This window comes from Cervus canadensis, chromosome 15, assembly GCF_019320065.1.
Source record: "Cervus canadensis isolate Bull #8, Minnesota chromosome 15, ASM1932006v1, whole genome shotgun sequence".
Classification (NCBI taxonomy): Eukaryota; Metazoa; Chordata; class Mammalia; order Artiodactyla; family Cervidae; genus Cervus; species Cervus canadensis.
In genome coordinates this window covers 47,193,995-47,338,173 of record NC_057400.1, presented here as the reverse complement: position 1 = coordinate 47,338,173, position 144,179 = coordinate 47,193,995, and the positions used below count along the sequence as shown (strand labels likewise).

At 37.7% G+C, this 144,179-nt stretch overlaps 2 protein-coding genes across 7 annotated transcripts in view; both read right to left on the bottom strand.

Annotated features, from left to right (window-relative positions):
- Positions 1–20,385, bottom strand: part of B3GALT1 (beta-1,3-galactosyltransferase 1) — a 606,250-nt gene extending 585,865 nt beyond the window's left edge. For all 4 annotated transcript variants that reach the window (XM_043488138.1, XM_043488137.1, XM_043488136.1 and 1 more), the window contains exon 1: positions 20,052–20,385. The gene's annotated coding sequence lies outside the window, so the exon portion shown is untranslated. The remainder of the gene's footprint in view (positions 1–20,051) is intronic.
- A 48,599-nt stretch (positions 20,386–68,984) lies between these two features.
- XIRP2 (xin actin binding repeat containing 2) lies at positions 68,985–143,073 on the bottom strand. 3 transcript variants are annotated; one of them, XM_043487970.1, is made up of 10 exons: positions 142,900–143,073; positions 116,717–116,877; positions 111,095–111,232; positions 89,400–89,510; positions 88,947–89,019; positions 87,882–88,012; positions 78,773–87,220; positions 77,794–78,661; positions 75,526–75,659; positions 70,825–70,892 (listed from the first exon to the last, which is right to left on the bottom strand). In XM_043487970.1, exons 2-9 carry the CDS (start codon positions 116,771–116,773, stop codon positions 75,565–75,567), a joined length of 9,921 nt encoding a protein of 3,306 aa, XP_043343905.1. In that variant the 5' UTR covers positions 116,774–116,877; positions 142,900–143,073; the 3' UTR covers positions 70,825–70,892; positions 75,526–75,564. The 3 variants fall into 3 exon arrangements, with proteins under 3 accessions (XP_043343906.1, XP_043343905.1, XP_043343904.1); XM_043487969.1 differs by having other exon boundaries at positions 77,794–87,220; XM_043487971.1 differs by lacking the exons at positions 77,794–78,661; positions 78,773–87,220; positions 142,900–143,073 and having other exon boundaries at positions 68,985–70,892; positions 116,717–116,873.
- Between the last annotated feature and the right edge of the window lie 1,106 nt (positions 143,074–144,179).

The following is a 144,179-nucleotide window of genomic DNA, read 5'->3' as shown; positions in this document are numbered from 1 at the left end:
CCCAAAAAACGTAGATTCTGGATTTCTTGGAAGCCGTTAAAGCCTGAAATAGATTTGAAGTCAGTCAACCGAAGTCAACATAATTACTTTTTGTCTCCCCATTAACTCTCCTTAGGGTCATGATTAGCCCTTATAAGAAGTTTCAGAAAAGCAAGGTGTAGACAAGTGCCAGCACTCACCTCTCCTGGTCACATGTGACTATCCTCAGAAAAGAAAATCAGTTCTTCCTTTCTGTCATCTTTCATTCAGAGATAACTAGTTATCATTCAGAGATAACTAGGTGGGACAGAAGGGAGGGTGATGTTGGAGAAAGAGAAAAAAAGACGGAAATCACTTGAGAATGAAGCCAAGCAGAAGTTAGCAGAACCCAATGATGCTGAGTTAGACAATGTCCCATATCATTGGCTGAAATCTTTGGTTCTGATGTACCTGAATTTTCCCCTTGGATTGTTCAGTTATGGAAGCCAATAAATTATCCTGAGCTATTTTGAATTGGGTTTCTGTCTTGCAACTCAAGAGTCCAGGTAAGTTAAAAAGTTTTAGAAGCTATGCACACAATAAAATGATGTATGTAACTATAGAATATCTTTCCTCTCATCCAGGTCAGTGAGCAATAATCAATCAAGAAGGTGTGTTAAATGATAAATAGTGTAGTAGGAATTAAATCTAAAGAAGAGAGAAGATGGAAATACTAATTAGCACATTTAATTTATAAATCTTTTAGGGTTTTTATTATTGATAAGTTGCCTTAGGAAAAATAAGAGGCACAAATGTGGTAAGGGTAGAATACAGCTCCCAAATGAGTCTGCAGCACCTTGGTTTCTGCCATTATCCTTATATAATGTGTAGAATCCTAAGTGAGACATTAGCAAGCAAAGATAAATCATTTTCAGAGGTTGGTGAATGCAGCTGGGGTGTTTCGATTCCATGCCTCCCAGGCCACCATCATTTCTCAACTACTTCTCTAACATAGCCTCTAACTCATTTCCTAGCAGGCTCTTTTTCTCCTGTTGGCATCTACACATGAGCAGCCAGAAAAGACATCACCCTACCTTTCCAGTCGAAACCCTGCAATCACTGATATTTCAACCCTATTCTATGATCTTTTGTTCAAGCCTCCAGGGGGCTCATTGGCAGGCTCTGGAATCTCTCCATCTTCACCTCCTGGCCTACCCCTCACTCACTTTTTTGCAGTGGCACTGGGTTGTGTGAGGTGTCTCAACACACCTGGTTGGTTCCTCCTGCAACATCTCTGCCTGGAGAATTCTTCCCCAGAGAGTGTCAAATGGCATGGTCCTTCTTTTAACTCAGGTCTTTACTCATATATCAAATATTGCAAAAGATCCTGACGCTGGCAAAAACTGAAAGCAGGAGGAGAAGGGGACGACAGAAGATGAGATGGTTGGATGGCATCACCGACTCGAACATGAGTTTGAGCAAACCCAGGGAGCTCGTGATGGACAGGGAAGCCTGGTGGGCTGCAGTCGTTGAGGTCACAAAGAGTCACATGACTGAGCCACTGAACTGAACTGAACTCAAACATCACAAGTTGTGAGAAACTGTTCTTAACAACCCAACCTAAAGTGTGCTGGCCACTCTCCTATCTGGCTTGATGCCCTCCTCTGCCTCGTTCTTATTCATAGCACTCACACTACCTTGCATGTTACCTTCCATTATCTGGTTTTTTGCTGCTCTTCCTATCTACTCTCATCCCTCTTCCTTTCCTACTGCCTATTAACTCTCTCTTTTACAAGTTTTTTTTTGTTATTTCACCCTTCAGTATCAATAAATACTACTGCACTCTTGGAATCACAATGTGATTTGACAGGCATAAGACATCTGGACGCTAAGTATTTTTTACATCACCAGATGACAGATTAGAAAACAGCCAAAAACTTTTATGAGGTAGGGCAACACAGCAATGGAGTTCTACTACTAGAACAAGTAATCATGTGTACCACATACATTAATTCTGCCACACAAAAATAGTGGTTCACAAATATGAAGCAACAGCCAAAAAGTGGATATTCCTAATGGCCCAGCAGATAAAGAATCTGCCTGCAATGCAGGAGACATAGGAGATGCAGATTGGATCCCTGGGTCGGGAAGATCCCTGGAGAAGGAAATGGCAACCCACTCCAATATTCTTGCCTGGGAAATCCCATGGACAGAGGAGCCTTGCGGGTACAGTCCCAATGGTCACATAGAGTAGGACACCACTGAGTGACTAAGCACAGCATACATACAATTTTAAATTATATAAATTCTAAGTTTCCATCTTTCCAACATTCATGTATTATCTATTTCTTCCTTCTCAGAAATTTTGAAATTTTGCTATTTATTTGGGATTTTACAGTAAATTGGTTTTGAGATAGCATGAAATGTATAAAAAGTAACTGAAAAGAAAGCAAAGTGAAAGTGAGAAAAAGAAAGGCTGAATAATGGGGATTAATGCCAGATCTAATCCTGCTCTGGAGCATCTAGCATCAGTACAGACCAAGCTACATCTATGAGTCTTCTTCAATCATAATCTATGAGAATTCAGTTTCTTGAAATATAATATATTTAATGAAAAAATTTCATGAGTGTGATTCATGGCCTCTTGGCTATTAAGCCAAGTCCTGCTGGGAAAATTACTTTTGCAACTGGTAAGTAGATATAAATATGATAATGAATATGACTTTAAAATAGCTAGGAAACAAGGCTTCAGGTGTAAGTCCCCAGTTCAAACAGGAGTTAATGATCAAGTTGCTGTGAATTGAAATCACTGCTTTAGCTACTTTTGGCTATTTTTCAGGACTTAACATAGATGGAAAAGATCATCGATCGTTAAGTATCTGTCAAGCCTCTGATGGCATAAAATAGTTCTCACATCCTAACTGAGTTATAAGGGAAAATTAAGTATAGGATGCTGTTTTCCCATCACTGACTAAGAAAGAGAAATAAACTATCAACTTAAAATAAGCCGTTAAAAAATGTGATAGAAATGTATTCAACTCTGAGCTCCCATCCCCATCTCACAAAAAAGCTTTGGTGAGAAGCCAAAATATCTTGATTTCATTTTTAAAACTGACTACACAAAGGGAATCTTATTAGAGAGTTTTTCAAATTTGATTTCAAAATATCACTTACTGCATTTCCCAACTTTAAATTGAGATGTTAAGTAATAAAACAGCATGGTAAATATATGAGAGGACATAAATAATATAGACAGAAATTATAGTCAATGTCTGAGGAAGATGGGATCGTTTTTTCAGTTGTTAGGCTACCCTGGGCCTGTTCCTTTTTAGTAATAAACAAAGATATAAACATGCATATGTATAAATGTATGTGTGCACATCTATGCATGAGAGTTGCATGCTCAGTCATGTCTCTTTGTGACCCCACGCACTATAGCCCACCAGACTCCTCTGTCCATGGGATTCTCCAGGCAAGAACACTGGAGTGGGTTGCCATTTCCTTCTCAAGGGATTTTCCTGACCCAGGGACTGAACCTGCATCTCCTGCATTGGTAGGCAAACTTTTTACGACTGAGCCACCTGGGAAGCCCATGTACATGTATAGATATATGTATATTTGAAATTTCACTTCCTTTATTGACTTTCTTCAGGAAGGAAAAGTTGAAAATTCACTCTACAATAAAAGTCAGTAAAAAAAAAAAAAAAGTTCACTTTTTGTTTGATGTTTCGGAGTTAGATTCTTGACTCCATCAGAAAAATCATTTTTGAGTCTTGGAAATGTTATTTAACTCAGTATCTTGTTCTTAGTTTCAACATCTATAAAATAAAGATATTAATAACAACTATTTCCTAAGGTTTTGCTAAGTAATAAATGATAAAATTCCTATAAAAGGATAAGCAATCCTATATCCAACACATGGTAACACTCTAAAAATTACATACTATTACTATTTCTATTATTCTCAATGAAAACCTAATGAGATAGGAACTATTGTACCATTTACTAAAATTATATTTTAACTTCATTTTCAAATTTCATCATATCATCCCAACTCCTAATCATGGGATAGACATTTAAATGGATATGTTTTTACAGCTTGAGAAGTTGCTGAAGGACTTTTTTTTAATATATATTGGAGTATAGTTGGTTAACAATGCTGTCTTAGTCCCAGGTGTATAGCAAAGTGATTTGATTATACATGCATCTATTCTTTTTCAAATTCTTTTTCATTTATTTTTATTAGTTGGAGGCTAATTACTTTACACAAATTCTTTTTCAGTTTAGGTTATTAAAAAATATTCAGCAGAGTTCCCTGTGCCATTTGGTAGGTCCTTGTTTGATATCAATTTTAAATACAGTAGTATAAATATTTGAAGATCTTTTTAAGGAAGATATGCAAAATTTTGTTAAACTACCAACTGTGGGGGTGGAGAGGACTTTGGAATAGGTAAGAGTAAAATATCTCAGTTTAACTAGGAAGATTAAAAAAAGGATGGCAGTTCTATTTCCAGTTTTTTAAGAAATCTCCACACTGTTTTCCATAGTGGCTGTACTAGCTTGCATTCCCACCAACAGTGTAAGAGGGTTCCCTTTTCTCCACACCCTCTCCAGCATTTATTGCTTGTAGACTTTTGGATAGCAGCCATCCTGACTGGAGTGTAATGGTACCTCATTGTGGTTTTGATTTGCATTTCTCTAATAATGAGTGATGTTGAGCATCTTTTCATGTGTTTGTTAGCCATCTGTATGTCTTCTTGGAATTTAGAAAGATGGTAACGATAACCCTATATGCAAAACAGAAAAAGAGACACAGAAATACAGAACAGACTATTGAACTCTGTGGGAGAATGTGAGGATGGGATATTTCAAAAGAACAGCATGTATACTATCTATGGTGAAACAGATCCCCAGCCCAGGTGGGATGCATGAGACAAGTGCTCGGGCCTGGTGCACTGGGAAGACACAGAGGAATCGGGTGGAGAGGGAGGTGGGAGGGGGAATCGGGATGGGGAATACGTGTAAATCTATGGCTGATTCATATCAATGTATAACAGCTGTGAAAAGAAGAGAAGCAAAAGGCAAAAGAGAAAAGGAAAGATATACCCATTTGAATGCAGAGTTCCAAAGAATAGCAAGGAGAGATAAGAAAGCCTTCCTCAGTGAGCAATGCAAAGAAATAGAGGAAAACAACAGAATGGGAAAGACGAGAGATCTCTTCAAGAAAATTAGAGATACCAAGGGAATATTTCATGCAAAGATGGGCATAATAAAGGACAGAAATGGTATGGACCTAACAGAAGCAGAAGATATTAACAAGGGTGGCAAGAATACAGAGAACTATACAAAAAGAGCTGCACGACCCAGATAATCACAATGGTGTGATCACTCACCTAGAGCCAGACAACCTGGAATGTGAAGTCAAGTGGGCCTTGGGAAGTATCACTAAGAACAAAGCTAGTGGAGGCAATGGAATTCCAGTTGAGCTATTTCAAATCCTAAAAGATGATGCTGTGAAAGTGCCGCACTCAATATGCCAGGAATTTGGAAAATTCAGCAGTGGTCACAGGACTGGAAAAGGTCAGTTTTCATTCCAATCGCAAAGAAAGGCAATGCCAAAGAATGCTGAAACCACCACACAATTGCACACATTTCACATGCCAGTAATCTCAAAATTCTCCCAGCCAGGCTTCAACTGTATGTGAACCGTGAACTTCCAGATGTTCAAGCTGGATTTAGAAAAGGAGGAGAAACCAAAGATCAAATTGCCACATCCGCTGGATCATCGAAAAAGCCAGAGAGTTCCAGAAAAACATCTACTTCTGCTTTATTGACTATGCCAAAGCCTTTGACTGTGTGGATGACAGCAAACTGGAAAATTCTGAAAGAGATGGGAATACCAGACCACCTGACCTGCCTCTTGAGAAATCTGTATGCAGGTCAAGAAGCAACAGTTAGAACCAGACATGGAACAACAGACTGGTTCCAAATAGGGAAAGGAGTATGTCAAGGCTGTATATTGTCACCCTGCTTATTTAACTTACATGCAGAGTACATCATGAGAAATGCTGGGCTGGAGGAAGCACAAGCTGGAATCAAGATTGCCCAGAGAAATATCAGTAACCTCAGATACGCAGATGACACGACCCTTATGGCAGAAAGTGAAGAAGAACTAAAGAGCCACTTGATGAAAGTGAAAGAGCACAGTGAAAAAGTTGCCTTAAAACTCAGCATTCAGAAAACTAAGATCATGGCATCTGGCCCTATCAATTCATGTCAAATAGATGGGGAAGCAGTGAAAAGAATGACAGACTTTATTTTGGGGGGCTCCAAAATCATTGCAGATGGTGATTGCAGCCATGAAATTAAGAGACACTTGCTCCTTGGAAGAAAAGTTATGACCAACCTAGGCATCATATTAAAAAGCAGAGACATTACTTTGCCAACAAAGGTCCATCTAGTCAAAGCTATGGTTTTTCCAATGGTCACGTATGGATGTGAGAGTTTGATTATAAAGAAAGCTGAACACTGAAGAATCAATGCTTTTGATCTGTGGTGTTGGAGAAGACTCTTGAGAGTCACTTGGACTGCAAGGAGATCCAACCAGTCCATCCTAAAGGAAATCAGTCCTGAATATTCATTGGAAGGACTGATGCTGAAGCTGAAACTCCAATACTTTGGCCACCTGACATGAAGAACTGACTCATTTGAAAAGACCCTGATGCTGGGAAAGATTGAAGGAGAAGGGGACCACAGAGGATGAGATGGCTGGAAGGCATCTTCGACTCAATGGACATGAGTTTGAGTAAACTCTGGGAGTTGATGATGGACAGGGAGGCCTGGAGTGCTGCAGTCCATGGGGTTGCAAAGAGTTGGGACATGACTGAGTGAATGAACTGAACTGTAGTGAAACAGATTCTTTAACATCTGACCCAATCTCAGATGACAGTCCTGACAGACCACTTAGGGGACTTGACCAAAGCAAATCCTTTAGACAGCTACACCACTGCCTTCCACTGTGGCTTCAAAATGATCCTATCTAGTCACCGGTGCATTGTCTCAGAAATTAACATCGTTACTATTAAGATATTCAAAATCATTTCTCTTGACAGGAAAGATAAGTAGATGGAAATGTAAAATATAGTGCTTCCAACATGAGATGACATTCTTCTCATTGCTGTCTCTTTGAAATTAACTGTGAGCTGAACACTTTGAAGATAACGTGATAATCAACTGGGCAAAGATAACATGATAGGCTACAATAAAACTGATTTCAATAAAGAGAGATAATGCCACTACATTCATTTCCCAAGGAGTTAGTGGGGTAAAATGCATACTTCATGCTGTTCTTTAATAATTCACTGCAAGTTAAAAAATTAACTCATATGTACAAATGTACTCATATGTAACAAATTAACTCATACCATAAAAAGGGTATTTTTCTCACTACAGTCATTTGCTTTTTCATAAAAATATACAACTATCATGGGCAATCTTACCTAATGTCCATCTATTTCACCGGGTAAGTACATTGATAGCATGATACATGTGCTGTGTTATTAGCTTTCCCTAAGTATATTTTAATGAGATATTTAAAATTTAATAAAAATGAGGAGACAGTCTGATTTGGCCTAGAGTGTCTGAGACAGAAAAAGATCAACACGGTGAGAGCTTAGAGAGTACAGGAGAGCATTGTAGGAGGTTAAATCTAAAAAGAAATAAAAAGCAAATTCAGTACCGTTTAAAATATTTGAATTTGTCGCCTAAGAAAAAAATTACCTACCATGAGAATGAGTGAAAGAAAGCTGAGTAAGATGTCTTTTGATACACAGACGGGATTGAGCCAAGAACCTCTGAAGATGGTAAGCACTAAGTCACCTGTACAAAAAACAGAGGATGAAAAATCTCGTATCTGTGGAGCAGCAAAGAATCATCAGAAGCCGTAGCTCATATTCAATACAAAATATTAAAAAGAAAAGGGGAAATCTAGTGTGTTTCCATTTTAAATGTAAAATGTGGTAAAACATTCCAGAAAAATGGAGATTAAAAAGTTAACTAAGGGATCACCACTTTTCCCATCATTTTGTAATACATTCATCATTTTAATATTCACAGGCGTAGGTTTTTATCTAGCTATGGTTGAACCTGTATATAAGTCTGTACCCTGTTTTATCCAAGAAACATTATAGCATAGGCATTTTTATTATAATCCTCATATTTACTTTTAATGATTATATATTATCCTCAAATACACGTGTCTAAGGGTATTATTGGGCATTTGAGTTGCTTCTGAGTTTTTTATTTCACAAAATATATCCATCAACATCTTCAAATATATGGCCTTTTCCATATTTTATACTATTTTCTTAGGAGAGATTCCCAGAAGTAATATTAGTGGGTAAGACAATATGAGTATTTTTATAGTTTTTACCCCAATATACTGCCAAACTGCTTTTCAAAAGGGCTGTGCCAATCTTAACTGCAACAGTTTCTGAAAGCACCAGATTCACTGCATCCTTGCCAACTCAGGACATGATTATTTTTAATAGTATCATTTAGTAGATGAAGAACAAGTCCTCCCATTGCTCATATAATTGGCTTAGTCTAGTAGACCAAAGGATAGGAAAGGAGATTCTCTGAAATTAAGGAATAACTTTACAAAGTCTGCCTATTCTAGTGACTATTATTGTGGTCAAGATGGTTGAGCAGATGCTGGAAGATCAGCAAGCAAGTAAGCTCACAGTAAATTGCATAAACACACTGGTAGATCGTGGCAAACCTGGGTGAGGGGTCTCTAGGAAAATTTCATGAATCCTCATTTTTGGTCCAGTTCAATTCAGCACTATTAATCATGGGACAAAAAATAAGGAAAGCAAAATAATCAAATGTAAAATAAACAAAGACCCATATATTTTCAAAGTAAATAAATAAACATGCATTTTAATCCAGAGACTCCACTTCTATGTCTTAAAGGTTCTTGCACATATGAAATAATGCTTACAAGATTTTGCATGACAGTATTGGTTGCATTGGCTAAAAGATCTGAAAACCACAATCGTTCATCAGGAGGCGACTGTCCGATAATAAATTACGGTAAACTTTCAACAAATGTAATACCATGAAGTTTAAAAATGAATGAAGAAACGATCAACTCTGACAGTCCTTCCAACATTGCTGAGCTTAAAAAGCAGGAAGCATAACACATATACACACACACACAACAATGTTAGCGTCTGTATAAGAGTTGGAAGAAAAAAGAAAACGTTGGAAAACTTAGTGTTCGTTTGCATGCACTAGGCAAGCTCTGAAAAGACACCAAGAAACTAGTAAGAGTAATCACCTCTTTGGGAAAGATGAATCCTGGGTGTATGGAGAAGGGATATGAAACGGAGAATTTTTACCATGTGTTTTCTGCCATATGTGTACTATCCATTCAAAAAGTACATACATTAACAAAGGAAAATGACAACGAAATGATCCTAGCCTGTGCCCTGGAAGGGTACCAGCTGCTAGACTGCCCATCCCCATGAGCTACAAGGCAGCAGTGATTATTAGAGGAAACCAAACATCAACCAATTTTCTTTTTCTTCTGTTCTTTTCCAGTAATTGTATTATTTGTTCAAGTATAATTCACAAGATCATCCCATACTTTAAAGCTCCACCAATACACCACAGTAAACTGCCAGGGGAAAAATGTATGACAATAGAAACACATTGCTCTTCTAGGAAAATTCCACCCATTATTATATCCAGACCCCTTTGTTCTTCTTTGGAAATTATAATTTCTGAGCTGTAGGTATGAACAAGAGGAAAATAATATTCAAAATATTCAGCTATGCTTGCTGATTTATATAAGGAAGCATGGGTTTCTGCTTTATTACCATCAAATTGTATAGTATCTTTAATTTTATTGAATAAACAACCAAGCCAAACTATAGTTTATCTTAAGATGTAATGTCTCAATTTAAGCATGAGCTTATAGGAATGAGCAAGGTAAACAATGAAATATACGTATCAATAAAAGTAATTATTTTTATTCTACCTTCCTATGCTAGTAAGAATTCTTCATTTGAATCATAAAATGAGAACACATCTTAAATTCTATTACACTGAGCTAAAGATTTAAAAAGCAAAGTCTATGATGGCTCCTGAAAAGTCACTCAGATAGGAATCTAGCCAAATTTCACTTGATACAGTAACTAACTTAATGTGGGAAAGGGAATGTTGTATTATACAAAGCTCCTTTCCTTCCAAAATTAAGAATATCAGTCCAATGTTTTGCTTCCAATACAGCTGTCAAGAAGCTCAAAGCCACTGTCATTTCTCCAGTTATTTTTTTGTCTTTTTGTTTTAGTATTGATTTTCATATGATTATTGAAGTAGTGCTTGTTCCTGCCAAAACTATTTTCATAGGCTTAAACACAAAATTCCCATAATCTTAATACCCCCTAAAACAAACATTAATATTTAAGCCTTTTTGTATATGTGAATGCAAGTTTCTCCTTCATATTAAATTTTGTATTCTTTTCCACTATGATTTCATCAGCATTTTCCAATGTTATTACCAGGCTTTCAAAACCATAATTTAATAATATATGCCATAATTTCATTACTCTGATGTTATTGGCCAAGTCGATTATATTTTACTACCAAACTACTACAAATGGCATTTTAATGAAACTGTGTGTTATTTCTAATTACATGGAATTAACTGCTAGAAGTGGTATTACTGAAACAAAGCCGATATCTTTAGGGCTTTTGATACACACACTGTGGATACCTGTTGTTTTTATACAACCAGCTCCTCAGTTAAGAGTCCCTTGATTTTCTTTTGAATGTGGTCTTGACAGCAGGGCAATCAAGGTGTCCGCTGACCTGCTGAGTAAAGCATAGGTATGAAACTTGAGCTAGGTCAGTCATGTTTCTCGTTCCAGGAATTTGGGCTTGGAGCAAACTGACACATGGACAGAAAAGGACTGATGCTGATTCATCCCAGGGACAGTTCCTGGCAAAGGTTTCAGCAGTTTCTCCCATTGTCTCCGCAGCTACTGTATTTCCTCTCCTTTTGATTCTATAAGTTACAAAATACCTTCTTTTCGTTGTGGATCTTATTCCTTAAGTTAGTCATAATTAATTTCTGTAGCATGCAACAAAAGACTTCTGTAAACACCAATGAAAAGCCTTACCAAAAATTTAGGGGAATCTGCAGTTTGCCCCATCTTCATGTCCATCAAATCTGTAAATGAATCAACCTTCACTTACAGTCTTTGCTACTTTGATAAGCTAAAAAATGTATCTAATTTTTTTCCTTTACTTTTTATCATTAAAATTTTAGATGCTTATTGGTCTTAAATATGTCCAACTTTTATAGATTATCAATTTATTTCTTAGTTCATTTTTCTGTTGGTATACTTGGAAAACTCTTAGTAGTCAATGACAATGTCTATTGTCCCTGATTATATTGGAAGCACTAGGGATAAAATGATGATAATCACTTTCTCTAAGAGGTTTTTCAATCTAGTGAGTAAGATGGATATAAGCTGTGAATCACAATATTTTGAGGTAAGTCCTTTAATAGAAAAACACTGAAAGGTTATTATTAAGAGTAACATTAAACTGTTATTCATAATGTGCTAAAAATATTCTCTTGACTCACTTATGGCACTTTTAAGTCTGTTAAAATTTATGAGGTCAAATCTGTATATTTTTTCCATTATACTGTGTTTATGAAGTCTATTTTCTTCTAACTTGATTTAGAGTTTCTTCATCTGACATTTATTTCGAAATGCAACGTGACATACAGAGTGTACCTTTTTTGCAAATAATTACTCAATTTTCCCAGAACCACATATTGATCATTTTTTGTTTTCAGACAGATTTGTGATTATTGCATATTATGCTTTATTTTCGGAGAAGGCAATGGCACCCCACTCCAGTACTCTTGCCTGGAAAATCCCATGGACAGAGGAGTGTAGTAGGGTACAGTCCATGGGGTCGCTGAGAGTCGGACACGACTGAGTGACTTCACTTTCACGCATTGGAGAAGGAACTGGCAACCCACTCCAGTGTTCTTGCCTGGAGAATCCCAGGGACGGGGGAGCCTGGTGGGCTGCTGTCTATGGGGTTGCACAGAGTCGGACACGACTGAAGTGACTTAGCAGCAGCAGCAGCAGCAGCATGCTTTATTTTCCGTATTTTTAGAGTTTGTATATTGAGGTTCTTTTCATTTCTTCTTCAGGTCTGTCTGCATGTTAATATACTGTGTTAATTACAGCCATTTTTTAATATCATTAGTTGACAGTGCAACTTTGTCTCAATGTTGTGCATTTTTTTTAATTTAAACATTCTTTTGCAATTAAAACTTACTTCCTGGGACTTCCCTGGTGGTTCAGTGGCTAGAACTCTATGCTTCCAATGCAGGGGCCTAGGTTTAATCCCCGGTCCAGGAACTAGATTCCACACGCCACTGGTAGAAGTTCTCATGCCACAACTAAAGACCCCAAGTGCTACAACTAAGACTTGTCACAGCCAAATAAAATTTTTTCAATATTCAAAAAAACGTATTTGCTATTCTGTGTGAACTTTCACATCTCTAAATTTCACAACAATCTCTTTGTATTTTAATTTGGATTGTCTACATATGTACGTGTGTATATACACACACATACACATTCAATATTTCTATTTTAGAAAACCCTCTACCTTTTCTCATTTCTTGTCAATATCCACCAGTAAAGGTTTGAGTTTTAATTTCCTCTGAGTCTTGACTTACTATAACAAAAAGTCAGTAGAAAATTTCAGGCAGTTCTGAAATAACTCCTTGCAACATTTAGAATATAAAATATCTATCTGTCGAGACAGACAAAGGGACAGAGAGAAGAAACCAATAAAGATGGAGAAAAAAAAAAAAAGACTACTTCAGCTGCCTTCAAGACATTTCAGGATTGGCCTATTTTTTTTTAAATTTTAATCAGCATGGTTAGAAACTAAAGATCATCTTTTTCTTCGAATAAAGAATTAGGCCAAAATCACCACTTAAAATGACTTTATCAGTGTAGTTCATTATTTTTTAGTCTTGCTTATCAAATATAGCACTTCTCCTGTCTGTAATTAAAAGGCTGTGTTCACTCAGAGAAATCAATATGTATTACTCACATTCAATTCATCTAACTCCTCAAATATCGCAATTCAAGTAATCAGCAATGCTATTGTCATTTAATAGACATAGAAATAAAGAAGTGATAGACTGTGGTGAGAACTCACCAGCAATGGAGGGAGGTTATATTAGTTCATATATCCATGCAGTCACAGTGCAAACGTGCACATTTAGTGCAATTCTTGTCTAGTAGCACTTAAATGTATAGCCAATTGTATCCAACCCAACTATACCTCTGGAAATCGTCTTTGAGTACTAGGGCCCTAGTGAAGTCACCCACAAATTCTGTTGTTCAGTGAGGAATTGATTCAGCTCTGATGTCATCTATATAGGTCATGAAAACATTTCTTAGTCAAAGAAGAAACAAAATGCTAACTGCAGAAACTCAGAACCAAGTGCAGTGTATCAGTAACAGGCCATCTGATCAGCTGCAAATCTGCATCTTAGAAATTTGCAACACAGTGTCTCTTCAAACCACTGCCCTGGTTGTTTTCCGATAAAATGTAGCAACAGGGTTTTTTGTTTTTTTTTCTTTTTCCCCTTTTCCTTGAGTAATAAGAGAGGTACTAGTCCTTTAAAATCCTCTCCTTATCCACACATGTTCCCTCCCTCTGCTGTGTTCTCTTTCCATTTACGCTAACTTAGAACAGTAGCTTTTAAGGTTTTCTTAACCATTTTCCCTTAATCTGGAACATTCATGAATGGAAAAAAACTTGCAAACCATGGTTATCTCCTGAAGTCCCCGAATTCACCTATTGATCACTTTAAAGTCTATAGATCTCTGGAAGAAAGAAATCCTGTTTTAGAAATACTGGTAAATATTTTAAAGGAATCTGTAGACAAAATGACTGTATTAAATACAAATATTTTACATGCAGACACACCTCTAGCCCTATAAATCTTAGATGACACTTCTAAATGCCTCCCAATTTTTCATTTCTTTGATCCAACATAATATTGTGATATATTATTTCAGATATTATTAGAAAATATTCAGATGTACAAATTGGTAGATGTAGTCATTTCTGGTTACATTACCGTTAGGTAGGAAGTTAGGTATGAGCAAGGATGGGTGGCTTAGCAAAAAGGTTGCAAGCTGATCTCTAAACCCCGTATTAGACACATCCAGGAGAGCTCACAGATACTCTACAAAATAACGACAGGGGCTTTTCCAACTCCTGCACAGGCAACTTAGGCACACAAGTGGATACAAACTAACCACAGGGGCTTCCTCAAGGAATCCCAGATAGCTAGGAGCCAATCAAGGGCTCAGAAATATTCTATACATATATACATTTGATAATAACAGACTGAATTATGGGAAGACAAATACAACAGTTCTGTAACTTGCAACTGGCCTTGGATATATACCTATTTGCATTCCCTTTCTTGATTGGTGGTGGGTACAAGCCCTATTTTGCACAGGGCACAACCAGGAGGAGGAGTGTGACCCGAGCTAAGTCCCTTTAGCCGTGTCCGACTCTGTGCAACCCAATGAACTGTAGCCCCCCAGCTCCTTTGTCCATGGGATGCTCCAGGCAAGAATACTGGAGTGGGTTGCATGCCCTCCTCCAGGGTATCTTCCTGACCCAGGGATCAAACCCATATCTCTTATGTCTCCTGCATCAGCTGTAACTTGTCTGTTGTTTTAAACCCTTTAGTCCACTGTTCCAAATTTGTGTTGCTATAAGAACTGAGGGAGAAAAATAAACCAATCTGATGTTACTACATTATAAATGCAAGGCTGTATAATGGGCAACAGACATGGAGTCAACTTGCATACTTAGTAGTTGACAAACAATGTTTCTAAACCTGGCTCTACTTTTAGTTGACCTTGGGCAATTATTAACTCCCTGAAGTTCTTTCTTACACATAGGGGATGTTAGACTAATGACCTGAGTTTTTCCTGGGTCTAAATACCTGACTTCTGGTAAGTTTTCATCTGTTTCATAATCAGCCAGAGCTGACTTTGTGTACTAGGTACAATAACTGTTGGTTGCTTTACTTGCATTTTTAAAACACTGTTTTTCTAAAGTTTTGTATTTGGGCAAAATGGAGAAAAGCCAGGCAATAAAAGGTAAAGGCTTACGTGGGTGGTACGTGGATTTTTGACACTGGGCATATACTGAAACGGCAGTATCAGAAGACATTTCCTCATCTCCTAAAAATGAATTGCAGAGCAGTAATCTCAAAGATTTTCCTTGAATGATGGAAATCAATTCAGAAATGACCATTATTAATATTGTTGCCCTGCACTAATATATGGTCATAATAAAACTTGTGAATAAGATGGTATTAATTCATTATGTAATGTGGCTTCTTGAGACTACAATTTCAGTTTTCCTCTAATATAAAAATACTGTTCACAAACTAACTTTTGAAAGTCAAGCTAGGGCCCATTCTTTACATGAAGGTAAACACACACACATTTATTTTGAGATGTAAGCTAAAGACTCTAAAGAAAATAATGAAACAAAAAACATGAAAAAAAAAGCACAGACAGTGAAACTGAAATCGTAATTGCACACTTTCATGTGCAAGAGCAGAGAAAATACTGCAAGGTTTTATCTGTAATTGGACTGACTGGATAACCAAATCAATTTTGAATTAAAGACAAACTAATTTTTATATTTTTGAAGTGTTTTGTCATTTATTATTAGATGATCAGATTGTGAGGTTTTTTTTTTGGGGGGGGAGGATGCACAAACTTTAGGAGAACTTTGACCTCAAACTCTAAGGGTTCTGACTGACTTTCACAGAGGTATATGAATACATCACTTTCAATGTGGAAGAAGTAGAACGTTTCTCATTAAAATTATGTATCTGGGTGCTTTATTTCTACTTCTAATTCACTCATCTCCTTTAAATGAGGTTATGTAGATGGACCGTGGATAGTCATAAACACCCTTTAAAATGTTGTCAGTTTGAATGCAATATGTTAAAAGATAGTATTTCCCACTTCAGTTCCTCTGAAAAAATATTATTTGATTCTAAAGAATTTTTAAGGGCAGATATCCTGTCATATTTTGCTTAATCATCTTTAAACTGTTAACCATCTTTAAAGGTTTTTAAATTGTCTTAAGTGAAGTTGCTCAGTCCTGTCCGACTCTTCACGACCCCATGGACTATAGCCTGCCAGGCTCCTCCGTCCATGGAATTTTCCAGGCAAGAGTACTGGAGTGGGGTGCCATTTCCTTCTCCAAATTGTCTTAAACCATCTTTAAATCATCTTTAACTATCATCATATGCAGTGTTTTCAGTTACACAGCTTCAGAAGTAACAGGTATCAGATATTCACCATGATCGCTTTTCTGTTCTTAGATTGCTGTGAGTATATCTGTGTGGGTGTGTGGGTAGATGTGTATTGACTGAAGACAAAATGAGATGGAAAGAGTCTGAGCCATGGACAGTGGGTAGGCTGGTAGGCGATAAATCATTTATATACATGTATAAATAAGTTACAAAATATATAGAAAGTAAGTTACCTACTTATGTTTTTTATGATCTATTTTACCAGAAAATATAAGCTTTATGAGGGCAAGGGTCTTTGATTTACTCCCTAATATAGTCAAAGCCAACTAGAACAATGTTTTGCACACAGCTGGAACACAGTTCAATTTGTTACAGTTTACTTGTATCATTATCAATCAGTAAGATAGTACCCAAAAGGATGAGAATTATGCCTTATGAAGTATATTCATCACTTAGGATGGGTTGGTGAATTTGTTTGAAATTCAGGAGTGGTTACAGTTTTCCTAAGAGCCTTTCGTGTGTGTGTGTGTGTGTGTGTGTGTAAGAGAGAGACTACGAGAGAGAATGCAAATGAATTTCAGATTTACTGTCAGATTTACTGTGTGTGTGTGTGTGTGTGTGTGTGTGTGAAAGAGAGACTACGAGAGAGAATGCAAATGAATTTCAGATTTACTGAACTGCTTGAGGTTTTTAATTCCCTGAAACATGTTAGTTTTCAAAAAATAAAATTATTTCACCATTAATTAAATGCATATAAATTACTATTAATTAAAATAAACCAGTCTTATTTAACAATTAATAAAAATTAATCATGACTACTTGACTAATTATGTTTCAAGAAGATCATGGTGTTTATTGTATTGCTATTCACAGTAAATGTGATCTTTTTACAAAAGTTATGCAGTATTGAAATTAAAATCCAGTATAGGTCAGAAAGTGAATGTGGTGGCCTGGAGTCTTGACAACTTGACATTTATTTGAGTTACTAAATTCCATCTAGAAAATACGGCAATCTGAGTTCATGGGCTGCCCTTCAGCAAAACAAGTCAAAGCTAAAGTGAATTTGCAGAATAGGTAGAACTTGAATTGCTTGTATAAACTTAAGTTGCTAACTTTATCTGTTACCTCCCCTAAACCTGAGTGCCCCCCTTCCCACACACTCCCTGAGTGGTTACCCTCACTGACACATAGACACTGCTGCTTTATCCTAATATTTCTGCTCATTGACATATTTCTCTGCACTTTGTTACATTTTTGTATGGTGGTTTTGAAACTGTAATTACCTGAAAAATACTCCCAAATAAAAGTCTGTTCCCTCCCCCCAAAAAACTCAAAACCCCTTAAAATGAATACAAAAGCTCTGTTTCTGCTTAGAAAGTTATGACTTGCCCCAATATATAATACAGTGGATTTACAAGATGTTCTTTGTTTGCAAAATGAAAAACCAAGTATTTGAAAATTTCCTTAGCCAAGTATTTGAAAATTTCCTTAAAAGTTCCACTTTGATAACTGGATGCTTTTAGTAAGTGGTTTTAAGCTTATTCTAAAACTATTGATTAGTAATGCAACAACCCGTTTATTGTGTTTAATCATCTTAATAAAATCCTAAAAGTTACAACCAAATATTGTAATATTATAGTACTCACCTGGCAACAGGTAAATTTTGTATTGAAATGTAACAGTCACAAGCTATACTCTTTAATGATATCTAAAAACTAGCCTTTTAAACCAGATGTGATGACTACTAAGGGGAAAATACTTGCTACCAATTTTGTACTAACCCAAATGCAATTATAAATGATCAAGTAAAATAGAACGAAAAATTCCATTCACAGTTCATGCATTAAGTGATGAAAAAAAAATGTGTAACCATTCTCAGACACAAAATTAACATCATTCCTACTTCACCAGTAAATTATTCATCTCCTTCATAATTATTTTAAATTTCTAAATTGGGGGGGGGGGAGTAATCTTAAAAAAAAAAAAACAACTTGTAAAAAATGCTGACATTTTGGACAGCTCCCTTCTGATTTTTCTACAGCATTTCTATGAGGTGTTTTTACTTTTTTTTTTTTTAAGCTTTGCCAAATCAGAAATGAGTCCCGCCAAAGTCATTTCCGCCGCTGGGGTTTGGGTTTTATTTTTGTTGTGTTTTGCTGCGTTGTATTAAGGGGCAAAATATTCCTCCAGTGAAAGGGATTAAGGATCTACATAGCTGGGGAAGTGCTATTCTCAGCTTAATAACCGGCTCCCTGTACTGAGCTAATTTTTAAATGTTTTCCAAAGGTTCTAGCTGCTAAGAAGGGGGCTGCCCTCTCCACTCCCAGTCGCCGCTACAGTTCATTCGCTTCGGTAAAGGACCACAGCCTCTCCATCTGTGCCAAGCAGGGCCAGTTTGTCAGTGCCGAGGTATTTCAAGAACTTTCCAAGCAAAGACTCCTAGGAGACAAAAGACCACGTACAAAGCAATCGCCAGGAATAACTTTGTGCGTCCTGGAGAGAGAGAGAAACCCCTACCCTGAGCTCCGGAGATTTGGACTTAGCCCGGTAGCATCATCCATTTGCAGCAACGGGAAAAAAAAAAACAAAAAACAAAAAACAGCCTACTGCGGAAAGGTTTACATCGCGGGTGGAACTCCCAGTGGCTTTACAAAATAAGCTAATCTAATATATAAAATAAAATTTTTTTTAAAAAGTGTAGGTACTGGAGGAAGCTGGCTACCTAACCCCGGTTACACTTGGGAGGTTAACCTGCCTTAGGTCTACTTGCCCAGACCTCAGCGGGCTGGAACTTTCTCCGAGGGCGGAGCCACCCTACAGTTCGCAGCGGCCACGCGCGCGCCGAGCCGTGTCCGGATCCCGAAGGTATCTACCAAGGGAGCTTGATGAGGTAGGGGCCCCTCCTGAACCCGCACTCGAGCCCCGCCCCGTTCCAGTGACACGCGTGCCCCACGCCGGCGCGGGCCAGGAACCCTCAATCAGCCCCTCAAAGCTGGACTCTCTCCCTCCCCAAATCTGCATCCCCGAAAAGTGTAGCGAGCTTCCTACGTGGGGCGTCCGACACAAAAAAAGTCGCCACTCTCCAAGCCTAGCTCCATTCCCCAGACCTCGTTCCTCTCCCCCTCTCCGTCATCCTTTTTTCCAGCGAAGCGGACCAACCTCTGCTTTCCTCTCTCATCTCCTCCCCTCCAAAGTCCCCGGCGCAAAGTGGGACTTTGGGGAGCCTCGGTGAATGTGCCTGTCCCCTGGCGCACTGACAGTTCCCTCTTTTCATCAAGGCAATAAACTTCAATTTGCCAGGCTCTTAAAGGAGCCACTGAGGACTTTCCCCGTGCGTTCTCGTGCGCTCTCCCTCCAGCGGAGCCAAGTGCATCCAATTCACTCTATCCCAGCCAGGAGCCCTGAAGGACGTAGCTCCCCGCAAAGTGCCCTAAACCGCGCGCTCACACACGCAAATGCACACACAATGCCATCCCCGCGCTATCAAAGTCAGCCGGCGCAGAGGGGAAAACGCACAAGCAGGAGTGGCACCCGGGAGATCATCAGCCTAGCCGCGCGTCCGGACTCGCTGCCCGGGTCCCAAACACCTTTGTCTGAATGCGCCCGGAACAATGAGCCCCGAAACCCCCAAAGATAACACCAGTGATCCCGGGGGCGGCGCGCGCACTGCCGGGCCAGACCTTACCCGTGGGGCGCGTTGTCTCCCGCCGTCTGGCTGGCCCGCGGGCCACAGGGACGCTGCAGCCGGGGTCCCGTAGATGCTGCTGCTCCGCTGCTGCTGCCCCATCCCCAACGGCAGCATCACTTCGCCGCCGCCGCCGCCTCCGCCTCCTGGTGCTCCGTTCTCTCGGCCGCCCCTCCCCGGCGTCCGCCTGCAGGACCGCCAGCGCCTGCGGCGCGGCGGGGTGGGCAGCAGCGGAGGCGGTGGCGCCCGCGCGAGCTCGCCCAGCTGCACCGGCTAGAGCAGCCGCGGCAGCAGCCGGAGCACCGGAGCCCGGCTGCGCTTCCCCGGCGAAGGCTCTGGCCTCGGCGACTGACAACGCTCGGTAGCCAATCGCTGCCTCGCCCCGCACGGCGGGGGGAGACCAATCAGAGCGGAAGGCCCAAGGTTTTCCTCCGCCTTTGCTCAGCAGGCTCGTTTCCGGGAGAGGCGGCGAGGCTCCTCGCGTTTGGGATGGGGGAGGCGAGGGAGGCGCGCGCGGCGGGACTCCTGGCTGGCGAGCCTTAGGTGCGGCCGGACGACCCGGCCCACTGGGGTGGGCCTGGCGTGTTTTTTGACGGTCCGGAGCCCGTGGCTTGGCAGAAAAGGGCGTGCTGGGGTGACTCAGTCCCCAGAGCGTCGGCTTGGAGGGTCAGCGTCTTGGCATCCCTGTCCCCCGGCCGTGGGACCCGAGTGGGCACGAACGGCAGCGCCAGAGAGCGCATCCCTGGAGGTGGTCGCCGCCTTGGAGGAATCTTGCCAACAGTCATCAGACAGCGCCCCCGTCCTTCTCCCTCTGGTAGCTTTGGCATCTGAAGAGTGGTACTTCTGAGCCTCCGAACTGCTCCTTGTCACAGTAATCAGCCCCGAAGATTGCCCGAGCTATGAAAGAGGCATCTGGAGAAATGTTCTCAAAGTTGTAGGTGGAGGGAGCCTCCAGACCTTCCTTCCAAATGAACTTCCCCACCTTCACCCAGCAAAACAAACACCTCAGGTAGCAAGAAAAAAACCTACTTTAAACAGGCAACGGTTTGTACCCCCCCCCCCTTTTTAACCTTTGGGGAATCACTTCTGAATGATTACATGGGTGCTTTACATGGGTGCTTTTTTGCTCGTGTGTGTGTGTGCGTGCGCGCGCGCGCGCTTGACACAAACACGAGAAATGATGTTATTTAACAAGGAAAGAAAAAGGGAAAATGGCAAACTTTCCCCATATGACCATCTCCCCAAATTAATGATCTTTCCTTATGCAGCATTATAAGTCCCTTCAGTGCAAATACGACCGAAAGGTCCAGAGTTCTAATAAGTCTATAATCGATTGCAGTAAATTATTGTTGCAGTAAGACAAGTTCTGCAGGAAGACGTTAATGTGTGGGTCATTCTCCGAGTAACCTTCTCTATCTTACAAAGTTGTTGCGAAAGTCAAGAATCCTGTGTATAAATTAGCAAAATAGTTGTCTGATTATTTGGAATTCGGAATGCTGCTGCTGCTAGTTCTAATTATATTTAAATGATCTTTGTCTTCTTGCAACAATCACCTTTCTTCATTTGCCTTCCAAGACAATTCCATGTAACCCATGATACCTCAAACATACCCTGCCGAAATTTTGTGAGCACTCTTAAGGAAAATTTGATTGCAGAATAGACTTGTGTGTTGCCATCTTCTAGTACTATAGAAAATGTATGTGTACATATCAACACCATTCTTCCAAAGTTTCTTGTACTCCTTTCACTCCCTCATGAGTCATTTGACCAATCTAATTTGGGAGATAGACCATCTCTGATTAAGAAAACAACAGTGCCTGAAAACATGTATTTTTAAGCCTGAAAACATGTATGCACCACGTCACTTTGAATTTTTAATCTAGAGAAGGTTTTCTTTTTTGGTTGTTTGTTTAGCATTTAAAATTTTTTTTGTAACTGTGTAACTTAAAATTAACACCCTCATTAACTACATGAAGTAATCAGTAGAGGAATGGAGTTTAAGTCTGGGAGAGAAAGGGAAAAAAAGATGCTTTATTCAAACTGGGGGGAAAGGGGAGTTATTTGCAATAACTAGAAATATTAAAAAGTATATCTTAAAATTGTAAAATTTAAATGCCATAACAGTTTAGAAATATTTGTGATAAAAGATAAAATTAAAATAAATTTTTAATGCTGACTGAAGAAAGCATGTGTAATATGAAAATGCTACCAAACTTTAGAATGCTAAAAATTTTTAGAGAGGTGCACACAAATATCTACATAATTTTTCTAACTACCCCTCTGTGGCCTAATATAGTATTTTCTAATATCGTGTAATCTTTTCTATGACATCTGGTATTTTGCAACAGTTAATCCTGAAAATATATGGGTCCTAATGTATAATATTTGGTAGTGATTAAGATGATCAAACAACTTCTTACAGAGGCAAAAATTAAATTGCCTCTGTAAAAAAAAATTTGCTAAAGAAAATTAACGACATGCATACAGATATAACACTAATATTGCCTACCACTAGTGCTATGCATAAGCAGCTTTGAGCAAAAGAAACCTGTACACCATTAACAACTTACTAAGAATGAAAACCATTAAATATTTAAAATCGATGAAGATTGAAAATTGTAAAAAAAAAAAAAGATAGCTGAAAAGATTGCATGCTGATGCTAGTTTTATGCATGGCTGTGAATTTCATCATCTATATTGGGCAGAAAGTCCAGTGTTATTTAAATATGAGTATTTAATGAGCTAATTTCTCTTTGTATGTGTGTGTGTTTTTAAGTATGTCTGTTTTTCTCCCCATGTGATGAGAGAACTCACTTGTCAGAGGAGGAAGAAATTTGCTTGTGTGCATATGTGCTAAGTTGCTTCAGTCATGTCTGACTCTGAGATGCTATGGACTACAGCCTGCCAGGCTCCTCTGTCCAAGGGATTCTCCAGGAAAGAATACTGGAGTGGGTTGCCACATCCTCCTCCAGTGGATCTTCCTGACCCAGGGATCGAACTTGTGTTTCTTGCATTGGCCAGTGGGCTCTTTATTGCTATTGCCATCTGGGAAGCCCAAACTTGAATATATATATATATATATAAAATAATTTTATATTAATTGATGCAAAAAATCTATATTTATCAAGAATATAAACTGAATATTTCATTGGAATCAATTCTGAATAAAAGCTACAGTCAGCAGACACAAAACTGAATAAAAAGGAAAGAAACCAGTCTAGTTCCAGCTCTGCTTATGACCGGGTGAAAAATCACAGGTCAGTCACTTAAACTTACCAGCATTTCTTATCTGTAAAATAGAGATTAAAAACAAAGTAAACCTATAGCTGACTTTCTCAGATGTGAGGATTAACTTATAATTGGAACTATAAGCCATGACGGGCTTTTTGCAGAAAAGATCTTCCAGAAAGGTAGCACATTGGAATTTAATGATATTACCCTATTTCGAATGTGACTTAATATAATTCTCACAACAGCCCTGTTCATTGTGGATATGTGTTGATAATACCTGTTTCTACAGATGAATGCAAGTTCAAAGAGGCTTTTTTTTTTTAACCAATTTTACAGTAAATTGACTTGTCAGATACATTTTATTTGTTGTCATCCAGAGACTGTTTTTCTCATGATTCCTTCACTATGCCATTTCCAATATGGTTGAAATATGCACGTTTAAAGGCTGGTTCCTTCATTTAAATAAGAGTCAACCCATTTCATTTAGTATTGGATGTCAGTTGCACCTGGAATAAAGGAATTTCACCCAGTAATGTAATTAATTAGATAACTTCAAATACACAAGTCTTCTTTTTTCATATTTAGAACTCTGAAACATCTATAACAATGGATGCCATGCTCGTGTTAAAAGATTACTATGTAAGTTTCTTGTGTTAAAAGATTAAAGAAAAATCAAGACAAGAAAACAAAACCAGCAGAAAGGAATTGTATTCTATTCAGGTCATCATAAGTAGTGTGTTTTTTTTTTACAAACTTTATACCAGCACCCCCATGAACACACATGGATACAATAAAGTCACTCATCAAAATTTAATAGGGAACAGGTCTCCAAACCAAGCAAATATTACAACACCTAGCTCTATACTATTCCCACTCATCATACTTTTCTCCTGAGACTTGGGAGTTGTCAAGAGAAAGGGAATCACTGAAACTAAGAGAATGTAAAAGATATCCAAGGACAATGTACAGACAGAGCAATAAACATAGGAAACCATTCTAGGTTTAGTATTTTGAAATAAAGGTGGAGTTATGATTTATACAGAAGGCCATATAAGAATTTTAATTGACACAAAATCTCACAAAGTCTTAAAGTATGGACAGTCTTTATTGTTATCATTGAAACAAAACATTTGCAAAAATACACAATCCTTCAATGAGTGTGTGTGTTATGGAAACCAAGCCATTACCAAAATTGAAGAAAAAAATCTTTCTTTACCCTTTAGATTATCTTCAATTTTTATAATCTTGAATTAGGTTATTTGCTTGACTAAAATAATCCAATCTCTTGTAACAATGTTTCTTTTTTTCCTGTAACTTTAATCACTAAAGTTAATCTACTTTTCTCTTTCATGCTGAACCTGCATGTTGCATTGATCCAGCCTCAAGTAGAAAAGTGGAAAGGAGATGAGGGGGCTTGTGTTGAGGGAAGGCTAGGCAAGTGAAGGAAAAGAAGTGAGGGATGGAAAGAGTAGGAAGGAAAGGTGTAGAGGTTTTTCTTGGTTATTTGTGAAGCAGTTTTCCAAGGCTTCATAAATCAATACTTCTCTCAGAAGCCACTTAAAGCAAAGGACACTAAAAAATTAATTTTAAAAAATTAATGACTTCTGTATTACCACAGTAGAATGCTGTTTAAGTGCCTAGCATAGTGCTAGGAGCTCAATAAATGTTTGATCAAGGAAAAAGGAATTGATAAATATTGCATGGGCTTTTGCGGGGGGAGGGGGCAGGCTGCTGCTAAAAGTTAAAATCAACTGATAACATTTAACATGTCTTGTAATTATGACTATTTTATCTTTATGTAAATAAAATCTTAATATGTAATTTTACTTTCCAGGTTTCCCCCAAATTGCTGGGCAGATCACATAATGGTATACATTCTTTCCTCAGTCTGAATCTTCCTTTTTCCTTAGCTTCCCAGCCCCTCACCCAGTCAGGTGTAACTCATTCTCCAGGTGATTTTGGATGATTAGGAAGTACGCCTAGAGAATGATCCTTCTTGCTAGGGAGAAAAGTGCTGTTAAAAGGTCAAAGCTGAGTTCCTAGGGACTGGGGCAGCTGAAGCTAATAACATGAATCATCATTAGCTTTTACTGATGCCAAGTCATGCAAGTCGGTGGAGTTCATACAGAAAGAAAAATTTGGATCAATAGGGCTTTATGCTACCATGCAGCTTGATAATTACTTTCTAGAAATTAAGTTTCTAGAGGTTTTTTCTTCCTTAAAATTTTTTTCTGTTCTGAAAGCCTGCCTTAGTTTCTGTACCTGTACATAAACCCATAGTATTTTCTTTCAGCCCCCTTTTTAAATTTTTTTGATGATGCATTACTTTGGAGGTAGGCTGGATATGTCCTTTATAGTCAGTAACCTTTGGTGTCTATTTCATTGTACTGATAATTCACAATAGGATTGACTTTTAAAATCTACTTCTCTGAATGTTTACAAAACCAAGTCACAAACACAGTCAGTCCTTGTTTTGTCATCGGCTAGTATTATGGCTGTTGACCTGGCAATACTAGGACTAGGTAGGCTATATCTAGTTGGTAAATGAAGTGTGCAAGCCACTGCTATGCTGCGCTTAGTTGCTAGGTCATGTCCAGCTCTTTGTGAGCCCATGGCCTGTATGTAGCCAGCCAGGCCCCTCTGTCCATGGTTATTCTTCAGGCAAGAATACTGGAGTGGGTTGCCATGCCTCCAGGGGATCTTCCCAACCCAGGGACTGAACCTGGTCTCCCACACTGCAGGCAGATTCTTTACCATCTAGCCACCAGGGAGGCCCGCACGCCATTGCTGCTTCTGTTTTATTGCGAGTTGACTGACAAAACCCAGTGGACACCATGAAACGCTTTTACATTCACAGGAAAAACTATACAGACTTGCTCATCTCAGTGTTGAAGGCCTTAAAGAAAAATAGCCAACTAAATCTTTTATGCCCTCACAATGTCAAGAATTTTTGAGACTTTAAACTGAAGACTTGAGAGCATGCATTTATAAGTGTAATACCACAGAAAGTGAGCTTCTTTGCACATAGACTCATTCAAGCCCGTTTCCTTTAGCTGCTAGTGGAGAGGACTTTTAGATATGGTTAGAGAGAGAAAATTACTCAGTTCAGTTCAGTCGCTCAGTTGTGTCTGACTCTTTGTGACCCCATGGCCTGCAGCACGCTAGGCCTCCCTGGCCATCACCGACTCCCAGAGTTTACTCAAACTTATGTCCATTGAGTCAGTGATGCCATCCAACCATGTCATCCTCTGTCGTCCCCTTATTCTCTTGCCTTCAATCATTCCCAGCATCAGAGTCTTTTTGAATGAGTCAGTTTTTCATATCAGATGGCCAAAGTATTGGACCTTTAGCTTCAGCATCAGTCCTTCCAATGAATATTCAGGACTGATTTCCTTTAGGATGGACTGGTTGGATCTCCTTGCAGTCCAAGGGACTCTCAAGAGTCTTCTCCAACATCACAGTTCAAAAGCATCAATTCTTCAGCCCTCAGCTTTCTTTATAGTCCAACCTCACATCCGTACATGACCACTGGAAAAACCATTGCTTTGACTAGATGGACATTTGTTGGTAAAGTAATCGCTCTGCTTTTTAATATGCTGTCTACGTCAGTCATAACTTTCCTTCCAAGGAGTAAGCATCTTTTAATTTCATGGCTGCAGTCACCATCTGCAGTGATTTTGGAGCCCAGAAAAATAAAGTCTGTCACTGTTTCCCCATCTATTTGGCATGAATTGATGGGACCAGATGCCATGATCTTAGTTTTCTGAATGTTAAGCTTTAAGCCAACTTTTTACTGTGCTCTTTCACTTTCATCAAGAGGCTCTTGAGTTCCTCTTCAATTTCTGCCATAAGGGTGGTGTCATCTGCATATCTGAGGTTATTGATTTTCTCCCGACAATCTTGATTCCAGCTTGTAATTCATCCAGCCCAGGGTTTCTCGTGCTGTACTCTGCATATAAGTTAAATAAGCAGGGTGACAATATATGGGCTTGACGTACTCCTTTTCCTATTTGGACCCAATCTGTTGTTCCATGTCCAGTTCTAACTGTTGCTTCCTGACCTGCATACAGATTTCTCAAGAGGCAGGTCAGGTGGTCTGGCATTCCCATCTCTTTCAGAATTTTCCACAGTTTGTGGTGATCCACACAGTCAAAGGCTGTGGCATAGTCAATAACACAGAAATAGATGTTTTTCTGGAATGCTCTTGCTTTTTCGATGATCCAGTGCATGTTGGCAATTTTATCTCTGGTTCCTCTGCCTTTTCTAAAATCAGCTTGAACATCTGGAAGTTCACGGTTCATGTACTGTTGAAGCCTGGCTTGGAGAATTTCGAGCATTTCTTTACTAACATGTGAGATGTGTGCAATTGTGCAGTAGTTTGAGCATTCTTTGCCATTACCTTTCTTTGGGATTTGAATGAAAACTGAACTTTCCCAGTCTTGAGGGCACTGCTGAGTTTTCCAAATTTGCTGGCATATTGAGTGCAGCATTTTCACAGCATCATCTTTTAGGATTTGAAATAGCTCAACTGGAATTCCATTGCCTCCACTAGCTTTGCTCGTAGTGATGGTTTCTTTTTTTTTTTTTTTTCGTAGTGATGGTTTCTAAGGTCCACTTGACTTCACATTCTAGGATGTCTGGCTCTAGGTGAGTGATCATACCATCATGATTATCTGGGTCATGAACATCTTTTTAAATAGTTCTTCTGTGTATTCTTGCCACATCTTCTTAATATCTTCTGCTTCTGTTAGGGCCATATCATTTCTGTCCTTTATTGAGCCTATCTTTTCCTGATAGTTCCCTTGGTATCTCTAATTTTCTTGAAGAGATCTCTAGTCTTTTCCATTCTATTGTTTTCCTCTATTTCCTTGCACTGATCACTGAGGAAGGCTTTCTTATCTCTCCTTGCTATTCTTTGGAACTCTGCATTCAAATGGGAATATCTTTCCTTTTCTCCTTTGCTTTTCACTTCACTTCTTTTCACAGCTATTTGTAAGACCTCCTCAGATGGCCATTTGGCTTTTTTGCATTTGTTTTTCTTGGGGATGGTCTTGCACCCTGTCTCCTGTACAATGTCATGAACCTCCATCCATAGTTCATTGGGCACTCTATCAGATCTAGTCCGTTAAATTTATTTCTCACTTCCACTGTATAATTGTAAAGGATTTGATTAGATCATAGCTGAATGGTCTAGTGGTTTTCTCTACTTTCTTCACTTTAAGTCTGAATTTGGCAATAAGGAGTTCATGATCTGAGCCACAGTCAGTTCCTGGTCCTGTTTTTTGCTGACTGTATAGAGCTTCTCCATCTTTGGCTGCAAAGAATATAATCAATCTGATTTCAGTGTTGATCATCTGGTGATGTCCAAGTGTAGAATCTTCTCTTGTGTTTGGAAGAGGGATTTGCTATGACCAGTGTGTTCTCTTGGCAAAATTCTATTAGCCTTTGCCCTGCTTCATTCTATACTCAAAGGACAAATTTGCCTGTTACTCCAGGTATTTCTTGACTTCCTACTTTTGCATTCCAGTCCCCTAAATGAAAAGGACATCTTTTTTGGGTTTTAGTTCTAGAAGGTCTTGCAGGTCTTCATAGAACCATTCAACTTCAGCTTCTTCAGCATCACTGGTCAGGGCATAGACTTGGATTGCCATGATATTGAATGGTTTGCCTTGGAAACGAACAGAGATCATTCTGTCGTTGTTGAGACTGCATCCAAGTACTGCGTTTCAGACTCTCTTGTTGACTATGATGGCTCCTCCATTTCTTCTAAGGGATTCTTGCCCACAGTAGTAGATATAATGGTCATCTGAGTTAAATTCACCCATTCCAGTCCATCTTAGTTCGCTGATTCCCAAAATGTTGATGTTCAATCTTGCCATCTCCTGTTTGACCACTTCCAATTTTCCTTGATTCATAGACCTAACATTCCAGGTTCCCATGCGATATTGCTCTTTACAGCTTTGGACCTTGCTTCCATCACCAGTCACATCCACAACTGGGATGCTTTGACTCCGTCTCTTCATTCTTTCTGGAGTTAGTTCTCCACTGATCTCCAGTAGCATATTGGGCACCTACTGACCTGGGGAGTTCATCTTTCAGTGTCCCATCTTTTTGCCTTTTCATGTTGTTCATGGGGTTCTCAAGGCAAGAATACTGAAGTGGTTGCCAGTCTCTTCTCTAGTGGACCACGTTTTGTCAGATCTCTCCACCATGACCTGTCTGTCTTGGGTGGCCCTACCTGACATGGGTCATAGTTTCATTGAGTTAGACAAGGCTGTGGTCCATGTGATCAGATTGGTTAGTTTTCTGTGATTGTGATTTTCAGTCTGTCTGCCCTCTGATGGAGAAGGAAGAGAATCTGAGGTTATTGATTTTCCCCAGACAATCTTGATTCCAGCTTGTGGAAGCTTCCTGATGGGAGAGACTGACTGAGGCGGAAACTGGGTCTTGTTCTGATGGGCAGGGCCATGCTCAGTAAATCTTTAATCCAATTTTCTGTGATTGTTGGAGCTTTGTTCCCTCCTGCTATTTACCTGCCAAACAATGGTGGAGGTAATGAAGATAATAATGACCTCCTTCAAAAGATCCCAGACATTCAGTGTAGCACTCAGTAAATGTTTTGAAGAGGTAGAAAAACCTACCTTTCTTATTAGCATTATTTTAATCACAAAGTGAAAATCTGGTTTCACATTTCAGAATCTTCTTAAAATGCAGCTTAGGTAAACTAGAATATTAAAAATCTTATAGTCTATATATTTATGTCCCTGGCTTACAATCCTTTCTAAATTCTTATAACTCTATTCCCGTACTGACTTTTCTTTCCCAAAAGATGTGAATTCCTAACAGTTTATATGAATATCTCTGAAAAAAACAACTCATTATTTCATTTAATTTTAAAGACTTGTAATAATAATGGCTTCTAGGATTTTTGGATCCTTCAGTGTTTGCCTGAGATTTTACATGTATACAGTGAATTCAGGTGTGTTTTTTTTTTCCTTAATTATACTCACCAGTTAGACCTATATAGTACTTGACTTGAGTACCTCATTCTTAGAGAAGAAATCCTGATTATTATCAAGTGCTTTTCAATTGAAACATTAATTATAAATATTATAACAAGGACATTGCAAAACATAACTGCACATAGTTAGATAAGTCAGATTCCCTACACATTTGTAACATCTCTACCAGGTTTTAGGCACTCTATAAATATTCAAAATAGCATTAAGATGTATAAGGAAGATAGATGACAAGGTATTTTACCTTGCTTTTATTTAAATACCACCCCCTACTGCTTCCTGGATGGTCAGTTCTCATAAAGCCACTTCCCTGTGGATTTTAACTCTTTGGTGTAAATCTTCCTGAATCTACCCAGTCCTCAGCACATGTCATCTCAGACCCCTCTAACAGCATCCCAGGATTATATCCCCTAGTCCAGTACACCAAAAATATTCTACAGTACAACCCATTAGACATTGTATAAAGTCTCAAGCTGTTGTAGCAACTTGGAAATCCCTTAACAGAACATTTAGATCAGGTACTTTAATGTAACTAATTAGTGTCTTTTTAATCTTTGAAATAAATGTTGTTTCTGGGGATTGAACAGGAGACCCTAAAATCTAAAAGCAACAGATAGAATTTGAGCTGGAACGTGATTTCCAACAACTGGCTCTGGCACCAGAATATAGATCCTCTTTGTTGGGCTTTTGCCTCTGGGGGCAAGAGCATCGTCATTTTCTGAAGGGTAATAGGATAATTACATGAAGCACAATTGCGAATCAACCACAAGAAGAAAATAAATGCAAGACCCCAAAATGTGCAAGTATTCTTTTTTTGCTTGACTTTTAATGAGAAGGTAATGAAAAGCAACCACTAACTCATTAATGTGTAATGTCTATATTCATTGGAATGGAGAGGCTAGTATTCAGTGATACAAACACAAGAGAGGTATAATTTTATGGGATTTTCTGGGCGTTGACTGAGTGACAGTGGAACAATAAGATGAGTGCTGGTTTTGGTGATCAACTGAAAATGTACTTAAGAGAGATGCAGTTTGAGTCACTTTGGAAAACCCTACCATGAAACCTCAGTCATCCCAGGCATATTTTTATTTACATGGAATGGGTAAAGCAGGGAAGTTTTAAAGTGCTTTGCTTTCTATGACATACAAAGAAGTAATTCATAATGGGGAGTGTGAGGATAGACCAGTCTGAGTTAAAATTCTAGGTCTACCTCTTATGAGTCAGCTACTTATAACTCAGTGCCTCAGTTTCCTCACTTGTGTAATGTAAAGATAATAATGTCTAGTTCTCAGGGGGACTTTGAAATTTAAATAGGATAATATGTTCTAAGTGCTTAGGTTAGTACCTGGAAGATAATTGCTTAATATGTAGTAGCTATGTAGATCATTTTCATTATAATTGATCAATATATTAGAGTAGGAGTAATCAAAGTTGGGGTGGGTGACTTGCCCCAACTTTCAACTATTCTTTTAAAGATCAATCTAGTCTTATAGTTTTTGCTCATGCTTTTCCCACTAAAGAGATATGTGTCTTCATTACAAGTAAATTTCAGAGGCCATTTCACTTTTCTTTTTTTCTGGGAAACCTTTCCTAAAGCAATTGTTGGGATACTACCCTGCAATGGATAAACCCCAATATATCGATGGCTTAACACAATAGACCTTTCTTTCTTACTCATTCTTGTTCTATTGGTGTAGTGAGAAGGACAAGCAAAGGACTTTGCTCCACAGGATCGTTCAGATGCTTTCATCATCAACATAGTCTTCAGAATGATTCAGGGAATCAACATCCTTGAAGTAGATGAAATGTGAGACCAGAAGGATTGTTCAGGTGCCACGTGTCACTTCTGCTGACATGTTACTGTTCAAAACTCAATGAAATGGCTTCAAGGGGGGCTGGGAATGCCAGTCTAACTGTTCACCAGTAGTAAAGAGACTCAAGTTTTTAGTGAACAGCTCCTCCATTTCTACCACAGGCTACCTTTTGGGGGGAAGGAGAAGGTAAGATGAATTAATAAAGTAGCATTGACATATATACACCATAGTGTGTAAAACAGATAACTAGTGGGAAGCTGCTATATAACACAGGGAAAGCACCCTGGTGTTCTCTGAAGACCTAGAGGGGTGGGACGGGAGCGAGGAGGAAGGCTCAAGAGGGAAATATATATACATATATATGTGTGCATATAATGTATGTGTGTGTGTCCATCACTTGGTCGTGTCTCACTCTTTGTGACCCCATGGTCTGAGCCCATCAGGCTGTTCTATCCATGGAATTCTCCAGGCAAGAATACTGAAGTGGGTAGCTACTCCCTTTCTCCAGGGGATCTTCCCAATGCAGGCAGATTCTTTACCATCTGAGTCACCAGCAAAACCTATATATATATATATCTCACATATAATTATGGCTGATATGCATTGTACGGCAGAAACCAATACAACATTTTAAAGCAATTATCCTCCAATTACAAAATAGAAAAAATAAATAAAATTTCATTTAACCACTACTACGGTCAGAGAGATAAAACAGTTCCCAGCTACTGACAGACACTACATCTGGCTCACCCCTCTTTGCCATCTGGCATGCTTCCTCATAAACTATAAACCAAAAGACTAGTTATCTACACCTTCTTCCCAATGAACAATGGTAAATACAGTAGCAATTAAAAGCTATCTTCTTAGGAATGAGAGTACTGGGAAATGTCAAGCAGACTCTGGTCCACAGCAAGCAAGAAAACATTATTGTGGGCTTCTTGAAAGCCCCCAGTCTGCATGATAAAAGTTTCTTAGTGAGGCCCTGTTTCTAGTTTCTGGGAGGAAGTGTCTTGTGCATATTTCTCTCTGGCCCTGCTTTTACCTGCAGGAAGGATTCTCTCTTGTAAATTATTCTCCATGATTCCATTTGAAGCTGGTGATGGGACACATACTCTCCTTCTGCAGTCTGCTTCTTGCTGGTTCAAGTTCGGAAACATGATGGTTGCTTTATACCCTGGAGAGTTCAAGTTTTGTTGTTACTGCCGTTGTTTTTAAAGTCTGGACTTCTGATGCCTTTGACAATACAATTCATCAAAAATTTAAAAGGCTCCATCCTTTTTGTTTCCAGATAGTACTATATGCTCATAATCACATATTCACAAGTTCTTTCTTGGACATAATTCTCAAGCCTAATGTATTTGTTTTTATCCTTGTCTCTTGCCCTTCAACTCAATGGAAGCATCTTTGAGATAAATCAACAAAACTGGTGGGGTGGATATACTCATAAACCAACTTAATTGACCAGGTTTCTCAATCTATTTTTAAATTGACTTTCCTAATATGCAATGGCCAGAGTCAAGTTTGTCAAAACTTTAAGTCACCAATTTTTTAGTCTTCTGCTTTTCATTTCTACTTATAAAACAGTCAATTCTTAACTAATTTTAGTACTTTGCTAAGTTTAGCTATAAGCAAATAATATATACCATTAAAACTGCATTTTCCAAATCCTCTTAGTTCTAAAGAACACCTCAGTGGATGTTTGGTATTGTTTACTTGATTACTTACCAACAATAATTTTCCCAAACATTTTGTCTGCAAATGGCATCATTCTACATATTCAAACTCATAGTATTACTTTTTTTGTAGCCTACCACCCAACTCTTGGAGGGCACAAACAAAACCTTGTATACACCAGGACCCAGGAGAAAGGAGCAGTGACCCCACAGGAGACTGAGCCAGACGTCCCTGTGAGTGTCCAGGAGTCTCCGCCGGAGGCATGGGTTGACAGTGGCCTGCCATGGGGTCAGGGGCACTGACCATAAGAGTCTGGGCATAAGTCCTTTTGAAGAAGGTCACCATTACCACCATTGCCCCTACCATAGTTTGGTTTCAGGCCAAACTACAGGGAGGGAACACAGCCCTACTCATCAACAGAAAATTGGATTAAAGATTTACTGAGCATGGCCCAGCCCATCAGAACAAGATCAGATTCCCCCACAGACAGTCCCTCCCATGAGGAAGGTTCCACAAGCCTCTTATCCTTATCCATCAGAGGGCAGACAGAGTGGAAACCACAATTACAGGAAACCAGCCAAACTGATCACTTGGATCACAGACTTGTCTAACTCAGTGAAAATATGAGCCATGCCGTGTAGGGTCACCCAAGACACATGGGTCATGGTAGAGAGTACTGACAAAACGTGGTCTACTGGAGAATGGAATGGCAAACCACTTCAGTAGTCTTGCCTTGAGAACCCCATGAACAGTGTGAAAAGGCAAAAAGCTCTGAAACTGAAAGATGAACTCCCCAGGTCAAACAGGAGCTGGCAAGAGTGAACATCAACATTTTAGTAATCAGTGAACTAAAATGGACCAGAATGGGCAAATTTAATTCAGATGACCATTATACCTACTACGGTAGGTAAGAATCTCTTAGAAGAAATGGAGTTGCCCTCACAGTCAACAAGAGTCCAAAATGCAGTACTTGGCTGCAATCTCAAAAACGACAGAAAGATCTCTGTTCGTTTCCAAGGAAAACCATTCAATATCACAGTAATCCATGTCTATGCCTCAACCACTAATGCTGAAGAAGCTGAAGTTGAATGGTTCTATGAAGACCTCTAAGACTTTCTAGAACTAACACCAAAAAAAAAAAAAAAAAACCAAAACCCAAAAAACAAAAACCACACACACAAAGATGTCCTTTTCATCATAGGGGACTTGAATGCAAAAGTAAGAAGTCAAGAAATACCTGGAGTAACAGGCAAGTTTGGCCTTGGAGTACAAAATGAAACAGGGGAAAGGCTAACAGTTTTGCCAAGAGAATGCACTGGTTATAGCAAACACCCTCTTCCAACAACCCAAGAGACGACTCTACACGTGGACATCACCAAATGGTCAATACCGAAATTAGATTGATTTTATTCTTTGAAGCAAAAGATGAAGAAGTTCTACAGTCAGCAAAGACAAGATCAGGAGCTGACTGGCTCAGATCATGAAGTCCTTATTGCAAAATTCAGAGTTAAATTGAAGAGACTAAATTAAATCCCTTATGATTACACAGTAGAAGTGACAAATAGATTCAAGAGATTAGATCTGATAGACAGAGTGCCTAAAGAACTATGGATGGAGGTTTATAACATTGTAAAAGAGGCGGTGATGAAAACCATCCCTAAGAAGAAGAAATGCAAAAAGGCAGAATGTTTGTCTGAGAAGGCCTTACAAATAGAGAGGAGAAGCTACGGGCAAAGGAGAAAAGGAAAGATATACCCATTTGAATGTAGAGTTCCAAAGGATAGTAAGGAGAGATAAGAAAGGCTTCCTCAGTTATCAGTGCAAAGAAATAGAGGAAAACAATAGAATGGAAAAGACTAGAGATCTCTTCAGGAAAATTAGAGATACCAAGGGAACATTTCAAGCAAAGATGGGCTCAATAAAGGACAGAAACGGTATGGCCCTAACAGAAGCAGAAGATATTAAGAGACGTGGCAAGAATACAGAGAACTATACAAAAATGAGCTTCATGAACCAGATAACCACAGTGGTGTGATCAGTCACCCGGAGCCAGACATCCTGGAGTACAAAGTCAAGTGGGCCTTAGGAAGTATCACTACAAACAAAGCTAGTGGAGGTGATGGAATTCCAGTTAAGCTATTTCAAATCCTAAAAGATGATGCTGTGAAAGTGCTGCACTCAATATGCCAGCAAATTTGAGAAACTCAGCAGTGCCCTCAAGACTGGAAAAGGTCAGTTTTCATTCCAATCCCAAAGAAAAGCAGTGCCAAAGAATGCTGAAACTGCACAATTGTACTCATCTCACACACTAGCAGAGTAATGCTCAAAATTCTCCAAGTGAGGCTTCAACAGTATATGAACTGAGAACTTCCAGATGTTCAAGCTGGATTTAGAAAAGACAGAGGAACCGGAGATCAAATTGCCATCATCCGTTGGATCATCAAAAAAGCAAGAGAGTTCCAGAAAAAACATCGCCTTCTGCTTCTCTAACTATGCTGAAGCCTTTGACTGTGTGGATCACAAAAAACTGTGTAAAATTCTGAAAGAGATGGGAATACCAGATTGCCTTACCTGCCTCCTGAGAAATCTGTATGCAGGTAAAGAAGCAACAGTTAGAACTGGACATGGATCAACGGACTAGTTCCAAGTTGGGAAAGGAGTACATCAAGGCTGTATTTTGTCACCTGCTTATTTAACTTGTATGCAGGGTACGTCATGTGAAATACTGGACTAGATGAATCTAAGTTGGAATCAAGATTGCAGGGAGAAATATCAACAACCTCAGATATGTAGACGATATCACCCTTAGAGCAGAAAGCTAAGAGGAACTAAAGAGCTTCTTGATGAAAGTGAAAAAGCTGACTTAAAACTCGATGTTCAAAAAACTAAGATGATGGTATCAGGTCTCATCACTTCCTGGCAATAGATGGGGAAACAATGGAAACAGTGACAGGCTTTATTTTCTTGGGCTCCAAAATTACTTCAGATGGTGACTGCAGCCATGAAATTAAAACATGCTTGCCCCTTGGAAGAGAAGCTATGACAAACCTAGATACAATATTAAAAAGCAGAGACATTACTTTACTGGCAGAGGTCTGGGTAATCAAAGCTATGGTTTTTCCAGTAGTCATGTATGGGTGTAAAAGCTGAACCATAAAGAAAGCTATCACCAAAGAACAGATGTCTTTGAACTGTGGTGTTGGAAAAGACTCTTGAGAGTCCCTTGGACTGCAAGGAAATCAAATCAGTCAATCCTAAAAGAAATCAATCCTGAATATTCATTGGAAGGACTGATGCAGAAAATGAAGTTCCAATACTTGGCCACCTGCTGTGAAAAACTGACTCATTGGAAAAGACCCTGATTCTGGGAAAGATTGAAGACAGGAGGAGAAGGGGATGAAAAGGGAAGAGATGGTGGATGGCATCACCAACTCGATGGACATGAGTTTGAGCAAACTCTGGGACATGGTAATGGACAGGGAAGCCTGGCGTGCTGCAGTCCATGGAGTTGTAAAGAGTCAAACACAGCTCTTTAAAGAGTTGGCTGAGTGACTGAACTGAACGGCACTGCCCAGCTGCTAAGCCAGCGCCATGTATTTTAAGTTTTTGCTTTGTAGCATCCCACTTCTGACAGCAGTTTCTGTGTTAGTCAAGGTAACACCTGTTGCTATGACAGAAAAATCTAGAAATATCATTGGCTTAAACTAGTGGATGTGCATGTCCTGCTCATGTAAAGTTAATTAGGTGTGGGAAAAGGGCTGAGAAGGAAAGGAGTATATCACAAAGGATATAGATGAGGCACTGGGTGCTATTGAACATGGAAACTCCTAAGCAGAAACCAGCCAGCTCCCGTGCAAACAGAGCCAGGGTGACCGAGAGTGCTGCCACCAGCCTGCAGAAAGGAACGAAGGTGGCAATACTGAATCCGTTCAAGAATTCAGACTGTTAGAAACCCAGGGGATAAAAGGGAAGGAGATTACACAGCTGATGTTTATGAGCAAGGCCTGGAGGTAAAATGTAGTCATGGCCTGTTAACTGTAAGGTAGGCTGAGAAAGAGCTTCCCTGGTAGCTCAGTTGGTAAAGAATCTGCCTGCAAGGCAGGAGACCCTGGTTTGATTCCTGAGCTGGGAAGATCTCCTGGAGAAGGGATGGATACCCACTCCAGCGTTCTTAGACTTCCCTAGTGGCTCAGATGGTAAAGAATCCACCTGCAATGCAGGAGACCTGGGTTCGATCCCTGGATTGGGAAGATTCCCTGGAGGAGGGCATGGCAACCCACTCCAGTATCCTTGCCTGGAGAATCCCCCTGGACAGAGGAGACTGCAGGCTACATACGGTCCTTGGGGGCACAAAGAGTTGGTCACAACTGAGCGACTAAGCACAGCATAGTCTGAGAAATGTGGTCAATCTGCCCAGAGGAAAGGGAGACGGGTTTCCTGAACAGCTTTCTAGTTCCTCACCAGTTTACTTCAGTTCTTACTGGTTCTTCATTACCCTCACTGTGACACCACAGGAGATGAGTTTTCATCACACCAGGATCTATATTTGTGTCAATTCTTCCTCATCTCCATCCCAATGAGAACTGTTTATACACAAACATAAACCGTATAGTTGGTTCCTATTTCTGTATTGATAGTTGAGAAAGCTTAGGCTTTTGAATCACTTACTTAGTCCTGTGTTCAAAATCCAGCTACACCATAAGTTAGCTGTGCCATTGGGTTACTGAACTTCCCAGAGTATCAGTTCTCATTTATAAAATGGGAATAATAATAGCTACTTTGTAAGGGAATCGGGAAGATTAAAGGATATAATGGCAAAAGATAAGGTATATTTTTTCCCTAGGTACAGAAAGTGAAAGTGAAATGGTTAGTCTCTCAGTCATATCCAACTCTTTGCAACCCCAGGGACTCTAGCCCACCAGGCTCCTCTGTCCTTGGAATTCTCCAGGCAAGAACACTGGAGTGGGTAGCCAGTCCATTCTCCAGGGATCTTCCCAACCCAGGGATCAAACCTGGGTCTCCTGCATTGTAGGTGGATTCTTTACTGTCTGAGCCACAGGGAAGGTACAGAGTACATACTAATTTACTTGATTAAATTATAAGAATTGAAAGGCAGTTTGCATATGCAATCTAACATGGAATAATAAATGTAAGCCTTTAATTTACAGTATATCTTTGCCCTGACTATTATCAATCAAGGGTAATCTAAGGGACTCAAAAGACCCATAACCTTGATCTTGCTTGTAAATTTTACCTTTTAAAGATAAAAATAATTCAGTGATGCTATGATTCAAATTCATCCCCAACTTTTTTTTTTTTCCTCTCTGAAGTTCCATTCTTAGATTTTTAAGCCTTCTGTTTTATACCTCAAAGAACTAGGCTATACTTTTAGAAGCATAACCAAAGACATGTTGACATTCTGATAATCTTTAAGCATCCAGCTTGTCAGTGCCATAGTGGTAGCAGTGGAATAGAAATTAAATTAAAAAGAGAGAATCAGGAAAATACAGACTATAATGGGAGTTGTGTCAGATGACACACTCATTTATTCACAAAACCAAAAACAATTTTTTGCACTAATTTTTTGTTTAATGATCTTAGGAAACATTTCTTTAACACTATTTTCTCTGTCTGAAAGTGTTTTGCTTTTTTTTCTAGATTTTCAAACTATAAGAGTATATTTATTAGCAAGGAATATGCTCAAAATGTATTGTTAAGTGGAAACAGCAGGTCAAAAACAAGCTTGATCCATGAAAGAGAAAAATTGATGTTGGACTGCATTAAAATTAAAAAGTCTGCTCTGTGAAACACCCAGGAAAAAGAATGAAAAGACAAGCCATATACTGGGAGAAAACATTTGTCAAACACATATCTGATAAAAGACTTTTGTATGCAAAATATACAAAGAACTCTTAAACCTCAGCAATAAATTGATACCCCAATTTTTAAATGGGCAAAAGTTCTGAACAGATACCTCAAAGAAGATATACAAATAGCAAATAAACATTTGGAAATATCCTCAAATCATTTGTAACTAAGGAATTGTAAATTAAAATGATAAGGAGATGCCAGTACATGCATGTTACAAGTGACTAAAATCCAGAAACCAACTGCTGGTGAAGATGCGGAGCAACAGGAAGTCTCATTCATTGCTGCTGGGAATGCAAAATAGTGCAACCACTTTGGAAGACAGTTTGGCAGTCTCTTACCAAACCCAACATAGCTGTGCTTTGTTTGATGGTATGGTAAACCCCCATAAAATGTTTATGCTTCCATACTGTGCAGATGTTGTTGGTGACTTTATTCATAATCGCAAACACTGAAAGCAACCAAGATGTCCTGCAATAGGCAAGTGGATAAACAAACTCTAGTAATCCATAAATGGAATATTATTCAGAGGGGAAAAGTAAAAACGATGAACGATGAAGATACACAAAGACAAATGAATAATGCTAAGTAAAAAAATACCCAGACTGCAAAGGTTACACACTGTGTTACTCCACTTATATGACTTTCTAGAAAAGGCAAAACTGTAGAGATAGTAGACAGATGAGTGTTGCCTGGGGTTCAAAATGGAGGGTGCTGAATAGTTGAGATACAGGGGAATTTTGGGGATGGTGAAACTATTCTGTATGATTTTATAATGATGGATATATGACATGATGCATTTCTCAAAGCTCATAGAACTTTGTAGCAGAAAGAGTGAATATACTAAACTGGAAAAAAAAAAAATCACTTTGTGGGTTGCAGATCCCAGGAAAGGCATTTAAATATTTACCTAGAAATAGCTATGGTTATCTCAACATTGAGTTTTAAAGAAAGTTATTTTAATTATATCAAATGGGAGGAATGGACACCATTATAAAATTTCCAAATCTTACTTGAGGCATTCCTTGGCTTACACAACTTCTACCACTCAGAATGCAGACTTGAGGAGCCTTCCCCAGCCCCCCATCCTTAGGCAAGTGTAACACATTTTATACCTTCCTCACCAAGAACAACATGCTCCAAGTGAGTTTCCACAGTCAGAGCCACTGCACTCATTTCTGTCCACATCTTCACAAACAGTAAAACAGGAAAAGGTCCTCCCCTTCTATGTTGCCAACTCTCACCACCCGGGGTCATTGTCACCGAGTAAGTTCTGTCTAGGTTGCCAGATCGCTTCTGCTGCCTGGCAGCAAACAGCAGTTGCCAAGGTCATCCTTGCTTTCCTTGGTGCCTGAGCTGCTGGACTGCTCCCTACTCCGATCTGTCCTGACTGCCCTGCTGCTTCGGGCAGGAAGTCCTCACTTCATTCAACATGTCCTGTTTACTCAAAGTGTATAGAATTTTCTTGACTTTTTCTGTTTCACTCTTATCTCTTAAAAATGACAGAGCTTTTTGGGTTGGAATGATAGAATACACTCCCACTATTACTGAGAGTTCTTTGGCTCCAGAATTGTTCATCACATCTTTAAGACTAAAACCTTTTTTGGTGATTCTGTCAATTTTTCAGTATGTGAATGTATTTTTAGAAAATTCTCAAGGAAAACTTACGGAATAGTGGAGAGAGAGATTTATAGTTGGAAAACATGGTATTATATTTTAAATCTCGAATTCACTAGCTGTGTGCCTTGCAGCAAGCCACTAAACTCTTACAAACACATGCATAAACTCATCTATAAAATGGACATAATATCTCTCCTATCTCTTTCACAAGGCTATTTTAAGGCTCAAGTATGATCATGAGAAAATGCTATAAAGAGCATGAAACTGTTAATGTTAGGGATTGTTTTTAAATGGAAAATAGACTCTCAACTGTTAATAAAGGTATGGTCCCATTGCCATTTACTTTGTTGTTTTGGGTTCGCGTTTATACAACCTTTCTGTGTTTCCTGTCTAGAGAAGATCCTTTAGCATTTGTTGAAGAGCTGGTTTGGTGGTGCTGAATTCTCTCAGCTTTCAAATGTTAATAAAGGAATGAAATTCAGGTATTTGCCTAATTTTTATGGTCTTTCTACTATCTATGTTAGACAGAATAATGTCTCCCCAAAGATATACACATCTTCATCGTCAGACCCTATGAATATGTTATTTACATGGCTAAATACTATTTACATTTACATTTGCAGATGAGATGAAATTAAAGATACTGAGATGGTGTGCTTATCCTGGACTGCTACTCTGCTGGCATACATGAGCCAATGAGTGCCAGAGGGCCCCAGAGGCTGGGAAAGGCAAGGAAACTGCCTCCCAAAGTCGCTAGAAGGAACACAGTCCTGTTCATATCTTGATTTGGGGACTTGTGTCCTCCCGAAAGAAAAGATTATAAATTGGTATTGTTTTAAGCCACTAAGTCTGCAATTATTTATTATAGCAGCAATAAGAAACCAACACATCCTCACTCATTCAAAGTCAAAGCTTAAAAAGTGAAAGGGAATCATCCCACAAATATTATACACCTTATTGTAGTATTTGGAAATTTGATGACTGTTGTTTTAATCCTAGTCCCACATATTTTAGACACACTTATTTCAATACTCTTATTCTTTATCTGATTATCCTACTCTGATTTTCATAATCAGTATCCTATTGTTGGCACTCCCCACTCCAGTATCTTATCCAAGTCTCCTCTTCTTGGTCTATCCAACTATTTCCTCAAACCTTGCTTCATATTTTATCAGAGTGAAACCAGAGTAGTAATCTCTACAAGACGTTGGGTGACTCTCATTCTTTATGACTTATGTTACTCATTGAGCATGTGTATTTTCACGCTCCTGTTTTATTTGGTTGTGGTTTATTAGTCTGTCAACATCCAGTGTTGTTTGTCTTAAATCTTGAGCTCATAGGTACTACACATAAAGATCAATCATTTATTTTTGCACACAAAACATATTGTCATGCTCCTGCACGATTCTAATGTTTTCAATTCATCAGTCTGCAAAGGCAGTTTCATCCATACCCATATCCATTTTGTGTGGATGAATCCCAATTTGATGCCTCTAGTTTTCAAGCCCTGACTTACTTCATTCCTATCACTGAGAATACAGACAGGATAAAGACACATTTTTCCAACCTCAAGATGTTTGACAGTTTGTTTTAATTCCACACACAAAAACAACAGGGTACAGAGGATAGGCTCCTAAGTCAGTCTAGGGTGGTAAGGATGTTTTCAAAATGAAGTGAAGCTTGAATTAATCTTGAGAGACATGTATGAGAAATGAGTTAACCTAGCGAAAGGCAGAGAAAGGGCCTCCAGGGGGAAAGGATAGCATGAGGAAGACAGAGAGAGGGAGGCAGACAGACAGACCAACGAGACAGAGAGACAAAGAGAGGAGGAAACAAAGGATGATCACCAGCTTGTTCTGTTGACTGCTAGCCATGGTCATCTCCCTCAGTTAATACACCATGGAACACAGACACATAATCACATACACTAGAGGTCAATGTGTGGGCAGAATATACCAACCTACTGTGTTGAAGGTCTTTGTGGAAGACCAACCAATTAGAAACAAGGAGCCAGAGCTCAGGAGGAAGGTCCGGTCTCGAGAGCTGGAGACACAACTGTAGGATTTACTCATGCAAGGTGAACCTGGATGTGGATAGACTGGCCTGGGCAGGATGTATAATGGAGAAAGCTGAAAAGTCAAGTCTGGAGAATACACATTCAAGTGAGAAATAGAGGAGGAGCTGGGGGAAAGGCAAAGGATGAACACTAAGAGATTGGGAACAGAACCAGGAGAGATGTGTGTTAGGGGAGCTAAAGTAGATGGTGGTTTCAAGGAGGGAGCCGTATTCTTGCCTGGAAAACCCCATAGACAGAGGGGCCTGGTGGGCTACAGTCCAGGGGGTTGCAAAGAGTCAGACATGATTGAGTGAGCTTGATCAGAACAGGATGAAGATTAGGTAGAAGTTCTGGGTGATAGAAGTACCATTGATAGAACAAGATCCCTGAAGAGGCAGGAGGATGAAAACCAGAAGAGAGAAGGAAAGTTTAACCATAAATTAGCTTTTGAGGTTTTTGATACGGGGCAAAAGAGAAAAGCTTCATTTCCTCCATTTTTCCAGAACAATCTTGAAATTAAGGAAAACATAAAAGCATGGTGTGAGAGCCTTGTCACAACCCTTAGAGAAGTTTATGCACAATACATTTATACCTGTAGATACAGTACAGCACGTTTTTCAAAAATCTAAGCTCATTCTGTTTGATAGATCAACAGTTTTAAAATCAGCACAAAGTCAGCTTTCTAATAAATTGACACCCGAATCTATTAATTATATTCAATTTCATGCATCCTGTCACTTATTTATTTTATAGGGAAAAATAAACAACTCTTCTTTCATAGGTGAATTTATCCCTTTGTTCTTCCTAGATCCTTTCTACCTATTACTCACAGTGGGTGCAAGTAATTTCATATCCAATAGAACTGAATGGACATGAGTTTGAGTAAACTCCAGGAGTTGGTGATGAACAGGGAGGCTTGGCATGCTGTGGTTCATGGGATCGCAAACAGTTGGACACTACTGAGTGATTGAACTGAACTGAACTTATTAGTTAACATGTTTGAAATGTATTTCAGCAATGAGAATTCAAATAAACTTTAGAAAATACCTGTGGCCTACTAGATATGAAAGCCAAGGATCTCTATAAACATAACTGCATTTAATACTTGAAAGGAAAGATAATATATCCATATACCTGTGCACACACACACATACATACCCATATATATATAAGAAGAGTATGAATCTTTATTTGACACACATGAGGACCCGGATGGAAAGAAAAGACTACCCCTACCAAAGTATTCCCAGGTTTTTGCATCCATGAAGCTTAACTAGGCACTGATTTGAATAACTGCCAGAAAAAAAAATTATGAAGAAACAGGCAAAACACAGAGGGAGAACTACAATGTAGGACTAAACCAAACTGCCTCAGATGGCCAAATACCAAGAGGTACCCAGGCGGAAGGAGGAGGCAACAGCGATAACCTGGTCTGTGATCCAGGGGCCTGTCATTTGCCATTGACCGTGTTCCAAAAGTGTGGAATTACCCGTCATCTACTCCAGCAAAAATGCAGAGGTCAAGAAAATGCAAAGTAGTAGATACTGCCATTTTGGGATTTAGAATGCCTTCTCCCTGGCACATCTATCTAAAAACACTAATGATTGACTTTGGAAACTCTCCCTTTTTTCCTCAGAGATTGGAGCTGGTGCTGTATCTTTGCCAACCCATCTATAATCTTTAGTCTCATCATTTTTTTGCCTCTTCCATTCTTGTAGGTTTAGCAGCAATCCTCCAGTCTCTGGCAGGGCATCTTGAAAAACGCCTGCAAGCAAGGCTGAGAGCAGAAGTCAGTCCTTTCCCAGGGCTCACTCCTGGGCTCTCAGGTCATTCTGAGTGAGCGATATTCTGCTTTGTATCTTGGTCCTCAGAGCTGAGTCGTTATTGTAGCATCTGCCACATGCCTCCCGCCTGTGCAGCTTCTTAACTTTTCTATACTTGGCGGTGCTTTGAACCCTCAGGTCTTCCAAAGACCCACGGTTGTTTGAAATGGCCCCAGCCTGCATTCCCGCTTGAAGTTCTGTGCTGTAACTTTCCTGCCTGCCTGGTCTCCACTTTGCCTGCTCTTAACTCCTGAATCTGTGCGCTGCAAGCCTCTGGAGATGGCCCCGAGCCCAGTACTCGACCTCCCAAAGGTGGTCTTCTTGTCTGTTTTGACTTAGATTCATCCATCCATATCATTACTCAGCCATTAAAAAGAATACATTTGAATCAGTTCTAATGAGGTGGATGAAACTGGAGCCTACTATACAGAGTGAAGTAAGTCTGAAAGAAAACACCGATACAGTATACTAATGCATATATATAGAATTTAGAAAGATGGTAACGATGACCCTATATGCGAGACAGCAAAAGAGACACAGATGTATAGAACAGTCTTTTGGACTCTGTGGGAGAAGGCAAGGGTGGGATGATTTGAGAGAATAGCACTGAAACATGTATATTATCATATGTGCAACAGATCGCCAGTCCAGGTTTGATGCATGAGACAGGGTGCTCAGGGCTGGTGCACTGGGATGACCCTGAGGGATGGGATGGGGAGGGAGGTGGGAGAGGGGTTCAGGATGGGGAACACATGTACACCCATGGCTGATTCATGTCAATGTTTGGCAAAACCACCACAGTATTGTAAAGTAATTAGCCTCCAATTAAAATAAATAAATTAAAAAAACAAAACAAAACCAAAAAAAAACCCCAAAATATTTATGGTGGATTTCTAAATGAAAGGCTATAACCCATACAGGTACAAATTTTAAAGAATAACATTTAGTACAAAGGTTCTGAAAAATAGATGTGGCTGGGTGTCTGAAAGTCTGGACTTCCTTTTATCTCTTTGGGGCAGACGTTCAGATATAAGCATGTTTTTATTTTCTTCCTGGGCCCAAAGTTGAGTACATTTCCCAGGCTCCCTTACTGGCAGGTGTGGCTACAGCGTGGAGTTCTGGACAATGAAACGCAGGCAAAAGTGATGCGGCCCACTCCCAGGCCTGGCTCATAGAAGCCTCCCACCGCCGAACCGCACTCCCCCTTACCTCTCCATCTGCCAGCTCACGACGCTCCAGGGCTGTGCAGGAGGGCAGAGCCAGGACACTAGGTTCCTGAAGGCCTGTTCAGAGCACAGTTTCGTCCTCACCAACTCACAGTGGATTGTGATAGAAGCAAGAATTTAACCGTTCTTACCTTACACCACTGAGATTTCAGGGTCTATCTGTTACACCTGGAGTCACTGACAGTAACCAATATGTTCCTCTAACTGCCTTCCCGGCTTCTGGGGTTTGAGTCCTAGAATCTGAGCCAATCTGTTTTTACTGACTGAACCCCAGTTTTGCTGCTAAACCCGTTATTTTTCTGTCATCTGCTCATGATCACTCACATTTAAGTGCAAAACAAATAAAAACATATATTTTTAAATTTATTTGTTTATTGAAGGATAATTGCTTTACAGAATTTTGTCTTCTGTCAAACCTCAACATGAATCAGCCATAGATATACATATATCCCCTCCCTTTTGAAACTCCCTCTCATCTCCCTCCCCATCTCACCCAATCCAGGTTGATATAGAACAGCTGTTTGATTTTCATGGCCCAAATTCCCGTTGGCTGTCTATTTTACATTTGGTAATGTAAGTTTCCATGTTACTCATTCCATACATCTTACATACCCTGAGAAAACTAAAAAACATATTTTTTAAGCTATTCCCCTGGATAAGTTTCTCTTTTACTACATACCTCTACTTCTCAGCTCTCCCAAATTAGGTTTAGGAATACTAATTTTTGGCCAGTGTTCCCATGGTCTTTCATCATTTACTGTGATCTGCCACTTTCTAGATGGGTGACCTTGAGAAAATAGTTTAATTTTCTTCAAGAGGTAAGTTCTTTACATACAAATAATAATTTCATCTCAGAAGTATGTTGTTAAAACTAAATGAACCTCAAGTGGTTACCTCAATTATAAAAACATGATACTAAAATATATGCCAGACATTTTAACATACGTATCACATGGATATTAACAGATATTTACTTTGGAAAAACTGAACTTTGGCAAAATGTAGGCATCCACCTGAGCTTCTTCCCTCCTTTTCTTCTTCCTGCTGCCATCTCTCTCCATTATTAGCTATATTGGGGAACAAAGATCTGAAGGTGCTTTTGCAACATGCTACCATTTGCTGTCCACAGGAACATATGCCATTCATTCATTTATTCATTCATTCATTCTTCTATCAAGGATTCACTGAGCACTCATTCTGTGTTAGTATTAAGGGAGACAGAGATAGGATGCCATGGTTAATGAAAGAAGGCAGAAAAAGTCGTGTGGGAGTAAATGGCTGCATGCCCTGGGGGCAGGAGAAAGAGGGAAAGGAAGCCCATGGGGACTGTCTTTAGCAGGATCTTGTGTAAGATTGCCATTGAAAGCAGAAGCAACAGAAATCCAGCCTGTGTCATTTATGCTCACAATTCCCTTCCTTCTGCCTTGGAATAAAAATATCACAGGAAATTATTCTGTAAATGTGGCCATTATGTTTTACTCCTGCTGATATTGAAGTGCGTTCTTATTCCCTGAGGACACAAGTGAAGGTGGAAGGGAGCCAGTGGTCTGGGTAGGTTGGAGACGCCAGCCTGGAACTGAACATTTTCTGTAGGCAATCTCTTCATGGGTAATTGAAAGTGGGCTCTTTGAAATGCTAGTGATTTAATAACTTTCTTATGAATTAAAAAATAGGCATATGCTCTTCCTTTCTTCTTTATAAAGTAGCCATTTACACATCTTCCTGTGTTGGAAATATTTCTAGCTTAAGTATTTCAGAACTCTGAAAATTAAAAGGTTTGGTTGTTAGGGCGAACAGTTCCTGTCCTATTTCACATAGCCGAGGCGGAACCTTTTGCGTCCTGACATTTCCTGGCACAGGAGCAAACACCGCCGTGTTTTACAGCCACACAGAGAGTGAGGTAATCAGTAGCAGCAGAGGCCTTGATGTCTTTCTCTAAGTTATTCACAGTCTTCAGGTCCCACATGTGCTGATTCCTACCTGACATCTCTCTGCCACATGCAATTGCTTTTGTTAATTTCATCGATTTAAAAAGAGCAGTTCTGCCTGCTGCTCGCCTTTAAGGTAGGCAGGCGAACTGATGTATTTCCTCCACTTTCATTCCCTGAGGTTGATGACATTTTCAGTAAGTAATCTTTTTTTCTCTACTTTGCATTATAAATGTGTCTTTGGAATGTACAGGCATAAGTACCTGGTAGTAGTCATGTAATAATACATGTGTGTGTGTACAAACACACAATTGCATGTAGATAACATTTACACAAAAAAATGCAATGAGTATATGTATAGCACATATGTATATTCACTGTAATATCTAAATATAGTTATAAACATAGTAGTTAGTTGTGCTCATAAATATGTATGAGAACGTTTGGTACACATGTTTTACACACACAATGAAGGGTTGAAAGGCCAGAAGAAGGCGACAAGGCACAGTTAATGGACTTTTTAGTCAGTTAGGACTAATTTCAATCTGTGCCTCTGTACTCACAAGCTGGATAACTTAGTAAAACTCAGTCCAGAAACCGAACTGCCTTAAGCCACAGACCCTTATTTCATGTCATAATCATGAAACCTTATTTCATGTCATACCCATGGAACACTTGTGAGAATTAAATGAGATCAGGGACCACGGTGCTTGTCCTTGCTGCAAGGTTGGAGCACAGCAAAAGATGAATACTATCTGCGACTAATTTGTATTATTTTTGTATGGACAAGCATAGCCATTTATTTTCTAATTAATGGCAATTGCTTCTCTGCCTATCTGTAATTTCTGGTTAAAGAATGGTTAATCCAGACACTTCTCTTTTCAATTCTTGTTAAAATCTTCCAAAACAAATGTACTCCACAGATTATCTGAGCTCATTAAAATGATCAGCGCATGAAATTTCTAAATATGTTGAAATTATAAGCGTTTATATAAAAGCTAATACTTTTCAGCCAAATCACGTGTAGGACCTTGTTTGAGCAACAGATGCTTCAGATTTGGTTCTAGAGCATTAGTATGTGTGCATACACATGTATATGCACACATAGGTATACATGTATGCACAAGTCATACACACACACACATATACATACATCACCAATTATATACAAAGATAAATGAAAGGGCAAAAAACAAAGTCAGAGAATAAAAATTAAATGTTGGGTAGCAAAATCATCAGACTTTCAGAGACTGTTTCAATGGAAGAAAGGGTATGGAACTTCAAACAATAACCTTTTTCATGTCCTTAATGTAATGTAATGAAATTTGCTCAGTCGTGTCTAACTCTTTGCGACCCCAAGGACTATACAGTCCATGGAATTCTTCAGGCCAGAATACTGGAGGGGGTAGCCATTCTCTTCTCCAGGGGATCTTCCCAACACCAGGGATTGAACTCAGGTTTCCCACATTGCAGGCGGATTCTTTACCAGCTGAGCCAGCAGGGAAGCCCTTTCATGTCCTTACATTACAGTATTGAACGCGTAATCTTAGGTGACTCAATATCTCTACATCTTGTTTTTCTCAAATATAAATTAGGAATACTAAAATCTCTGTCTCTTCTAATTTACTGGGTTGAGTGCTAAGTCACTCCAGTCATGTCCAGCTCTTTCCGAGCCTATGGACTGTAACCCCCCAGGCGCCTCTGTCCACAGGGTTCTCTAGGCCTGAATACTGGAGTGAGCTGCCATGCCCCACTCCAGGGGATCGACCCAACCCAGGGACAGAACCTGGGTCTCCTGCATCTCTTGCATTCGCAGATGATTTATTTGCCACTGAACCACATGGGAAGCCCTGAGTTATTTGGGGATAAATATGTAAACTCTCTGAGTCCCAGTTTCTTTATGTGTCAAATGAAATAAAGATTTACATACAGTGTAGGATTTTTGTGAAAATTGAGATAAATCATATTGACATGATTTACAAGTTACAAGGAACTATATAAACTTCTATAGTCAGTCAAAATAATAGAGATATTACCATATGCATTCTTATAGTTTAAATATGTTTTTTAAAATTCCATCTTTAACAGCGTTTTATTTATATGTGGGTATTTTTTTGAAATGTGACTTCCAGATCAAGGACTTACCATCATTCCAGCCTTTAACTATCCAACTGGTATGTTCTATACAAGTTATTGTACAAAGTTAACTAGTAATATGTGGGAAAATTCATGCTTTAAAGCTAATGTAATAAATATTAATACAGATTTTAAATATATGTATGTATTTATATGAAAGATTTTGTCTATCCGTAGGTATTGGATTAATTTTGTCAGTCTTTAAGAAAATAAACATGTTTTCCTGTTAAAAAAAAATCAGCCTAGCCTTATTTGCAATAATAAAGTTTACCCATTCAGTTATTCTAGTAACCTGCCCAATGGTGCCACTAACATTTGGATATACAGTCTGGGAGTACAACTGCAGTTCTCTCACAGGTGTTGCTTGTACATATTATCAACATGGTCTGTGATTGATACTTTGTGTTTAATCCAAAAGTGATCCCAGAAAATATCTTTATCCATTTCCATATGTTATTCTAAAACAGTATGTACAGTGGCTCAAGTTTTAGATTTAGATTGGCTAATTACTTCACATTTTTTTTTCTTCAAAATTTATTAAATGCCTACCATATGCCTAACTTATTGCTGGAATTTGAGGAAATGTGGAGAGTAAAATTAGACCTAGTCCTGTCTTTGTAAAGCTTCCAGTCAGTGTGGGAGGGATGAGTGGAATGCCACCTGCATTCATCAAATAATTTATTAAAAACATGGAAAATGATCAATACAAATGTGATTTGTGCTAAGAAGAATAGACGAGTTTCCTAAGCAGTAAAAATCAATTGGATTTGGTGAAAGATTTTAATTGTGAATGGATGAAAAAATAAGAATATAAACTATGAGTCCTAGTTTGTTTTTTTTTTTTTTTTTCAGTAACTGGATGTCATAACAGAGTCTGAGATAGGAAAGAGCAAAAGAGACCCAAGTTTAAGGCTGGGGGTACAGAGTGGGTAATGCCCTAATTCGGACATGCTGGATTTAATGTGCCATTGAAATACCCAAGAGAAACCGTCAAACTGGCAGTTGTCTGTGGTTCCAGGATTCAGAGGAAAACTCAGGTAAGGTAATATGAACGTGAGAGTCACTGATACTGAGAAGAAAATCGAAGCCTTGGGCATGGATAAAATTGCTAGGAATCATAGGTGAAGAAATAAAAGAAATTAGTAAAACATTTTGAGTAGCTATAGCATGGTTATAAGAATTATGTTAATAGACACACACTTGCTTACAAGTACTATATCTACATTAACAACACACCAATGAAGGTATTAACAAAGAAGAGAAAAGTAAAATGCATAGTCTGAAAGTTACAATTGGTAACATAAATGTTATCCAAGTGATAAATATTTATCCAAATAATGTTGTTATTAACTTCTAACAATGACGTATTCAGAGTTGGTGATTTTGACAGCATTAAGACTGGATGTTCTGGCTTGCTAAAAACAGGCTGAAGAGCATAGGAAAGGGCTGATATTGATGTTTTTGAAATTTGGATATTAACTGTTAAACACATATTCAGAGGAATCTTGCAACATTTTGGTTACATCAGCCAACTTATCTCCAACCATGTTCTGGATTCCATTTTTTTCCAAACAAGTCCCTGACCTCGGCAAAACTTTAACTTTCCATAGGGCCCGGCTACTCTTACAATTATCTACATTTAGCCTTTAATTGTTGAATGATAATTTCAGGTTTTTGTTAATCCCCCCACAGAGTGACAGTGTTTAATAATGGCCACTCCATTTCTTTTTCATGGTAGTAGTTGCTATTTTTCCTACACATCTGAAATATCTGACATATGGTAGAAGTTAAGCCCCTACTTCAATTAGTACAGCCGTTCTAGATCAGTGATGCTGGGATTTTTAACAATTGCACTGCCATCTTGTGCCCAGTCTCAGGCAGCAAATATTTCGGCTCCAAAATATCATGCCAGTGTCTGTGTTCTGGGGTCATTCCTAGTACCAGCTGGTCCAGGTGGGTTCTCAGAGACATTGATTCTGAGACAGAGATTGATGTGGTGATGGTTTATCAGGGTGTGCTCTTGGTACCAAGAGAAGGGAAGGGATGGGGAAGAATGGAGATTGGACAGAAGTTGAGTTGTGATGCAGGCTCAGTGGAGAGCTCAGCCAGCCCTACAGGGAGATTCACACTGGAGTGACCCTTCAGAGTTGTGCCAAGTTGTCCTTGAATTCACCACTTATTGAACACAGTCTGTGTTGAGGGAAGCGACTTTCTTTAGCTAAAGCAATCCTGGCATGGGACTGAAAGTGGAGGACTTGCTGTGGGCAGTATTTCCAGCTTTGGGGAAAGCAAGTCCCTCTTCCTGTAGGGGGAATCTTGGCTGTGCATTGTAGAGTCCACAACCGTATGAGTCCATCAAAATGTGATTATGGCAATAGGAAGATAGTTTACCTTTCAAAGTCCCAAATTTCTCACAAGTTTATTTACTATTATTTTGAAGTCCTCTAATTTAAGAGACTCTTTGTGGCTATACATTTTCCTGGGTTGGTTCCCTCTACATCTATAAACATCAATTCTAATTAGTATTTTTTGTTTTTTAATTCAAGTCTGAGATGTTATATGGAAGATACCATGAGTTATTCTTTAAAAAATCACCCTGCCACCATACACTGAGTGTGCTTAGTCACTCAGTCATGTCTGACAGCCTGCCAGGCTCCTGTATCCATGGGGATTCTTCAGAGAAGAATACTGGAGTGGGTTGCCATGCCCTCTTCTGGGGATCTTCTCAACCCAGGGATGGAACCCAGGTCTCCTGCACTGCAGGCAGATTCTTTACCAGCTGAGCTACCAGGGAAGTCCCAATAAATACTGAGGGTTCTATAATATTTGCAGAGTGGCTGTTGACTGGGTCCTGCCACAGTATGTACTTGTCAGGCTTTCTATCCATCAGTTTACATTTACAAAGAAGTACTATATGAAAAGGTAATGACCACATTGCAGACATTCTATGACTATTACTTTCCCTCTGTCACTTCATTTGCAAATAAATACTTACAGTTTTAGTTTTAAAATTTCTCATAATATTTTAGGGAGGAAACATCCATGATAAATGAACCTTGTTAGGGAGCTTAAATTAGCCTTTCCAAAGTACTCTGTCAAAGCTGAGATTAAATTACCTGTGGCTCAGATGGTAAAGAGTCCGCCTACCAATGTACGGATCCAGGTTCGATCTCTGGGTCAGGAAGATCCCCTGGAGGAGGGCATGGTAACCCACTCCAGTATTCTTGCCTGGAAAATCCCATGGACAGAGGAGCCTGGAGGGCTACAGTCCACAGGGTTGCAGAGTTGGACATGACTGAGTGACTAACACACACACAAAGTCCTCTAGCAAAGTTGAGATGAAATTACTTTTAGATTACATTTATCCAAAAATATTTCTTGTCTTTTATTAAAGAGAATTTCCAGGGCATTGAGACTGAACTCTTCAGCACTCTCATATACTCTCATGGCTCTTGTTTTGAATCTGAGTATTACATTCATGGTCTATTTGTGATCTCCATGTAAATTTGATTTTTCTAAAGTAAGATTTTATATTACTGTTAATATATGCAGATTTAAAAATTTTACCAGATGTGGCAATAACTCTTGGTTCTCAATACCATTTCCAGAGAGAAAAAAATGCATTGTACTTTTCTTTCACTGCAACATCTGTGATTATCTTTCTATAAGTTCATTTTCTTAGCTATGGGGAAAGTTTTCTCCTCCTCCATTGGCTTATAACTAATAGTTATTAAAACATAGCAGAGAAGGTATACTTTTTCTATCCTCAAGTTCCTAAAAAAATTAATATCCCTTTAGAAATTACTCTAGAGATGTTTATAGAAAACTGTTAATCTAGGGGAAAGTATGGTGGATGCACAAGATTGTCGCACATCAGAGATGGGGTAGTGGGTGTACATTCTGAAGTTTCATTCCACTGTGGGAAAATCATTGTCCCAAACCAAAGAATGTGCTGTCCAGAATTCCAAATATGTCACAAGGATTGATTGAGTGAAAGTTGCAAAAGATAGCTCAGCACAGTTTTCTGGGTAACATTACATTTTTATAAGATTCATTGGGAGGTCCAGTCTTGAAAAAATAATGCAAAACCCCTTATATGCTAAGCTCTGCTATCGTATAGACTCCTTTGGTAAAGCACTCGTCTATCATAAACCCATTTTGATTCCTTTGAAAGAGAATTATGTTCCTTGAAATATTAATTTTTATAGCATAAATCGATGAACGGTTCTATGAAGACCTACAAGACATTTTAGAACTAACACCCCCCAAAAAATGTCCTTTTTGTTTTAGGGGACTGGAATGCTAAAGTAGGAAGTCAAGAAACATCTGGAGTAGTAGGCAAATTTGGCCTTGGAGTACAGAATGAAGCAGGGCAAACGCTAACAGAGTTTTGCCAAGACAACTCACTGGTCATAGCAAACACCCTCTTCCAACAACGCAAGAGAAGACTCTACACATGGACATCACCAGATGGCCAACACTGGAATCAGATTGATTATATTCTTTGCAGCCAAAGATGGAGAAGCTCTATACAGTCAGCAAAAACAAGACCAGGAGCTGACTGTGGCTCAGATCATGAACTCCTTATTGCCAAATTCAGACTTAAATTGAAGAAAGTGGGGAAAACCACTAGATCATTCAGGTATGATCTAAACCAAATCCCTTATTATTATACAGTGGAAGTGAGAAAAGATCTAAGGGACTAGATCTGATAGAGAGAGTGCCTGATGAACTATGGATGGAGATTAGTGACATTGTACAGGAGACAGGTATCAAGACCATCCTCAAGGAAAAGAAATGCAATAAAAAGCCAAATGGCTGTCTGAGGAGGTCTTACAAATAGCCGTGAATAGAAGAGAGGCAAAAAACAAAGGAGAAAAGGAAAGATATACCCATTTGAATGCAGAGTTCCAAAGAATAGCAAGGAGAGATAAGAAAGCCTTCCTCAGTGATCAGTGCAAAGAAGTAGAGGAAAATAATAGGTTGGGAAAGACTAAAGATCTCTTCAAGAAAATTAGAGATACCAAGGGAACATTTCATGCAAAGATGGGCTCAATAAAGGACAGAAATGGTAGGGATCTAACAGAAGCAGAAGATATTAAGAAGAGGTGGCAAGAATACACAGAAGAGCTGTACAAAATAGATCTTCATGACCTGGATAATCGTGATGGTGTGATCACTCACCTAAAGCCAGACATCCTGGAATGTGAAGTCAAATGGGCCTTAGGAAGCATCACTATGAACAAAGCTACTATAGGTGATGGAATTCCAGTTGAACTATTTCAAAATCCTCAAAGATGATGCTGTGAAAGAGCTGCGCTCAATATGCCAGCAAATTTGGAAAACTCAACAGTGGCCTCAGGACTGGAAAAGGTCAATTATCATTCCAATTTCAAAGAAAGGCAATGCCAAAGAATGCTCAAACTACTGCACAATTGCACTCATCTCACACGGTAGCAAATTAATGCTCAAAATTCTCCAAGCCAGGATTCAGCAATAGGTGAACCATGAACTTCCAGATGGTCAAACTGATTTTAGAAAAGGCAGAGGAACCAGAGATCAAATTGCCAACATCTGCTGGATCATCGAAAAAGCAAGAGAGTTCTAGAAAAACATCTATTTCTGCTTTATTGACTATGCCAAAGCCTTTGACTTTGTGGCTCACAATAAACTGTGGAAAACTCTGAAAGAGATGGAAATACCAGACAACCTGATCTGCCTCTTAAGAAATCTGTATGCAGGTCAGGAAGCAACAGTTAGAACTGGACATGAACAACAGACTAGTTTCAAATAGGAAAAGGAGTAGGTCAAGGCTGTATATTGTCACCCTGCTTATTTAACTTATATGCAGAATATATCATGAGAAACGCTGGACTGGGTGAAGCACAAGCTGGAATCAAGATTGCCGGGAGAAATATCATTAATCTCAGATATGCAGATGACAGCACCCTTATGGCAGAAAGTGAAGAAGAACTAAAGAGCCTCTTGATGAAAATGAAAGAGGAGAGTGAAAAAGTTGGCTTAAAGCTCAGCATTCAGAGAACTAAGATCATGGCATCTGGTCCCATTTCTTCATGCCAAATAGATGGGGAAGCATTGTAAACAGTGGCTGACTTTATTTTTTTGGGCTCCACAATCACTGCAGATGGTGACTGCAGCCATGAAATTAAAAGACGCTTACTCCTTGGAAGGAAAGTTATGACCAACCTAGACAGCATATTAAAAAGCAGAGACATTACTTTGCCAGCAAAGGTCAGTCTAGTCAAGGCTATGGTTTTTCCAGTAGTCATGTATGGATATGAGAATTGGATTGTAAAGAAAGCTGAACGCTGAAGAATTGATACTTTTGAACTGTGGTGTTGGAGAAGACTCTTGAGAGTCCCTTGGACTGCAAGGAGATCCAACCAGTCCATCCTAAAGGAGATCAGTCCTGGGTGTTCATTGGAAGGACTGATGATGAGGCTGAAACTGCAACACTTTGGTCACCTGATGGGAAGAGCTGACTCATTTGAAAATACCCTGATGCTGGGAAGGATTGAAGGCAGGAGGAGAAGGGGATGACAGAGGATGAGATGGTTGGATGGCATCACCGACCCAATGGACATGGGTTTGGGTAAACTCCAGGAGTTGGTGGTGGACAGGGAGGCATGCTGTGCTATAGTCCATGGTGTTTCAAAGTTGGGACACGACTGAGTGACTGAACTTAACTGAACTGATAGCTTAAATATATATGTGACGTAATTCTGTGATATAAATTAGAAAAAATTATTGGGAATTTTCAGGGAAAATGGAATGAAAAAATTACTGGGAATTCATAATATTCATAGACATATTTTAAAAAATCAAGGTAAAATATAATTATTGATGTTATGGGCTGAGTTGTGTACCTCTAAAACAATATGTTGAAGTCCTCACACTCATTATCTGGAAAAGTGACTATATTTGGATGTTGGATCTTTGAAGTGGTAATTAATGTAAAATAGGTTATTAAGATGGACCCTAATCCTGTATAAATCGTGTCATTAAAAGAGGAAGAAATCTGGACAGAGATCTATACAAAACAAAGACCATGACAGAGAGAAGATAACCATTTAAAGCTAAATAGAGAGGCCTCAGACAAAAAATTGTTTCCAACTTTATCTTGGACTTCAGCCTCCAGAACTGTGAGATTTCTGTTATTTAAATGACTCCATTCTGTGGTAATTAGTAATGGCAGCCCTAGCAAACTAATACCCTGTTGCAAAAACAAAAAAATTTGTTGAATTTGGATTTGTGTGTTTATCTGTACTTTAGGTCCTAAAGCTTGCTATTTATTTAGCTGATTTTGTCATAATTAGAGTGAACCAATACTCATTACTAAATAAAGCAATACTTGGACTTCTTAAATATATCTGAATTAAAAAAAAATTTTTTTGGCATGTGTGTCTTTTCTTTTTTATTGAAGGATAATTGCTTTACAGAATTTTGTTGTTTTATGTCAAACCTCAACATGAATCAGCCACAGGTATACATATATCCCCCCCACCCCCCCCACCCCCGCTTTTGAAACTTCCTCCCATCTCCCACCCCATCCCACCCCCTCTAGGGTTTCCTGAGACATACAACAAATTTCTGTTGGCTATCTATTTTACATATGGTAATGGTTACTCTTTACATACATCTCACCCTCTCCTCCTGTCTCTCCATGTTTATAAGTGTATTCTCTGTGTCTGTTTCTCCATTTCTGCCCTGTAAATAAGTTCTTCAGTCCCATTCTTCTAGATTTCATATATGTGCATTAGAATATGATAATTATCTTTCTCTTTCTGACTCACTTCACTCTGTATAATAGGTTCTAGGTTCATCCACTTCATCAAAACTGACTCAAATGCATTCCTTTTTATGGCTGAGTGATATTCCCCCATGTATATGTACCACAACTTCTTTATCCTTTCATCTATCGATGGACACTGAGGTTGCTTCCATGTTCTAGCTATTGTTAATAGTGCTTCAATGAACAATGGGATACATGTGTCTTTTTCAATTTTGGTTTCCTCAGGGTGCATGCCTAGGAGTGGGATTGCTGGGTCATATGGTGGTTTTATTCCTAGTTTTTAAAGGAATCTCCATATCGTCTTTCGTAGAGGCTGTATCAATTTACATCCACCAACAGTGCCAGAGCATTCCCTTTTCTCCTCACCCTCTCCAGCATTTATTGTTTCTAGACTTTTTCATGATGGCCATTCTGACCGGTGTGAGGTGATATCTCATGGTAGTTTTGACCTGCTTTTCTCTAATAATGAGTAAACTCCGGGAGTTGGTGATGGACAGGGAGGCCTGGTGTGCTGTGATTCATGGGGTTACAAAGAGTTGGACATGACTGAGAGACTGAACTGAACTAAACTGAATAATGAGCAGTGTTGAGCATCTTTCCATGTGTTTGCTAGCCATCTGTACGTCTTCTATGGAAAAAAGTCTGTTTAGGTCTTTTCCCCACTTTTTGATTGCATTGTTTTTCTGGCATTGAGTTGTATGAGCTGCTTGTATACTTTGGAAATTAATCCTTTGTCAGTTGTTTCAATTGCTATTATTTTCTCCCATTCTGAGGGTTTTCTTTTCACCTTGCTTATAGTTTCCTTTGCTGTGAAAAAGCTTTTAAGTTTAATCAGGTCCCATTTTTTTTACTTTTGTTTTTATTTCCATTACTCTAGGAGGTGGGTCATAGAGGATCTTGCTTTGATTTATGTCATCAAATGTTCTGCCTAAGTTTTCCTCTAAGAGTTTTATAGTTTCTAGTCTTACATTTAGGTCTTTAAACCATTCTGAGTTTATCTTTGTGTATGGTGTTAGGAAGTGTTCTAATTTCATTCTTTTACATGTAGCTGTCCAGTTTTCCCAACTCCATTTATTGAAGAGGTTGTCTTTGCCCCATTTTATATTCTTGCCACCTTTGTCAAAAATAAGGTACCCCTAGGTGCATGGGTTTATTTCTGGGCTTTCTATGTTGTTCCATTGGTCTATATTTCTGTTTTTATGCCAGGACCATACTGTCTTGATGACTGTAGTTTGTAATATAATCTGAAGTCAGGAAGGTTGATTCCTCCAGCTCCATTCTTCTTTCTCAAGACTGCTTTGGCTTTTCAGGGAATTTTGCATTTCCATATGAATTGTGAATTTTTTTGTTCCAGTTCTGTGAAAAATGCCATTGGTATTTTATGGGGATTGCATTGAATCTGGAGAAGGAAATGGCAACCCACTCCAGTGTTCTTGCCTGGAGAATTCTGTGGACAGAGGAGCCTGGTGGGCTGCTGTCCATGGGGTTGCACAGAGTCAGACACGACTGAAGAGACTTAGCATTCATGCATGCATTGGAGAAGGACATGGCAACCCACTCCAGTATTATTGCCTGGAGAATCCCAGGGACGGGGGAGCCTGGTGGGCTGCCATATATGGGGTCGCACAGAGTCAGACACGACTGAAGTGACTTAGCAGCAGCAGCATTGAATCTGTAGATTGCGTTTGGTAGTATGGTCATTTTCACAATATTGATTCTTCCTACCCAAAACATGGAATATCTCTCCATCTGTTTATGTTGTCTTTGATTTCTTTCATTAGTGTCTTATAATTTTACATTTATAATTGTATAAGTGTACAGTTCTTTTGTGTCCTTATGTACATTTATTCCTAAATATTTAATTCTTTTTGTTGCAATGGTGAATGGGATTGATTCTGTAATTTCTTTTTCTGATTTTTCATTGTTAGTATATAGGAATGCAAGTGATTTCTGTGTATTGATTTTGTATCCTGCAAATTTGCTAAGTTCACTGATTTACTAGAGCTCACGTAATTTTCTGATACTACCTTTAGGATTTTCTATGCACAGTATCATGTCATCTGCAAACAGTGAGAGCTTTACTTCTTTTTCTATCTGGATTCCTTTTATTTCTTTTTCTTCTCTGATTGCTGTAGCTAGGACTTACAAAACTATGTTGAATAACAGTGTTGAAAGTGGACACCCTTGTTTTGTTCCTGATCTTAGGGGGAATGTTTTCAGTTTTTACCTTTGAGGATAATGTTTGTTGAGGCTTATCATATATGGCCTTTACTATGTTGAGGTAGGTTCCTTCTATGACCATTTTTTTTTTTTTTTGAAGAGTTTTAATCACAAAGGGGTGCTGAATTTTGTCAAAAGTTTTTTTCTGCATCTATTGAGTTTATCATATGATTTTTATCTTTCAGTTTGTTAATGTGGTGTGCCACATTGATTGATTTGCATATATTTAAGAATCCTTGCATTCCAGGAATAAACCCAACTTGATCATGGTATACGAGCTTTTTGATGTGTTGCTGAATTCTGTTTGCTGAAATTTTGTTAAGGATTTTTGCATCTATATTCATCAGTGATATTGGCCTGTAGTTTTCTTTTTTTGTGTTGTCTTTGTCTGGTTTTGGTATCAGGGGTATGGTGGCCCCGTAGAATGAGTTTGGGAGTGTTTCTTCCTCTGCAATTTTTTGGAAGAGTTTTAGAAGGTTAGGAATTAGCTCTTCTCTTCTCTAAATGTTTGATAGAATTCTCCTGTGAAACCATCTGGTCCTGGGCTTTTGTTTTTTGGGAAATTTTTGATCACAGTTTCAATAATTTGATTCTTCTCTCTTTTTTTCTTGATAAGTCTGGCTAAAGGTTTGTCAATTTTGTTTGTCTTCTCAAAGAACCAGCTTTTAGTTTTTATTAATCTTTACTATTCTTTCATTTCTTTTTTATTTATTTCTGCTCAGATCTTTATGACTTCTTTTCTTCTACTAATTTTGGATTTTTTTTTTTTTTTGTTCTTTTTCCAGTCATTTTAGGTGTAAAGTTAGGTTGTTTATTTGATGTTTTTCTTGTTTCTTGAGCTAGGATTATATTGCTATAAACTTCCTTCTTAGAACTGCTTTAGCTGCATCCCATAGGTTTTGAGTTGTCATGTTTTCATTGTCATTTGTTTCTTGAAATTTTTTTATTTTCCTTTTGATTTCTTCAGTAACCTGTTGGGTATTTAGAAATGTGTTGTTTAATCTCCATGGATTTGTGTTTCTTACAGTTTTCTTCTTGTAATTGTTATCTAGTCTCATAGCATTGTTGTCGGAGATTTTACTGAGGTTTGATTTGTGACCCAAGATGTGGTCATTCCTGGAGAATGTTACATGTGCACTTGAGAAGAAGACGTATTCTTCTGCATTTGCATGGCATGTCCTGAAGATATCAGTGAGATCCGTCTCATTTAATATATCATTAAAGACATGTTTCCTTACTAATTTTCTGTTTTGATGATCATCCATTGGTGTGAGTGGGGTGTTAAAGTCTCCTACTATTATTGTGTTGCTGTCAATTTCTCCTTTTATGTCTGTTGTGTTTGTCTTATGTATTGAGGTGCTCCTATGTTGGATGCATAGATATTTATAGTTGTTATATCATCCGCCTGGATTGATCCCTTGATCATTATGTAGTCTCCTTCCTTATCTCTTGTAATCTTTATTTTAAGGTCTATTTTGTCTGATATGAGGGTTGCTACTCCAACTCTCTTTTGCTTTCCATTTGCATGGAATATATTTTTCCATCCTCTCACTGTTAGCCTATATGTGTGTTTAGGTCTGAAGTGGGCTTCTTGTAGACAGCATATATATGAGTTTGGTTTCTGTATCTATTCAGCCAGTCTGTGTCTTTTGGTTGGTGCATTTAATCCATTTACATTTAAAGCAATTATTGATATATATATATATATATTTCTATTGCCATTTTCTTAATTGTTTGGGGTTGATTTTGTAGATCTTTTTTTTTCTCTTGTATTGTTGACTATATAAGTCCCTTTAACATTTTTTGTAAAGCTGGTTTGAAGGCTCTGAATTCAACTTTTCCTTGTCTGAAAATGTTTTTATTTTTCCATCAATTTTGGATGAGATCCTTGCTGGGTACAGTAATCTTGGTTTAGATTTTTCCTTTTCAGTACTTCAAATATATTCTGCCAATCCCTTCTGGCCAGCAGAGTTTTTGCTGAAAGATCAGCTGTTAAGCGTATGGGGTTTCCCTTGTATGTTACTTGTTGCTTCTCCCTTGCTGCTATTAATATTTTTTCTTTGTGTTTAGTCTTTGTTAGTTTAATTAGTATGTGTCTTGGCGTGTTTCTCCTTGGGTTTATCCTGTATGGGACTCTGTGCCTCTTGGACTTGACCGACTATTTCCTTTTCCAGGTTGACAAAATTTTCAACTATAATCTCTTCAAAAATTTTCTCATACCCTGTCTTCTCTCCTTCTGGGATCCCTATAATTCGAATGTTGGTGCATTGACATTGTCCCAGAGGTCTCTGAGACTATCCTCAGTTCTTTTCCTTCCTTTTACTTGATTCTGCTCTTCAGAAGTTATTCCCACCATTTTATCTTTCAGCTCACTGATTCGTTCTTCTCATTCAGATATTCTGCTATTGATTCTATCTAGAGTATTTTTAATTTCAGTGATTGTGTTGTTTGTCTTGGTGTGTTTTCTTCTTTAATTCTTCTAGGTCTTTGTTAATTGATTCCTGCATTTTCTCCGTTTTGTTTTCAGGCTTTTGATCATCTTTACTATCATTATTCTGAATTCTTTTTCAGGTGGTTTGCCTAGTTCCTCTTCATTTATTTGGACTTCTGTGTTTCTAGCTTGCTCCTTCATTTGTGTAGTATTTCTCTTCCTTTTCATTATTTTTTTTTAAACTTATTGTGTTTGAGGTTTCCTTTTCCCAGGCTTCAAGGTTGAATTCCTTCTTCCTTTTGGTTTCTGCCCTCCTAAGTTTGGCTCAGTGGCTTGTGTAAGCTTTGTATAGGGTGAGATTTGTGCTGAGTTTTTGTTTGTTTGTCTGTTTTTCCTCTGATGGAAAGACTGAGTGAGGTGGTATTCCTGTTTACTGATGATTGGTTTTGTATTTTTGGTTTGTTGTTTAGATGAGGGGTCCTGCATAGAGTACTACTGGTCGTTGGATGATGCTGAGTCTTGTATTAAAATGGGTTCCTTTGTTTGTGTTCTCACTATTTGATGCTCCCTAGGGTCAGTTCTCTGGTGGTCTAGGGCCTTGGAGTCAGTGCTTCCACTCCAAAGGCTCAGGGCTTGATCTCTGGTCAGGAACAAAGATTCCACAAGTAGTTTTTTTTTATGGCATTAGGTGAGATTAAAACAAATATCCAAAAATGAGAAACCAAAGATGAACTCCAGACAAATCGCAGTTACAAAATCAGCAAATAATAATTAAAATAATGGAATATACACATATACATATACATCCATGAGCAAAGTCAAAACAGTCTAACAAAAATAAAGTACAGGAGATTGGCCTGGTGAATAGAGGAAATCAGAAATTATATTTACCAGTTAAGAACAAAACTAACTAAAGCACAAACTAGAAAACAAAGCTAATGCAAGGTGCCAAGTGGGGAATAAAGCAATGAAAACAAACCCAACAAATACGTTGAGAGGAAAATAAAGAAAGAAAAGAAGGAAAGAATGATATGCAAAGTTAAATAAACGTAGATGAAGAAGATTTATATACATTAAAGTTTAACTACAAGGGGAAAAGAACAGTAGGAAAGGGAAGCAAAGGAATAAATGTAGAAAAAATATAATAGGTTTTAAAAAATTAAAATTATAAAAAGGAGAAAAGAAGAAAAAAAAAAAAACAGAAGAAAGAAAAAAGGGGAAAAAAAGGAAAACTTCACAGAACTGCCAAAGCCCAATGTAGAGGCAGAAGTTTATAACAACAGTAAAAAGTGTGACTGAACATACACATATACCTATACACCCATAAGCAAAATCAAAACAGTCCAACAGAAATAATACAAAAGATTGACCTGGCAAACAAAGGAGACCAAAAATTATATCTACTGGAACAAAACTAACTAAAGAACAAACTGGAAAACAAAACTAAAGCAAGGTGCCAATTGGGGAATAAAGCAATGAAAATAAAACTAACAAATATGTTGAGAGGAAAGAAAAGAAAGAATAGATATGCAAAGTTAAATAGAGGTAGATGAAGAAGATTTATATACATTAAAGATTAACTGCAAGGGTAAAACAACAGTAGGAAAAGCAAACAAATGAATAAATGTAGAGAAAATAATAATAGGTTAAAAAATTAAAAATCAAAATTAGAAAAAGAGAAAAGAACAATTAAAAAAAAAAAAGGAAAACTCTACAGAACTGCAGATGTTCAATGTAGAGGCAGAGGTTTATAACAACAATAACAAATGTGACTGAGGGGAAAAAAAGTTCAAAAGCTTAATTAGATTTCATAGTACCAATAAAATCAACTACTACAATGGTGGGGGGGTGTGTGAAAAAATCCATAAGAATCTACAGAACAAGCCAACATAAGAAAAAGAGTTTTTCTTGAGTTGCTGCTTCAGAGTCCTTTATCTTGGTGAGAGTCACAGTCCACCTCACCTCCTTAGGATGCCCTCCAACACTGTGCTCATCTCTGGACCTGTTGTGGGGGCAGCTCAGACTCTAATCTGGTCCTACTCCTCTGCGTTCTCGCCTCCAGTGTCCACAGCTGTCAGAACTAGTGTGTTTTCTTTTGTGGGAGCTCTCAATGTCCTTTTACATATTCCATAGACACAGAGTCTGCCTAGTTGATCGTGTGGATTTAATCTGTAGTTTGTACAGCTGGTGGGAAGGTTTTGGGTCTTCTTCCTTAGCCACACTGCCCCTGGGTTTCAACCGTGGTTTTATTTCCACCTCTGCATGTGGTTCGTCCACTGGGGTTTGCTCCTGAGGCTGCCCTGGAGGATTTGGGTTTGCCCCTGTGAGGGCCAGTTCTGGAGGTGGTGCAGCTGCTTGGGCCACAGGGCTTCTGGAAGCATCAAGTACTCAGGGGGGTTTGTGGCTAGGGAAGCAGGAAATATAGTGCTTTAGAAGGGTATGGGAACCAGTATTGGCCAATACACTACAGTTTTCTTGCCTGGAGAACCCCCTCCCTGACAGAGAAGCCTGGCAGGCCACAGTCTACAGGGTCACAAAGAGTTGGACACGACCGACGTGACCCTGTGCGCATAGATGCAAGACCTTTTTTGTCTGTGGCAGCTCTGCCCCAGTGAGAGTTGAGCGTGAAGGTGGAGCAGCTTCTTGGCTTGTGGGGACCCTGGCAGTGCCAAGCGTGCAGGGACACAGACTGCCCCAGCCACAGGAGTTATGGCCCTATCAGAGTCTGTTTTCCAGCCTCTTGTAGCTGGCGATCAGAAGGTCCCTTTGGCCAGTCTTTCTCCATAGCTCTGTCCGTCCTGGAACTTAGAGGGCTCCCTTGCCTGGGGTCCTTCTCTGTTGTTCTGCATGTCAGGCACATAGAGGGGCCCCCCCGGCTGGGGTCCTACTCTGTAGATCAGTTCGTCAGGCGTTTGATGGGCCAGCCTCTCTACTGTTCAGCTGCCGATGCTGGCGTGTGGGGAGAGAGAGGCTATGGTGATGGCCTCACCCCCTATGCATGATTCAGCAGTATCACTTTGCTTCTATGGCTGCCAGACTTTGCTCCACAGGTATTTCCCACCACAATCTCCTCCCTCACATCCCACTGATCTGTCTCTCAGCAGTCAACAGCAGCACTCGCACTGGGATTGCTCCACAATCCCTAAACTCCAGCTCCCAGCTGCTGCGCCTTCCAGCGGACCTGTGTCCCTGTCTGGGGTATGTATGGCTGTGGCAAGGACTGTCAGATTCTCATTTCATTTAGGCTGCCACAGATCAGCTGTTTCACTCTTGGCCTTAAATGTTTCTCCTCTGACTCAAACAGTTGCCCCAATGTGGGGATTGGATCTCTGTTTCAGTTCCTCCACTGGCCGAGGGCAGGTCCAGTCCTACTAACGCTCCTATTTTCCCCCTTAGTTCCTTTCTCCTACTGAGTTTTGGGTGGTTCTATATATTCTTTTCCACTGATCAGGTACTCCTGTCCACTCCCAGCTGGTGTTCGGCATGCACTTCTGTGTCTGAAGGTGTCTTCCTGATTTATCCATGGAGAGAGATGTACTCCACGTCCACCTACTCCTCTGCCATCTTGTTCTCTCCCCAAATATATCTGAATTTTTAAAAAATCTTACATGTTACCCAAGGAAGGTGAGGCAGTCATAATTATTTCTGATAAAGAAGGTTTTAAAACAATATGTTGTTGTTGAATGAAGGTTAAACAAAAGAACAATTCATATTTTTCTGTTGTCTTCCCTGATATCTACATTAGCTAATTTTAATCCCAAGTTTTAACATAACTGACAGTTATGTGGACTGGGATACCAAAATTAAATGAGAAGAATCCCAAGGTAGAAATTTTATAAAGCAAACCACCTTTGTAAAAGTGCAACTGACATTAAGAAACTAAATCTCAAGATATTGCTATCATCATTTATAAATTATTTTTTCTCTATGGAAACTTTTGTGTAATCTTAGCATATATTATCTCACAAGACGTAATTAAAGGTTATATGTGCAACAACTAGAATCCCAGATGCCACAACTAAAGATGCTGCATGATGCAACAAAGATGGAAGATCCCACATGCCACCACTAAGACCCAGTGCAGCCAAATGAATAATGTGTGCATGCTCAGTGGCTCAGTCATGTCCAACTCTTTATGACCCCATGGACTGTAGCTCACCAGGTTCCTCTGTCCATGAGATCTCTTTGGCAAGAATACTGGAGTGGGTTGTCATTCCATCTCTAGTGGATCATCTCAATTTAGGGATTAAACTTGCATCTCCTGTGTCTCCTGTATTGCCAGGCAGATTTTTACCACTGAGCCAACAGGAAGCCAATAAATAAATAATAAATATTCCAAGAGTAGATAAAAAGTGGAATAATTCAATTTAAACAATAATTTTGCTATTGTAATACCACAGTTAACTGTTTTCTTTGCAGATTTCCACAGTACTCCATTAAACTGGGTAAATATATTCCCACAAAATGTATATGTTGAAGCCGTATTCCCAATGTGACTATATATGGAGGTAGGGTTTGTATTAGAGGTAATTAAGGTTAAATGAAGTTACTGGAGTGGGGCCCTAATCCAATAGGCCTAATATCTTTACAGGAAGAGGAAGAGACATCAGCAGTACACCTGCATAGAGAAGAGGCCATGTGAGGACGCACTGAGAGGGCAGCTGTCTGCAAGTCAAGGAGAGAGGCCTTAGGAGAAACCAATCCTGCAGACACCTTGATCTTGCACATCCAGCCTTCAGAACTGTGAGAAAGTAAATTTCTGTTGTCTAAGCCAACTAGTATGTGGTACTTTATATGGCAACCCAGGTGAATAAATAATGTCTTAGGAACCTGTTGAGAACATGCTAAGAGAGAATTGTTATAATTTCTAAAAAGAATGAGTTTTCAACATTACATTTTGGTTTCATACTTGATAGGAAGGCAATGGTTTGTGCTCATGTAGAAAAATACAGGATAAGGCCTATTTCATATATGTACATTTTACGTCAACATGCCTTTTCATATTCTTGATGACAAAGGACCTTTGCCAACAGAGGTCTGTCTAATCAAAGCTATGGTTTTTCCAGCAGTCGTGTATGGCTGTGAGAGTTGAACTATAAAGAAAGCTAAGTGTCAAAGAATTGATGCTTTTGAACTGTGGTATTGGAGAAGATTCTTGAGAGTCCCTTGGACTGCAAGGAGATCCAACCAGTCCATCCTAAAGGAAATCAGTCCTGAATATTCGTTGGAAGGACTGATGCTGAAGCTGAAACTCCAATACTTTGGCCACCTGATATGAAGAATTGACTTGTTGGAAAAGACCCCGATGGCTGGGAAAGACTGAGGCAGGAGGAGAAGGGGATGACAGAGGATGAGATGGTTGGATGGTGTCACACTCGATGGATATGAGTCTGAGTAAGCTCCTGGAGTTAGTGATGGACAGGGAAGCCTGGCGTGCTGCAGTCCATGGGGTCTCAAAGAGTCGGACACGACTGAGCAACTGAACTGAACTGAAGTCACATGCAGTGGCTCATTTATATTTACATTATTTTTCTTCTCAGAATTATCACATGTATTTGAGGAAAGGAAAATTCGGAAGTGAAATTTTCAAAAGACAGTGTTTTGTAACAAAAATTAATATCCATTAAATAGGGTAAGAAAAATATCTGACAAAATGTAGTGATATCATTTATATGTTCACCAATTGCATATATAGTAAGCATTAAAAATGTGTGCCATAATTTTTTAAAGTAACTTCTAAAACCTTTCACATTCAGTTGATTTCTGATTATGAACTTCACATTATTTTGATGAAAAGTGATATGTTTTCATTAAATGTTTATAGGCATGTTCCATGATAGTTTAACAAAGGTAAATAAACAACCATAATAGTTCTTGTATCTTTATAAAAAGAGCAAAAAAGAGAAATAATATTTTATATTTTCTAAAAATACTGTGGCTCTGGCTTAGTATTTAATTTTTCCAGGAGTGTGTGTTTGTGTATTAAATGCTTGCCGCAAGACAGATATTTCCTAAATCATGAAAACATACATGCTGAATGAAAATATACATGGAGAAAAGAGACACAAATGTTTTGGTTTGCACCCCAGGTGATTCAATTTTATTTCAGCAGAAATTATAGAGGAAGTGTAAGAATTGGTGATAAATATCAGAGTACAGAATGTCACCATGATGTTATCTGGCATGTTGAAAAAACAGAGCAATACACTTAAGTACCATTTGATAAGAAAACATTCAAGAATGTTTCATCTCTTGATTCCATTCAGACTAAAAGTAGATTCAAACCAATTATGAAAAACATCATCTAGTGTAATACAAGGAATTATTATATCCATGTGGATCCAATGGATATATTATACCCATTGTGATAGACATGAGATTTCTGAATGTTTACAAATTCGACAAAAGGTTATCAAAACCCCCAAAGTCTTCTTTCAGAACACTGATATTTCTCAGTGCCTGAGTGTGACTGCAAGTGGCCAGGGACATTCTACTCAGTGTCACTGTAGTGTCTATTCCTTTTAATTTGCTCTTCCACTGTGAGTTGTTCAGACTGGACTTCCACTCTGGGAAATGGAGGCTTGCCTGTAAATTCACAGCTCGGAGCATCAAAATCTGTGTCTCCTTTGACGTGTGCTGCTCCTATTGTTTGCCCATGCCAGTGTTTGATGTCCTTCCCCAGTTCTCTTAAATACGAACATGGCATATTTTTAATATGATCTACAGAATCTATTAAATTATGCTTAAAAATGTTCTCATTCCTTTTGGAAAAAGCAGCAATTTTCACAGTGTTTGAAAAGAAGAAATGTAGGTTTTTATTATTTGAGTGGTTTCCTTTGATGTTGAAAATATTTGCCTCAGAAGAGGGCGTTGAACTTTTCCCATCATTGAGGCCTGACCTGGGGACAGACTGGACAGGCCTGCCAGCAGTAGCTCTGTCAGTCTGCGTACCGAGAGTCATAGCCAGCACATTTCCTGAGTAAGTCTTTTCAGATTCAAATATACCAAGTAACTCCGAGAGTTTAGAAGCATTTTCTAAGTTTTCAATTTGATATTCATTTGCAGTGTAGTATGCTTCAGCTGACAGTGGCAATAGATTAGGAAATTCTAAAATAGATGTCTTCTGCCTGCAATTATTCAGATATGATGCTGCTACATAATTGTTATTATTATTCTTATTCAAATTGTCTTTACGATTTTCTGGTACCACCTCATCATCAGTGTTAGCAACCTGTAAAACTTCTGCACCATCAGCTTCATTAGCTTTTTCATTTTTCTCTTTCTCAGCACTCTGCACAACCGCATTATTGCTGTCATTAAGATCCATTTCACTTTTCCTCTTATTCTTTGTATCTTCGGCCTCATTCACCTTATCTTGTACATCCTTATTTCCTTCCTTCTTCTCTTTTCTTGCTTCATATGTTTCCATTTCTTTGATTCCTGTAATATCTTCTTTCTGACACATGTGGATGGATTGCAGGCATGGCTGAAGGAAAGAAATGTTATCTCGTTCTTGTCCTTTATTTTCCACAGTTTTCATGTGTTCTATCAGTGATCCACTTTTAAATTCAGCAAATGTAGGGGATGTCATTTCCGGTGGCCATTTAGGTTTACTTATTTTGAACTCTTCCTCAAGGGGGAAGGTTTTCTTAGGTATCTCCCTGGAAGGAGGCCAAATGATTTTTAATTTTCCCCTCTTTCTACATTTTTTCAAATCATCCCTTTGCCCTTCACTGTTACCAGCATCTAAATGTTTATTAAGTTCTCCAAGCATGGGGGTATTTTCCACATTGTTTTTACACATATTTGGTTCTTCATTAGGAGTAAAGTCAACTGAGCTGCTTTGATTTTTGCAGTTCCATTGATCTTTATGTTGTTTGTGTCCAAAACCTTCATCATAATTTCCTTTTGATTTGAAAAGTTGTTTAAAGTGAGGTTTACAATATATTTGTCCATGAAGTGAGGCATAATTTCCCAAACTGTCAAAAAGAAAAAACATTTTTTAACATTTTATATATACACTGCAAATTCATAGAGTTAGGGAATTGATTATTTCAAGGAATGAATCAGAGATTGAGTACAATTAACTTACTGGCAATAGGAACATGCCTATTAATTGAACACTCCTGTTAGATAATATTCACCACTAATGCCCCCTATAATACTTGTCTTGCAGTACTCAGAATTTCATGCTGTATGTCAGGTACTGGTACAAAAGGTGCTATAGTGTAATGCATATGTAGTTAAGGATGATGTAAAATGGTAGGACTAAATCTTTGCTAACTTGGAGAATTGTGAGGGGTTGCAGTTTTCAACAAATCCTGAATAGCATACAAAAATTAACTATTTGAACTTCCTAGTTAACTGAATTTTGAATGAATGAATTGGAAAGCCTGTCCATGCAATTTTTTATCTTGTCTCTTTGGAAATATTAACAAATAGAAATGCCTGTTAAAATTAACATCACATTTAGTCAAAGGCAGCAGCATCATTTTTTAATATTTCTGAATTGCTACATAAAAATGGAGAGAAAAACTAAAAACCCAAGGATAAAATTACAACAAAACTAAGTGACAAGGTATCGTCATCAACCTCAAAATACAAGGAGGTAAGGACAATCCAACATCAGCTACAAGACTAGCGTAATAGTCGCATGCGTATGGATGACAACAGAGGGAGAAAGGAAGGTGTCTGATGGACCTGAAGGTATGAGACTACAAAATAGTCAGTCACTATTTCCTGGAAAGTATCACATGCCAATCGGAGAACAGCAGGTCAAACTGGGAGAGGTTTCGGCATTTCAATAGCCAGTGAGAGTGCAAAAGCCCAGTGGCAGGAAAGTCTGAAGAGGCTGGAGAAATTAAACTCAAAACTGACCCACTGGGATCCTTTAGATCCTACACTGTGAAAAGCAAACATGGGAGTGGAATCAAAAGTGAGGTGAACAATGATGACAGAAATCAAAAGGTCCCAGTCAACATGAGGGAGAGAATTCAAGACAGGAAATCCCAGGAATCAAGGCACCATAGTTTTTTGAAGAGTATAAGAAAATTAGAAGAGGTTGTGAAGTTGGGAAAACCATCCTGAATTTTGCTTCCTTCCAAGATTTGCGTAAATTAGCTTCATATAAAAATAAGCAACAGCAAAGTATCAAGGCCAAACAGTATATAAAGTTATTATAAGAAGTGAAAGAATAAGGAGCATCATCATTGTAGGCAATGAAAACATGGTAGAAAAACATGTTCTTGAAACATCAAACTTTTAACCTACTATTTCAAAATGAGCTAAAAGACATTAAGAAAATGATGAAAGACCCAAAAGAACAGCATGAATTGTAATTAGAAAAAGTAATAAAGAAGGTGTCCGGTATCAAGAAGAAAGCAGAAATAAAAGGAAAAGTCAAGCATGTCAGCAATAAAAACCAAACTAAAAGAAAAACAAGAGCAAATCAATAGGAAACAACTTAAGAAAAATACAGTTTTCCTGGTGGCTCAGATGACAAATAATCTGCCTTCAATGTGGGAGACCTGGTTTCAGTCCTTGGGTTGGGAAGATCCCCTGGAGAAGGGAATGGCAATCCACTCCAAGTATTCTTGCCTGGAGAATTCCATGGGCAGAGGAGCCTGGTGGGCTACAGCTCATGGGGTCACAGCGCTAGACACGACTGAGCAACTAACACTTTCACTAAAGAAAAATAGGAAAATTAAAAGATAAAAAATGTATAATCATAAATGAAAAATATATAGTAGGAGTTCCTGAATAAGAAAATAAAATTATGAAACAAGTTAAATACTAAAAAGCTATCATTTAAGGAGCATTTCCCAATATAAAAAAGAATGAAATTACATACTGAAAGATCACAAATTGTTATCTGTGTGTAAGAACTAAAGGAATAAACTTCGCATGAGCCTTTTCTAAGGAATCTACTTGAAAATAAGCTTGAGCAACCATAAGGACTAAAGAAATGTCAACATAGGGGTTGTGGGTTAGATTAAATACATTGTTATATATAAACTGAGATGAAAGAAGGGCACACTGGGAGGTACTGTAACATGTAACAGCTACATACAATGACAGCAAAGACCCAGTACAACTATTTAAAAAAATGGGGTGTGAGTGATCAGTGGAGCAAATACATTTTTTAATGCTTTGACAATCAAATTAGTGGTGCTGATGGTTTGTTTTTCTAAAACTGTTGTTCAAATGAATATGGGATAGTCTAACTCTGTTATCTGCTTTATCTTTGAGAACCAGAAGCCCTGAAGTAGAAGAAGATACAGCTGTCACAGAGAAGAGGCTAAGCAAAAGCCATGAAATTCTGAATTCAGTTTGAAAACATCACTATGAATTCCTATTTTTTTCTGTATATGTAAATATTCACTAGATCTTAACACTGAAAAGCTTAGAAATAGTGGTCAACTCAGTAGAAAGGGCGTCAAAATTATAGTCTTGAAATATTTTACATTTCTCACTAGAAGAAACTAAGGCTCAGAGAAATGACTGATTCTGCATCTGGGCCAGTAAATGTATAAGATGAGCATGGGATATCTAGTCCTATCATATAAAGAGGAAGTTATCACAAACAACTTGGGTTCTGTCAAAAGGACTTAGGAGACAACTTGAAGTAGCTTCCACGGGCCAGGTATAGAATAACTGGAGTTTCAGTAATGATGATAATTGTTTGTGTAAATGTGTAAATCTGTGAGTTTATAAAGACATTAAAATACCTTACTTATCTCTAGGAGATAAGAAACTATTATATTAAATTGTTAAATAAATAATTGAAACATTGACAAAACTGATAAATAAAGGAAAAGAATTATGGACTTCTTCTGCCTTTTTAAAAATTAACTGTATCACCGTGTAACCAAATACCAAATACAGGGAAGCAGCTTCTGTGAAAGTATTCTAATAATAAAAAATAAAGAACAAAATTTGAGTATCGGCATTTTGCAGACATCATTGAATGGATACAGGTATTACAAGCTTCAACATCTGCTATGTCACAAAAGGAGAGAAAAGCTGACATAATGTGTTAAGTATATTCTTGTCAATACTCCCTATGTTCTTCCAAAAGGAATCAAATCTTGTTTTAAACTAGAATTAATCTAGAACCTGGATTCAGCTGACAGCTTTTGAAAATACAGAGGATAACGGAGCATATGAACTGCAGTATGAGTGTGCATTCAGCAGTTCCAGACTGTGCAAAACTCCACAGGGCAAATGTCTTGGGTCTTTCACAAGTGAACAATAAGGAATGAAAGGAATGGATGGAGAGCCTATAGATTGTTTAAAAAAAAAAAGAAAGATATTTTTAAAAAAGGATAAAACCAGAGTACAGAATTTAAGAAAGCACATTTGGGTAAATAAAACTGTAAAATGCAAGGAAACAATTACTACAAAGGATGATATTTACTCACAGGCAAGAGACTGGCTATGTTTGCATAGGGCAAAGGAACGGCTAGCAATGTAGTATTTCTTGATCTTGATAGTGTTTATGAAGTGTTCACTTTATAATTCAGTGAGCCACATATTTACTTTTCTTGGTTTTCTGTATCTGTGGGTTTTATATGTGTTGTACTGTGTTTAATTGCTCAGTTGTGTCTGACTCTTTCTGACCCCAAGAACTAGGGGTAGCCTACTAGGTTACCCTACTCCATGGGGATTCCCCAGGCAAGAATAGTGGAGTGGGTTGCCATGCCCTCCTCCAGGGGATCTTCCTGACCCAGGGATCGAACCCAGGTCTCCCGCATTGCAGACAGATTCTTTACCATCTGAGCCAGCAGGGAAGCCTGGGTTTTATATAGTGCTTTTAAAAAATAACAGTCATTGAATAAATATTTTTGAGTCCTTATTATATGTTTGGGTTTACTTGGTATTGACAAAACAAACATTAACACATTTCCTACAGCCAGGGACAATTACACTAGACTGTGTTAGAATGGATTGAGCACAGGAGATGCTGCGATCCATATACAGGGGTAAAAGCAGGTCACTTCAAAGACATAAAGTCTCAGTTGAGGTCTGAGGAATGATCTGGGGGTGAGGCATGGGAAAACTCCAAGGAGCAGCAACAACATTTGGAATCAGCTAGATGTGAGAGGAAAAAATGACTTTGAAGAACTGAAATTCAGTCTTCATGAAAAGCAACATACAACAGGAGGGATGGGTGTTGGGAGATGAGAAGGGTCGAGATACTGAATTGCTTCCTAATTCATATTTATATGTTAATTTGGGGACTAGAAGAAGCCATTATATGTTGAAAACTAGGAAGTGATCCCAGATTTGCATTTTTAGAAAGATCATTCTGCTCACACAATGGAGCATGGCATTGGGAGAGGTTGGTGGTGGTGAGAGTTATTTCTCTTATCTATGTGATCTTCATGCTTGGACTAAAGGGACCCTTCTGAAATTTTAAGAAAGCAAAAATATCAAAAGGAAAAAAAGGTAACAGCCATCCTGAGCAACATAGAAAATGACCACATTTCCATTTGTTGTTTTAACTGATGGCAACAGGATTTGGAAAAACTGACGTCTTTGTAGAGACATGATGTTATAAGTATACTGCAAGCTCTTTGAATATTTGTGCCCCAGGCCACAAAACAGTTTTACCTCAGTTTACTGTTGCAGTGGTGGCAGCGGAAACAGGATTTATGAAAACTCTGCCTGTCTGCTACTAGGCACTCCATTGGATAAACCGTCTTTTGACAAAGTACACATACTTCCTGGTCTTGGAGTTGCAGTTTCTAAAAATAAAAATGTATAAGAGCTTATGTAATACTGTTTTCACTCACACTGTAAAAACAAAACAAACAGTAACAGCATATTAACTGGCCATGCAGTTAGTGTAGAAAGCTCTAAAAAAAAAAAAAAAAAAAAGAAAGCTCTAACACAACTGGTCTCGATGTTCCTTCTCTGGATGTGGGGCATCTGCCATTAGGCTTAAGGTTCTGGTACAATCAACCTTATTCTGGTTTCTCTACTATTTATACATGGTACAAGTTAATTTTTATTATTTTTGGAAATATACATGAGTAAAATGTGTTCATTAGCTTTAATACACTGAAAAGAATATATAGGAAAATCGGCCATGAGGAGACCTCCTGAGACCACTTATCATTCTAAATGACTGAACTTTCCATATATATAAAAGTTTATACCTAACTTGGTCTAAAGTTTTATTCTTTAAAGTATTCTGTAGAGATTTTCTAAAATATATACATATATTTTTTCAGCTGATATTTTATTTGTTTAGGTATTTTCTTGATGACTTACTGTTGACTCTGTGACACCAATTCTTAACAATAAGAGGAGACTCCTAAATACACTGAACTTTTCAGGGCCATTTGTCCTCAGTCTAAATAGCTTAAGATTTCAGGGCTTTGGGGATTCTTGTATCTGCCTCTTATGATTTCCCTACCTCTACCAAAGTCACATGCGAATGCCAGTTCCTATGAGTAATCGTAGTTAAAGTACCAAGTGTTTGCACAGTTATATTAGCAGTGTTTGCAAAGTGGTTCAAAACTGACACAACTTTTGCCAGAGTATTGTTTTGATTCTCACAATTATTCTGTAAGAATAAGCTTTTGTAGTAGTTTTATATATGAGCATATATGTGCACTGTTCTTTATATAAATAAATATTATATACACACACTTTAATGTTTTGATGCTTAATCTGGGCTACTAAGAAATCTCCTTTGTTTATTTTGTTCTAATAGGAGACACACTTCTATATTTAACACCAGTTTCCTGGCATTTTTTATGTCTTTAGTTAACAGAAACTAAAATTGAAATTTGAAATTAGACAGCTTTGCTTAATTATGCCAGAAGCCAGTACATTAAGAAATCATATTAACCTGATAAAGTAGACACATATGTTGCAAATATGATAAGGGCAGAATTATTAGTTTCAGAAGTTTTTATTTTTAGGCTTGCTATTTCTTTCAATCTATCCATAATAATGGGCTACATTAATTATGTTAAATCTTTTTATTGTGAAGCCTCATTCATTGTAAAAAGGAGGAAAATATAAAGAAATGAGCTGTTCTCTGATGTTAAAAAATCTGTACTAAGTTCATGTGTTTTAAATCTCTCTTCTTCCAAATATGATTATATTTTAAAATTATTGTTCATGTTTATCTGTGAATGAGGCCAACTGAGCTATACTTTGGGGTTTAAAAAAGGCAAAAGAAAATCAATTATAGAGGGAAAATAGCAGTGGCATTAGAGAGCCAATTTCACCCAACTCAGCAACAATAATTACATATACAAAAGGTCTAATTTCGTACCTACACTTTTGTCAGAGATCCCAATCAATGAATATCCTTAAAGCACATATGCCGAGTGTTAATTGTTTCTTGGATTATTACCAGGTTGTATTGAATGCAAACTCAAATACCACTTAAGTCTGGCAGTTAAAAATCTATCAATTATAGGTCAGGAAATATTATCTCATATTGCCTTTAACAAGTGTATAAAATAATATTTTAATAAGAAACACTCATAATGTACTAATGGTATACAATAATTAATACATATATAATTCCATATAAATAATTAATGCTATCACAATAACAATTATTATTATACCTGCTGCTTTATCCAAAGCCTTATTTACCTTGACAAACACAGGTCTCGATAACCTATATAGTAGTGTTTGTTAGTCTCACACAGGGCTGGTGAATCATATTAAATGCTTTTGTAAAGAGAAAGTAGTAAAAGCAAGCATGGTAAAGGGAAGGATAGCAACAACCAGGGAAAGCTGTTAGTTTTATGTTATGTTGTTTATTTCTTTCCATGTACTCTTTTAATTGCAAGTCGTCTTAGTTCTGTGCCTTTAAAGGGTTAATCTTACTTCACTCTTTGCAAGGTCATTTACCACGTATAAATGCAGATTCCTCTTGGAAGGTGGTTTCCATCTCAGTTGCAGAAGCATCTGAGGTTGCATATCCCAGGTTTTCAAAAACTCTTTCACTCTCCTGCCACGTCTGTTGAAAATTCCTCCTGAGTTCTTTAGGTGAATCAGAAACATCTAAAATGTGGCCGGCGATGACATCCTCATAGGTGGGTGGGGCGTGCTTGAAGTCAAAGCGAGATCTGCCAGCTTCCGAGCCATGTGACGAAGAGACGGTCGTCTTCGACCCAACAACCTGACTCTCAAACGCATCCACCCCTGAGAAATGTTCACTGCGAGACCTTGTTTCGGAGCGAATGCTGGGCAGCTGAACGGGCATCATTTCCCGCAGCTCTCCAGGACGGCTGTGAGAAAAACCCGTAAAGCTAGTACTTTCTTTAGATGTTAATCCAAATTCCTCCTTACAAAATGAACGGCTTTCTTGTTTTATATTACGATTTGCTTCTCCATTTACATAAACTCTTCTATTTGACTGTGTGTCAAAACTTAGGCCATCCTCAAATCCCCTGAACCACCTGTTTATTTCATTTTCATGGTCACTCATGAAATTTTCCGCCGTTTCAACAGTCCTGTTCGCGGCTTCGTATCTCTGCGTGTGCTCTGACAGGCAAGGTCCTTCGACTTTGCGGATGATTTCCACTGCGTCAAAACTCTCAGTATCTGGCACTACATCTTTAGCGGAATTTACTCCATCTTTGTGAACGTAAGTCGACCTTTTCTCTACTTTCCTTACTTCCTCTTGAGCTTCCATGGATTCTTTGAAAGAACCACTATCAGCATGATTTACAGTTATAGGTATTGTGATTGTAGGTGGAGAGTCCCTACCACGAGCCTCTATCCTTACTTCCTCTTGAGCTTCCATGGATTCTTTGAAAGAACCACTATCAGCATGATTTACAGTTATAGGTATTGTGATTGTAGGTGGAGAGTCCCTACCACGAGCCTCTATCTTAATTTGACGGCGAAGTGTTGCAGGAGACTTGACGATCTCAGACCTCTTCTCCACGATGGGAACCGGGGTTATCGACGAACATGGGATGATCCCTCTGGATAACTTCGCAGTGGTGTCTTTGAGCTTCACAAGTTGTTCAGAGCGACTCTTGGGTGGCGAAGGGGAGGTATTTGCTCTGAGGATTCTAGTTGGTTGTGATGGTCTTGGTGATGGTTCAGCAGAACTGTCCTTTTTAGGGGACTGGGAAAGCTCATCCTTAGGAGAGGTTTCTGTTCGCCGGGCGGTAGACTCGATTGTTATGAAAGTTGGTGACGGTGGGCGTGTTTTTAAAGACGGAGGAGGAACCTTGGCATCATTTAGTTTAATTTCCTGATGGGTTTTCACTTGATGAGCAGTAGTTTCTTGATGCGTTGCTACTTGGTGGTGCTCTGCTTTTTCCACAATTGTATTTTCTTTCTGCTGGGTATTTTTATTGTAACTGACATTAGCATTGGACACTTTAGATAATGTTTCATTAAGACTGGTAGCTTTATTTCTCTGCTTTCCCGCTTTAGACGATATCATGGCCGTTTGAATTGTATTTTCACAGGACACAAGCATATCCTCTGCCTGAGTCTTAATGAGTGTTATTTCTTCTTTGATTTTTTCTATGTTATTCTCCATAGCAATGCGAACTCCATATTCTCTTTTTTCTTCACTTAATAGCCATACTGGAATAATATTTAACAGCATCTGAAATGTCTTAAGGCCATTTTTATCTGGCTCTGCTTCAAACTCTCTTACCCTAGACAGAATCTGTTGTAGTTCTTCACGTTTTCTCAAGAATTCCAATACATTTACAGCACGTTTTCCATCATCCTGCTGGGATTCTTTCACAGAGGAAAATAAAGATTTGTTCTGTGTAATCTCTTGCTTTGACTCTTTAGTATTAGAAAAGACTTGTTTCTGTTGTATGCCCTTGACGCCAAGATATTTTTCTTCCTGCAGATTATTGTTTGGCTGGGGCAATTTTTTATGTTCAACTTGACTTTCAAAAGACTGTGTATGTGTTTGCTGAAAATTCTGAGTCTGAGAATCAAGATGTGCCTCAGCAATCTTTTGTTCGACTACCTTCTGAGCTGATTTATTCAAATGTTCTTGTTTTGTTTCAACTATTAGACTTTCTTTCTTTGGACCAATCATTGGTGGTCCCTGAATTGTTTCTTCACTTCTTAAAAGCTTCCCACTCTCAGAGTCTCTAAATTCTCTTTGCTTCTCATGAGCTATATTGAGCTTGCTTTCGTGGCTTTTCCCTGTGGTTTCTGTAGGCAATTGTATTGTTACTCTCTTCTCCTTTGCAGGTAATTGATAATATTTTTCAGTCACTGATTGCTTATTGCTACTGCCTTCAATCCTTGCTTCTGTTCTCTCAGTTTCCTGGTACTGTTGTTTGGTAATGGTTTGAATATCAACTTCAGATTGCTTTTTATGACTTTCATAGCTGTGGTTTGTTTCATTTAACTTATGACCTAGAATTGGAACCTTGATGGTTTTAACTTTGAAACTGGGGGAAACTGGTTTGCTTTCGGGCAAGTGCAACTGCTCCAGATGCTTCTGTTGTGTTTGCCCTGTCCTACTTTCTTGCTTACTCTGTTTAATTTCACAAGCTGATTTAGATTGGATCGTATCCTTTGAGCTCTGCAAAACTTCCTTTTTCATGGTATCTTTGCCTTCCAAGGTTGCTGGAACATGTTGGAACCCCTTGACAGACAATGTCACTGCTGGTGTTGTGGAAAGCTGGTTATCAGTATAGACCCCTAGTTCTTGAGAAAGACTTTGAGAAACTGTGTTGGTTTGGGCCACAATGACCTCTGAATCCATTCCAGTTAGGGGAACCTCCTCCTTTGTTTTTTGTAACAGCATTTCCTTTTTCAACTCTGATATGTTTTGATTTTGGCTTTCTGTTCTAACTATGTTGTAGCCTGAACTCCCCTGTCTCTGTTTTTCAAGCTCTTCTCTTTGTTGTCTATATTTTTCTTCAGCAATCATTAAAGGTGTTTTAAATTTTCTCATATAAGGTTTTGGACTTTGCTGTCCTGAACCTGCTGGAAATGAATGAGATTTTATGAGAGGTGCTATAGGTTTTTTCTTGGGTGGTGAACTTTCTGGAACTGCCTGTGAGAAAGACCTTGTAGAGTCCATAGATAGTTGTTTTCTTTTATCAAGACTTTTGCTAGATACGTTCTGCTTTGTCTCCATGTGTTCACTGCTAGTTGCCATTATTACTCTTTTCTGATCCTTTGAGGGAGTCATTTTACATTCTGTATCTGGCAGAGAATTTTCCAAATCAACTTCTGGGGAACTATGATTCTTTATATCTTCTACCTTCTTGGGAAACTTGGGTTTGGGGAGTGTGGGAGGTGGCAAACGTCCTCCAGATTTTCCTGTTACGACTTTAGCCTGAGAGCTTGCGGCTTCCTCTTGGGAGTGTTGTATAAATGTTCCATTATGCTTTTCTTGAACAGAAGAAGAAAGGAGATGTGCTGGTTTTAGAGCTGGAGCTGGAGGAGGAGGGGGTGGTGGTGGAAACATGGATAGATATTCTCTTTCAAATTTCTCATCTTCTGGTGGTGGAGGAAGAGGGAGGCCTGGAAAATTTTCAAATTCAGCCTGTATCTTCTCAGTGGACAGTGAAGGAGGAAACACATTTTTTTCAGGCAACATTGTTAAAGGAGGTGGAGGAGGAAGAGGAAATTCAATTTCAGATGATGCATTGGAAGGTAGAGGAGGAGGTGGAGATGGAGGTGGAAGAGGGAACTCATTTTCCTTTGCATTATTTTCAGGGTTAAATTTGACTGGATTAAAGGACATTTCCATTGCCATTTTTAAGTCTTTGGAGGTATTTGTCTTCATTAGAAAGTCCTGGTTCTTCAGATGACTATCAGTCTGCTTTTTGTCAGTTGCCTTAAGTTGATTGTGGCTTTTTTGGGAGACTTTCATTTCTGTTACATTTGACATGTCTTGATTCACAGGCAAAGTCTGCCACCCTGGTTGAGGGGTCACATTCTTTCTCATTATATCTTTATTAGAATATTGCTTTTCTTGCTTTAACAGAGTCTGCTTTTGAAAGTCCTCTGAAACCTCACGTGTTTCTCCAACCATCTTGTAGACTGGACCCTGGGTTAAACCAGGCCTAGAGCTTTGTGTATCTGTTGATGTTTTAGTGTTTTTGGTATTTTTAGGACTCTTGACAGGGAAAACCTCAATCTTCTGGCAGTCATTCCTCAGTTCGCAAGTGTCAGTCTGTTGCTTTCCAAATGTTTTATCAGTAGATTGCCAAAACACAGCCTCCTTCTGTTCTCTCGCCATCTCTGATCCCTTGGTTTTTCGATGTTCCCTAACTGACAGGGTTGAAGTCAACTGTCCGCTTGCGTGTTCATCCCTAAGATGTTGCTCTGTTGTGTTATCAGTCCAGATACCCGCTTGGTGTGAATTAGATAGTTTTCTAAGGTTTTTCTCAAGAGCATCATTGTTTTGTTCGCGATCTACGACAATCTTTATGGTGCCTTTGGGGGCTTTTGGAAGATTAACCTCAGTTCTTTCTTCCATTAAATGTCTATGACAAGATTTGTCTATAGCTTGATTGAGAACGTCTGTTCCCTCCTGCCACCTGGCTGCTGGCTCAAAGGGTCCTGGTCTTGGCTGAAGAATGCTTTTTTTGTCCCTCTGGTCAGTCACCTGATGAACCCCTGCTGCCTGCTCTTCTTTGGATCCTGCCATCTCAGTCTGCACATCATCTTTGACTGAACTTTTATTTACCTCTTTGAAAGCTCTTTGTGTTTCTTTTAGATTCTTTAATGATGCCTCAAGGTCATCTAGGATAAGCTCCTTTTTCAGTATTTCCGTCCTCGTCTGTGCAGTCTTTTCAAGGCATTCAATAGCTTTCTCAATATCCCCAGGGATGACATCAGGCTGTTTAGAGTTCTTCCATTTTTGACTTGATTCCTTAAGTGACTTGAGGGTGGTCAGCATGTCACCTTTTATAACTTCTTCTGTTTTAGCCACTGTTTTCTGACTTACGGCCTGGCTGAGGGAGTTTAGGGTTGACTTCACATCACCTTTAATAATTTCTTCTTTGGGTAACTTACAAGATGTATTCTGAGGCTCTGTCAGAAAAACCTTAACTGTATTATGCACATCTCCTGGGATGATGTCAGTTTCATTAACAGTACGTTCAACCTGAGATCGCCTTTTCTTTAATAACAGTTTTGTGCCTTCTACATCACCACCAATTATTTCTTCCTCTTTTTCTTGTTTCCTACCTGTTAGTATTTCATTTGAGCCTGTCTGAAGTTGTCTGAGATAATCCAAAGCTCCAGTTTCTATGCATGTTGTAAAAAACTGAACGTTTCCTCTCTCAGAGGCATCAATTTTAGCCCTTTCAGATATTTTATTGTTTGATATGGAAGATAGCAAATTATGAATTGTACGTTTTACATCACCCCCTACTACTTCTTCACGCTTAATTGTGTCACCAGCGTTTTCATGAAGAAGACAATAGATAGTCATGTTAATATCGCCTCTTTCATCTTCCTGAATCAAAATCCCTTTCTTTACAGATCTTTCCTCAGAGAACAGGTTTTTTATTGCTTGTTGGACATCACCACTCACTATCTCTTCTTTTTCAGCATGAAATTCTGTTGATCTGTTTAATAACTGAGTTTTGGTCAGATTAACATTTCCCTTCTCTTCTTCACTGACCAAAATCTCTCTTTTCTTACAGTCTCTTTTGGAAAGAAGGTTCACCATTATATTTCTGAGGTCAACCTTGACAATTTCTTCTTTCTGTATCTCAGGTGATGCTTGATTCATTAGCTTGTATTTTGCCATTCGAACATCCCCAACCTCATCAGCTTCAATGATGATTCCAGGAGCCTCGATAACTTTTTGAGAGTACAGCTCTCCTAAGGTTTCTTTAATGCTCTTGCCAATAATTTCCACCTTTTCTACCCTACTTTCAGTAAATTTGTGAAGGGGTGTGGTTTCAAAGAGCCATGTAGTTGTCTTGACATCAGCAGGAGGGATTTCTTCCTTGGTGATTTTTGTGATGCTTTCATCTGCTTCCTTAATAGAATCCAAAGTTTGATTTTCAAAGAGCCACACTGCCTGCTTCACATCACCTTTCTGCATGTCTTCCTGGGTGACTGTTCTGATATTTTCATATTCTGACCCTTCTCCTCTCAGTTCATCTAGAGTATGGGTCTCAAATAGCCAAGTGGATGTTTTAACATTGCCCTTCTGTATTTCATTGACACTTACTGTTCTTACATAAGTATTCTTATCCAAATTTTTAGACTCAAAGAATTGTTTACTTGTCCTTACATCCCCACCTTGAATACAGTCCACAGTGGGCACAATATCACGTGATTCTTTTGCAATCTGATCCAGTGGCTGGGTTTCAAATCTGTATCTAACAGAACTAACAGCTCCCTTCTGAATGTCTTCTTGTGTGACAGATTTAATCACATACACAGTCTCAGATTCATTAATTGAGTCTAATGGTTTTGTTTCAAAAAGCCACCTTGTCCCTCGTACATCTCCGTGAATTACCTCTTCCTTTTTAACTGTAGTCACTTCATGATAAAACCCTTCTCGATCTTGAATTGCATAAAGTGGCTGGGTTTCAAAGAGCATTCTATAGCTTTTTACATCGCCCTTTATTACTTCTTCAGTAATTGTTTTCTTGGTGCTAATATAGTCTGATTCTTCTTTAATCTCATCTAAAGAAAACGTCTCAAAAATAAAGCACCCCTTTCTTACATTTCCACCTTGTATGTCTGTCACTGTCTTAACTAATTCATTACCTTCTTGACTTTCTTTTATCATATCAATTGGTTGGTTTTCAAAGAGCCACCTACAATTTAAAACATTGCCTTTCTGAATATCTTCAGTCTTTAGGGTTTTGATCTTTCTCAAAACCTCCTCTGAACCGGAACTTATAGAATCTAAGGACTGACTTTCAAATTTATGCCGCATGCTGGAGACATCCCCAGCTTGGATATCCATTTCCATGGCTTTGATCTCCTTTCCTTCTTCTCCTTGTATGCTGTCCAAATTTTCCGTCTCAAAAAGGAAACATGTTGTACGAACATCCCCACCATGGATTTCCTCTTGTTTCACAGTTTGCAATTTGACTGTTGCTTCAGAGTCATCTTTTATGGTATCTAGTGGCTGAGTTTCAAAGAGCCAGGTACAGGCTTTGACATCTCCCTTATGAATTTCTTCACTGCCAGTCATTAATGAAACTTTTTCATAGAGAGATTCCATTGGCTGGGTTTCAAAAAGCCATCTGCAGGTTTTGACATCCCCTTTAACAATATCAGTGACTTGTTCAGTTTTACTTTCTACTTCTTCCGTATTGCTAAAATATTTAATCGAATCAAGTGGTTGGGTTTCAAATAGCCACTTAGCAGATTTTACATTCCCAGTCTGTATTTCTTGAGCAGATATTCCTCTAATTATCTGATATTTATGAATACTTTCATCAAACTGATCAATGGGCCTTGTTTCAAAAAGCCACCTACAGCTTCTTACATCACCTCTTAGGATTTCTTCTTGCTGGACTGTCTTTACTTGATGGTATTTTCCAAGGTGATCCTGAATGGCATATAATGGTGTTGTTTCAAAGAGTGATTTATTTAATTCTACAGCACCTCTTGTGATTCCTTCCACCTCTATTTTATGTGACGCATCAAATTTAATCAAGTTGTTTGATTCAAAGATATGTGTATAATTCCTTACATCTCCTCTGTCAACTTCTTCAAGTTTCACTGTTCGTATGTACTCTTTTTTATCTTCTCTAATCTCTTCCAGAGGTTGGGTTTCGAAAATCCATTTTTGGTGCCTGACATCCCCCTTTTCTTCTTCAGAAGCAGTAATTTTTTGAAGTTTTCCTACATCAGGGCTATCTTTTAAAGCCTCTATTGGAAGTGTTTCAAATAGTTGCTTAGTAGTTTGTACATCACCCCCTATTATCTTTTCAGACTTTAGATGGTCTGCATCAGGAACTTCTTTCAGAATATCTAATGGCTGTGTTTCAAACATCCAACACTTTTTAGAGACATCTGTACCTATTACTGTTTCCTTTTCAACTGTGACCTCTTCTGTCTCTTCTTTGATTTTCTCCAAAGGTTGAGTTTCAAACAACCACTTGGCCCTACTCACCCCACCTTTGACATTTTCTTCCATGGATATTCCTCTGACAACTTTAATTTCTGTTATATCTTTGTTAATTGTGTCTAGGGTCTGTGTTTCAAACATCCAACGTGCTGTTCTTACATCCCCCTTTTCAACATCTTCTCTGTGAACAGTTTTAATTTCTAGCATTTGACCTGAGCCATCTCTAATAACATATAACGGTTGCGTTTCAAAACATTTTATACTTCTCTTAACATTCCCCTTAATTTCTTTGAGCTCAGATCTGAGTTGCAATAGGTGCATCTCATCTACTGAGTGAAGTTGTCCAAGTTGATCCAGATGTTGAGTTTCAAACATGTATCTCACAGTCTTGACATCCCCCCCGGTTATGTCCTTTATGGCAGTTGCTATTGATTCTTCTTGACTTTGATGCAATTTATTCATTGAGTCTAAGGGCTTTGTTTCAAACATCCACCGGGCTGTGTGGACATCTCCTCTGGCCAGCTCAGGAATTTTCTCAGCATGTTCCTCGGTGCCAGAAGAATGATCCCCCAGAGTATCGATGGGTTGAGTTTCAAACATCCATGTGGTATATTTCACATCACCACCAGCGATGATTTCTTGATCAGCAATGCCCTTGGAGATGTTGTCTTCATCTGGAGAGCCATTGTTGATGGAATCTAATGGCTGATTCTCGAAGATCCATCTCATGGACTGCACCTCCCCCTTCAGAATTTCATCCCACTCCAAGTGTTCTCTTTCTGCGTTCAGACCTTTTTGAGAACTGTCATTTGTATTTTCAAAAACATACCGGGCTTGTTGCACATCTGCTGAAACTGAGTTCCCCGCATTCACTTGACGAGAAACAATCTCAGAAACCTCACTGATATAATCTTTTTCTAAGTTTTTCCTTAACTCAGGATGGATGTGTTTATATAAACGGTTTAATTCATACAAATTTCTTTGTTTGGAGTATAATTCTTTGGGGACTGGTGGTATTCTAGGAGGGCTGGGGAGTTCAGGGGACTGGGAAAATGCTGTCACATCTACTGGAGGTTGAAGCATGTCGGGTGGGGGAGGAGGAAATTCTTCTGTCTTTTCCGAAGGAGTGGCATTGATTTGTGCCAGAGTTGAGGAAGTGGCACTGTGGTCACGGTGTCTGGTGGCTGATGTTTCCTTCCTCTGGCTGGTTGAAGTGTAAGAAGTAGAAGAGGTACCCACAATTGATGATGGCTTTAAAGTCTCTTCAGATTCACTTTCAATCTTTAAGGGAGAGAAAATCAAATCTTATAAAGATGAGTATAGTGGTGGAGACTTTCTGGGCACTGCCTTTTACCTACCCATGCTATGATATCTCCATTGGGAACAACAGGTGATAGACTCCATCTAGAGACCTACTTCAAAGTAACATTCAGTATATGTTATTATCTTTCCTATAATCCATTTGCACTTTTTAGAATTATATTCCCTATTCAATACATCAGGAACTCAGTATTTTAACATTTACCCATAATCTTGACTGTCTTTCCTTCTTTACTTAATGTGCTATGCAGAGTAATCTAGAGGAAGACAATTAAAATCTTAAAGTACTTTTGAGGGTTGTTTTGTGTTCCTTGGAATTTTAAACACAACAGAGTAAGCAGATGACATTTAGAAACTGGCTTTATTACTTTATCTAATGTTAAATATTAAACTTAAGTGCATACATAATATTTTCTCCCCTAATTTGCTTTAGTGAGAAAAGTTTTAATTCTCTCTACTGCTTTTCTCATGTAGAATAATATTCTTCTTATGGAACAGAATAAGTACTGGTTCAAGATATTTTTTGCTATTGAAAAACCTCTTCATTCAATAATTTGAAAATGTTATGTGTTTACATGTGGTTTTATACTTAATATGTCTCTGTGCAGAGAAATTATCTTACCTTAGTCTGCTTGGCTGGGGTCAATTCTTTGTCAGAATAAAGGACCTTTTCCTGGACAGACTTTTCAAATTGTTCTTTTAAAAACTTAGTTGAAACCTTTGGAATCTCTTCATCTTCAGGTGTATCTATGACTATAAACAGAAAAGAACACCATGGATATTATGTAACTAATAAATATGATGTTTGAGAAGTCATTATAATACTATGGAAAACTTCTTATAATGTAAGTTAAGTAAAAGTATTCAGAATATAAGTGTATACATATGGCACTACTTCATTAGGTAAGTTAGTAAATGTCAAGAAATATAGGAAGAAAAATGATGGTGGTTACTGGATGTAAAGTCATAAGTTATGAAGCTGTTATTTATTTTAATTATATATATTTTCCAAATTTTCTACAAGCATGCTTTGCTGTTGTGCTCACATAATAATAAAAGTTATAAAACAAGAAAAGAATAGCAGCAGAACAGAAAAGGATCTACTTCCTTAAGCAAAACTACAATAAAACCAAATTCAGATATAGTTAAGTAACATTTGGGTCACAGTTGGCTTAAATCTTCCCTTTTAGCACTTAGGAACAGCAAAACTCATTCCCCTTTTATAGGCAAGACACTCTGTACCCATTTTATGCAGCTACACAAGTTTGCCTGGAATCTAATCTCATTTCTGTAGGTTGGAGAATTAGACTTAAACATGCTTGAATCTATCATTAAAAGTAATACAATCTAGATAACTTTTCTGTTCCCAAGGAGCTTGATAAACATCAAGTTTATTCTAGGTCCCTAAGGCAAAAACAATTCAGAGGTGACTGGCTTATCACCTTCTAGGCTTTTTGGATACATCATAAGGTTGAAAGGCAATGAAATATTTTAGAAGCTTGTTGCATCTCAGCATAGACAGAACCTAATTATATATAGACATACTGCCCTGTCTCTGTTAGGATCGTGAGTAATAGTTACTAACTTTATTTAGTGGGAAGGCTTGTGCTTTGGAAGTCCTCTATTCAAACACAGAAGCATCAACCGTAAAAAGGTATATTCAAATCAAATAATGTCAGATTCTTACCTGTTTCTTGAACATACTGATGGAGCTGAGAAGCTTGGTTTATTTCCTCAGTGTGCTTTTCAAGATGAGAGACCTGTGTTTAAAGATAATTTTAAATAAATAATTGTTTTAAGAAATCAGTTATTTCAGGATTGCACATGTATTCTACATTGCAGAGTGATTTTCATCCAAGACTTCAGTACACATAGAGGGATGTGAATTAAACACTGACCATTTATTTTAATGCATGAGCTCATGCTGTAACAGAACATATATGAATGGACACCTAAAAGTACCCTTATATTTTTATGGTGCTCATTTTATATTTCAAAGACTTCAAAGTGGGGAAAGAGACACTGATGTGTATTGGTATTAAATACATAAAAGATAATAAAAACAATTGTTTATAACAAGATCAGAATGTCCACACAGTTCTGGAAACTGTGCGGAAAGTGTTTTTTTCTAAGTAGTTACCATTTCTGTTCCAAGAACATCAATTTTGTCTGCTTCAGAAATTTCTGGTTCATTTCTTTCCATTTCCTGGCTGCTTCTTGAAATGTTGACCTGGCTGCTACGGATTACCTCCTGAAAATGAATGAATGAATAGACAATGCCTTAAGAAAATTCTGAAATTTTTAACTTTTATTTTATTAGTGCAATCTCAGTGAAACAGACTTCTGAAAAAAATTGTTTCCTCAGTATATTGCTTTGCTTGACTGTTGTAACAAATGACCACAAGCTTAGTATCTTACAGTTGTTTAGGTCAGAAATGCTGAATGGATCTTGCTGGGTGTTGGCAGGTGTCATTCCTTTCTCCAGGCTCTAGAGGAGGATCCATTCTCTGCCCACTTTCACTGGCTCATGGCCTGCTTCCTCTAGTTAAACTTTTTCTCACTCTGCCATCTTGCTGATTTTCTCTTCTGATCCCCCTTTCACTTTTATGGACCCTTGTGATTACATTGGACTAATCCACAGAATCCAGGATTATCTCCCTGTCAAAAGGTCAGCTACTTAGCAGCTGTAATTCCGTCTTCAACCTTAATTCTTCTTTGTCACATAACTTAACATATTCACAAATTCTGAGGATTAAGATACAGGTATCTTCAGGAGCCAGTATTCTGTTTACCACCCTTAGAAAGCAACAAATGTTAATGAGGCAACTCATACCCCATATGACAAAGAGAAATATCAAAAAGAAAATGAAAATCCTTGATGAAAAAGAAATATATTAATATTGTTGTTTATAAGCCAGATTTTCACGTTATAGAAAGGCATTCCTGTGTTCAAGTTGACCTTCTGGTTTGGTGGCAGATCTAGAGTCTAATTTAAGAGTATAACCATTTAAGTTATAATTTAAGTCTAATTTAGTCTATAAATTAAGTCTAATTTAAGAGTATAACCCATTACATAAAACCAATATAAACAGGCCATATTATGCTAGCATATCTCCATCATCACACATCAGGCTACTTTTGATTCTAGTTAGCATAGGTGATCCTGACTGAATTGGATGGTTGAAACTGCTACTAACTTTGGTGATCCATCCCTGCTGTTACTATGGGATGGGATCTGACACAAATATATGATTGATTGATTGATATGAAGCATTTGGCATACTGCTAAAAATCTTACCATCAAAAAATAGAATGTAGACAGATGACTCCCCAAGAACACATCTATTTGAACACCTTTGAAGTTGGGATTTCACTTTACTTTTGATAATCTACATGACTAGCAAGTACTGTTTTTGATGTGGGATTTTATTAATAAAATTTTTGTCTTACTAAAGAATAGTCAAGTGAGCAAAGGTGAATTATTATTATTAATCAAATAGAAGCACTAAAGTTTTTCTCTTTAAACATGGAGTTAAATAGTTTTAAGTGATTAAGTTCTAAGCCTTTAAAGCAAGAATAAGTTTATATTAAAGTTAATTCATGAGAGCTTGACTTGTGATTTTTTCTTTCTTGCTAGTATACTTGCAGTGTTGGCTTTTTTCCCCCAAGTCTATTTGGTATATAGGGTCAAAGTTAATGAAGTGGCAGTCATATATTTGCATATATATATATATAGGTGGTTTAGTTGCTAAGTTGTGTCCAACTCTTGTGACCCTTTGGACTGGAGCCTGAAGGGCTCCTCTCTCCATGGAATTTTCCAGGCCAGAATACTGGAGTGGGTTGCCATTTCCTTCTCCAGCGAATCTTCCTGACCCGGGGATCAAACTCTGGTCTCTTGCATTGCAGGTGGTCTCCTGCATTGCAGGCAGATTCTTTACCAATTGAGCCACCAGGGAAGTTGTATATGTATATATATATAAAACATGACTTGATCTTATTACACTTCTCTGGGAAGGAGAATTAAGGCAAAAAAAATTGATCACCTCTCAAAAGTCCTACAGAGAATTGAAGCCAAAATTTAGGTTTGCAATTTAAAATGTAGATTATATTCCATTATGTGTGTTAATTAACTAGATGGGAGGAATCCTTTCACAGTGTATAAGTATACCAATTATCACTGTGTATGCTTTAAATATCTTATAATTTTTTCAATTATACTTCAATAAAGGTATAACCGAATATCTGAAAAAGGCATTTGGAAAGGTACCTGAAAAAATTTAAATTATAGCTCATTAAATTAAAGACCAGTGTAATATTTTCCTAAGCAGAATGTGCTTCCAGCTCTAGTCATTTATCAAATGATATTTATTAGCATGCTTGGTGCATAGTTTATGCTAAGGAAAGGTTTACTTAATGAATGAATGAATAAAACAAAACTTCCATTAATAAATTAAGTTCATTCAACCTTCTATTTGCCTGAGAATGTCCTAGGACCTGGGGTTAGAACAATGAACAAATATGTACTTTACTTTCTCAAGAGGGAGTATAGAAAATAAATAATCCATATTCTTTCCTTTAAGTTTAAAGAATCATAATTCTATATAAGAAGAAGTTGTGCATAATCAAGTTTTATTTAAGGTTATTAATAACATTAGGCTAGAGGAAATGATAAAAGTATTATCTTTTATTGTCATCACCTAGGTTTCCCAGGTGGTGCTAGTGGTAAGAAACCTGTCTACCCAATTCAGGAGACATAAGAACCTCGGGTTCAATCCCTGGGTCAGGAAGATCCCCTGGAGCGGGGCATGGCAACCCACTCCAGTATTGCCTGGAGAACAAGCCCATGGAGAGAGGAGCCTGGCAGGCTGCAGTCCATGGGGTTGCAAAGAGTCAGACACGACGGAAGCGACTTAGCATGCACAGAGAGAATAATAACTGTCATTGAAGACCACAGAGAGAAAGCAATGCATGGGTACAAATAACATTTCTTTGTGTAAAAAGTGTTTGCAACTATGGCAGATCTTTCTATCTATTGACATACAATGGGGATATTCTATGGGTTTCTTTTGACACACTCAAAAATAGGAAGTGCTGATTAAACAGTGAAAGAGCAAAGGGCATGGGAACTTGATCAGTGGCAAGATCCTTACTGAAGGGCACTCTGGTCATTACTACAGAATCACATCTCTGCCTAGAGGCGCATATGACAAGCTGTGACCCAGAGACACATTTATTTGACTCCCTCAATGATTTTAAGGTTTTGAACTAGTTAACACCTACAAAAAAATCAAGATTCCTGCTTATGTTTGAAATTTTGAAGATCTGGCAACACTGGATTCACATTCCAACACGGCAGTGACTTTCTGGACAAAGTAGTGGCCACCTGTCTTAGTTGGGACGCATACTTTTCAGTTGGTCACTGTTCCTATCACTCACTGACGTTTAATACCAAACCTGCCTGGAACCATAGAAATTTGAGTTTCTGATACTTGCTGCTAATTGTCAGGCTGAAAGAATAAAGTCAATAAGTTAACTTGGTGTGTTGAGAAAGATAAACGCAAAATGTTGGGAGTAGAAAAAATAGTAAATAAATATATTTCGACACATTTAAAAAAAATCATCATTTTCTGGGGCAAACACTTTATACTTAATGTGTATCTACTTGGTTTAAAACAATCCAGGCCTATCATCTCTAAATATACTTTCTTTGGGAGATGACACAACATAAACACATAAACAGTACAAGGATACATAAATTTAGTTTAGAGTCATAAGTTTCTACCTCAGCACTTATGTGCTATTATGAAACAGAACTATAATTGTTACAGTACTTTGGTATGTTAGTGTCAATGCATCAATTTTACTGCCCCCTGTTTTCTGTAATTTACATAAAGCCTGTCTTAAAATATTCCAAGATTTTGTTTCCATTATTTACTGTGTTTCATATTTTGTAACTAGTGGAGTTAGATTTTAAATCTGACTTTCTTTCTTCCCAAGTGTTGGTGTCTATAGACTGAAAGGTTAGATAAAAGGATGGATCATCATAATGATCAGGAAGAAATCAAATTACACAAATAAATGCAATAAAGAATTCTGGCCAGAACACCATATATAAATTCACATGAAACAATTCATGAAATTGGTATTAATACTTAAAAATTAAATTAAAATATAGATTGGTTGCAGCAGCAGTAGCAGCAAGAAGAAAAATACAATTTGGGGTTCATAGGTGGATTAACCAAAATCAGTACTCACGCCCTCCTTTATACTAGGTATGTCGTAAGTTTGGGTAAGTTACTAAATCACCTAACTTAAAAAAAAAATCTCATTCATCCCTGAAAAGAAACATATGATATATGTGCTCTAATTTTGGAACCTAGAGAACATCAGGCAAAATCACGTTATAATGTTTGCATAACTCATGCCAATCTGATATCAGCTCATAGATTAGTCAAGTATTTTACAAAGTTTCCATGGATGTATGTTTCTCCAAAGGGGATTTCTCCAGCACAGGAAAGATTCCACACTGCCTACTTAATTTGCCATTGTTCTTATCACTGTAAGAAAAGGCATTGTACATTTCCACTGATAAAAATGCAAACTCATGCTACCATAATGAGTAAGGGAAGAAAAAAGACAGTCTTTTTATGATGACTCACTATTATTATGGCTCTTAGAAGTACATCCATTAAAACAAAGTGTAATGTAAGACGCAGAAGAGTAGATGATAACTGCCTCACTAAAGTGGAAAAAATAGCTCATTCTCAATGCTAGTAATTCAGCAATTTTACCCATCACTAACCTCATTCTTAATAAAACCAGGAAGGGTTTGTACCATTGTCAAAAAGGCAGAAATAATACCAAAAATGTGCTGTTTATGTTAACAAAAGTGTCAGTTGATTCAAGACTTGAAAGAATAATCAGTTCTTTAAGTGATGAATGTAAAAATTTGTGGTTGATATATTGTGTTTGTCTAGATTTGGATATATTTGAATTCAAACATGTTTTCTTTTTGCCCTGAGTTTTCTCTCTTCACTTTTTAAAAAATTTACTTTAAAATTTTACAGCATAAAATTTGATCTCCCTATAGTTTGAGCTTCAGGTTAGAGTTTTTCCTCATCCACTACACACTTTTGGGTCTTGGCTCAAAAATTGCTTTTTCCTTGAAACCTTTCCCGACTTTTCTATACAGAGTTACCTGTTCCTGCTTTTATTATCATATTCCTATATGGTCAGTACATATCTGTACTACCTGCCTTTCGCATTTCACAGTCATTAGTTGATAATATGACATTCTCCTTTAACTGAACTCATGCATCTTCAAATCCTGATGTTTATCTTCCTGGTAGAGAGTAGATCCTCCCCTCTAAATGTCAAGAAGTGAATGCATGGATAAAAATCACTTTTTTCTTAGGAATGTGAAAACTTTATGATTTTATAAGAATCTAGTTTAAAAATTAAAGTTCTATAAAATCCTATGATTTTATTTTTTGATATTTCAGTTGATAATCTTTGATACTGAACATTTCATAATTGGTAGGCTGGGTTACTGAAGCTGATGCATATAGCAATAATATGTCAATCACTGACAAAGTATACTTAGCAGAGTTTTCCTGGTAACACTACAAATGGTTGGAACATTTATGGAAGAACATAAGCAGTGCTGTTATGCTATAAAGAGCAATTGAAATCATTAGAGGGAAGAAAGCCTGTATCAAGAAACCGAAAGACACACAAAGGCAGCAAACATACAAAAAGTAAAGAACCTTTCAAAATAGGAAAATTTATCTTCAAATGTTCTTTTTATAAAAGATCTTATTGGTGATAAACTAATTTTTATGTTCTTTTTTTTTGGTAAATTGTTATTATTCATTGAGTTGGTAGATCAATGCATTGTCTAGCATTATGAAGAAACAACAGTAGAATGCATTGGGCAGAATTACTATGACATCAACAAATCAGGTTGAGATATTTGTGATGACAGTAAAAGATAATATTTTATCCTTATTTGCACTATAAAGGGGAAAGAAGAGTCAAGGCAAATGTAAGTCATGATCCTTTGCATAACTGTATATACTTGGAAGTGAAAACTCCAGTTTTACTTCATTTAGTAATAGTGCTGCCTGAAGCTATGATTGCTCCCTGAAGCTGGTTGGACTATTGGATCCTAAGAGACTGATGATGCAAAACATTTGTAAAAAAAATTAAAGTAGCAACTTTTTCCTTTGAAATGACTGCATCTCTAAATGTGAGTGACCTCATATCACTTCACCTATATATTTATTTATTCTGCCAACAGCTACTGAGCATCATCTATCTCTAGAGCATTTTGCTAGGCATTGTAAGTATTGTTTTAATATAAGTTTTATCTACCAACCTATCTACATATCAATAATCTGTCTATCTCTATATCTGTGCAATATATAAAAATATGTACATATATATCTAATGGAATAAAAATGGCTCACTTAACTTGATATTCTCTTAAGACAAGATCTGTAATATATAGACATGCACAAATTATGTAGGTTTGTTGTTTAAGTCTCTGAGAGAATTGAATTCATACTTTATTGAATTCATACTAATTCATACTTTAATTGAATGCTATCATTCAATTAATATCAACTATTTCCTGACTCAAAACAATTATGCTTTGGTCACATCTAGCTATAAAGAGTAAAAATCATTTTTAATAAAAATACTTAATTTAAAAGTAGAAATATTTGACTTCAAAGAGAGGTTTCTGAATAAGTAATGCCAGCTTTCACTGCTAAAATTCTGTCCTCTTCTTTCCCCAAAGTGTTATTTATAGAGTCAAATCTCAGAATCTAAAATGCTAAAGATTCATAAAAAGAACTTGTAAAAGATGTACTCTCAACTGAGCCATCAAACATATTAGTTATATAAATAGCAATACTTATTTGACAAACTAAAAAAAAAAACCGGATACATAAAACATTTGATTTTCAGTAAAAGACACCTAGAAGTTTTATGTAGAAGTATAATATGTATATTATATATTAATACACACACACATATATATACATATATACAACATTTCAGTCTAACATAGAAGTAAGGCATCTTAAAACCAAAAGGGCATTTGGATATAAATAAACATAAAAGTACAATAAAAGAGGTTAAAACATGAAGTCTCAAGGAGTAGTGAAATTGCAAGTAAAAAGCTTGCAAAAAGAACGAAAATAACTTAAAGAAAAAGAAAAAACTGGGGTAACATGTATATTAATACTAACCAAAATAGAGAAACAGAAGAATTCTACCTTTTCATTACACAACTCATCTTCACCAATATTCAGTCGATTTGTCAGTAAAAGCCCTGCCAATTCTACCTTTAATTATCTTTTGAGTCAATGTCCCCTTTATTCTAGAATTTCTGACCCATTTAAGCCCTCATATATTTAATCTGCTATATCAGTAGTCTCTTAACTTACCTTCTTCAATCTAACTTTGACACCCTTTACATCAATCCTATATAGCTAGGAAAAATGTTACTTAAATGCATATCTATTCATCTTACTCCCTTGTTTGTTTCTTCAATGGTTTTTGATTGCCTTAGAATAAAATAAAAATTATAATTTTTTTCTCTTATGGAGGTTTTGGCTATACTTCCAGCCCCATGGCTCAATTATGTTTCATTATATTAATAAATATACTATTTTACCTGTGGCATAAGCTGTTTCTTTCACCTACAGTGTAATTCTACATTAAAAAAAATATTTTAAGTCTCAGCTGAAGCATTCTCCACTCCCAGATTCCCCTCCTCAATCATCCCTCATTCAGAGTAAAGTTTATTACAACCTTTGTGTCCTAACAAACCTCATTTATATTTTCTATCATAGAATCTACCATATTGCACTTGTAATCATTTGTTATATGTCTGTCTCTCTGATAGAGAGAGCTTCTTGAGGGCAAAGTAATATCACACTCATCACTGAATCTTTTGTGCTTGATATATGGTGCATGCTTAATGACTATCAGCAGAATAAAAAAATGACAAGGCAGAGACTCTGGAATTAGCCTTCTTGAGTTTGGATCACATTTGCTCACTTTCTTTGGGCAAGTTACTTAGCTCTTCCATGAGTTCATTTCTTGTCCAAAAAAAGTGTGTGTGTGTGTGTGTGTGTGTGTGTGTGTGTGTGTAGGGGGGGCAGATGAAATAGTGCCTATCTTGGAAGGTTACTGCAAGAAGAATCTGAGTAACAAATGTGAAAACATGGCTTATAAGTGCTACATTAATATTTGCTATCTTTGCTTAACAAATATTCATTGTACACTTACTCTGAATCAGCTATTTCCCCAGTAATTCAAGATACACAGTAAATAAGGCAAAAGAAAAAAAGAAGACTGAATGAAAGTAGATTGTCTCTGGTTATGTCAATATATTTTGCCATGAATTTTTTCATTATAGAAATAAGTTCAGAAACAAAAGAAAAAACAAGTTTCAATATGTATATTCTTTTCCCTACCAGAGAAGAAGTGGATTTGTGAGGTTTATTGAAAGAGAAGCAAAAAGGTGCCTATGCATATTATAACCCTTCTAAATCATTCTGGCCCCTGGGACATGGAAATTTCTATAGAGGCATGGCCAGAGAGTAGCTTTCAGATCACTGATTTAGTTTTTCTCCGATTCATCTTTCATGAACTGATATCCAGTGAAGAGTCAGTTCACAGTGATTCGCTCTACTATTATACAGTTCTTTTCACACTTAACTCTTCATTAAAAGGTCCTGTTTTGTGCCTCTCATGCAAATAATAAATTGAATGTTAAGATTTGTAATTTTCCCTCGTAGCTCAGTTGGTAAAGAATCTGCCTGCAATGAAGGAGACCCGGGTTCGATTCCTGGGTCAGAAAGATCCCCTGGAGAAGGAAATGGCAACCCACTCCAGTATTCTTGCCAGGAGAATCCCATGGACAGAGGAGCCTGGTAGGCTGCAGTCCGTGGGGTCGCAAGAGTCAGACATAACTTAGTGACTAAACCACCATATATGTATGTATATTATCAGTCACAGCTCCCACTGTCAAGCATCAGAGTCTAACTGATATGAATTGGAAAGGTACTTTGTTAAAGAAACAATTCACAGTAGAAGTGTATTTCACAGAATCTCCAGGAATAAGATTCCCGAAATATTCTCAGAGAATGAGACTTGGAGGTTTTATAGGGAGAAATCATGTTGAATAATGCTGCAGAACCTTCTGGTGAATCCACCCTTGCGGTTGACACTGGACACACCCACTGCCAAAGCCACTGATACTATATCATGAATACTGTTTTTACAATGACTATTTCTTGAAACTTGATGTAGCTAATCTCTTGTTACCAGCCATCACCAAAACTGATTCTGCATAGTTCTTGCTTCTCATGTCATTGCATTACTTCCTTATGCAAAGCTTGAATTGGAGGTGTCTGATTGGTGCAGTCTAGTTGACAAGCTTGAGTCCTAGATACCAGGAAGGCCAGGTGAGTAAGTGTATGGTATTTGCAGTTTCTACTAGTGGAGACTGGTTCTGCCTCATGGGATGGTGAAGTCCCCAGGGGTAGACGGAGGTGCAGATGTCCAAAAGAATGAAAATAGGACATCATCTCTCCTAAGAAAGAGTTATTTATCAACACTGCAGTCTTATTAATCAAACAGAAACCAGTTAAAAACACAAGAAAAGGGATGCCACTCAGTGTAGAAAACACTATTCATGTCTTATGATGAAATTCATTTGGGCTTATTTCTTGGCAATATATGTTCCATTTGACTTTACACATTCCTTTGGGAAGACTGAGATAGTAAAATTTCTCTGCTAAAAGGATCATGAAGAGTTCCTATTATACAAACCTGCCTCCTCCTTTCACCATCCCTCTGAGTCTTTATGGTCATCAGTCTAACTCACTGGAGGGATACATTTTAATTCCTTATATAAAAATCCAAGCAGAAGGAAGTGCAGTAAAATAGATTTAGCTCTGATATAGGCACTCCAAGATAATCTGTGCAAACAAAGCCTTTCAGGGTAATTATTAATTATGATTACAAATTAATTACTCTGATCACTTGGGTTTTCTTCAAAATGAGGGAAACTTCTGAAAAATAAAAGGGTAATTAGTTGCAGTTGCACTGGTGAATGTATCTTCTAGTAACATCAGAAATGTAAAGATAATGAAGTGGAAATAGGAATGGTGGATTATGAGCTGGAGTTTGTCATCAATTCAAGTGAGAAATCAGGTAAGTAAATGACAGCTAATTTCAGTCACAGTTAGAATCCTGATTCGTAATCTGCTGGGGTGGAGTGTAGGGAAGCATTGAAGGAAGCAGAAAGAAAGACCTACCATTGATTGAGTGCTGTATATGTCAGGAAATACACAAGGCCCTTCACACTTTATAACATCTGATTTGTTAAGACTTTTACCATTTTTTAAATTCTACATGTTGATTACCCATGGACTTAATCAGTAAAAGGAGTTGAAGGGAAAATGCTGCACAAGATTTGAAAATTACAAGTATATACCATGGTACAGAGGTTCACAAGAATTCCATCAGTATAGAATCAATGCTTTTAACACCTAAAAGCAGTAAGTTACGCGCTCAACATGCACTTGTGATGTACCTAAAGTGTGTTTAAACTAGGAACAAGAAAGGAGAGTCATTATCCTCAAGTAGCTAAATATGCTGAAGAACTGCACTGAAACACCTTCAAAGAATTAAAAAATTAATAGTCATGTGCTGTAATTTTTATTGCACATTGATTTCAAAAATCACTGAGTCTTTTCCTCTAATATGGTTTTCACTAGTTTATCAGGTAACTGCACAATTTTCTTTATTTCTTTTAAGGTTGGTGATTCAGTGAAACATCTTTTCTATCAATATAATACTGGTAATCACATGCAAAGATTTAAAAAATACAAAAGGGGTCTCAAATTTGGGTTAAAGGGGTTAAAGGGCTAGAGGGGTCTCAAAATTGAAAAGAGACTCTTATGAAAAAAGGACAGAGAACTATTTGCTTTATGTAGATGTTTAAATAGTTTCATTTTGCCTAAAAGTATACATCTATAGCTTTTAAAAATTGAGCCATTTAACTCCTATAAATATATATAAACAAATCAGATGAAATGAAATTTAAGGACATAGCCTTTGATCTGTATTGGATTTTCTTCCAGTTATACTTATCAATTCCAGAGCAATGTAAAGGGTAGAACACCCACCCACTTGCTGGAGATTCATGACTGAAGATCAAATTAGTTCAGTAAGGAGGGGTCAGAGCAGATGAGATTCAAATAGACTTTGCTAAGAAGGGGTGATAGTCTTTAAAACTTCAAGTATAGTGGTCTAGGAAACAGTAAAAGATAAATACTTGATTACATATCTCAGAATTATAAGAAAAATTATACTGAGCATAAGTGCTAAACACAGAGACAATGATCATTATATTTAAATAAGTTAACGTGTATTTTGTCTGAAATGATAGTTTGTCTCACCACTATTTTTACAGGAGGAAATCAACACATTTGCAGCTGATTCTGATATAGAAAAAGTAGTTGTGTATCTAAGTATCTCTAATTCTCTCACCCATATTTCTTTACATTCCCTCATCCCCATAAATTACTGCTTTTTCTTTCTCTATTTTCTGTACCCAGACTTGATGGTACACTTTGTCATTGCCATAATCCCCTCTTTAGTAATGAAAGGGCTGGAAACAATAAAGACAGGAAACAAAAGAAACTGAGGGGAAGAAAGGAATACTCCTTTTTTAGATCCTCTAAGAAAGGGCATGAATTTGAGTAAACTCTGGGAGCTAGTGATGGACAGGGAGGCCTGGCATGCTGCGATTCATGGGGTCGCAAAGAGTCAGACATGACTGAGCGACTGAACTGAACTAAACTGAACTGAAGAAAAACAAAATAAATCAATGAAAATATGATTGGGGGAATTTGTTGTTGATACTTTTAGAATAATGACAAAAAATGCTTATGATAACAGGTTCACAAACTGGACCCCAGCCTAAAGTCTTGACTTCACTGAAGCCTCACAAATCTTCCCCAAACATATTTCTATACACTGTGCAATATGATGAATTGCAGAATCCAATGGAGGGATTTCAAATACCAAAGCAGAATGATATCTCTAGAAGACCGTGGTATACCCAAGGATAAGGAAGATGAATTGAGTGCTTGGCTCCCCCTTTTGGTGTCCATCTAGTGGCTGGTACCTGAAGTGCTCTGTCCTCCTGAAAGGGTTGAAAATGAAGGCTCTTTGGGAGTTGGTGATGGACAGGGAAGCCTGGTGTGCTGCAGTCCATGGGGTCACAAAGAGTCAGACACGACTGAGCAACTGAACTGAACTGAACTGAAAGAACTGTTTATTGGACCATGCTGAGTAGATCACTCAGGACAGAGAGGGATAAAGAAGAAGCAGAAGAAAAGGCTGTTGGAAGGAGATGTAATCTTACTTTTGGGTTCTGTGATGTTGAGATTTACCAAGAAACTGGAAAAAAATGAAGAATTTCCTAAACATATCTCTGCAGAAGCATTTCCTCTAAGCACAGAATCTCTTTATGCTTCTTTTTCTTTGCTCATGCCTTGTGTTCTTCCAGTTTTGTTTTTTTTTAGCATGATAATTCATTTGTAATTATGCAAACTAATAAATAAATGAACATTCAAAAGAACAGACAGGCTTGACTCAATCCAATCATTTTCAGATACACAAGAGGACAGGTTTATTTTGAGAAATATCAGATCCAGAAGCAGCAGAAAGAGCTAATAATATATCCTCTGATGTCAAGTGCTTATAGAAAACACCCATTTTCATAAAAGTAATTATATGAAAAAAAAACATTTTTGCAGATTTTACTAAGTTCTGAAAACATAATGATTGTATAATGTTAATGCTTTCTATTGTTGTTATAATTTTCCTTGCTCTTCACAAACTAGCAAAATCTCAGGACTTAAAATTCTGTATCTTGCCATTCTATTATTAAATTTAAAAGGAAAGTATATTTGGTAAATATATTATAGTATATTATCTACATACTTGAGAAGCTTTTTAGGTGTAATTATACAAAGAGCACAGTTATAATTCTAAACTAACAGGACACTTCAGGTTGAAGAAGGGGCTATACAAATACATTTTTTTTTTTTTTCTATTCCAACTTTCCCTAAATGTCTACTCTCTCCCATAAAAGAAGACATACAACTTGGTTATGTCTAAATAATCTTTACATCTTTATCAACATCAAAAGCTTTTTGAGATCATGTGTTGAAGCACTGAGAATATGAAATTCTGCTGTGATTTTGTGTCTTTGTGGAAAGGGTCCAGGTGACACTCCCACAACAACCACAAGCCCTGTGATAAGCACAATGGCACTCCTTTCCTCCTGAGCAATCCTAACTCCTTTTACTTGAAAGAAGTGAAGGGTATATCTGTAAGCGCACTTGTCTTCTGTAAAAGAAATTGAAAATGGGTTCTATCAGAACAAATAGGTTACAGAAATGGAAAACTCACAGTACCGTTCACAAGAAGAGGAACTATGGTCATAATACTGCAATAACTGGGATAAATCTTGTTCCTACAAATTTTGTTTTGGAGAATCAGTGAGATGATCATAGAAAGAAAAGCAACCAATTCAAGATATTTTGAAAGTGTTGGATCTATGCTTGTACCTTAGTCTGATTTATGAGTATTTGTACTATCCCCTGAGGTCCTGACTGCCTGAGAAACAAGGGGGTAGGGGTGGGGCTTCATATGGTAATGCTTCTAAATCCCTCTAAGCCACCAGGCAGATTAGTTTCTTTGCTCATTTTCAGCACAGTAAAGGTTAACAGAGATTTGTCAAGAGAACACACTGATCATAACAAACACCCTCTTCCAACAAACCAGAGATGATTCTACACATGGACATCATCTGATGGTCAATACTGAAACCAGATTGATTATATTCTTTGCAGCTAAAGATGGAGAAGCTCTATACAGTCAGCAAAAACAAGACCGGGAGCTCACTGTGGCTTAGATCATGAACTCCTTATTGCATAATTCAGACTTAAATTGAAGAAAGTAGAGAAAACCACTAGACCACTGAGGTGTGACCTAAATCAAAGTCAGGAATAGATTCAAGGAAAAAGATCTGGTAGACAGTGCCTGAAGAACTATGGACGGAGGTTCGTAACACTGTTAGGAGGTCGTAATCAAAACCAAGTGAAGTCGCTCAGTTGTGTCCAACTCTTTGCAACCCCATGGACTGTAGCTCGACAGGCTCCTCTGTCCGTTGGATTTTCCAGGCAAGAGTACTGGAGTGGCTTGCCATTTCCTTCTCCAGAGGATCTTCCCGACCCAGGGATCGAACTCAGGTCTCCCGCATTATAGGCAGATGCTTTACCGTCTGAGCCACCAGGGAAGCTAATCAAAACCATCCTAAAGAAAAATAAATGTAAGAAGTCAAAGTGGTTGTCTGAGGAGGCTTTACAAATAGCTGAGAAAAGAAGACAGGCAAAAGGCAAAAGGGAAAGTCATACCCAACTGAATGCAGAGTTCAAGAGAATAGCAAGGAGAGATAAGATAGACTTCTTAAGTGAACAATGCAAAGAAATAGAGGAAAACAATAGAATGGGAAAGACCAGATCTCTTCAAGAAAATTGGAGATACAAAGGGAACATTTCATGCAAAGATGGGCACAATAAAGCACAGAAATGGCAAGGACCTAACAGAAGCAAAAGAGATTAAGAAGAGGTAGTAAGAATACACAGAACTATACAAAAAAAGGCCTTAATGACCTGGATAGCCACAATGATGTGGTCACTTACCTAGAGCCAAACATTCTGGAGTGTGAATTCAAGTGGGCCTTAGGAAGCATTATTGTGAATAAAGCTGTTGGAGGTGATAGAACTCTAGCTGAGTTATTTCAAATCCAAAATGATGCTGTTAAAGTGCTGCATGCAATATGCCAGCAAATTTGGAAAACTCAGTAGTAGCCACAGGACTAGAAAAAGTCATTTTTCATTCTGATCCCAAAGAAGGGCAATGCCAAACAATGTTCAGACTACCACACAATTGCACTCATTTCACATCCTAGCAAGGTAATGCTCAAAATCCTTCAAGCTAGGCTTCAACAGTACGTGAATCAAGAAACTTCAGATGTACAAGCTGGGTTTGGAAAAGGCAGAGGAACCAGAGAGCAAATTGCCAACATTCACTGGATCATAGAGAAAGCAAGAGAATTCCGGAAAGACATCTACCTCTGTTTTACTCACTATGCCAAAGCTTTGACTGTGTGGATCACAACAAACTGAATAATTCTTAAAGAGATGGGAATACCAGACCACCCTACCTGTCTTCTGAGAAACCTGTGTGCAGGTCAAAAAGCAACAGTTAGAACTGGACATGGTTTCACCAAGATGTACAGAGCTATAGGAAGGTGGACATGGATAGGAAGAGAGGAGACAGATGGAGACTGGGTAGCAGGAGGTTACCAGTTGCAAAGCATATTCAGGGATATTAATTTTAAACTAATCTTTAATTGCCTAATGAGCCTCTAGGAAATGATTCTGTCGCCCCAAGCCAAAAAGGCAAAAAGAAAGGTAAGGTGTGAGGCATAGAACAATGCCATCCTTCTTTGTCATTTTACTTATAAATAAAATAAGTTTATGAATTGTATTCTACTTTGAATGGCAAAGTAGTGGCAATACTACTACTGATGCTAGCTGGTATTTACTGAACTGGTCATATCTGCTGGTCAATTCTGGTAAGAATTTTACATGAACCATCTCATTTTATTCCTAACACACATGTTACTTAATCCTCATTTTATAGAGGAGGTTCTGTGGTTAACTCAGCAGACTATAACCTGGGCTGTCTGATTCTGGAACTGATAGGGTTAACCATTCCTCTAAACTGCCTCAGTTTGATTGGGTTACTTTAGTTACAACATTCATTTAAAAACCATGCACAAAACTTAAAAAAAAAAATAAACATTTCAAGACATACTTTTGGTCACAATCCTGTGTGCTGATAGAGATATAGGTTAGGTTGGGGTTGTTAATAGCAATCCAGGCCCTTGAAAAATTATGTATGTGGCAGAAAGCTGCCACATGTATGTGGCTTAAAACATGTATGTATGTGGCTTAAAACACTTTTTATGAGAAATGCTTTGCAATGTGGACATACAATTAATAAAAATATGTTTAGCTTGCTAGAAAATAATTATGGGTCACCTTTAAAGAGTCTAAAACACACAGATGTCAGATATGTCACAAGCTGTCAAAAATGTTTTCTATCAACCTAAAATTGTCTAGAGATTGTTTCAAATCCACACAATCTTAATAGAGTGCGACTGTTTATGTGAGGCTTTTTGCAACAGCAGATGTGTGTGGAAAGATACACCCTGTCTTGCAGCTCCCTACTGGTCCACATCAGACTCGGCAGCAGGGAGTGGAGGCCAGGCATGCTTTAGACTCTTGACATAGATTCAGTGCAGCCATTCTCATGTGAAAGCAATGACCTCAGCACAGCATCACACTGATTACTTACCAGATTTTTGGAGCTCCATCTGTTCTTCCCTATGTAAACCACTCAAAAATGGGGAAAAAAAGAAGCAACTGCAGAAAAGAGCTGCTAGGACCTCACAATTAATATGCAAAGAGCTAATCAGTACTGTGTAAATACAAGAGAAAGAAAATGAAGGGGAAATAAGCATGAGAGGATGAAGATCAAACCCTGAATGTGAGAATATGGCACAAAGAAGGAAGGTCCTAAGATTGCTAATGGGTCCAAGGTTTGGTTTTTGGAGGAATGGGAAAGTTCTAAAATTAGATTGTGGCGACACTGCACAACTTTGTAAATATATTAAACAGCCATTGAACTGTACACTTAAAATGGGTGAATTTTATGGTATGCAAATTATCTCAATAAAGCTGTTGAAAATGAAGAGAGGATGAAAGTCTTTAAAAAGAACAGCAACCCAGAACCCAAACAAAGGGTGAGTGAAAATAAACTCTGACAAGAATAGCATTTTCCTACCAACAACACATTTATCCTAATATCTGCTCCATGTACTTCAAGATCTCTTTTTAAAGATGAGGGGATGGGTTATTCAGAATATTTTCCCAAATGGAGCCTGTTGTAGTGAGTGGATTAAAAATATCCCTCTTAAGTGGTCCTTTCCACTCTAGTATTAAGAACCCACTGCTTTTCACTGGCTTAGAATTCTGAGAATTCAGTCCTAAGACAAAATGAGAAACAATGCTAATGTGATATTTCTAACCTAAATATCAACAGGACACATGCTGAATGGCTCATAATCCCTTAAAGAGGGTTGGATTTCATTCTTATCTACAGGAATCAGTAATGGATGCTTTGAAAAACAGACTGTAAATGGGTGATATTAAAAACTACTAACTACCAGAACCACCAATAATAATAACGTTTTCCCCAAAACATTCTTCTAAGAAGCTGAACTCCATCCTCTGTTACCCAGAGACCATGACTGTCCAGAGGGGCTTCTTTTTCTAATTTACATAAGGATACTCCCACAGGCTAGCAGTGCTGTTGCTAACTGTTAGACAGGCGGAACCATAAAGTCGAAGTCTAGAATACATAAATAGGACATTATTCCAAGTTTAAAATGTTTGGCATAGTGAGTGTTCCTGTATCTTGTATCTGCTTTCCCCTCACTATTTAGAACCTCTTTTTCAGTAGGTATAATCAATTAAAAAAAAAAAAGAGGGAACTTTACCCTCAGAGATAGCTTAATTTTCAAAACCTGTTTAGTCCTATTGCCTGTCTTCTAGACAAACTGCTTCCAAATAGCTAATTACCTTGAAACATCTGACTTCAATACATTAGGAAGAAAAGAGGCAGATTGGAATTCATATTACATCTTATGAAATTATTGGAGGAGGAAATGGCAACCCACTCCAGTATTCTTGCCTGGAGAATTCCATGGACAGAGGAGCCTGGCAGGCTACAAGTCCATGGGGTCGCAAAGAGTTGGACACAACTGAGCGACTAACATTTTCACTTCACTATGAAATTATTACTAATTGTGATGTTAGATATTGTCAGAAATCCAAAAAAAATGTTCTTTCTTTTAACTCTAATTAAACTTTATTTTCAAGTTAATTTATATATGTTAGCAAACTAGATATTTTTCTGGCCATGGGCAGAACTTAGCAAAGAGATAAATCTCAAGTACTTTAAACAAAGAGACAGAAAATACTCTCAGGCATGACAACAATTTGGATAAAACAGAATTAACTGTTTGTCAACCAATAAATCTTTTGTCCTCAATCCCTGCTGATAAAAGAGGACATTTTTAGAATGCATTCAGAATGCTTTAAACATTTAAGTGAATATCTAAGACATGATTTTTCTACATTTTCTGCTCTATAACCAAATTTGATAGATATCTCAAATTTCCATTAAGGATTATAAGTCATGTAATTTGATTTTTTAAGGACAGATGACTTGTTTCTTTTATTTCCCTACAGATTTCTGTGTAAGGTTCAATTAATGATATTTACTTGTTTATTCTCCCATGTTTCCTTTATAATTTATTTATATTGCATTGCATTATGACTTAGATTTAGTAATTCCTCATGGAATTACAGGGTATTATTAATATGTCTAAAGGCAGATAATGAAACTGAAGTTCAGAGAGGTCATTACAGGTCTAGAATCATGCAGCTATTCAGATTTTTAGTGCTTTTTTTTTTTTTACTCTTACATACTTTAGTATTTCATGTTCACAGAGCAGGGATTACAGCTTATAATAGTACACTATACTTGCAAGGAGAAAAATGCATCTGCAATACACACACACATATATTGTTTGATTGCTTTGATTTTTTGATTGTTTTTTGATTTGATTTTTTTTACCCAGGTTTGATTTGTTTTTGATTGGTTGATTGTTTTGGTTTGATGGTTTTTACCCAGCCTCTATTTATTGTTTGTTCCTAAGGGGATGCTGAGGACATGCACAGAGGCTGCTCAGCCAATCAGCATCCTCTGGCTATAGCACTTTAGTTCTAGAGGAAGTGTTTGTATTCTATTTAGAGCCAATTAGATGTTATAAGGCTTTTTCCTGGGGCTTCTGGGAAAAGGATTCTCCTTTTTCTCCATCATTTTTAGTCTTTTCTGGGGAAAATTTGAGTGAAAATGGGGCCAACTCAGAGGAAGTAAGGCTGAGAGGTTAAAAAAGAAATATGATCAAGGAGATATTCAGTTTTTAAAGCAAACGCTTGGAAAGTGCTTATAAGGTCCAAGCACCATCTTAAGTACTTTACAAAAACAGCTTTTTTTTAATGCTCTTAACAAACCTAGGAGGTGGGTGCTATTCTAATCTTGGCTTTATAATTGAGGAAATTGAGACACAGAGAAATTAAAAAGTTTGCCTAATATCACCAGCTAATAAATTAAAGAGGGCTTCCTTGGTGGCTCAGCAGTAAACAATCCGCTTGCCAAAGCAGGAAATGTGGGTTTGATCCCAGGGTCAGAAAGATCCCCTGGAGAAGGAAATGGCAGCCCACTCCAGTATTCTTGCCTGGCAATCCCATGGACAGAGGAGCCTGGTGGGCTACGGTCCATGGGGTCCCAAGGAGTTGGACATGACTGAGTGACTAAACAACAAAGAGTTAAGGAGCAGGGATATGGACCCAAGTGATCTTGCTCCATCCAAGTGCTCCTAGCTACTGTGCTGGAGACATACTGCGAATCCTTGGTTAAGTCAATGGTCATGTAATACATGCCTAACAATGGGTGCTCAAAGAAGGGACAGAAAGAGGAAAGGGAGGAAGAATAGAAGGGAAGGAAAGAAGGAAGGAAGGGAGGAAAAATATTCCTGATTTGTTGCCAATTCCCTTGGTATTAATATTCATAATATGGCTGATTTCAAGCTATTAACATGATATTATCTGGTTTTCAAAATTCCTAAACACTTAATAATGAAAGGGTTGGCACAGGCAAGCTGCTCTAGTATACCTCTGGAGATTACATCAAATCTCCCTTCTACAAGATTGCATTTTTATGAATCTGTAATATTCTTTTTAGTTTAAGACGTTTGTGGTTGGGTTTTTGGTCTTTTGCAAAATAAAGCATCCTAATTGATACCAAATTTTACAGAAGATGAAATGCTTTCATGGAAATGCCCTTTGTCATCTTTGTCCACCACAATCACTCATCGGTTTCTCCATCTTAACAGAAACTAAGACCTGAGGGGGTTATGAATTTGGACTATGTAGTACTGGCAACATAATTTGACATACTCAGTGTGCAGTGAAAATGTAATGTTCCTTGTTCAAAAATCACTAAGAATTTCAAGATAATAGCAGAGTATGAAACTAAGTGTAGGGCCCTTCCACCCAAGGGGTCCTGTGTAACTGCTCCCTGTGAAGGTGGCCCTGGGTCTATGTGGCTCAGCTGATAAATGTCAGAGGTGGTGCGTGAACTCATATCTACAAGTCTCCTAGTTCTTACACTCTAGCACACCGCTTTCCTGTAAATTAAAGGCTCTGTAAAAACCTATACTTCTATGTAGGATTTATTTAAATTATTAATAATGACTGTGTATCATGTAGTGGATCAATTTCAAGTAGACACACATACTTGATTCACTTAGATTCCTATGTTGCAAAAGCTATATTTTAGATCACAAGTATATCCAATCCCAGGTTTCCTTGGTGGCTCAGTGGTAAAGAATCCACCTGCAAGTTTGATCCCTAGGTCGGGAAGATACTCCTGGAGAAGGAAATGTCAACCCACTCCAATAATCTTGTCTGAAAAACTCCATGGCAGTCCATGAGGTCACAAAGGAGTTGGACATGTCTTAGCGACCAAACAGCAACAATATCCAATCTTAATTTATTTACATTACATTTCCTTTAGGCAAAATTAAAAGAAATCTTGCCCTAAACTTGAGCTACTTATATTGCACCTTAAAAATTTTTTTCAAACAAAGCCAGAAAAAGAAAACAAATACTATTTCACATATCAGACTTAATTAATCTATCTGATATACTTTCCCTGCCACCCTACCACCATACACACTCGACTACCTTAATATTCAAAACTTAGACAACTTTAAATATCCTAAGGATTTTTCTGAAAAAACAAAAACAACAAAAAAATACTTTTATCTCCTATGACAACATTTCAGAAATATCCCAGTTAATTTCTTCCTTGTAGAAAGGCTAGTTACAGTGCAATTACTATTTTTCATAGTGCCAGGCTCAACTAATGAGTTTTATTACTAATATTTTCACATTCAAAGATCATTATAACCCATGACAATATTCAGTGATATAAGACAATGGAGTAATGAAATGGGAAAAAAAAACTTTATGTACGATTGCATTTAGAGGTTGCATTATTAACTTTTGTATAACATCTGGGTTCCACTACTCAATTTTTGATGATTTTAAGAAAAGATAAAACTCCTCAGAATAAACAGCTGAATGATGCTTCAAATTTAATCTATGCAAACAAATAACAGGTAGTTTATCATGAGTTATAATGCAAAGGCAGAGGTTCAATGTAAATATTGTTCTCAACATTTCTGTTTACCTGTTGACTAACTTAGACTATTTAATTTTCATTTTTGAGACATTACAAGCTGAGAAAAAAATATACCAGTGTGATTTTCTAGAAACATGTCAAAATGCTCCAATAAGTCAATAAATACACTGATATGCTTTCAGGATGATTTTCAAGACATTTAAAGTTTACCATTCTTGAATAATGAAAACAAATATACCACCAAAGCGGGCGCGGGGTGTGTGTTTTATATTAGCACTGAAATAAGAGCATTTCAGCCAGACAGGATTTATCCTTTACTGATAGTAGTACTACCTGCTCAGATCTGTCCTGGCGTTGGTACTGGTACTGAGTGAAGGTGTTCGAGGAAGAAGCAGTTTTGTCCTTCTCAAATTGTTTCTTCACTCTGGCCAAACCACCAGGCACTGTGCACATTTCTGATTCTTCCAGCATCTAAGACAAGTTAAGAAAAAGGAAAATTCAACTTTATATCATCTCAGGGTGGGATTCTCAAGCTATTTTAAAAACAATCATTGACAGTTATTAATGGGCAGTATAATAAAAAGATAGTAACATAAACAATTATTTCAGGAGGACTTTATTACAGAAAACCTTCATAAAAATAATCTATCCATATTGATTTTTCATGTATCAGTCTTCTGATATAAAGTTAGAAGAATCTTCAAAGTATGGAGTTAATTTTCTTTATCTCAGATAGATTTTGATATCTGGAGATTATACTTATTAGAATGTATTTCTCTCATACTATACAAACTAGCCAGAAATTAGAATAATGGATTAAATTTTAATCCATAATAAAGTTGTCATTAAAATTCCAAATGTCTAGATAGGTAACACATTATTAAGAATATTAAAAAACATTTGACTTATTCCAAAATATACTTAAATCATGAAGGATGAACAAAATAGCTTTGGAGTTATTTTAGGGGAGCATATTTTTAATCATATGCAAAAATATTAAAGTTTATAAAAACAACCATTATTTAATACATAGTGCTGAGTGATTTTCTTCTATATATTTACATATATTTTTTTCATTTTGATGCTTCTCCATATTCTGTGAGATATGAACATTTATTATCCTCACTTTAAAATGAGGAAATTGAGGTTTGGGGAAGTAAGACATCTTGTTAAATTCTCACAACTAGGGTGTGAGTGTGGGAGCTGGAGTTTAAATCCATATCTGTGAGTCTTAATCACAGCTGTCTGTCTTAACACTAGCCTTTAAAAAAATAGGCAGAAACACAGATACCCCAGGATGGATGTACCCTAGGACTCAGCTCTTAGCACTGGTATTTGAGACTCTGGGTTGCTGGGGAGGGTCTAAGTTTAGAAAGACCCTGGTCCATCACTGGCAGTTTGCAGATGAGAAAGCTTGTTCCAATAGTAGTCACTTGGGACAACCTGAACCGCTTTGAGAAGTTGTGTCAGATACTCTGCCCTTGTGGGAAGCACACTAACGTGAAGGCTTTGGTTTTGACGATTCAGCACATTCCCCAGCCCAGCAGGCACTCAAGCCCAGGTGGGAAGACAACTGTTAAGCAAACAGGCCCCAGGCCAACCCACTCTCCTCTGGGATGTGTCCCAGCGTGAGACTGGGAGGAGAGTCAGTGACGCTTCATGCACAGAAGGTCTCCTGAGGGCTGGCCCAGTCCTGACATAACCCTGGAAGACTTGAGACCTGGGAGCAACTGGATACCTGTGAGCTGAGGTTCCCTGGGCTGTGGACTCTTAACGATCCTGAAATCCTGACTGAAATAAGTAGTTTCTCAAACAAATACTAAAAGTACAACACTATATTGAGGTTTTCCATACGCTAAAATGGGTTTCCAGAGGTGGCACAGTGGTAAAGAATCCACCTGCCAACGTAGGAGACACGAGATGTGGGTTTGATCCCTGGGTCGGGAAAATCCCCTGGTGGAGTAAATGGCAACCCACTCTAGTATTCTTGCCTGGGATATCCCATGGACAGAGCAGCCTGGCGGGCTACAGTCCGTGGGGTCACAAAGAGTTGGACAGGACTGACCGTGTGTGCATGTACACATGCGTGCAATACTCTAAAATACTGGAGATGAAATTAATATTCAGGATTATCTGAATTACTGGCAGACACTCAAGTGGTTGCTTTATCAAGTTTATAATGTTTCCCCTGTTACAGGGCCTGCCAAATATTTAAGAATAGCACATTAGCTCAATGGAAAGAAGGGATACATTCTGTCAAACTGTAACAAACTTCACACATAAATCCTGGTCAATTACTATCACTTGATACATGTTAAAATCATAAGAAATTATGGCGTCTCTTTTGAAATTTAAGATACTAAGAAAGGGACGGGTAAATTAAGGCTACAGTATTTCTCTTATTCCCCTCCATCATTTAATTTACATAAATGACCTTCAATTGATCATGTATAAATAATATATAAATATCAAATTACGGAAATCAAGCCAAATTTTGTTAAGAAGAAAGTTACCTTTTCCAACAACTATAAACAATGTCCAAATGATGTGCAAGTTAATCTGGTAGGTCTGATTAATTATGCTAATGAATGGATACTTTCCTAGTATGTGTGTTTGCACAAAAATATCAGTTCTTACACTGAATAGATTGCCTCTTATCTACTAATTAGAAAAAAATGAATATATCCATTCATTTCCTTTAACATCGTGCTTTGGAATTAGACCATGTTACATACACAACAATGCATACAGTTTGTTCATATTTTCTAGTAATACAATCATGACCCAGTACTCCTGATGCCACTTGCTGGCCTAAGGGAGAAAGCCCTTTGAGCTATAGTTTAGTTAGTGGGAGTGAAAAGGTTTTCTTGTTTAGTTCAGCTTGTAAGTGCAAGTTTACCTATGTATGATGGCAGGACTTACTCAAGAAGCAGCCTGTGGCTATAAGCTGGAGTGATGTTTCTTTGCTTAGACTGAAATCATTTTGCCTTGGTTAGCACCATGTACTGACATCCCAACTACTCCGTGTAATTGTCAGTGATCATATAACTTAGATTGCTTTGCATTGAACCTTTAAAAAATTGTTTATCCTTATTCTATGTTTCCTATTCTTGGACACAGCAATAAGATTTGGAATTTAATGGGTACACCAATAATAATTATTCTACTTAACAAATCAATTTAAATACCTAACACAAAATCTACCTAATGTTATTTTAATAGTAAGTTAATTTAAATACATAACACTTAAACCTAGGCAAGTATATTACATAGAGAATCAGCAATTTTGTTTACAAAGAACTGTTCTTGGTTTCTAGAGCATAATAGAAATAACATAATTTGGGGAGTAGGACAGTGATTCTAATCCCATGTGTGAGCCTTAAAACCTTGGGCTAGAGTTCCTTAACCTCAGTTTTCTTTCTTATAAACTAGGGGGAATAGCAAGATATTTCTCACAGATTTCTTGCAAGTGTTAAAAAAGAAGATAAAGGAAATAAAATTGCACAGTACAAAATGTCTTGTTTTGTTGCTTAATGAATGTTACTCCTCCTTTCTCCTCTAGGGGGCTTCTGTGGACTGATGCTTTTTCACAGGCAGGCCTTTCCTTTGTGATGGTGGTCTAGTCCCTAAGTCGTGTCGGACTCTTGCGACTTCAGCCTGCCAGCGTCCTCTGCCCATGGGACTCTCCAGGCAAGAAAACTGCAGTGGGCTGCCATTTCCTTCTCCAGGGGATCTTCCTGACCCAGGGATTGAACCCCGGTCTTCTGCATTGTAGGCAGATCCTTTACCAACTGAGCTCCGAGGGAAGCCCCAGCCTTTCATGTTCAACAAAATACCATCTGGCTGATTCTAGGACAAAGAGAAACTGATCTAGGACAAAGAAACTATCTCAGTGTGATTCAAATATAATGGATTCAGTTTGGGTCAAATCAATGACTTCCAAAACATAAAATATTTGGTTTATTTGTGTAGACAAAACTTGGCTATAAGTAGTTTCCACGCTTTTTTGATTAAACAATCATTTGATGCAATTGACCAAATGAGGCAGTTATTTTGCTGTATCTTAGATATTCATCAGGATTTCTCTGAGATAATATATATGCTCATTTTTCTCAAAATATTAGCTTAGGGGCAAACCAAACAATAGGGCATTTTTTGGACCAAAGATGCTTTCCTGTATAAGAAGAGGCAGTTTAATATAGTTAAAAGAGAACTAAAGTCAAGAGACTTTGAATCTAGTCTGGCTGTGTTGCTATCTAATTACATGACCTCCCATAAATCGCTGTCCCTCAGTTTGTCTTATCTATACATGGGCAGGAAAGACAGGGACTATTAAATTCCTTTTACATAGATTTTCTTCAGAATAGCACTGAAATTAAATTTTTTTTATATTAAATAGTGAGACATTTAGTTTCCCATGTGCCCGATTTAAATGTTTTCCTTTTAACATACTATAAATACAAATCATGCATTTGTTTTATGGCATATTATCCTCGTGCCTAGCAAGATAAAAGTCTTCCTAGATAAAAGATAGCTTAGTAAAAAACTAGTCTTTAGGTATTTTCAAACTCAGCTTGTTTCCCCAAGAAACATTTTTCCAATTTATAACCTAACTTGTGGTGAAGTTGCTTAATGATCCAGCAGGGGGTGCTATGTCAGAAGACTGGCAGGAGGCGCTGGAGGGATACTATTTGTTTAGGAAGTTATTTAGATACTTATTTCTCTACATTCATTCAACATCTATGCTGTGTCTAAAATGTATTTTAATTACGATGTAAAATCTTAAATGTCATCTAGAATTGCAATATTGTTAATGAGTTTGGCACAGTCATTCTTGTCTCTGAATAATTTGTAAAGAAAAACGCGGCTTCACAGTAGCTATTTTAGAATACCACCTTTCTTAGCTATTCTTTCTCTCTTTCGGATAAATGAACATCTTTGCTAATTTGGAGATTATGATTATAAAAGAATATCCTTACATTCCATTAAACTGTAAGGCTTCTACTAATAAAATGACTTCTCAAATCCTGTGGATTGAAGGCCACAGAATATGGAGCCCAACAAACTCTTTTGAATATGACTTTATTATGCATTGGCTCTAAAAATCGGTGGTCTTACTGGATCCTGCTGTTTCCTATAATCATAACTGGTTTAGCAGAGTGCCTACATTGCTAATCTCCCTCATTTCTATGTTGATTAAGCTACTTGTAATGGATTTAGTGCATACAGAGAAATGAAAAAAGCAAAAGAAATTATATTGCCAGTGAATTTAAATTAACTATACATGTGAACAAGGAGGGTGGGAGGCAGACCCACATTATTAAGATTTTGAAATTAATTCCCAACCTTCCTGAGGAGAATAGCTATAGGTTAAATGATAATTGTGGCAATAATAACACATTTATACAGTGCCTTACGGCTTATATGTAAATCATCTCTTTGACTCTTCACAGAGACCCTCTGCAGCAGGTGGGTTTTCCCATTTTTCAGTTAAGGAAACTGAAGTTCAGAGAGGGGTTAAGATAGTAGCCCAAGTTTATACAAATGGTAAGTGGCAGCGTGCATGCTAAGTGGCTTTAGTCATTTCTGACCTTTTATGACCCTATGGGCTGTAGCCTGACAGGCTCCTCTGTCCATGAGATTCTTCATGGAAGAATACTGGAGTGGATTACCATGCCCTCTTCCAGGGTATCTTCCTGACCCAGGGATTAAACCTTAGTCTCTTACGTCTCCTGCATTGGCAAGCAGGTTCTTTACCACTAGCGCCACCTAGGAAGCCCCAGTAAGTGGCAGAGCTGAAGCTTAATTTCAGATACCCTGAATTTGATACACATTATTTCTGTTTTCTCTACTTTATCCAATTGTCCAGTAGTATTCTTATGTTGCCATGTAAAGAGGGCATGTGAAAGGCAGACAATCAGCAGGTCTAATGCAGAAGCCCCAGGAGCAGCTTACATTGGCGGAGAAGCTGCGGCAGTCGCCCCTGGAAACAGCTGCCTGGTACCTCGCCATCCGTTCCTTCAAGGACACCACCTCTTGGAGGTCTGACACTCCCTTGCTCTGCGCAGCAGTGTCTTCTGCAAATCCACTCGCAGGCTTATTAGGGCCAGCAGTCACTAAAAACAAAGGTAGCATGCTCAGATAAGATTCAGGTTTTGAAAAGAAAATATCATCTTAGGAACAGTGAAGGCACTTAAAACACCTTCTTTTTTTTTTTTTTTTAACTTTCAAGCAAAGCTACAAAATGCCAATAGAGAAGCATCTGCTTATGCAAACAGCAAATGAAAGTACTGACTGCCTCACTCCTCCTGCCATTATTCTGATAAACAGTAAGCATTTATTAAGAGATACATAATGTTAATGAAACTCCTGAAGCACTATGTGTTGGATTTATGCTAAATGCTATAAAAGCATAATCTCATTTACTTCTCTAACAACCTCATGAAGTATGTTCCATTATTTTCTAAAATTTATAGATAAAGAAAACGGAGAATCAGAGTAGTTAAAAAACTTTCCCATGATCACACAATTAGTAAGTGTCAGATTTGGTGGTTTGACTAAATCTTTAGCAAGTCTAAAAATTGCACTTCGCCTTTCACCTTACCCTTCAACCCTCAAGGAGATAGATCTAGGAAGAACTATTTAGATAGATCTAAAATATGTGAATGCTATGAGAATTATAGACTGGATTTTCTCCTTTTATTTCATTGAGGCGTGTGTTACATAGGACAGAATTAATAGTTCCCTTTAAAAAAAAGTTTTACCAGTCATTTCAGATCACCTGATATTTTCCCACCAAAGCCACCTACCTGACAAAAATATAGGGCATTAGATATTACATATTTGCAAACAGAGCAAAAGGCTGATTGCATGACCACAGAGTAACAGATGTTAGAAGCAGAACAGTCTGAGAGATGCTGTAGTCTCATCTGGTCTAATCGGTTCCTTTCAGGCATAAGGAAACACATCTAGATGTTTCCTGATGTGAAAGGAATATAAGGACCCTCCCTGGTTAGTGTGATTCTCCATGTCTATTTAAATATAGGTGCCAGAGTTGGTTTCAAAACTAGTTTTTGTTATTTAATTCAGTGTTCTTTGCTGCTACCACTGTTTGTTGGTTTACTATTCACTCTTTAAAAATTGTAATTCCAAAATCATTTCAAGGGCTCCTTCTAGGACCAACCAGTGAATGGTGTGTGTGTGTGTGTTGATCGTTTATCACTCATTCATACACCCCCGCCTTTCTCCTTAGGGCTTGTTGTTTTCTGAACTCATAGGGTAGTGGTCTTTGGTGTACTTTGTTATTTGAATTGCTTTACTAACACTGACTCAAAGCCCCAGACAACCCCAGTTAACAGACCACTTTCCTCCCTGCCCTGCTCCCCTATCTTCCCACCTTGTCCCCACACTGAACCATCTCATTGCATTGTTTGTTTTTTCTATCAGCTACTTCAAAGTTTATGTACACACAGCAATTTGAGAATAATATGTGTGACCCAGCAGAGACTAAAAATCATTTGTAGTTTGACTCTGTGAGTATTTGGCTTTCCTTAAGGACTTCTTATTATATTAAACTATAAATATATTTTAAAGTTTTAATATTTTTTTTTTTATATTTATTTATTTTATTTATTTATTTGGCTGTTCCCAGCCTTAGCTGCAGCATGTGGGATCAAGTTCCCTGACCAGGGATTGAACCCTGGCCCCCTGCATTGGGAGCACAGAGTCTTAGCCTCTAGACCACCAGGGAAGTCCCAAGTTTTAATATTTTTTATGTTTTATTTCACACATATCAAAAAGCAACAAAATATAAGGCAACAAGACATTGTATCATATGCATGCTGTGATTATATAACCTGATATATTCACAATAAATGTGAATTATTTTTTAAAATTCATCTGTCTTCCGAAACCTCTATATATCCACACAAAAGTATAACTCCTCCAGACAATCCTGACAAAAAGAGATTCCCACAAACTACTGAAAGTCTTTCACATGCTGAAGAAAATATGTCTTTATTTTTCTCTGTGCATTGTCTATTTGCACAGATGAATTCTGATTATGTTCAGCCATACTCCTCTTGTTGTAAATGGTCACTATATAAACATTATTGAACATGAGCCACTAAAGTTTTTCCACATTATGATATAAATTTCATTTTGCCAATTATTCATAAAATATGTCATTCTTTTATCAATCTTAACAGAAAGTCAGTAGTTTATTTTTGCAAAATTTTACAGAGTATTTATTTACTTTCCAAATATTTTGATTTTTATCAATTTTTATTCTACTTACTGGGAAATGCCTAAGATTATTAATGGTCAGGAAATCAGTTGCCTGAGTATTAAAGAGATTTGGCTTCCATTGCCTTGTGGCTGTTTATTCTGATCACAGAAAAGACATTACATTTTAATCTCTCTGTTTTTCTCTCTCTCTCTCCCTCTCTTTTCCCCATCAGTGACTTTGCCTACACAGGCAGGGTAGTGGAGTAGAAAACCTACCTGGAGAAAATAACTTGTGTCCATGTTATTTTTTAACATCCTAAGTCAATGTCTTTTAATTTCCTCATCTGAAAAACAAGCTGATGCTTCCTGTCAAATGTACTGTGAGGCAGCGCACCCATCTGTTCCTATCCTGATGTTGATGACACCTGATGTAAACTTGTAAGGTTCACAAAACAGTCTCTTTTTTTCCTTTTAATTTATTTATTTATTAAAAGATAATTGCTTTACAGAATTTTGTTGTTTTCTGTCAAACCTCAACATGAATCACCATAGGTATACATGTATCCCCTCCCTTCTGAACCTCCCTCCCATCTCCCTCCCCATCCCACCCCTCTAGGTTTATACAGAGCCCCTGTCTGAGTTTTCTGAGCCACACAGCAAATTCCTGTTGGCTATCTATTTTATGCACCCCACTCTAGTACTCTTTCCTGGAGAATCCCATGGATGGAGGAGCCAGGTGGGCTTCCGTCTATGGGGTCGCACAGAGTCGGACACAACTGCAGCGATTTAGCAGCAGCAGCAGCAGCATCTATTTTACATACTGTAATGTAAGTTTCCATGTTACTCTGTCCATACATCTCACCCTCTCCTCCCCTCTCCCATGTCCATTAGTCTATTCTCTATGTCTGTTTCTCTATTGCTGCCCTGTAAATAAATTCTTCAGTACCATTTTTCTAGATTCTGTATATGTGCGTTAGAATACAATATTTATCTTTCTCTCTTTCTGACTCACTTCACTCTGTATAATAGGTTCTAGATTCATCCACCTCATCAGAAATGACTCAAATGCATTCCTTTTTATGGTCGAGTAATATTCCATTGTGTGTATGTACCACAGCTTCTTTATCCATTCATCTGTTGATGGACATCTAGGTTGCTTCCATGTTCTAGCTATTGTAAATAGTGCTGCAATGAACAATGGGATACGTGTGTCTTTTTCAATTTTGGTTTCCTCAGGGTATATGCCTAGGAGTGGGATTGCTGGGTCATATGGTGGTTTTAATCCTAGTTTTTAAGGAATCTCCATACCGTCTTCCATAGTGGCTGTATCAGTTTACATTCCCACCAACAGTGCAAGAGGGTTCCCTTTTCTCCACACCCTCTCCAGCATTTATTGTCTGTAGACTATTTGATGGGGGCCATTCTGACCGGTGTGAGGTGATATCTCATTGTAGTTTTGAATTGCATTTCTCTAATAATAAGCAATGTTGAGCATCTTTTCATGTATTTGTTAGCCATCTGTAAGGACAGTCCCTTTCTTAGTGATGTGTGGCAAAGAAGATAGGAACATTGGTTGCCCGACCTCATGATATGCTCTTTCATAATACGACTGAGAATAGAAACAGTGTTAATGAGTTTAGGGTAACTTTAAAGAGAAAGGTAACACAGAACAAAGTGGGTGTAAGACAGACTCACAGACATCCCGTACAACACAGGGAATATAGCCAATATTTTGTAATAACTGTAAATGGAAGATAACCTGTAAAAATTAAATAATTGTTAAAAAATACTAATAATTGACTGAAAACTAAAGACGCTATTGTCATAAAATACTTGTAGAAAATAGGGAATAATAGAACCTGTAAGTATTCTAATGGAAAACAGAGTGTGGAGGAACATGCTATAAGGCTACAGTGGTCTGTGAAAAAGAGGAAGGGAAAATAAAATTTTAGATGACTATTTCTGATAGAAAGCATTATAAATACTTACATCACAAAACCAATGTACTAGAAGTTATTTGTCTCTGGGGTTTAGAGGTAATTCACTGTGCAGATGAGTAAATAAACTTTTTTAAAAGTTCAATGAATTCTCTCAAATATCCAGTTAATGAGTTCTCCAGCCCAGCCTAGAATCTATTGTAATCCTATATATAGAATGTTTTATTTGCTGATAAGAAAATAATTGCTAATCCACCCCAAAATTAATTCTTTGTGTAATAGAATATATCCTGTAAAGCAGAAAGAGCATATAAGGAAGCACTTGGAAAGAATATATATCACTAACAAATCTAAGCTGTTATCATGAGACTATTAGAAACCAAGAGTAAGAATGCCTTTTCAAAGAATTCTGAGGTTCTTAGGGAAAAGATTTCTATTATTGCCTTTTGTAATATAAGAAGTTATATATTCCAGTTAGACCCAATTTGTGTCCACTTCCTATTTTCTTAAATCATGAGAGAGTGTGTGACTATTTTTCATGTCTCTATTTTCCATAAGTCCCAAACATGTGCTTTTCTTCTGCAGTTTTTAAAAATGAAGAAACTGACTAAACCAATTGATCAATCAAGCAAATTTACCAAGGTTGAAAAATTTATTATGCTTCCTTGAATTTTACTTCCTGTGGAAAGTCCTTGTTTAAGGAATTTTTAAAAAAGCAAAGTAGTACAAGGTAAGGCAGAATGCCCTGACTTTGTTGAGCAATTATTCATCTACATGTAATCAGTCACAGAAGGGTTTGCATAGTCAGCCTTCTGTGTTTTCTTGGAGGTGATCATAGCTTTAAGATATCAGATATAGAAAATGATGAGGAATAGTCAATGTATTGAATACAATTTGAAATTTTCTCCTAATTTCACAATTTCTGTTATCAGTGAAAGAATTCTTAGAAATATGCAGAGACTAATATCAAGAGGCATTTCAAAAGGGTCACTGAGACATTTGCTATGAACTAGTCTTCTAATTAGCTGTTCAGGAATTTTCAAAGATGCAATTCAGTGTTTTTATTTTATAAATGATATGTTCCTAGAGCATTAAAAATTACAAATCTATCCTTATTTCTCATTTAACAAATGTCTAAAAGCTGAAATAACAAGTTATAAATATAATTCTAAGGTCTTTCTAGAGTAATGACTTGGAAATAAAGGTTAATGTCTAGATACATAGTGGTAGGCTCAGTGTATTGCTTCAAAATACTGTCAAAGTCATAAAAGTGTTTATTTAGAAAACACCTAATGTGGCAGGATTCACACGGCCAAGTGCTTTGTCATGATCTTGTTTCTAAAGCAAGATTCAATCTCAGCACATTTTCTAAATTTAAATATGTCTTCCTACTTTTAAAATATGAGAGGCCCATTCCCAAATCATAGTTGTGGGTTAAGTTTTATGGAAAAGATGATTATGTCAATGGATGTTATTGGATGAAAGACTGATATTGAACACTGGGAGCTTTAAAACTGGCTTATACAAGGATGGTGTAAATTTTTGTGAGTCACCTCTTTACTTCTCTCTTTTGCCTGTGCAATACAAGCTATGTGAAATAAAGTAAAAAAATACTTTGACCTCTTTATTTCACTAAAAGACTGCTAGAGTCTGAGTTGTGAAGCTGATATTTGGTCTCTCTGGTTTAGAGCACAGGTATAAGCAGAGGTGTGTCTGATTTCCTAGCTGTGGTGAAATCAGAAGCAAAATTATCAAAGGTGGGAAAAGAACTAAAGGTATAAAAGTTTTTTAGAAGAATTAAAAAGCACACATTGAAGGCAGTTAATATAGTCACTGTATGCTGCAGAGGGCTCCCTGGCTAGTTCAGATGCTAAAAAATCTGCCTGCAATTCAGGAGACCTGGGTTTGATCCCTGGGTCCAGAAGATCCCCTGGAGAAGGGAAAGGCTTCCCACTCGTGTTCTTGCCTGGAGAATTCCATGGACAGAGAAGCCTGGAGAGCTATAGTACATGGTGTCACAAAGAGTTGGACACGACTGAGAGCTAACACTTTCTTTATCATATGCTGCAGAAGAGAAAAACCAATAGCATACTAACGACAATGTGAAAGAAGATGACAAAGATGATGTGAAAGAGAAAAGACAGCAAAATTCAAAATGCTACTACAAGATAGTAGCATTTCAGTGGGAAGGTGGAGGAATGAGCAGAACAAATGAAAAATAGAATTTTTGCTGAAAATAGAAGAAATATTTGCTGAAAATAAAAGTTGGGCATTGGTAGATTTAAAGTATCTACCATAATCCAGGATAAAAAGTAATTTTAAAACACCAATAGTAAATCATGGTAAAACATTTCAGAATCAAGGAAAAGAAATTACCCAGACAGATTGAAAGATTTCTGTGATGATGAGGCAAAATTCAGGATGAACACTAAAAGCAGTTAGAGAACTGATGACTGAAATTTTACTTTTGAGAACTAGAGTCTATGTGAATTCAAGTTGGTACTCTGTGAAAAGTCAATAAAAATCAAAGCACAATCCTTTTAAGTCAGCCCAAAAGAAAACAAAGTCTTAACAAAATCAAATGGAATAGTGTAAAACCAAATGTAAATAAACGTGTGCCAAACTTCACCTAAAAGACAAAGACAAACAAGTCCAATCATATGCCACCTGCAAGACAAAATTTAAAAAGAAAATATTGGGCAAAAAATTGTCAGGCAAAAATAAATGAAGAGGAGTTATCATGGCTATATTCCTTTCATGCAGTAGCATTAAAAACAAAAATATGTTCAATGAAATAGAGAGCTATTCTATAAATAGAAGATGCCACCCCACTATGAAGCCATAGCAACAATGGGCTTCTGCATAGAACAGAAACATATAAAGGTCATCTGTAACAAAAAGGAGAATTTTTATATAATTTTTGTGAATATAATTGCTGTGGATGTCTTTAATCTTTTTCCATCTTTGCCATATGAAACTTCAAAAATAAACTAGTTGAATTATACTTTAATAAGGTTTATTTTAATGTCATTTATGTATTCTTTATTATTAAACAAATGCTGATTATAATAAACATGACATATTCACTATGCTCCAGAGCCTCCAGTCTAATTGGTAAGAGAGACAGGCAATTTTAGCCCAGAGAGTTTATGGTTTTCCATCAGGTTGAGTTGGAAGACCCTGGGGTGGGGAGAACCTAATCTACCTGGGTGTGTCATTGGTTAGGTGTCAGGAAGGCATCCTGAGAAGTGGAACTTCTGCCCTGAAACAAGAAAGAGTTGGCATGTGACTATGTGGAAGAGAAGAAGATGCAGAAAAGGAAGGAAGCAGCAGCATTACCAACAAATCTTGTTGGGAAAATTAGGCAATGCTTTGGAGGAAAACATTAAGAGTTTCTCACCACATGTCAAAGTCAGGAAAATATTTAGAAAATACCTAATGTGACCAGATTCACACCACCAAGTGCTTTGTCATGATCTTATTTCTAAAGCAAGACTTAACTGATTTTTAAAATGATGAAAATTCATTAGAGAGATATAGCTAATTCATAAAATGCATTCAGTTGGACTTCCTCAGCATAAAAATTCAAAGTGACAAAATCTTTCAAAATATGTATGAGACAGAAGAAAACTGGAGGAGGGACAAGCATAATAAATAGGCTGAAGTGTTAATTTTCCAATTTTCTATAAATAACACTGGTCGAGAAAAAAAGCTAACATTATTGAAAAGACAAATTAATGACTCAAAAGAATGATTCACAAGCAAAAAAACAATAGTGAATATGTATAAAGTGCTTCCTACGTGTCAGACATTAGTCTTTTTAATGCTCTCCACTGCCTTATGAGGTAGAGACTATATTTATTTTTAATCTCCATTTTACAGATAAGGAAACAGAGACACACAAAGACTGTCAAACTTGCTCAAGGTCAGGTGGCTAATAAGCTTCGGAGCTGGAAGGGAAGCTAGACAATCTGGCTCTGGGTTCTGTGACTTAAGTACAATTCTATGCTATATCTCAAGAAGTACAAGTGTCCAAAACCAAAAGACAAACCCAAACAATTACCTTCCCAAGGAAAGAGATGAAGTAAAATTCAAACAACAAAATGATGTCTATTTTTTTTCTAACTGACTCACTGCATATGCAATAAAAGCATAAAATAAACAAGTAGCCCTAGAAAACTGATCTGATGTATAATTATGACTCAAAAGAAAGTCTAAGGTTTAATAGTAATATGAACTCTCAGGCAGAAAAATAAGAATTTAAAGATTTTTTTTATTAGAAATTTTCTAAAATCAATTTAAGAAGCCTTTATTTAGTTCAGACTAAAAGCGAGGCAGAGAATGAGCTGGAGTGTCACATGAAAGTCCACAAAACTGATGCAAATACAGATGTCAGCTTCAAGAAGGCAAGTGTACTTTTGGAGACGTATCAATAGCCTCGCTATTATATTCTGGATGGATTCTAAAGAAGCGAACTACTTAGTACTCAGAAAATTGACTCAGAACTAAATTGGGAGAATGATGAACTAAATTCCATCAAATCTAAATATATGATTTATAACCCAGCTCAAATTTGTGTACACCAGATCAAATCTATGGACTCAGAGCCATTAGCATGAATAAATTTTCTATAATTCTTAATATTTGCATATCCCTCAGCTAATAATAAAATTCATCTCTTTTAAACATTCAGAATGCTGCTGCCAAGTCAAATTTGTACTCAATTTGAGTTTTATATATTTTACCCTCATTTGAATATTATAAAACCAAGAAATAGGTGGAGAATAAAATGAAAGAGCAAGTGTATAGCAAATCTTGCATTAATTTACAGTGTTTAAAAAAACACATGGAGAAGAAGGGCAGAGAGTTAGCTGAGTAAAAGTGTTTGACGTGACGGCACAAAAGGCATGCTGTGGCATAGGAACCCAGTAAATCAGATTCCACCTTTTAAACTAACTCCCTTTGGCCCCATTCCCCCCAGAAGCATTGTGTTGCGTGTACTCTGGTCACCTCTCCAAAATCCATTCATTCATGTGATTTGCACAATTTATACATTAACAAGAACAGATCATCTCTCGGAGTAATAAAAAGGATTAGCTCTTGCCTCCTTAGTAAATCTTCCCTAACCACTGTTCTCCTAATTCAGGTACTGGAAGAGATCCTACACATCCAATTGCCTTACAGAGGAGAAAGACAAGGTTTAGCAATGTGGTAAACAAAGTATAGGTTCTCAAAATATGTGTACATCCTTATCCCCAAAATCTGTCAGTGTGTGTGTGTGTGTGTGTGTGTGTGTGTGTTCAGTTATGTCTGACTCACTGAGACCCCAAGGACTGTAGCCTGCCAGGCTCCTCTGTCCATGGAGTTCTCTAGGCATGAATACTGGAGTGGGTTGCCATTTCCTTCTTCAGGGGATCTCCCTGATCCAGGGCTCGAACCTGTGTCTCTTGCTTTTCTTGCATTGGCAGGCGGGTTCTTCACCACTGCACCACTGAGAAGCCCCAGAATCTGAGAATATGATATTTTATTGGGTTGACCAAAAGTTCGTTCAGATTTTCCTGCAAGATCTTACAGAAAAACTTGAATGTACTTTCTGGTCAACCCAGTACATGACAAAGGGGACTTTGCAGATGTGATTAAGAATTTTAAGGTGGGAAGATCATCCGGGATTGTCCAGGTGGGTTGAATGTAGTCACAAGGTTTCACATGAGGGAAAGAGAGGCAGGAGAGTCAGAGTCAAAAAGGAGAGGTAATGACAGAGGTGGAGAGGGGGAAGAAGGTGAAGAAGGAGAAGAAAAGGAGGAGGAAGAAGGAGAGGAGGAAAGAGAGGAGGAAGGGGAATGAGAGGGAGGGGAGGAGAAGAAGAGTGGGGTAGGGGAGAGGGAGAGAGAGATGTAATACAAAATCTAAGCTACTGGCTTTGAAAGCAGAGGAGAGATTCCATGAGTCAAGGAATAGGTAGATTCTAAAAGCTTAAAAAGGTAAGCTCCCCCATAGAACTTCTAGGAGGAGGGGGTTCCCAGCCAACACTGTGATGTTGATCCAGTGAAACTTGTTTTGGACCTCCAGAACTGTAATAGAATGGATTTGTGGTATTGTAAGCACAACTGTATGTATTAATAACTGCATTGATTTGTTACAGCAGCAATAGAAAACTAATACAAGCATCCACTGTACATATACATACACCTCACCAAGTCGGAAATCACTACACAGTAAACTCTTTTTATGGCATATTTCAGTTCTAGCTGCCCCAAATTTCATAGATTTATATACATAAATCATGCTCTGATGGAAACATCTTTGAATTTCTTCATGCCTCAAAGAATAAATGTCCACTTACTTATAGATAAGACTCAGTATAAAAGTCCACTTAGATTCTAATCTCTCTGAGTAACAGAACTGCCATTTCTAACTGTAATAACAACTTCTTGTATAGACTTGTCTTCTCTTTTCTGCAGCCCCTATCATCTCATAAGAAGTTCTCCTGGTACAAGAGCAGTTATAAATGTATAGAATTTAGACAAATTAAATAATCATTAGTGCTTAATATTGCTAGTTTGGACATAGTTGAAAATTCAATCATATTGCTATTAAATATTTTAAATTGATTGCTTAAAGTATTGGACAGTTAAAAAATCAATAATTGAATTAAATTACTTAAATTTCTTTGAAATGGTCAAATAAATTGAAACTATTAAATGTCTATAGATGATGCATCCTTTTACAAAATACGTCTCGTTAGATATTTTCCTAACACAATGAGACTTATATTGCATTACAACAATAACTACTTGTTCAGTTCGGTTCAGTTCAGTTCAGTCGCTCAGTCGTGTCCGACTCTTTGAGACCCCATGAATTGCCGCATGCCAGGCCTCCCTGTCCATCACCAACTCCCCGGAGTTTACTCAGACTCATGTCCATCGAGTCTGTGATGCCATCCAGCAATCTCATCCTCTGTTGTCCCCTTCTCCTCCTGCCCCCAATCCCTCCCAGCATCAGGGTCTTTTCCAGAGTCAACTCTTCGCATAAGGTACCCAAAGTATTGGAGTTTCAGCTTCAGCATCAGTCCTTCCAGTGAATACCCAGGACTGATCTCCATATCAATTATGTGTTAGCCATTTTACATGTACATTTTTACAAGTCATTTTATGTGTAATTCTTATAACAACTCTACCTGATGGATGGTATTATTTCCAGTTTACTAATGGCAAAAGTAACATTTAAAAAGATAAAATCATACAGTAAGTGGCTGAGCTTGAAAAAGTTCAGGTATTTCTGAGTACAAGGCTATTCAACTCTGCACAGTCTTTTATGTAAGTATTTTTCATTAACATATAACATTATAAAGTAAACTTTTAATGGAGGGTATGAATCTCCCTTTCTGCTTCCTAAACATCTACACACAAATCCTTTATTTCAGAGTATCTAGGGATAAATCAAAGGGAAACCAAGAAGTTGAATTTCTGTGACTCCAAGTGAGTTCTTTTTTATCCTTATAAGCTTGAGTTTAGAACTGGAAATCAAGCAAATTCTTCTATATTTCTTTGGTCACCGTAGAGCTCAAACTTGAGATGGGGTTAGGTATTGATCCAAGCCAGCAGGGACAGAGTCAAGCTTTTCTGTAGGGGAAGGAAATGCAAAGCCAGGACTGCTCTCATTGCTATTGATTTGTTTTGCCTCAGGGCATGGGAGGTGGTGGCCTGATTCCATCAAAGTTTCTTCTTGTTTAAATCTGTATCCCAGGTATACAATAAGGGTATTTGATAAACTCTCCCCTTAAGACTTTCAGCATACATTTAGTAAACATTTATTACTCATCTACTGTTAACCATAAAGAATGCCGAGCCTCGAAGAACTGATGCTTTTGAATTGCGGTGCTGGGGAAGACTCTTGAGAGTCCCTTGGACAGTAAGGAGATCAAGTCAATCCTAAAGGAAATCAGTCCTGAATATTTATTGGAAGGACTGATGCTGAAGCTGAAGCTCCAATATTTTGGCGACCTGATGCTAAGAGCTGACTCACTGGAAAAGACCTGATGCTGGAAAAGATTGAGGGCAGAGGAGAAGCAGGCAACAGAGGATGAGATGGTTGGATGGCATCACCAACTGAATGGACATGAATTTGAGCAAACTCCAGGAGACAGTGAAGGGCAGGGAAGCCTGGTGTGCTGCAGTCCGTGGGGTCACAGAGAGTCAGACATGACTTAGCAACTGAACAACAACAACTGTTTGACCAAGCATAGTGCTCAGGGCAGGGCACACATTAATCACCGTTGTATTTAGTCCTGCTCTACTTGAAAAGAGAAGAAAAGAAAACCCCCAGAGTGATCCTCAAGAAACACAGTGTTCTAAGTGTTGATCTGGCCTTGTGTCTAAAAAGAGAACTACAACAGCTTGCATCATTTCCACATGCTGACTTAGGAATAAAAAGTTCCCATCTGGCTGGCCCTACCAAGGAAGTTCGCTTTTGTGAATACGCAGCAGATGGAGTCCTCCTGAGGTGGGGAATCCTAAAGGAACTTGGTGACACACACACCACATCCCCATCCCCTAAGCCACATCCATTTATACTGAGATGAAACGGAATTAAAATAGATCAAGGCTAATCATATTGATGGGGTTGAAAAGTTCCTCACATGTATCCTCATAATGGCTTAATTTCTCTTCAGATTTTTCCCACTTAACCCAAGCAAGGAGTAGCTCTCTCTCTTGTGCTCTCCCAATGTTTGAAAATTACACTTCCTTTTGTATTATGTGTTACTTTTTATTGTATTGTTGAATCTCTCTGTCATCCCTACTTCTCTCCCCTTCTGCCTATATTCAAGTTCCTCTAGCACAGGGCTGGGTTAAGCTCATTTTGAAACCCATTTTATACCCCTTTCTGCCTGGGTTTCATCCTGCATGAAGCAAACCCAAGGGAGATTAACCATCTACTCTGGACCCAGAAAGCCTGATATTTATTCTGTCTCTGACACTTTTGACTTTAAGCAAATTTCTTAACCCCTGGAAGCCTCCTTCTTCTTACCTATAACATGAGAATGACATCAGAACCTCAATGCCTGTGAGGACTGAGGAATATCTGATTAAAGTGATGAGTTTTACATAGTATCTTGCACATAGTAAATAATGTATGTTCACTAGCTTCCAGTCTCCTTAGGTGGTGTTATATATCCTAGGTATTATTATACAGATAATTTGAGATGATACAAGTCTGAGAATAATAAAAGTTACAAAGTTCCCCAAATCTCAAAGCTAGTAAGTAGAAAGGATAGCACTTGACTGGTCCATATGAATCTCAAGGCTATTCCATTCCTCTCTAAAGCTAAGTATCTGTCATGTCACTTGAAACAAGGAGAATACAATAGATCATGAAAGAGTAAATAATTACTGGGAGAGATTGGGGCAAAGAAGGTGTACAGTCGTGTTCATGTGGCCACAGGAATGGAGAAAGTATTTAAAAGAGAAGAATGTCAATGTATGTGATATCCAAAGTATTAGTCTGTGTTTTTGGCATTAGCCAATGAACCATCAATTTTTCACCAGGAAACAAGAGGGCAATGCCCTAGAAAATGTGAAATGTGTGAAAATCACTCTAGTGTATCACACTGTGGGGATGGATCTACTCCTTTTCCCCCTGCAAATGGTTCCTCACATTTCCCCCTGCCCTCTATTTTTTAGGTAAAATCATGAAATCATCACTCAAAGTTATTCACATGTTTTATTTCCCTGTGGTGTCTCTGAGCAGTGGGCTTCGCACAATGAACCCTGGCCTGGACCAGTTAGGTAGTGATGACTGGGCTGCTCCTTAAGACTCTGCCATCCTTGTTGCTGCCTTCCAAAGGCAAAGAAAGAGAAGGATCCTGGATTCCATTCCAGGATTGGAAGGTCCATTCCATTGCTGCTCTGGTAAGTACCTCTATATTGCTAGGTATCTTTGCTAAGTATCTCTACATTTCTAGGTACCTCTGCTAAGTATCTCTTCTAAGTACCTTACTGAGATGTTTGATAACTGCTAAAGGAAGAAGGGTTTTTATATTTGGTTAGTTGGAATATAGGTATTCTTTCTATTTCATCTGTATATTCCATCTACTTAAATTGATTTCCACCCCCTTTTCCCCCTAAGGTCTCTAGAAACTCTCCAAAGTTGATACATTTCTGCATAATTTACCTCTCCCTAACTTATTTCCTCTTTGATGTAACTTAACTTTTCCTCACCCATTATTTCCTAACGTATTCCTTTTATATTCCTACTACATACTAGCTTAGAATTTGTTTCCCTAAAACAATCCATTTTTATTTCTCAGGCTTGGAAAAATTTCATGCAAAGCTAGTTCGTGTGTACTGAACTACTTTATTTAGTTCCAAGTGTGCTGTTGTCACTCAACAGATCAAAAATAAGCAACAGTAATAAAATGCAGATGAACCTTTAATCATCTGCAACTTTGAAAAACATCTTCCCAGTATGCCTACCTTTAAAACAAGCTTGGGCAGAGTAGGAAAGTTATTTACTACTTAAATCAGTTCTATGTTAGCTGCAATCTGGAAAAGCCAGACATTTCCAGATCCATTTTTAGGAATTCCTCAATTCTTTACCCTCTTTCTAACTTTCCCCTCTCCATTAAGATTAGCATCTGAGATTTATTCTGACAGAGGGCATTAAAAGAAAGCCTGAATCATTCAATTCTGATTCTCACTGACTTAGACAACTGATGCTGTGGCAGCTTCTCTCCTACTGACCATACTTTTCCTTTGAAAAACAAAATGCATTTAATTCAGTCTGCTTTTTGTCTTAGAGAAATTCAGTCTCTGAATTTACACAAACTCTCTTCAATGAACTTAAGTAAGTCTATGCTTAAAATGCTTTCTCTGCCTAAGTCCACAAATAACAGCATACTTTGATATGGTTTTCTTTTGAACTAAATGGCTAATAGACTTCATCAAAGAAAGGAAACCTCACTAAGTCCACGCAGTTTCCTTACCGAACATTATTTGGAAAGGCTAAGCAATCAAGGAGAAAAGTGAAAATGCTTAAGTAATGCAACATTTTGCTTGCTAAATAACAGACTCCTCTGGAAGTAAATTCACTCTTTCAGAGCAGTGATATACTAGAAAAATTCTACCTAAAGAAACAAACACATTCCAAACAATGTGATCGTTAATCATTTAAATGTTTCCTGGGTAGGAAAATAAAATTGTGAATGTTAAGCAGAAATAATAAGAATCCATCCTGTCTGTGGGGTTGCAAAGAGTCGGACACGACTAAGCGACTAAGCACAGCATATAAGATACCATTTTTCTTACCAAAGTTCTAGGTTCTCCTATATGCTATAAAATGAAAGGTAACCAGCACTTGTCAAATGTTTGTACTGGTATGACTTCTTTCTGATTATTGTCCCCCATAATTGCAAGGGACACTTGATAATACTGTATACATTTTGAACAGTCTTTTAATTTAGGACAAGCTGTTTATAAAGTAAAACTATAATAATTTTAATTACGTCAAAACTTTGAATCAGCCATGTGCTGGGTTACTCTCCCTGTCACCATTAACATGCCCTAAATACCCTTTGCATATCAACGAAGCCTGTAATTTCAAAAGAAAGAGATGATGTCAGTTTCCTAATGATATCCTGGTCCTAGAACAGTCCAAAGAGTGGAAGTAATTTAATAGTCTTCCCTGCTTAAGATACACATGGGACACATAGTCCGTCAGTCTCATCATCCCTTAATTTATTTATAGCTACTATCTTTAAAAATTTGGCATTGGCATTGGTTTCTTTTCTCTCAGATTCAAAATCTAATCCTACCAGGCCCCACAAGTGGTGGGGTTCAGTTTATTCTGCTTATTTCATGCTTATTTCACTCCTGTTTTTAAAGGCGAAGTGTAAAAATCAGTCTCTAAATGTTATTCGGATTGAAACTTGCTCTTTTCTGTGTACAATAAGACAGTAATATCTGTGAACAATGAATTTAATTAAAACTTGCAAACAAAAGTTTTGGTAGACCAATTATATTTAAACTCAGGTGTGGTGGTAGGTAAGGGGAGGAAAGTTGTGGAGGGGGGGCGAGAAAGAAAATTAAAAAGGAATTAAAAATTATGTACTGTGCTTCTTGGTAAGATTCCACATGAAGCTAGGCTTTCACGGCTTTCAAACAGAATCACTTTCTGAGACTACTCCCTTTAGGCACCAGAAATCTTAGGCAGCTGGACAAATCACTTCAACTTAGTGCAACCTTCTACTGTTTGAAGACAACTTACCTGAAAAGGAACTTGGACTATAAAGTTAAGTATCTCCTTGTTTATTTGTAAAGATTATTTAAAAATCTAGACACTTAACTACAACTACAGATGGGAACTATCAATCACTAGCCAGGGACTCAGCATCAGTCTTCATCTCTTAAGTCTTCTAGTAGCATACATTACCATGCTTACCATTATTTCAGTCAAAGAATCTCTTAGTCTCATCAGTTTACAAAATGGTCATACCCACACTGTGAATGTGAAAGTCTGGTCATCAAACAGTGGCCAGAAATGCTGCCCATAGTCCTTTATATGGGGATAGGAGAAATACAATCCATTTGTAAGAATGATATCTTGTGCTTTTCCTAACAATGAGTGCCAGAGCCTCTCCTAAAATTTTTTTGTTTTTGGAAGAACCTGTCATATGCAATTTTTATTATTACCAGGAACTAAAATTCCTAGATTGCCAAGAAGCAAATTGACAGTTGAGATGAATATGGCCAGCTTCACAGGTATTTAACAGATCACATTATAACTTGCCCAGTAAGCATTTATTGAAATTGCCTTGCAACAATACTGCAAAATTCACTGCACATCTTTTTAGGGTTCCTGTTGACAGATTTTAATTTCTCTCTTGTAGTTCTTTTTAAAGAGTAGAAAACAAGTTCCAAATTCTGTAACAGAAGTTATTTAAGCAGAGCAGTGATGTGAAATTTGGGATTAGAGCTTCCAGAAGGGAGGAGAAATAAACTTCTCGCTTGTGAACCTGTGAGTCTCCCACAATGAAATCCAGCTCATCTCCCAAAATTCTCAGCAAGACACCACATGAGCAGGTGAAAATTAAAACTGCATAAAATCATGTGTTTGGAAAATGAAACAAGTCAACTTTGGGCTTTCTGCCCAGTTTCATTTCTGTCAGAAACTGTCTTGTTATTACATATCTGCAGAAAGAAATTGGAAAAGTGTTATAGCTAAAAAATTTCAGGTATATTCATATCTCCATCACAGTTTGGTCCAGAAGAAAATAACTAGCTTCCTCATTCCAGCGGGTAAGTACAGGACTACAAATAGAACATGCAAATAGTAATACACACACACACACACACTTTTCCTTGGGGGACTATTTAATCACAAGTGGTATCCTGTTTGCTTTAAGAGATCGCGGAGGAAGACCTCAGGAGGTTTTCAGACTGTTCCAGTGCAGCTGAGTTGGAAGCCTGCCAAGGAAAACATATGGGGCAGAAATCCCCAGGCCCCATTCACCAGCCTGTAGGACCTGAGGAAAACGTCATGAAACTCTCTGAGCCTAACACTTGCCATTACAGGAAGTATCTCAGAAGAAGGAATTTAAAATGTTGATGCTTTGCAGCACTCTCTGCATTGTGCTTTATAAAATCTTAAAACTGAGTGTGGAGTTGGTGAGTAGCTTAGACCAGACAGACGTAACAGTCATCTATCGTGACCAGTCTCCTGAAACACACACACACACAATTCTTGACACCCAATCAGGTCCATTTTTCAGGGTTCCATCCCCAGTCTTCTGTTTTTGTCTGACCACACATATTCTATTAGCTCTCAGTTTCATCCATATTATATCAATATATATTTCTAGTAACTATTTAAGACTTCATCTTAACCTTGCCATACTTTTGAAAATTCAATGTGGCTTTTAAAAAGAATATTACTCACAAATTTCTTTTCATTTTCAAACTTCCCAGTTGTATATTACAATGGAGAACATCTGGGATTGTCAGGAAAAATGGTGAATGTGACATGCAGTCAATTAAAAGTGAATAAAATGATTGTTGGGTACTAGCATATATGCAAAACCACAAACCTTTAAATATATATATATGTACATGTATACACACACACAACCTGGGAATGGGGGCAAACATATCAGATGATGAGGAAAATGTTGAACTTTTGATAATGTTGGCTTTTGATAAGGTATATTTAGCTCAAGAATGTGGGGACAAATGAAATGGGAGATCAATGGAACCTCTAGTCTTGCAGCCGACAGTGGGCCCAGGCTGAGTGGGCCCTGGGTCTGGCATGCGTCCTTTCAGTTTTAGACCCACGCCTGAAGCCTGGAGTCAGGAGCGCTTAACACCAGGCCACCAACACCCCTGAACTGTTTTTGGCCTCAGTTGAAATGTGTGCCCTAATCCATCCTAGGCTCCATCCTGTCTTGTTCTTAGTTTTCCTTATTTCTGACCTAGTATTTATTTTTCTGTTTATAGCTTAGCTTCATCCATCAAACCTGATACATTGTACCATTTCACTGGCTCATAAATTTTTGCTTTCTCTTCCATTATTGGATTCCTCTTGGCCTTTTCTGCTTTAGGTTCTCCTGATGAACAGGTGCCCACAGCTGCATCTTTCAGTGCCTTCCTCCCAAGTAAGAGTTCTCCCTCCATCCTTACTCAGACACTGTGAGTGGATTTAAAATACAGAGAGATGAGGCAAAAGTGCAGAGGGGCTGACGGGCAGGATGTGTTGGGGATGGGAACGCTTTGCTGTGGGTCAAGGTTAGTTGCAGCTGAAAGAAAAAAGACTGTGGTCTAAAAGAGTATTCTGAGAGTTAAGAACTAAGTAATGAGGGGGTCCAATGTGTGGCTATGAGCAGCTCCATCAGAAAGGAGACAGACTCATTATGGTTGAAGTGGTTGAAGAGTTCAGTTTCTTAAAGTAATGTGATATTGACATCACCGAAGATAACCAAAAAGTTATTAGTTTCAAGTATTGGAATGATTATAATAGAAAAATGATATTTAATAGCTTTTTACAATGCCAAAGAGGACAGAAATTTAATTTGAGCTCAAGAGTATACCTTTGAAAAGGAAGGGTGCCTTTAACAAGAGAACAACCGATTAAATCAGGTAGATAATTTTCTCTCTTAAAAAGTTTTTCTTTAGTATGGTGTTATTTTGAATTTGCAGCATCTAGGATAACTTGGTACTTTAAATTCTTAAGTTGTTCTCTGGGAAAGATATAAATGTTATTATGTTAACCCCATATATTAGACAGTAATAATAATGATGATAACATTACCAAAGACTTATGTAACACTGTATACCAGGCACTACTATTTTAGTCATTTTACAAATATAAATTTATTTAATCCTCAAAACAGTAATCTATGAGATAGATTCTATTAGTATCTCCATTTTCAGATGAGGAAATAGGCACAGAGATGGATTAAGTAATTTGCCCAGGATCAACCAACTGGCTAGGTTTAAGAGCCAGAATTCAAAGCCACACTGTCTTGTTTCAAAGTCTGTGCTCAACTAGTTAGAGTTTATGTGACACAGCTTTTTCTGGTTTCCTAGTAAAGTGTTATGTGGGTTTCCTTTGAGATCTCTCCTGGCTCTAGAAGGTGATGTTCTTGTGATTTTGGTAAACTGAGGACACTCCATATATCTTAAGGATAGTGATAGCGCTAGGGTTAAGTAATATATTCCACAGGCCTTTAAGAGAAATGAAATAAAATGGAAGGAGAAAGGGAGAGAGAGAGAGAACAATGCACATCATTTGTGAAATCTAATTTTGAAAAATTTTCAAAAAACTTTCTAATTTCAAAGTATAAAGATGTTTATCAATAATGAAATTTTATATATCAACTCCTAGAACTCCTTTTATATAGCTATCTATGGGAGAATAATCTTATAGAAAATGTTTATTATTGTTATAGTTTTTATAAAAATATAGCTTTGTACTTTATCAGTACAAATGTTTACAAAATGGTTAAGTTTTTAAAGCAATGTTACACAAAAGGTCAAGTGTCACTATACATGATACTGTGGTTATTGGTTATTGTTCGAAGACTACTCTTTTTTTTGCAACATCTAAATGGACTTTGAGAACATAAAGGGAAAACAATATGGAGATAGGTAACCCTGTGCCTCGTATATAATAATGTATATATATACATGTGTTCAGTTGCTCAGTCGTGTCTGACTCTTGGCAACCTCATGGACTGTAGCCCACCAGACTTCTCTGTCCATGGGACTTTCCAGGCAAGAATTCTGGAGTGGGTTGTCATTTCCTCATCCAGGGGATATTTGCGACTCCGGGATCAAACTCACATCTCCTGCACCAGCAGGCCGGTTCTTTACCACTACGCCACTGGGGAGGCCCATACAGATACATACACATACATATGTATACACATATGAGTATATGTATGTATACATGATCATAATGGAACACAAATTAAAAGAGATGGTAACAGCACAACAAAATGACATAGTAGAGAAGCTGGGACCAGTTGGGTTGAAATGATGACTTAAAAGAAAAGCAGTGAAAATTGAAATTTGAGGTAATTTGTTGCTTCTAGTTAAAGGGTGGACTATTTTTGGACTATTATAGAAACTATAAATTGTAGTTTTGAGCCAACAATTGAAATAATTGAACTAGATCTTTACAGAAAAAAAAAAAAAAAAGATTGCTACTTAAATACAAACACATGGCTTCCTTTCAAATTTCATTCCTCTGATACTTTCTAGAGTTAAACTTGTGGTTGTTGCCCAACTCTGGATGACGAAAGGATGATGAATCCTGAAATTATTCCCATTCCAGAATGAGTCAGTGACTGAAGTGCACATGCATAATACAGTTATATTCCTCAAAATAAATACTTTGAAGTCCTCTGAGGTCCAGAGGGCTAGTACAGTTTCCACTGAAGAAGTCAGGGCTGTAAAACAGGGTTCTGTTCTTACTCTGAGGGTCTGGGGTGGCACAGAGGACAGAAGGAGTGACCAAGTGGCTGACCGCCACTCACGGCTCTTCCTCTGGCACCTCTAGCTTTAGCCGCTGTGTTCCAACTGGAAACTGGGCTGGCCTTCACCCTAGTTGCCACCGCAGACTTTTATCCTATACAAGACTCAGGAGCCTAGGTCAGGAGCCAACAGAAGCAGAGGCAGTGAATCTAAACAAAGTTTGTAGCTGGAATTGACCACCCTTAAATACTGTGAATGAACTCATTTTATTTTTGTCTCTTCCCAGAATTTTCCAACTTGACAATAAGATGCTTGTGTCAACAATCAAAAACTCTAACTTATATGACAAATAAATAAGCTGATCCTTCGCTTTACAAAAAGATTTCTCCCTGTTTCTCTGGAACACTTATTTACTGTAGCTACTTCTGAAGTCTAGTTGCTTGACAAAAAAGCTTAGTGGTTAGATAAGATAAAGCTGAATTGTTGTTATGACTGTATGGACTGAAAACAGTCAATAACAACAGAGATAGTGATAAAGCACCTGTGGATTTTAATGCAATTCAGTGGGGAAATGTGACTCTACTCATCAAAATTTCATATATATAGCTTTAAAAAAAACCCACCACTTTATAAAGTGAGATCTGCCTACATCTTTCTTCAGTGCAATTAACTTCTTATGAATTAAATAAGAAAATAAAGTAATTATTATCTGAACATTATTTTTTATTTATAGTTCCTGTTTGTGAAAGTTTACATGAAAAGCATTGACATGTTTTGAAATGATTTATAACACTGGACTTAGCTTTTAAAATTAATAGTGATATGATTTTTTTTTCTTTTAGCTTTTCTATGTTGCTGACTACCAAGTAAATGCATTTAGAAACACATATGCTGATATATTTAGATTTGGGGAGAATTGGGTCTTTGACAAACAAAAATTTCCTACAATAAATTATTTTAGTATTATATTCATTTTAAGTCATATGTATGCCTGGAGCAATTTGGCAATTATTTACTTTTGAACAGCCAGACATGTCTAAAGTGTTCAGCTCACCAGGCAACAGGATGTATCCTGCATACAATTAGAAAAATGCAGAAGACACAAACCTACTTGAAGGTCTGCCAAAAAGAACAGTGAAAAATGATGTGTCCAATGATGAGGTGATGGTGGAGGGCAGGGGGCAGGGGGCAGAAGTGCTGGGGAAGAGGGTAAGGGTTCATCTAGCACAGATGACAAGCAAATTTAGATGCTTAGTAAAGTTAAAAAATAAACCAAGCACCATTTGCTAAGTTGTCAATAAATATGTGGATCAGGTCTCCTTTTCCATAAGTTACCCTAAATTTGAGAGAAATATGAAATGAAAAATAAAAATAATAACCTGGGGAAAAAAGACTTTATCAAGCTGTACTTTGAAATGTATTCCAAGTCAAGGGGGTGGGGTGGGGTTGGACTGATGATTGCACGAAGCTTTGCAGAATAAAATACAGTCAAGAGAGTGCGTTTCTACTTCTCTTGGCCTACATCTTGTAAGTTACTAATTAATGTTCTGTGCCTCAGTTTTCTTATCCAGAACTTAAAAGTGTTAAGTCAAATAAGTCAGTGGGGTTCTTTGTGTTATCTATGTGACAAATTCCTTTTATCCTTTGTGACATTTTAAGAAGTACAGCCACTCTACCAGGAATTTGGATTACCTATTGCACTGCTCACCGCCAGATTATTTTTACGCCATCGTTTAGGCCCAAGGAGTCCCAGGAGTCATTAAATATAGCTATGCTGTCATTTGTTGTATCCAGCTGACACAAATAACTCATTGAATTTGCTGACTCTCAATTCTTTTAAGAAAGCAAAATCTTTGTTCTTTACATTGACTGTCTGATTGTCACTGTTCTTTGTGCTTTTCTTGACTATTTTGTACAAATAGAAAAATACTCAGGTTATAGTTAAATTTGCAAAAGAAAGATTTCAATGATTAGGAAAATAAATACTATGAATATTTCACTCTGGAATTCATAGGTAGCATTTCACAGAGGAGTAATATTGTGGGACATGTGTGAAATTAAAAAAAAAAAAAATTTGGCCTGTTTCCCTGATTCCTGGCATAGAGCTCCTAACACTCTTGGAATTTGATGGTGTCTTTGGTATGTGAGCTAATGAGGTAACTCCTGGCTTCATGTTGGTTGTGGGTCAGGACAGGGTTTGTCATCAGAAAAACCAACTGAGTAATTAGAGAGTTGGAATATTCAGCTGTACTTACCACTTTAAGAAAGGGGGAGAGGGATTAGACACTGAATTCTATCACCAATGGCCATGATTCAGCCAATTTCTCCCACATAATGAAATCTCAAGTCTAAACAACAGCATTTAGTGAGCTTCCAGGCTGGTGGACGTGTTGATGGATGGTGAGCCCAGAGAGGGCATGGAAGTTCTGTGCACCATCTCCACACACACACATTACTCTATGAATCTCTTCCATTTGACTGTTCTTGAGTTGTAACCCAAGTTAGAGGCTAACGTGGGGGCAACCCATGGGTTCTGCTCTAACTCTGGAAGTTAGTATGAGTATCGAAATGAATTGTTGTATACCCAGTTACTATCAGAGAATTGGAGAACTGGTTGGTGTTAGAAAACACCAGTCATTTGGTATCAGGGAAGAAAACCAACAATATCATATCTTACACAGTCACATGAAGACCATTTACCTAGGGGAATTCCCTGGTGGTCCAGTGCAGGGGGTGTGGGTTTGATCCCTGGTCGGGAGCTAAGATCCTACATGTCTCACAGCCAAAACACACAAAACATAAAACAGAAGCAATATTATAACAAATTCAATAAAGACTTTAGAAAATGGCCCACATTAAAAAAAAAAACTTAAAAAAAGATTGAATAAATCAATGTTCTAAAATAGTTATTCCTGAATCAGAAAAGTCTGAAGTTAACCACACTCTGCAAAGGATGAAACTGTAATTTGAATGAGCAAGTGGTTTCAGAAACAGGAAAAAGCAAATTACAATTTAATTAAATTTCAAAGTGTAACTTGAATGCTTTTAAAAGAGGAGGTGGAAAACAAACAAAAAGGACAACATATTGTCAATTAAGTACTGTTCCCCACAGATTGTTCAACCAGAAGTCTTGAAATTATACTGCCAGGCACTTATTAAGTTGCTGCCCTGGTCTATAAATTACTGAATCTAGACATGACTTTGAGCTAACAAATAAGTGTTACAAAATGGTCTCTTACTGCCCAGAGTTGTGTATGTGTATGAGGAAGAAAGAGAGTAGAGAGATGGAGAGAAAGTGAGAGAAGAACCAAGTATCAATTCCCTGTTCCAAGGTTTTCATAGGAGTCCAACCCCAAATTGTCTCATCGTAAGTAATATTTTACCAGACAAATAAAAGAGAATACTGATGTGCAGAAGCTTTTCAATTGTGGTAAATGTGAGAGGCAAAATGTTTGACTAGCAGACAGCTATCCATGGTAAACAACAGTAAATTATATATGAACTTTGTGGTCTTTATACCCAAAAGTCAACTTAGAAGAAAGAGAACCAACCCTCTCTCACTCTGTAATCACTGAAGACTTGAGGCCTGCCTGACATTTTCTAAAGTGAGGCTCTCTGTGATCATTAAGCAGTGCCTCTTTTTATTTTTCAGATGGTTGCAGGAAGTTTTATCAAAGATGCCCAGTACTTCATGCAGAAACACTCATGCCAAACTCCAGACTACATTTTCTCCACGTAGCTGCCACTTTGCAATATTGTAGACATTTGAAATGCTGACTGACTTAAAAAAATAGGTCTAGTTGTTTGTTTATATATTAACAGTAAAAAAGGTAAAAGAGTCAAAGATTAGGCAGAGAAGTAGAGAAATACTTAAGCATAGAGTTCAAGACTTTCCCATTTTTGATCTAGTATTTTTGCTTCTAAAACTCAATGGTAATAACTTCTAAAACTCAAAACAGATGCTTTTTCATATTAAAATTCATGGCTCTGATGATAGCTGAGGTAAATATTTTACTCGTCCTTTGGCACTCTGTACATAAAATTTTAAAATAATTCAAACAACCACCAACTTGTCAGTGACCAAATAGAGCTCTGATAAAAATAAAATATCTTTCAGTTCAGCACCAGCTGGCTAAATTTAAACCCTGTATTATGTAATCTTAAAGTGTCCTTGCTTTTAGTTGGTGTCTTAATTTAAGAGAATCTGTTATAATGTCTCTTCCAAATCACTTTAGTCTCTAACATTCTAAACATTTAAGGCACAACAGGACCAAATTAAGGTGTTCACAGGCAAATGAAGACAGAAAAAATTCATTTGAAACAGTATATAGGGCATGCTACTTTTAAAGTAAAATCTGTCTTCTCTCTTTAAGTTTGTAGTTACTATAATTAGGGCTGGCAGATCCGACTGGCTGTGCTTTTCTTAATTCTGGAAAACATGTAAGAACCTGATTCTTTAATCCTTACTCCAGTAATACTCCCAGAGGAGAAGAGACTGTGGCTGGGGCAAGATGTACAAAATCAAACTAAGGCTCAATAAAGAATACATTTCGTACATCTCTCTGAGTAAGCTGCAACAGTTGAGAATATTTTAAGTTCTCTTTTTCCCTGAGCAAATTTTAAGAAATATAGTTTAGTTTTAAACATGTTCATTGTATAGATTATCAATTTATGCTCATAAAAGATGAACTAATTTTTTCAGTTTTCCCTTTTAGCTATAAACTGAAGTATAACTTCCACTCATGTCTGTTTATCAAATTTGGCTCATTATTCTTTAATACTAAAAATAAAAAAGGGCTTACTATTAATCTGTAAAGAGATTAATAGATGAAGCCCTAAATGTAATAATCTGAAGTAATGCTAAATATTGTCATAAAAACAAACTCTGACTGAATATTTCCTCTGCTAGCAAGTACAGTTTGACCTGTGGTCTTCATTGATCTTAAGCAATCACTAAGAACATATTACAGCTATGGAAGGAGACGTTTATCAATGACGACGTAGCACATACCTTCTGTAATATTTAGACTTAACCCCAAGTTCGTGGAAATGTCATATATCTTTACAGGTCTTCACAGACTAGTTTCCTCCTTTGTACAGCAAATTTCCCAGTCCCCTGAAAGCAGGCGTGGAGTGGAGGCCAGCTCCACTGAAGGGTCTATCAAGCGAGTAGATGGGACGGCTGAATTTATTTTAGCCCTGCGTCTAAAGGATGTAACTTAGCACCTATTTTTAGGAACTGAGCTCTGTCTAGGTGGGGCCTGAGTCAACTACTCTTTTCAGACGTGTGTCTGAGGGCGCTCTGCCGGTAGTCCCTCAGTAACGTATGCACGGCATTAACATGTGTGCAGTCAATCAAACCTCCTGGCAGCCAGGACCATCGAGCCAACTCTCCACTTCCGAACAAAGCCTAAAAAATAACCAGCACCAACGAGGCAAAGGACTGACAGTCCTTGCATTAGTTTCATTTATTTTAATAATTTCAACCTTTTAAGAGTGAAGAATCTGAAAATAAAGCATAGAGGAAATGTTCTAATTGATGATGATGGAATTTGGGTTCTCAGGAAGCAGAGACACTTTTTATTTACAAACAGCTCTTAGGTATTGAAAATATTGGTTTGCTTTTTGAAGATTCACATACAAAGCAAAACACTGCTGTGGTATATTTGTAAGTAAGGAAGTGCTCTCTTGTTTAAAAAACTGAGAGAGGAAGGAGTGATAAGGCATTCTAGAGAGAATAAAGGGCACTTGGCAGAAGGAGCAGCAAGCCAGGGAAAGGAGTCACCTCACATGCTCCTGAAAGAATCATATTAAGTGTCCTTTGCTGCCACTCTTCTTACTCAGCACAACCTGCAGACCTGACCCTGAAGGAAGTAGGAGAATTGCCTAGAATTGCAATTTAGCTCCATAATGCAAACATCTAATACCTTCTAAATAAACATAAAACAAGCAGCATCCTCTATCTTTCCTCTCTTCTATTATTTGCCTCTGATAGATTTACTGTGTACACTAATGGCCTCACAGGAAGCCCAAATAAAGAGAAAAATCACCCTTTGACTTAAAGAAATCACTTGACTTACATATTGTTTATTTCATACAAATGCTTACAAGTAAGCTATTCATATTATTTACTAATAAAGACTAGTATACACATTACATTTTCCCATATACAATATTCCATAAACATGTACTTTCTATTAAAAATAGGTCAAGGAGTGATATTCCAACTGATTAATTCTAAGAAAAAGCTTCTGATACAGTGTTCTTGTAACCCCACAGATTTTTCAGGGC

Coding starts and splice junctions, on each gene's coding strand:
- XIRP2 (XM_043487969.1), bottom strand. CDS start 116,773: ATGGCGAGGTACCAGGCAGCTGTTTCCAGGGGCGACTGCCGCAGCTTC. Junction 111,233..116,716: donor GCCGCAGCTTCTCCGCCAAT/GTAAGCTGCTCC, acceptor AACTTGTCTTAG/ATGCTGGAAGAATCAGAAAT. Junction 89,020..89,399: donor ATGTTCTTGGAACAGAAATG/GTAACTACTTAG, acceptor CTTTAAACACAG/GTCTCTCATCTTGAAAAGCA.